At 54.8% G+C, this 104,628-nt stretch overlaps 2 protein-coding genes across 2 annotated transcripts; both read left to right on the top strand.

Moving 5' to 3' along the window:
* Positions 1–1,633: 1,633 nt before the first annotated feature.
* On the top strand, positions 1,634–86,472 carry LOC119942110 (ankyrin repeat and fibronectin type-III domain-containing protein 1-like). The gene is made up of 26 exons (XM_038762764.1): positions 1,634–1,847; positions 46,319–46,359; positions 65,725–65,880; positions 68,190–68,403; positions 69,254–69,461; positions 69,885–70,079; positions 70,523–70,636; positions 71,376–71,473; positions 72,241–72,331; positions 72,671–72,778; positions 73,071–73,170; positions 73,571–73,703; positions 75,166–75,285; positions 75,542–75,757; positions 75,848–76,014; positions 76,167–76,320; positions 77,639–77,807; positions 78,585–78,751; positions 79,023–79,251; positions 81,465–81,581; positions 82,128–82,733; positions 82,787–82,822; positions 84,685–85,092; positions 85,216–85,271; positions 85,868–86,004; positions 86,277–86,472. Exons 1-26 carry the CDS (start codon positions 1,668–1,670, stop codon positions 86,470–86,472), a joined length of 4,416 nt encoding a protein of 1,471 aa, XP_038618692.1. The 5' UTR covers positions 1,634–1,667.
* Positions 86,473–95,249: 8,777 nt separating this feature from the next.
* Positions 95,250–95,990, top strand: LOC119941782 (noggin-2-like). The gene is made up of 2 exons (XM_038762271.1): positions 95,250–95,518; positions 95,558–95,990. The coding sequence occupies exons 1-2, from the start codon at positions 95,283–95,285 to the stop codon at positions 95,967–95,969; spliced, it is 648 nt and encodes a 215-aa protein (XP_038618199.1). The 5' UTR covers positions 95,250–95,282; the 3' UTR covers positions 95,970–95,990.
* The last annotated feature ends 8,638 nt before the right edge of the window (positions 95,991–104,628 follow it).

Below are 104,628 nucleotides of genomic sequence, written 5' to 3' on the forward strand. Positions count from 1 at the left end.
AAATAGAGTAATAAATCCCCTCCCCACAGCACCTGTATATATGTATAGATATTTGTATGTATTTATTACTCTATTTTATTTGTACATATTTATTCTATTTATTTTATTGTGTTAATATGTTTTGGTTTTTTTGTCTGTCTCCCCCTTCTAGACTGTGAGCCCGCTGTTGGGTAGGGACCGTCTCTATATGTTGCCAACTTGTACTTCCCAAGCGCTTAGTACAGTGCTCTGACCACAGTAAGCGCTCAGTAAATGCGATTGAATGAATGAATATTATGTGCAAAGAACTGTTCTAAGCGCCGGAGGGGGATACAAGGTGATCAGGTTGTCCCCCGGGGGGGTCTCACAGTCTTAATCCCCATTTTACAGATGAGGTCACTGAGGCACAGAGAAGTTACCTGACTTGCCCAAAGTCACACAGCTGACAATTGGCAGAGCCTGGATTAGAACCCATGGCCTCTGACTCCCAAGCCCGTGCTCTTTCCACTGAGCCACGTTTCTTCTCGTAATAGTGTTAGTAGAGATGCTCTCTGCCCACAAGGAGCTTATAGTCTAAAGGAAGGCTTCAATCAATCAGTGATATTTATGGAATTTTTACTGTGTATACTAAGTGCTTGGGAGAGTACAACAGAATTGGCAGACTCATTCCCTGCCCACATTGAGCTTACAATGTAGAGACAAGCTTGCTTGTGGGCAGGGATCCTAACTACCAAGTTGATTGAATTGTACTTTCCCAAGTGCTTAGTACAGGGCTCTGCACACCTCCCTTCCCCACATCACCTGTATATATGTATGTATGTTTGTACATATTTATTACTCTTTATTTATTTTACTTGTACATATTTATTCTGCTTATTCAGAGAAGCAGCGTGGCTCAGTGGAAAAGAGCCCGGGCTTTGGAGTCAGAGGTCATGGGTTTGAATCCCGGCTCCACCACATGTCTGCTGTGTGATCTTTGGCAAGTCACTTAACTTCTCTGGGCCTCAGTTCCCTCATCTGTAAAATGGGGATGAAGACTGTGAGCCCCACGTGGGACAACTTGATCACCTATACAAGGATACACCACCCCCAGCGCTTAGAACAGTGCTCTGCACATAGTAAGCGCTTAACAAATGCCATTATTATTATTATTATTATTTTGTTAATATGTTTTGTTTTGTTGTCTGTCTCCCCCTTCTAGACTGTGAGCCCACTGTTGGGTAGGGACCGTCTCTATATGTTGCCAACTTGTACTTCCCAAGCACTTAGTCCAGTGCTCTGCACACAGTAAGCGCTCAATAAATACGATTGAATGAATGAAAGTAAGCATTCACTAAATTCCACTGATAGATTGCCAGGCCTTAGGGTGGCAACATGACCCTTCTCCCATATTCCCCTCCCCCTAGGGACCTGCAGGAACAGATAGAGTGGCCCCTCCATGCCTCCTGAGTCCCCTGAGACCTTGCCTCCATGAACACCCCCCCACACACACTCAGCCCACCCTCCCCCAGTTGCTTTTGGGTGTGAAACAACAGAGGGAGAGGAGGAGGGGAGGCCCAAGATCAGCACGGTCTCCGGGTCCGACTCAAGCTGATAGGGTTGTCGTCTCTATCTCTGTCTCCCCTTCTGCCCGCTCTCCCCCTCCAGAGGAGCCCTGGAGATTGGAGGATGACCTCCGGGGGCCTGTGATGGCGTCGGCCCAGGCGTCCCCCCGCAGGGAAGGATTCTCCCTCTGTTCCCTCCGCCCCGGCTCCCAGCGCATGTGCAAGAGCATCTCCGTGGACGACCACCTGGGCTCCCTGGGCTGCCCCGGCTATACGGCCCACGCCAAGGACCAGCGGGGGAAATCCAAGCTCTGCAGGCAGTTTGTGAGTCCAGGTTTCAGGGGGTGCTTGAGGGTAGGGGAGAGCTGGAGGGGGAGAGCCAGGGGTGGGGGGGCTGGGGCTCTGAGGTGGGGGCAGCGGGAGACAGCAGCGCTGAGGAGGGAAGGTGCAAAGCTGATGGAATGGATGGAGTTGTTGGGGAAGGTGGCCAGGTAAGGAGGAGGCAGTCTGAGAGGTGACTAGGTGGGTAGGGGGCAGTTTGAGGGGTGACCGTAGGCAATGGGAGAGTCTGGGGGAATGACCGTGCCAGGAGGGGATGGTATTGGGGGGGGGGTAACTGGGTGGGGAGGTGGCAATGTTTGTGGGGGGGCGTCAGGAGCAGCTCCGAAGGACGGCAAGTGGGGCCTCTCTCAGCAGAGCACTGGAGAGGTGGACGGGGGAGAGGGAGCCATGGGGTTAGGGCCTCAATCCCAGGTGAAAGTCCTTCAATCTATCAATCGATCAATCAATAGTATTGAGCAGAGCACTGTACTAAGGGCTTGGGAAAGTACAATATAAAATACACAATATGTAAGAATAGGTCTAGATGATCCCTGCATAGAGACCCTTACAGTCCAGAGGGGGAGACAGACATGAAAATTAATTACAGATGGCAAAATAGGGGAAGTGAGGGGGGACTTAGTGAGGGGAAGCAGCATGGCCTATTGGGAAAAGTATGGGTCTGGGTGTCAAAGGACCTGGATTCTAATTCCTCATCACCACTTACCTGCTGTGTGACCTTGGGCAAGTCACTTAGCTTCTCTGTGCCTCAGTTCCCTCATCTGCAAAATGGGGATTCAGTGCCTGTTCTCCCTCCTACTTAGGCTGTGAGTCCCATGTGGGATCTGGTTATCTCCTGTCTACCTCAGCACTTAGTACAGTGCTTGGCACAGAATAAGCACTTAACAAATACCACAATTGGACATAGACAGGGAAGGCCTCTTGAGGAGATGTGATCTTAATAGGGCTTTGAAGGTGGGGAGAGCCGTGGTCTGTCATATATGAACACAGTACACTCTGAGTAAATACTTTTGAAAATATGAAGGGGAAGGGGCTCCAGAGGGCAGAAATGGGCAAGGAGTCGGTGGTGAGCCAGACAAGATCCAGTTACATTGAGGAAGTTTGCAGGTTGGGTCGTAGTAGATCAGGAAGGTAAAGTAAGAGGGGGTGAGCTGATTGAGTCCCTTAAAGCCGACAGAAAGGAGTTTCTGTTTGATACACAGTCTCCTAGACTGTGAGCCCACTGTTGGGTAGGGACCGTCTCTATATGTTGCCAACTTGTACTTCCCAAGCGCTTAGTACAGTGCTCTGCATACAGTAAGCGCTCAATAAATATGATTGAATGAATACAGAGCTGGATGGGCTGTCATTGGAGGCTCATGAGAAGTGGAGAGATGTGAACTGACCAGTTTTTCAAAAAAAAACAAACCACAATGATCTATGCAGCAGAGTGAAGTAAGGACTGGAGTGGGGAAAGACAGGAGGCAGGGAGGTCAGCGAGGAGGCTGTTACAGTAATCCAGGTGGGTTAGGATAAGTGCTTGAATCAGTGTAGGAAAGGGGAGGATTGTAGTGATGAAGCCCCATGTGGGACTGCATGGCCTGATTATCTTCTATCCATCCCAGCGCTTAGTACAGTGCTCATCACGCAGTGAGTACTTAACAAATACCACAGTTATCATCATTATTATTGTTATATTTGAGTTGAATGAGAGATGATTCAATCAATCAATCAATCAATCAATCGTATTTATTGAGCGCTTACTATGTGCAGAGCACTGTACTAAGCACTTGGGAAGTACAAATTGGCAACACATAGAGACAGTCCCTACCCAACAGTGGGCTCACAGTCTAAAAGGGGGAGACAGAGAACAGAACCAAACATACCAACAAAATAAAATAAATAGGATAGAAATGTACAAGTAAAATAAATAAATAAATAAATAGAGTAATCAATATGTACAACCATATATACATATATACAGGTGCTGTGGGGAAGGGAAGGAGGTAAGATGGGGGGATGGAGAGGGGGACGAGGGGGAGAGGAGGGAAGGGGCTCAGTCTGGGAAGGCCTCCTGGAGGAGGTGAGCTCTCAGCAGGGCCTTGAAGGGAGGAAGAGAGCTAGCTTGGCGGAGGGGCAGAGGGAGGGCATTCCAGGCCCGGGGGATGACGTGGGCCGGGGGTCGACGGCGGGACAGGCGAGAACGAGGTACGGTGAGGAGATTAGCGGTGGAGGAGCGGAGGTTGCGGGCTGGGCAGTAGAAGGAGAGAAGGGAGGTGAGGTAGGAGGGGGCGAGGTGATGGACAGCCTTGAAGCCCAGGGTGAGGAGTTTCTGCCTGATGCGCAGATTGATTGGTAGCCACTGGAGATTTTTGAGGAGGGGAGTAATATGCCCAGAGCGTTTCTGGACAAAGATAATCCGGGCAGCAGCATGAAGTATGGATTGAAGTGGAGAGAGACACGAGGATGGGAGATCAGAGAGAAGGCTGGTGCAGTAGTCCAGACGGGATAGGATGAGAGCTTGAATGAGCAGGGTAGCAGTTTGGATGGAGAGGAAAGGGCGGATCTTGGCAATGTTGCGGAGCTGAGACCGGCAGGTTTTGGTGACGGCTTGGATGTGAGGGGTGAATGAGAGAGCGGAGTCGAGGATGACACCCAGGTTGCGGGCTTGTGAGACGGGAAGGATGGTAGTGCTGTCAACAGGATAATGCCTCGGTTACAGGCTCATCAGGCAGGGAGGATGGAGGTGCTGTCTAGAGTAATAGAAAAGTCACAAGGTGGACAGGGTTTAGGTGGGAGGTTGAGTAGTTCTGTTTCGGACATGTTAAGTTTGAGGTGATGGCAGGACATCCAAGCAGAGGGCTATCTTGGCGGCAGGAGATGTGAGACTGAAGAGGAGAGGGGTGCTGTCCTGAGAGTCGTGGGGTTCCATTTGGGAAGCTAAGTCTCTCTCACCTTCCCAGGAGCGAACCTTTGGTCCTGCCACCTCCCTGCCTCCCTGCTCTCCAGGCGATCCCCCCGGAGGCTCCCATCCTCCCAGAGACGGAGGCACCCTGGCGGCCGGCTGACCTGGTTCAGGGAAACTGGCTTGGCGAGGCTGCGGCGGAGCCAGGTTGGGGGAGTTTTGGGTGTGGTTGCCAGGGCCACGGAGCCCGGGCAGGGTGCAGCTGGGGCAGGGGGCAGGGACTCCAGGGCCCCCAAAGCCCCTGACCGCTGCCCACCTCCATGCCTCTGCGAAGGAAGTGGAAAGCCGGGGGGTGCTGCGGGGAGGAACAGGGCTTGTCGGTTGTCAGGATTTGGGGCAGCCAGGGCCTCAGCTCACTCCTGGGGCAGAGGTTAGGAAGAGGGGCTCTGCAGGGAGGAGAGGTGATGAAGGGGCTTCCAGGCCCACCAGACTGTGTCCAGCTGTCCAGCAGCAAAGCTGAGTCTAGGCTGTACCCCCTCAACCCAGCACCCCCCACTGCACCCTAAGGGGGTTGGGGGTGTCCTGGGTGTTCCAGGGGCTGGGAGGTGGGTTTGGTGGGACCAGGCAGAGGTGGGCGGAAGGCTGACTGGCTGCATACCTCTGAGAGCTGCCGTGTCTCCCGGCCCTTTTCCTTTTAAAGAGCCAACTCTGTGCCAGAGACACCTGATAGGGACATGGATAGCCCGGTCGGCTGCCCGCCCGCCGCCCGTTCATTACCTGCCCCGTGGCTAATGAGAGGCTCCAGTGTCTGAGTAGTGACACCCAACCCTGAGCTCACAGCCAGATAAGGCAGACGGGGCCCCCAGATGAGGGGGCGGAGTGGGAGGGGCAGGGGTCAGGGCCTGGCCCCTGGCCTGCTCCCCACCTGGCCCAGTGCTGGACATCTGTCCATCCTCCCCCAGGACAGCCGGACCGGGTGAGCCCCAGCTGTGGCCCTGCTCCCTGGGCTGGGGAGAGGCCGGGTGGCTTCGGGTCGGCAGAGAGGGGTGGGGTCCCCAGGGGATCTGCGAGGGTCTCTCCCGGCTGGTCGGCTGGCCCCGCTGCCCCGGGGGGCTTCAGGATGTGGGCAGGTGGGTGGCCAGGAGTCCTCTCTCCTCCCCAGCTTGTGCCGCCCCACTAGCATCTCTCCTGCTGGTGAGGGGGTGGGCGGGGTGGGGGGGGCGGTGGCTGGCAGGCTGGCAGGGAGGCCCGCGGGCGGCGTCCTGTTCAGCGCCTGCTCTGTTTATTGTTAGAGTGGGGCCGGGGCCAGGGCCCAGTTTATGGGGCCACGCAGATCCCAGCCCGGTGAATCACTCCCGGCACCTCCGCGCTGGGGCCGGCAGAGCCAGGACGGGCCGACAGAGCCAGTCGTCTGCTGGGGAGCTCCTGGCACTGGGACGGGACAACCGACCGGGGGTCCAGGCACATGGTACTGACCTCACCAGGGTAAGGCAAGGCACAGGACTGCTCAGCCCAGCCCCTTCTCTCTCCTTCCCACTCCTTCATTCTCCTTCCCTTCCCACTCCTTCCCTCTCCGTCCCTCTCCATGACCATGGGGCCAGGCTGGCAACACAGGCTTGGCACAGGGGCTTCGGCACCCCAACTAGGGGTGGAGGTGGAGAGGAAGGCTGATTGGGGTCTACGCCTTCTCTTGGGCCCCCAGATGTGCCTCTCGGCTGCAGGTACCCGCTGCCATGGCCTTTCAGGGGCACCTAAGGTGTGTGCTCGCAGACGCTCATGGGTGAAGGGGTCCGGGCTGGGTTTCTGAGGAGCAGAAGGGTGGGTGAGAGTGGGAAGTGATGAGAGCCTGGGGCTCTCCCTTTGCTGGGTGAGTGGAGCAGTGGTCTGCACCCCAGCGTGCCCCCCACCCTCCCCTAGCTGAGCCAGGCTGTGTGTTGGTGCTTGGGTTCTGGTTTCTGTCTTTTGTGTGTTGTTTGGACTGCCCGCGGCTGCTGCCGCCCACACAACACAGGTGCTGCCTCTTTGGGCGGGGGGCCAAGGCCTGGGGAAGGGTCCGTGGAGCGGGGGTGGGGCAGGTTTGAGCCAGGATCAGGGAGAGGGGCTGGAGGGTGCTCAGGGTTGGGTGTCGGGGGTCTTGGCGAGGTAGGGTGGGGTCAGGTGTCAGCTAGGTTCGGGGCTCTCAGGGCTAGGGTTGGATGGGCTGTGGGACGGAGGGTGGGGTAGGTCTGAGCCGGGCCATGGGGGAGACCAGAAGGGCTCAGGACAGGATTTTGGGGGTCCAGAAGAGAGTAGGAGGGACAGATGTGAGTTGGGTGGCAAAGGGGATCAGGATGGGATTTTAAGGGTCTGGAGGAGAGAAAGTGGGACAGGTCTGAGTGGAGTTGTTTGTGGGGGGGCAGAGGGGTTCAGGGTGGGGTTTCAGGGATATGGAGGAGAGGAGGTGGGACAGGTTTGAGTGGGGCCTTGGAGAGGGAAGGAGCTCAGGGTGGAGGTTTGGGGCTCCGAAGGAGAGGAGGTGGGACAGGTTTGAGCCTGAGTCATGGAGGGGGTCAGGGGGGACTCGGAGTGAGGTGACAGGAGCTTGGGGGAGATGGGGTGGGGCCAGTCTGAGCTTGGGACGTGGAGTGGGGCCATGTTGGGGTTGGGGAGGTCCGGTAAATTCCCCGAGGGCCAAGGACTGCCCAGGACAGCCTCTTCTCTGGGGCAGAAGCCGGAGGCTTAGGCAGCATGGAAGGGATGGGGAGGTTGAGAGGCCGAGGGTCCTGGGCTGTGACCTGATACTGGCTCAGGTGTCGGGGCTGGGGGGTGGGGGGTAGAGTGAATCAGCTGGCCACAGCGGACAGTGCCTGAGGGGCAGGGCCTGAGAGGGGTTTCTGAGGGTCGAGAAGGTGGGTCCTGCAGGGTAGGATGTCTGAGGGGCATAGGACTCCCACTCCCTTCCATCCCAGAGAAGCAGCATGGAAAGAGCCTGGGCTTTGGAGTCATGGGTTCAAATCCCGGCTCCGCCACTTGTCAGCTGTGTGACTTTGGGCAAGTCACTTCACTTCTCTGGGCCTCAGTGACCTCATCTGTAAAATGGGGATGAAGACTGTGAGCCCCACGTGGGACAACCTGATTACCTTGTATCTACCCCAGTGCTTAGAACAGTGCTTTGCACATAGTAAGCGCTTAACAAATACCAACATTATTATTATTATTATTATTATTCTGCATCACCCTCGCACTTGGATCCATGCCCTTTAAGCATTGAATAGTCACTCCACCCTCAGCCTCACAGAACCTGCGTACCTATCTGTAATGTGTTTATTTATATTAACGTCTGTCTCTTCTTCTAGATTGTAAGCCCTATGTGGGCAGGGAACGTGTCTAACGACTCTGTTGTATTGTACTCTCCCAAGCACTTAGTACTGTGCTCTACACACCAGCAAGTGCTCAATAAATGTTTTCTTGATTGATAGGGTCTGAGGGACTGTGACCCAGGGGTTTGAGGGATGGGGCCTGAGGGATGGTGACTGAGGAGGGACAGAAGCTGAGGTGGGGGGCCTGAGGGATAGTGATTGAGGATTTGTTGCCAACTTGTACTTCTCAAGCGCTTAGTACAGTGCTCTGCACACAGTAAGCGCTCAATAAATACGATTGATGTTGATGATGATGATGATGACCGTGATGGAGGGGTTTGGTTGAGGGGCCGCAACTGAGGAGTGGGGCCTGCCAGTGGCCGTTACAGAGGGGCTGTACCTGAGGGGTCGGGCCAGAGGAGCTGGGGCTGAGTGCTTGTGTTTGGGAGGAGGGCCCTGAAGGGGCATGTCTAAAGGGTGGGGCCTGAGGGAGGGAACTCAGTTTTGACAGCTGAGTGGCAGCCACTGGGTTCCCCATATTGATCTGCCTGCTTGCCTCCTCCCTCCCCTCTTTCCTCCCCTCTCCCCCCCCCCACCCCCTGCCCTGTCACAGGGTCATCTCCAACCACTTTCCAAGCACTAGTGAGAGACCGTCTCTCTGAGGAACTCTGGGACTACTCCAGAGGTCTCAGAGGCGTCACTGGGTGGGGAAGCTTAGAAAGAAACAGGGACGTGGATATTCTGAGGTGACCCAGGAGTCCTGGCACCCGGGCTTTCTTTCTTGGACTAAGGTGATCCACTGTTCCCACAGACACACTGAATTCTAGGAGTGACCTGGGGTGAGGAAGGGAAAGAGGCAGGCTGATACTGGGGGCAATGCTGAGCAAGGGGGCAAGAGGAAGGGCGAAGTAACCCTAGCACAAGACACTGAAGGGACAAACTCTACCCTGAGTTGGCTGTACCTTACCTGCCCCGCCTCCCTCCCGCCTGCATGCCATTCTATTTGTCTTTCCCTCTCTCCTCTCTGCTCTCTGTTGCTCTCTGCCTTTGTCTTTTCATCTCCGTCTCTCCATGTCTTTCTGTGTGTCTCTGTCCCTTGCTCTCAGTCTTTATTGTGTGTGCATACACACACACATACACACACAGATTTTAGTCTTTGGAGAGTACAGTATGACAGGATTAGAAGAAACGCTCCCTGCCCACGAGGAGCCTACAGTCTTATTTCCATAAAGAGTCCCTGACAGTGTATTTTGGGAATGGTTCTGGGAGTGGTCTCTGAACCCAGCCTCTTTGGGTCTGAGCCCCGCCAAGCCTGACCTCCCCTAGCTGACCCCCTACCCGGGCCAAGCCTGTTGCCTAGCCCAGCCTGATCCACTTTCTGAGTGGAACAGGGTCCTGTAGGAGTTGCTGGCCTGGGTGAGGCAGAAATGTGCCTGGGACTACCTGGTGGCAGCACCGGGGCAGTGGGAGAGTGGAACCCTTGGGAACCTTGGTTCCCTGCACTAGGCTGTAAGCTCCTTGTGGGTAGGGAACATATCTACCAACTCTGTTATACTGTACTCTGCACACAGTAAGCACTCAATAAATACCATTGATTCACTGATTGATCTCTTTCCCATTCCTGACTCCGCTCTTATCTCTAGGAGACTAAATTCCATCTGTGAGTTGGGAGGAGAAGGTGGGTTCCTGGTGGAAATGAGGCAGCTCGGTCCATGAGGCAATCCCAGTATTAGCCTCGGTTTCCCCTTTTGTGGAATGGGAATACGACCTGCATCTGCGTGCCGTCTGGGACTTGCCTTGGCCCAGGAGCAGGGGGCTGGATGGGCTGAGGTCCCCATCTTGGGCAGCTCAGTCCCCGCATTGTGGGAAGGGGCTCTGCTGTCTTGTTGCTTTTTTTTTTTAATGGCATTTATTAAGCGCTTACTATGTGCAAATCACTGTTCTAGCACTGGGGAGGTCACAAGGTGATCAGGTTGTCCCACAGGGGGCTCACAGTCTTAATCCCCGTTTTGTTGAGAGAGTGATCAGGTGGGCCCAGGATGAGGTCAAGGGAAGAGCTGAATGCCTTCTTTCTTTTGTCTTGAATTTGTGAAGTGCTCTGTTTTTTCCTTTTCCAAAGTATTTTCACACCAATTGTTTCATTTTTTCTGCACAGCATTCATATAGATGAGGAAACTGAGGCCCAGAGAGGACAAATGATTTGTCCAATCTGTTGGAATAGGCCAGTGACAGCAGAGCTGGGACTAGAAACCAAGTCTTCTGACTGTAGCATGAAGGATTCAGATTGGACTGTGAGGAGTCAAAGCTGAGGGAAGGGGTTGGTAAGGGAGGTTTGGGAATCTCTCTCTCCTTGGAGATCTCTAAGCATTGGCTGGAGGGAGAAGTGGAATTAAAGGTCCCCCTTGGGCCGCGGGGAGTTGTAGACCCAGTGCTCAGGGGACCAGAGGGCATAATAATGATAATGATAATAATAATAATAATAATACCCCCGCACACCCACCCACACCCAGGAGCATCAGCCGCCCAGCTTCTGGGTGGTGGCCCTGTAGCAGAAGAAGGTTTGGGCCTGGGGCTACAGGCCCCTGGGAGGGGTGGGGGTGCGGGGGCAGGGATCTGGGAGGGGGAGCCTGTTGCCTAGTGCCATCTGGGTGGAGATTTGGGAAGCAGCATAAGAAGCATACTTCATGCTGCTGCCCGGATTATCTTTGTCCAGAAACGCTCTGGGCATATTACTCCCCTCCTCAAAAATCTCCAGTGGCTACCAATCAATCTGCGCATCAGGCAGAAACTCCTCACCCTGGGCTTCAAGGCTGTCCATCCCCTCGCCCCCTCCTACCTCACCTCCCTTCTGTCCTTCTCCAGCCCAGCCCGCACCCTCCGCTCCTCTGCCGCTAATCTCCTCACGGTACCTCGTTCTCGCCTGTCCCGCCATCGACCCCCGGCCCACGTCATCCCCCGGGCCTGGAATGCCCTCCCTCTGCCCATCCACCAAGCTAGCTCTCTTCCTCCCTTCAAGGCCCTACTGAGAGCTCACCTCCTCCAGGAGGCCTTCCCAGACTGAGCCCCTTCCTTCCTCTCCCCCTCGTCCCCCTCTCCATCCCCCCATCTTACCTCCTTCCCTTCCCCACAGCACCTGTATATGTGTATATATGTTTGTACATATTTATTACTCTATTTATTTATTTATTTATTTTACTAGTGCCTATTCTATTTATTTTATTTTGTTAGTATGTTTGGTTTTGTTCTCTGTCTCCCCCTTTTAGACTGTGAGCCCACTGTTGGGTAGGGACTGCCTCTATATGTTGCCAATTTGTACTTCCCAAGCGCTTAGTACAGTGCTCTGCACACAGTAAGCGCTCAATAAATACGATTGATGATGATGACGATGATGATGAAGCAGCATAGCCTAGTGGAAAGTGCACGAGCTCGGGAGTCAGAGGACGTGGTTTCTAATCCCGGCTCCGCCACTGGTCTACTCCGTGACATTGGGGAAGCCACTTAACTTTTCTCTGCCTCAGCGACCTCGTCTGTAAAATGGGGATGAAGACTGCGAGACAGCCTGATTACCTTGTATCTACCCCAGCGCTCAGAACAGTGCGTGGCACATAGGAAGCGCTTAATAAGTGCTATAATGATAATAATGATGATGATGATGATTGGGGGAGGCGAGTGAGGCGGTGGGAGGTGGAGGGAGCTGCCTCTGGAGGGAGCTGTGAGCCCAGGGACGGGACGGCCCAGCGGGCACCGTGGGCACTCTGGGCACTGTGGGCACAGGCCACCGCAGCTGTGGGCCGAGGCAGGGTCAGCCCTCTCTACCCTCCACCCCTCTCCATCCCCTGTGTGGCCCCTGCTCACCACCCTCTGCCCCCCCTCCACCACCCTAACCCCTCATCAGTCCCATAGCGGACAGGGGGCTGGGGTAGGGACTGTCTCTATATGTTGCCAATTTGTACTTCCCAAGCGCTTAGTACAGTGCTCTGCACATAGTAAGCGCTCAATAAATACGATTGATGATGATGATGGGCCCCCTGGATTAATTTGGCCCTACCCCAGCGTTAAAGCCAGTGCTTTTTTTTGTTGTTGTTGGTATTTGTTAACCGCTTACTACTACTACTAATAATAATGGCATTTATTAAAGCACTTACTAGTGCAAAGCACTGTTCTAAGCGCCGGGGAGGTTACAAGGTGATCAGGTTGTCCCACGGTGGGCTCACAGTTTAAATCCCCATTTGACAGATGAGGTCGCTGAGGCACAAAGAATAATAATAATAATGATGATGATGGCATTTATTAAGCGCTTACTATGTGCAAAGCACTGTTCTAAGCGCCGGGGAGGTTACAAGGTGATCAGGTTGTCCCACGGTGGGCTCACAGTTTAAATCCCCATTTGACAGATGAGGTCGCTGAGGCACAAAGAATAATAATAATAATGATGATGATGGCATTTATTAAGCGCTTACTATGTGCAAAGCACTGTTCTAAGCGCCGGGGAGGTTACAAGGTGATCAGGTTGTCCCACGGTGGGCTCACAGTTTTAATCCCCATTTGACAGATGAGGTCGCTGAGGCACAGAGAATAATAATGATAATAATGATGATGGCATTTATTAAGCGCTTACTATGTGCAAAGCACTGTTCTAAGCGCCGGGGAGGTTACAAGGTGATCAGGTTGTCCCACGGTGGGCTCACAGTTTAAATCCCCATTTGACAGATGAGGTCGCTGAGGCACAAAGAATAATAATAATAATGATGATGATGGCATTTATTAAGCGCTTACTATGTGCAAAGCACTGTTCTAAGCGCCGGGGAGGTTACAAGGTGATCAGGTTGTCCCACGGTGGGCTCACAGTTTTAATCCCCATTTGACAGATGAGGTCGCTGAGGCACAGAGAATAATAATGATAATAATGATGATGGCATTTATTAAGCGCTTACTATGTGCAAAGCACTGTTCTAAGCGCCGGGGAGGTTACAAGGTGATCAGGTTGTCCCACGGTGGGCTCACAGTTTTAATCCCCATTTGACAGATGAGGTCGCTGAGGCACAGAGAATAATAATGATAATAATGATGATGGCATTTATTAAGCGCTTACTATGTGCAAAGCACTGTTCTAAGCGCCAGGGAGGTTACAAGGTGATCAGGTTGTCCCACGGTGGGCTCACAGTTTTAATCCCCATTTGACAGTTGAGGTCGCTGAGGCACAGAGAATAATAATAATAATGATGATGATGGCATTTATTAAGCGCTTACTATGTGCAAAGCACTGTTCTAAGCGCCGGGGAGGTTACAAGGTGATCAGGTTGTCCCACGGTGGGCTCACAGTTTTAATCCCCATTTGACAGATGAGGTCGCTGAGGCACAGAGAATAATAATAATAATAATAATGATGGCATTTATTAAGCGCTTACTATGTGCAAAGCACTGTTCTAAGCGCCGGGGAGGTTACATGGAGATCAGGTTGTCCCACGGTGGGCTCACAGTTTTAATCCCCATTTGACAGATGAGGTCACTGAGACACAGAGAATAATAATAATAATAATGGCATTTATTAAGCGCTTACTATGTGCAAAGCACTATTCTAAGCGCCCGGGAGGTTACAAGGTGATCAGGTTGTCCCACGGTGGGCTCACAGTTTTAATCCCCATTTGACAGATGAGGTCGCTGAGGCACAGAGAATAATAATAATAATAATAATAATAATAATAATAATAATAATAATAATGGCATTTATTAAGCTCTTACTATGTGCAAAGCACTGTTCTAAGCTCCGGGGAGGTTACAAGGTGATCAGGTTGTCCCACGGTGGGCTCACAGTTTTAATCCCCATTTGACAGATGAGGTCACTGAGGCACAGAGAAGCGAAGCGACTTGCCCAAAGTCACACAACTGACAATTGGCAGAGCCAGGATTTGAGCCCATGACCTCTGACTCCAAAGCCCGTGCTCTTGCCACTGAGCCACGCTTACTATGTGCCAAGCACTGTTCTAAGCGCTGGGGTAGATACAAGGTCATCAGGTTTTCCCATATGGGGCCCACAGCCTTCATCCCCATTTTCCAGATGAGGCCCAGAGAATAATAATGATAATAATGGTGGCATTTATTAAGTGCTTGCTATGTGCAAAGCACTGTTCTAAGCGCTGGTGAAGTGACTTGCCCAAAGCCACACAGTTGACCAGTGGCTGAGCCGGGATTTAGACTGTGAGCCCACTGTTGGGTAGGGACTGTCTCTATATGTTGCCAACTTGTACTTCCCAAGCGCCTAGTACAGTGCTCTGCACACAGTAAGCACTCAATAAATATGATTGATTGATTGATTGATTAGAACCTACGACCTCTGACTCCCAAGCCCGTGCTTGATACTTAGTGAGCACTGAACAAATATAACAATAGCAATAATAATGATGACAATAATAATAATGATTCCTCCCCGCTCCAAGGATGGGAGGGACGTTGGCGGAGCGGCAGAGCTGGGATCCCCGGCTCTGCAGTGTCCCCGGAATCCAGCTGGAGACCAGAGCAGCCTGCCCTGCCCTGCCTTAAATTCGAACTCGGGGCAGGACGGCCGGGCCAGAGGAGCTGCAGTTTCTGCCTCCTCCAGGCCCCAGCGAGGACACCTGCCTCTGTCCGCTGCCTGCCCCAGCTTCACTCACCTGACCGGTCTCATTGAATTAATGATAATAATAATTCTGATATTTGTTAAGCACTTACCATATGCCAGGCACTGTACTAAGCGCTGGGGTGGGGTTAGAGAAGTAGCGTGGCTCCGTGGCTCTCCCCCTCCTCCCCTTACAGCACCTGTGTATATATATATATATATTTGTATGTATTTATTACTCTATTTATTTATTTTATTTGTACATATTTACTCTATTTTATTTTGTTAATATGTTTTTTATATAATGGCATTTATTAAGCGCTTACTATGTGCAAAGCACTGTTCCAAGCGCTGTTTTGTTCTCTGTCTCCCCCTTCTAGACTGTGAGCCCACTGTTGGGTAGGGACTGTCTCTATGTTGCCAACTTGTACTTCCCAAGCGCTTAGTACAGTGCTCTGCACACAGTAAGCGCTCAATAAATACGATTGAATGAATGAATGAATTAAAGAGCACGGGCTTGGGAGTCACAGATCATGGGTTCTAATCCCGGCGCCGCCTCTTGTCAGCTGTATGATTTTGGGCAAGTCACTTCACTTCTCTGGGCCTCAGTTACCTCATCTATAAAATGGGGATTAAGACTGTGAGCCCCACGTGGGACAACCTGATCACCTTGTACCCCACCCAGTGCTTAGAGCAGTGCTTCGCACCTAGTAAGCGCTTAACAAATACTATCATTATTATTACAAGTAAATTGGGTTGGACAGAGTGCCTGTCCCACGTGGGGCACAGTCTCAACCCCCATTTTCCAGATGAGACTGAGGCACGGAGAAGTGAAGTGACATACCCAAGGTCACACAGCAGACAAGTGGCAGAGCAGGGATTCATTCATTCATTCAATCGTATTTGTTGAGCGCTTACTGTGTGCAGAGCACTGTACTAAGCGCTTGGGAAGTACAAGTCGGCAACATAGAGAGACGGTCCCTACCCAACAACGGGCTCACAGCCTAGAAGGGGGAGACAGACAACAAAACAAAACATGGAGACAGGTGTCAAGTGGATGACCTTCCGCCTCAGGCCCGGCTGTAGCCACTGCACCATTCTGCAACCCCTTGGGCGGGCAGGCACAGGCACATAGCAGAACTTCGCCTCTCTTCCTCCGCTAAATCCACGTTTCCTCGTAGGAATTACTACTTGTTTGTGGATTGTTCTGTCCTGTCTCTGCCATTAGAGTGTAAATGGGCTACCAATCAATCTGCGCATCTACCAATCAATCTGCGCATCAGGCAGAAACTCCTCACCCTGGGCTTCCAGGCTGTCCATCACCTCGCCCCCTCCTACCTCACCTCCCTTCTCTCCTTCTCCAGCCCAGCCCGCACCCTCCGCTCCTCTGCCACCGCTAATCTCCTCACCGTTAGGCCTCGTTCTCGCCTGTCCCGCCATCGACCCCCGGCCCACGTCATCCCCCGGGCCTGGAATGCCCTCCCTCTGCCCATCCGCCAAGCTAGCTCTCTTCCTCCCTTCAAGGCCCCACTGAGAGCTCACCTCCTCCAGGAGGCCTTCCCAGACTGAGCCCCTTCCTTCCTCTCCCCCTCGTCCCCCTCTCCATCCCCCCATCTTACCTCCTTCCCTTCCCCACAGCACCTGTATATATGTATATATGTTTGTACATATCTGTTACTCTATTTATTTATTTTACTTGTACATATCTATTCTATTTATTTTATTTTGTTAGTATGTTTGGTTTTGTTCTCTGTCTCCCCCTTTTAGACTGTGAGCCCACTGTTGGGTAGGGACTGTCTCTATATGTTGCCAACTTGTACTTCCCAAGCGCCTATTACAGTGCTCTGCACACAGTAAGCGCTCAATAAATACGATTGATAATGATGATGATGAGGGACAGGTGCCCTGCCGTTGTCGTCCTGTCGTCGTCCTGTCATCGTGGCCTTCTTCTTCTGGACCGCCCCTTCCCGCCCCCCTCCCACCAGCGCCTGGGCCGGGGCGCTTCCCCTAGGGGCTGCTCAATAAATGCTGTTCGCTGACCGACCCGCCTGGTGACTCTGCCCTGTGTGTCCGAGCCCCTCCGTTCCGTCCCTTGTCTCTGGGTCTCTAACTCGTGTCTCTGCATCCCCCCCTCCGGGCTCCGCACTGGGCCTGTCCCTCCTCTGGACTTTGGTCCCTGGCCCGAACGGTCCAAGCAGGAAAGGCAGACCGGCCAGCCCCCGGACCCCTGTCTCCGCCCCCACTCCTGGTCCTCCTCCCCCTGCCCCCATCCATTTTTGGCTTCGCTAGCCTCACCTTGTTTTGCCAATTTTGGGGTTTATACGCCGCTCTGCTAACCACGTAGAGGTGCCTAAAAGAAGCAGCGTGGCTCAGTGGAAAGAGCACAGGCTTGGGAGTCAGAGGTCACGGGTTCTAATCCCGGCTCTGCCGCATCAGCTGTGTGGCTTTGGGCAAGTCACTTCACTTCTCTGGGCCTCAGTTACCTCATCTGGAAAATGGGGATTAAGACTGTGAGCCCCATTTGGGACAATCAGATTACCTTGTATCTCCCCCAGCGCTTAGAACAGTGCTTGGCACATAGTAAGCGCTTAACAAATACCATAATAATAATTATTATCCTCTGTTTCCCCCCCCTCCGGCCCTGGTCCCCGGTCCCCAGGATACGTCCCCGGCCCCCCGCCCACCGGATCCATCCATCCCTGAACTCTAAACTGTGAGCCCGCTGTTGGGTAGGGACCGTCTCTCCATGTTGCCAACTTGTGCTTCCCAAGCGCTTAGTACAGTGCTCTGCACACAGTAAGCGCTCAATAAATACGATTGAATGATTGAATGAACTCCCCTTCAGGGATGGGGAGGGGCGGGCAGGTCCCGCGGCCGGGGCCCTTTCTCTCCCGGAGCCGGGATTGTCCGGGGTGGGTTGGGGGACGCGGGAGGGGCTTGGCGCCGCTGGAATGTTAATTGGGGAGGCCCCCCCAGCCTAATGAAAGAGGGAACCACCGGGGCAGGCGGGGTCCCCCGCCCCTTCTGCTCCCCTCCCCCACGAGGTCGGAGGGCCGGTGGGATTGGCCCGGGGATTGGGCCATTTGTCTTCAAAAAAAGGCACTTTAGGTGGGTGGTTGCTTTTCAAATGGGAAGGAGCAGGCCCCCGAAGGGAGCGATGATGATAATGATGTCATGTGTCAAGCATTTACTATGTGCTGAGCACTGTTCTAAGCGCTGGGGGGTGGATACAAGGTAATTAGGTTGTCCCACGTGGGGCTCACAGTCTTAATCCCCATTTACAGATGGCGTAACTGAGGCACAGAGAGGTGAAGTGACTTGCCCTAAATCACACAGCTGATCAGTGGTAGAGCCGGGATTGGAACCCACGACCTTTGACTCCAAGCCTGGGCTCTTTCCACTAAGCCACGCTGTGGCACTGGCCTGCTGCTGGCCTCTGGGAGACAGCACGGCCAAGGGGACCTGCCCTTGTCCGCAAACCAGGGGCCCCTGGTGAACTCTGTCCAGAGTTCCCAATCCTCCAACCTCCCCATCCCTTGACTTCCAACCTCCTGACTTCCAGAGTCCCTCTCCCATCTCCCAGAAACCCTCTGAGCCCCCAACCTCCTGACTCTCCAACCACTCCTCTGATCCCTTAATTCTCCAAGATTCCCTTAGACCCTCTGAACCCCTCCTACCACACCTGACACCCAAACCCCTGACTCCCTGATGCCCTGACTCTTAGCCTCCTGCATCACAGGTCTGGGATAGCCTTGAGCTGCCAGAGAGGGTCCAGCCAGAGAGATGTGGAAATGGGCACCTGCCCCACCTCCAAAACATGGGCAAATAATAATAATAATAATAATGGCATTTATTAAGCACTTACTATGTGCAAAACACTGTTCTAACATGCTCCCGGCTCTGAGATGGGGGTGACGAGGGTCCGGGCGTAGAGGATTCTGGGTGGGAGAAAGGCAGTTCCTTATGAAGTTGGAAGGCAGCAGGGGTAAGGGGGGGGTGGCAGGGGCGACGGCTTCTCTTTGAGCATTACAGGAAGAGGCTATGGTGGTAGAGAGGGTGACGGCTCAACTTGGCCCATCTGCAGGGGGCCTTCACTGCTCCCACACCATGTGAGGCCCGAGGGCAGCCATGGCTGGTCCTCCCAGGCACCCGACACACAAATACACATGGTATCACCTGGGCTACGTTGGCGATGCATGAGGACCTCACCCCTACCATTTTAGGGAAGCCCATATGAAGCTGCCAAACTAGACATGTCCCTGGGGGACCCCCCTCCCCTCCCCCTCAGATGCAGAACTATTGTATTTCCCCTCCGCCTCAAAAGGAGAGATATTTTATTCCCCCTCCCCAGTCCCATGAACATGGGCACCACATCTGAGTGAGCCATGAAAATCAGCAGGAGGAACCATGGTGGAGGAAGGCTGGTGCCAGAGATAAAGCACCGGACACAGAGGTGTCCTGTGTCATGTCCTCCTGGACAGGGGACCAGATGGTCACCATGGGGTCAGAGTGGACAACCAGTCATCCTATGTGTTCCTACCCCAAACTGCTTCCCATGAGTCCCAGACCCCTTCTGTTAACTCGGACTGAAAACATCACACTCCCACCACAGACCTCGTCCATCCTAGGACTCATCCTCCCTCCCTCCCACCCTGGACCACATCCATCCCAGGACTCATCTCTCCCTCCCACCTTGAACCTCAAGAATCCCAGGACTCATCCCTCCCTCCCAGCCTGGATTACTTCCATTCCAGGACTCATCCTTTCCTCACACCACTTCCATCCCAGAACTCTTCCCTCCCCCCCAGCCAGGCCTCTCCTGCCCAAACTCCCTTCATTTCTCTCTCCCTTCTCCCAGCTCTCCCATTCTTCTCCTAATTTTCCTCCACTTTTGCTCTTTCCTCTTGATTTGGCTTCCTCTCTCCCTGGCCAACTCCTTCACTCAATCCATGGTATTTATTGAGCACTTACTATGTGCAGAGCACTGCGCTAAGCACTTGGGAGAATCCAGTACAACAGAATTATCAGTCAGGTTCCCTGTCCCCAGAGAGTATCTCCCAGGAGACCCTGGCTCCTCCCCCTTGCTCCACTCCATGTGACTGAAAATCTATCCAGCATCCTCTACTTTTAAACGAAATTCCATGTTCTGTGTGGGGTCTCTCTGGTTTATGGGGGATTACTACCTCCCTCCCCCCCGCAGTCTCTGAGTCCCACAAGCCTGCGGCCCAGCGGTGAGGAGAGACCCTTCTAGAAGCAATGTAGCCTCCCGGAAAGAACATGGGTCTTGGGAGTCAAGGGATCTAGGTTTTACTTCTGCCTCTGGCACTTGCCTGCTGGGTGACCTTGGGCAAGTCACTTCATTTCTTTGAACCTCAGTTCCCTCACCTGTAAAATGGGGACCTAATACCTGCTCTTCCTCCACCTTAGAATGTGAGCCCCATTTGAGACAAGGACTGTGTAAGATCTAATGATCTTGTTTCTATCTCAGTGTTTAGCACAGTGTTTGGCACATTAACAAATGCCATCATTTTTCATTATTATCCCTTCCCAGTCCTGTTTCCTTCATACTCACCCCACATCCCCCTCCCCCGTGGTGGAGGGTAAATCCACCCTGACTGCCCCCACCCTGATTCTCTAAGGGGCTAACTAGGCTCAGGAAACATCAAGTTGTCAGAAAGACCTGGTGTGGAGGAGGCCAGCCGGGCTGGAGCCTCCTTCTCCATAGCTGAGTCTGGGATCGGTCACCTCCCCAGTCGGACGTGAAGGGCCAAGCAGATACCGCTCCAGGACTGCCCAGTGGGCACCCTGTCCTGGCTCTAGCTTCCTCCCCCAGCCCCACAGCACTTAGGTCTATAGCCTTACACTCTGCCATTTCCCTTTTCTGCCTGTCTCCCTCTGTTGAATGTAAGCTCCTCCTTGAGGTCAGGGATTGTGTCTACTAACTGTCGAGTTGTACTTTCCCAAGTGCTTGGTACAGTGCTTTGCACACAGTGAGGGCTTGATAAATACCATTAATGCACAGGAGTCCCTATCTGTCTCTGCCCTTCACTTTCCGGCATCCAGCTCCTGCCCCTCCCCACAACCAGTGTCCTTCCCCCCAGCCCCTGCTTCTCCTCCCAAGCCCAGTCTCTTTCCTCTCAAACAATCAATCAATCGCAGTTTTTGAGCACTTCTTATGTATAGAGTACTATATTAAGGGCTGGAGAGACAAAGCAGCGTGGCTCACTGGAAAGAGCACGGGCTTTGGAGTCAGAGGTCATGGGTTCGAATCCCAGCTCCACCACATGTCTGCTGTGTGAACTTGGGCAAGTCACTTAACTTCTCTGAGCCTCAGTTACCTCATCTGTAAAATGGGGATTAAGACTGTGAGCCCCACGTGGGACAACCTGATCACCTTGCATCCCCCCAGTGCTTAGAACAGTGCTTTGCACATAGTAAGCGCTTAACAAATGCCATCATTATTATTATTATTATTATTATTATTATTATTAATATAACAGAGTTGGTAGGCCCATTCCCTGCCCACAAGACAGTCCAGAGGGGAGATCCAACCTTCTCCATCTCTAGTCCCCTGCTTCCAGCCCCTCCCCCTGTCCCCCCAGCACCCCAGCCTCTGCCCCTCTCTGTTGTTCCTTGGGCAGAAGGAACATTGATGTGACCTCAGCCTTCCTCACTGTGCTGAGGGGGTCTCCTGGCGCCCCTTCCCTCCGTCTTTTCCCTCCCTGCCCCAGCTGCTCCCTCCTCCATCACTCCTGGCCATCCATCACCCCTTTGTTTGAGATAGTAGGGGTGGGGTTGGAGGTGGGGGCAAGTTCCGCCGGGCAGGCACCCAGGCCATGGGGAAATTATGTCATTGTTCATTCACGGAAGGCGAGAGGGGTATAGCCCCCCGATTCAGAGAGACTTAGTGTCTCACCATTCAGGGGAACCCACTACCCCCACTCAGAGATATTCAGTGCACCCCATTCAGAGACAAGCAACCCTTCCCTCCCATTCCTTCCCAGAGAAGCGGTGTGGCTCAGTGGAAAGAGCACAGGGCTTTGGAGTCAGAGGTCATGGGTTCAAATTCTGGCTCTGCCAATTGTCAGCTGTGTGACTTTGGGCAAGTCACTTCACTTCTCCGTGCCTCAGTTACCTCGTCTGTAAAATGAGGATTAAGACTGTGAGCCTCCTGTGGGACAATTGGATCACCTTGTAACCTCCCCAGCGCTTAAGAACAGTGCTTTGCACATAGTAAGCGCTTAATAAATGTCTTTATTATTATTATTATTTGGGGAGAGGTAACTGTCCATTCCCACCTGGGCCCCTGCAGGGCCGCCTAAGCTTCTGGCGAACGTGGGCAGGGAGGCCTGTGGCATGGAACACAGGCAGGGCAGTTCCTTTTGCTCACCCCCTCAGGATCCAGGCTCTGTCTGGGCCCTCTCCCCCCGGGGTGGACTGCAGGTCCTGGGTCTTCCATCCGGGAAGTGGCCCAAGCTTCTGGCCTAGCACCAAGGGGCTGTAGCCTCCGGAGCTGGCAAGCCTGGCTGGGATCAATCCATCAGTTGTATTTATTGAGCACTTTCTGTGTGCAGACTATTAACGCTTGGGAGAGTACAATAGAACAGAGTTGGTAATAGTAATAATTACAGTATTTGTTAAGAGCTTACTATGTGCTATGCACCGCACTAAGTGCTGTGGTGAATACAAGCAAATTGTGTTGGACACAGTCGATGTCCCGCTTGGGGCTCACAGTCTCGATCCCCATTTTACAGTTGAGGAAACTGAGGCACGGAGAAGTGAAGTGACTGGACCAAGATCACGCAGCAGACAAGTGGCAGAGCAGGGATGAGAACCCGCAACCTTCTGATTCCCAGGCCTGTGCTCTATTCACTACACCATGCTTGTTCACTGTCCAAGAAGCTTCCAATCTAGAGGGGGAAAGGTGAAGGGTCCTGCTTTGCCACCCCTGGAAGGGCAAGGTACTGGGGTCAAAGGGTCCAAGACGCTTGACCTGATTGGGGGGGGGGGGGTGGTGGGGGAGAGGAAGAGCCAGCTAGAATAGGGAACCAGAAAAGTGGGTTTCTGGTTTGAGGGGCACAGGGAGAAGGGACTGTGGGAGTGGGAGCCAGTGGTCATTGCCAGCCCAGGTTTTCTGTGGGAATGGGGGGGGGGGGGGGGGAGCATGACCCTTGACCCCACGGTCTTTGTGTGGCAGGCTGAGAGCCGGCAGCCTCCGCTGGAGCCCTGCTGTCAGGGACCCAGGGTCCAGCCAGCGGGGCTGCTGAGGGCAGGGGCTGGAGGCCTGCCTAGGATGGGGAAGCGCCCCCTCCCCTCCCCTCCCCGGTGGGTGATGGGGTCTATCACCCTGCCTTTCCCCTTCCCCTTTCCCGGACTGGACCGTCTGGTCTCCGGAAACGCCAGGTGGCATCCTTCCCTTCCCCACAGCACCTGTATATATGTATATATGTTTGTACATATTAATTACTGTATTTATTTATGTATTTATTTTACTTGTACATATCTACTCTATTTATTTTATTTTGTTAGTATGTTTGGTTTGTTCTCTGTCTCCCCCTTTTAGACTGTGAGCCCACTGTTGGGTAGGGACTGTCTCTATATGTTGCCAACTTGGACTTCCCAAGCGCTTAGTCCAGTGCTCTGCACACAGTAAGCGCTCAATAAATACGATTGATTGATTGATTGATCCCTAAACCCCCTTGGCCCGGTTTGGGGCAGCAGGGGGACGGGGCCGAGGGGCCGGGGGCCGGGAGCCAGCCAGCTGAGCCTCCTTATTCCGCGGCAGCTGCGGCGGCGGGGGGACCCCGCAGGGAGGGGAGGGGGCACCCTGGGGGACGGAGGGAGCCCACGGGGAGGGGGTCCTGCGGGGAAGGTGACCGGTATAAATAGTCTGGCTGACTGTAACCCCAGGCCCGGCGCTGGCCGGGGCTTGGGGACAGCCGTCCAGAAATACTGCTGCCGGCGTTTTACTGGAACATTATTTATAAAGCGAGGGCACGGTGACCGCCTCCTCCCACCCCGGCTCGGGCCGGGGCTGGGGGCTTGGGGCCGGGGGCTCGGGGCCGGGTGTCCGGTCTCCTCCCCCCCGCCCTGAGACTCTCAGTAGCGCCGACGGTGGGTTTCCTTCCTCTCGTGTCCCCTCGGCCGCCGCTGCACCTGCGCTTGTCCTTCTCCTCCTTCCCTCCACCCTCTTCCCCTCCTTCCCTCCACCCTCTTCCCCCTCCCCTCCTTCTCCCTCCCTTTCCCTCCCCTCCTTCTCCCCTTCTCTCCCTCCCTTTCCCTCCCTCCCTTCCTTCAGTTCTCCCTCCCCTTCTTTCTCCTTCCCTCCTCCTCCTCCTCCCCCTGCCGTTCCCCCCCCTCAATCAATCGTATTTATTGAGCAATTACTATGTGCAGAGCACTGTACTAAGCGCTTGGGAAGTACAAATTGGCAACATATAGAGACAGTCCCTACCCAACAGTGGGCTCACAGTCTAAAAGTCCCCTCCCTTTCTGCTCCCTCTCTCCCCTGCCCCCCGACCCCCAGACTTGCTCCAAGCTGCCTGACTGGAATCTGTGAGGTCGGGTTGTCAATCAATAGCATTTACTGAGCATCTTCTGTGTGCAAAGCACTGTAGTAACTAGGAGAGAACAGTAGTTACTAGACATAATCCCTGCCCTCCAGGATCTTACAGGCAGAGGAAGGGGAGATCAATCAATCAATCAATCAATCGTATTTATTGAGCGCTTCCTGTGTGCAGAGCACTGTACTAGGCGCTTGGGAAGTACAAGTTGGCAACACTAGATGGACACTAAAATAAATTACAGGTAGGAGGGAGTCGGGAGGGGAGTACCCAAGAGTAAGGGTGGAAGTCCTGGAATGGTAAAAGAGAACAGCACCTGCAGCACGAGGCCTCATAAAACCTCAGGGAGGGGGACACTGGGGCTCTGGGTTGGCTTGGACTCCTAGCCACAAGGAGCCTGACATTATTCTTAGCCCCAGCACCCTGCTGGTTTTTGTTTTTATTTTGTGTATCTCCTTGTCTTTTATGCTGTTTGTTTGATTACTCATGATGTATCTGTCTCCAGTCCCCTGTCCTCCATTTATCCTCTTAAATTTCATGCCCTGAGGCACTGGGACCATGTCTAATTCCCACCCGGGGTTCTTTACCAGTGTTTGGTGTGGACATGTAGTGAGCGCTTAGTAAATACTGTTACTACGCCTACCAGCTTAATCAGGGAAGCTCACCTGGAGGAGATGTGATTTCAGAAGGGTCTGGAAGATGGGGAGAGCAGTGGTCTGGCAGATGGGGGGTTGGGGGAGGGAGTTCCAGGCAGGGGAAAGGGAGGAAGCAAGATGTCGGCGAGAGAGAGAAAGAGACAGTAAGTAGATTGAGTTGAGGAGAGGAATGAAGCATGTATGTTAGGGTTTAGTTGGGAGAGAAGTGAGGATTGAGTGCCTTAAGGCCAATGGACAAGAGTTTCTGCTTGATGTGGAGATAGCTGGGCCACCAATACGGGATTTTGAAGTGTAGGGAGACATGTGCAGAATGATGTTGTGGGAAAACGATTTGGGCAGCAGAATGAAATATAGACTGGAAGGGGGAGAGACTGGAGGCAGGGAGGTCAGTGAGGAGGCCGATGCATAGACGAGAGGAGGCAGGCCAAGTGTCTGATCAATGTGGTGGCTGTGTGGAGGGAGACGAAAGAGTTGATTCAGAAAGTGTGGTGGAGGAAGAACTGACAGCATGGCAATTGAAAGAGAAAGGAGTCAAGAAGAATCCCAAGGTGGAAGGCCTGAGAGAAAGGGAGGGTGGTGATGTTGTCGGGGAAGACAGATGGAGAGGAGGGTTTAGAAGGGGAGATGAGGAGTTCAGCTTGGGACCTGTTGATTCTGAGGGGCCGGCAGGACCTCAGTTTGGGGCCCGGGGAGCACTGACTGCTGCCTGTGATGTCACTAGGGTGCAGGAGGCGCAGAGCTCAAGAAGTGGGGCAGAAGGTCATGGGGGGCCCCCCCCACCATTAGGCCACACCCCCTTTTCCTGGCCCTGGCATCACCACCAGACTCAGGTGCCCTCGTCCCTCTGAGGGACTTCGATATTATTAATAATAATATTATTGATTATTGTCCAACCGGATTGCCGGTATCCACCCCAGCGCTTAGTACAGTGCCTGGCATGTAGTAAGTGCTTAACAAATTCCACTATTATTATTAAATCTTAGGTAGGAGGAGGCAATTGAGTTCAAAGATACATGCAAATGTGCTACTGTAGAATTCGAGTTCAAAGATACATGCAAATGTGCTACTGTAGAATTATGCCCAAATTGCCATCACTAACCTCCGCAGCCTTGCAGTTTTTCATACCTACGGCTTATCCCATCATGGGAATCGTTCCCGCTCCTCTTGCGGCCCAGCCCCCATCCACTTCCCCTGTGCCCCCTTCCGCAGTTCATGTCTCCCACCTTCTCCAGTGCCCCTCCAGTGCTCCAACAGCCTGCCATGCCCGGGGTCCCGTGGGGTCCCCGCTGTGAGGGGCGGGGAGGCCTGAATCCTGCAATCTGGGCAGAGCAGCCCTGGGAGGTGCCAGCCGTACTTTCTGGGTCATGCCAGCCAGGCAGGGGTCATGAACCACCGGCTGACCTCAGCAGGCAGGAGCTGTAGGGGAAGTGGTGCTTAATACGGACACACACCAACACAGGGGCACCGAGACACACTCACACCTGCCCAATGTTTGCACCAGGTATATGTCAGTCACTGACATGCACGCGCGCGCACACACACACATTCAGTCGTATTTATTGAGCGCTTAATTGTGTGCAGAGCACTGTACTAAGCACGGGCTTTGGAGTCAGAGGTCGTGGGTTCAAACCTTGGCTCCTCCAGTTGTCAGCTATGTTACTTTGGGCAAGTAACTTAACTTCTCTGGGCCTAAGTTACCTCATCTGTAAAATGGGTTTTAAGACTGTGAGCCCCCCGTGGGACAACCTGATCACCTTGTAACCTCCCCAGCACTTAGAACAGTGCTTTGCACATAGTAAGCCCTTAACAAATACCATCATTATTATTACTGCCAAAGCAGCGTGGCTCAGTGGAAAGAGCCCAGGCTTTGGAGTCAGAGGTCGTGGGTTCGAATCCCAGCTCTGCCAATTGTCAGCTGTGTGACTTTGGGCAAGTCACTTAACTTCTCTGGGCCTCAGTTTCCTCATCTGTAAAATGGGGATTAAGACTGTGAGCCCCCTGTGGGACAACTTTATCACCTTGTAACCTCCCCAGCGCTTAGAACAGTGCTTTGCACATAGTAAGCGCTTAATAAATGCCGTTATTATTATTATTATTACTAAGCGCTTACACCCAGAGGCCCAAGTACTTATACAGTTGCACATGTACAGGACCAAATACAGACTTAAACAAAGGTGCACACATAGGCCCCTCTCTTCTAATATACCCGGACACCTACAAAGTGACAGGCCTGTTGCAGCACTCACACACCCACAGAACATATAGATACCTTCTTGCTCACACACACACTGACTGAATGTGCAGCCTTGGTCATTTCTCGATTGATCAAGGTCCCCAAGGTCGACTGCTCCAAGGACTCAGTCCAGTGCACCACATTTGATGGGCGCTCAGTAGAGCCTGCTGCCATACTGCTTTTGACACTCTGTGGCCCCGGAAAGCTGGGAAAGCTGTCCTGCAAGTGATGGGAGTGTTGGGACATGAGTGGCTGGTTGGGGGTGGGGGTGGTGTGAGGGGTGGGGAGGTCTGATGGGAGGAAGGAGCAGTCTTGGTTCCCTTCCGGAGGTGGTGGTGGAAACATTTACTGAACATCAGCTAGGGCGGTGTACTGTACTAGGCACTTGGGAAGAAGAAAATAATGAAGTGACATGGCTCCCCGGCTGCTGAGCTCCTTCCTGCTGGGAAGACCAACATAAAAAGATTTACAGCAAGAGTGGTTATTATTATTCTAGTTATTATTAGGGTATTTGTTAAGCGTTTACTGTGTGCCAAGCACTGTTCTAAGCTCTGGGTTAGATACAAGTTAATCAGGTCAGGCCTAGTCCCTGTCCCACATGGGACTCACAGTCCAGGGCTGTGGGAGAGCAGGTATTGAATCGTCACTTTACAGTTGAGGAAACTGAGGCACAGGGAAGTGAAGGGACTTGGCTGTGGTCACACAGCTAGCATTTGGCAGAGTCAGGATGAGAACCTAGGCCCTCTGACTCCCATGCCCATGCTCTTTCCATTAGGGCACACTGACTTGTACATATCTATTCTATTTATTTTATTTTGTTCATATGTTTGGTTTTGTTCTCTGTCTCCCCCTTCTAGACTGTGAGCCCACTGTTGGGTAGGGATCGTCTCTATATGTTGCCATATTGTACTTCCCAAGTGCTTAGTACAGTGCTCTGCACACAGTAAGCGCTCAATAAATATGATTGATTGATTGATTGCTCCATAACCTTGAGCACTTAACTTCTCTGTGCTTCAGTATAAGCAGCATGGTTGGTCTAGTGGCAAGAGGATGGGCTTGGGAGTCAGAGGTTGTGGGTTTGAATCCTGGCTCCGCCACTTGTCTGCTGTGTGACCTTGGGCAAGTCACATCACTTCTCTGGGCCTCATGTGGGACAGGGACTATGTTCAACCTGATTAGCTTGTATCTACCCAGAGCTTAGAACAGTGCTTGGCACACAGTAAGTGCTTAACAAATACCGTTATTGTTATTAGTACTTCATCTGTAAATCAATCAATCAATCAATCGTATTTATTGAGCGCTTACTGTGTGCAGAGCACTGTACTAAGCACTTGGGAAGTACAAGTTGGCAACTGTAAAGTGGGTATTAAAACCTTCTCCCTTCTACTTAGTCTGTGAGTCTTATGTGGGACAGGGACTGTGTCCAACCTGATTATCTCGTATCTACTCCAACACTCAGAACAGCGCTTGACACATAATAAGTGCTTAACAAATACCATAAAAAATAACAGTTGAGTACATGTTTATTCAAGAGTGCTTAGGAGGGTGTAGCCTGAGGTTGCAAGCATTAAGTTCAATAACCCAACAAGGGGCAGCCTTTATCCGTGTCCATTGTGGCCGGGACTGGGGGCCCCACAATGGCCTCTTCAGCCACAGACACACACAGAGGTGAACGTCACCATCAGTGGTGTTTTCTTCGAAACTGAAGGCCAGCTATATAGGAAGAAGTTCATCAGTAAGCGCTTAGTACAGTGCTCTGCACACAGTAAGCGCTCAATAAATACGATTGATGATCAGTGCAAGACACAAAGATTTGGTGGAGGGTGCTGGGAAATTAATCAGGGAAGATTTGTTGAAGGAGGTGGAATTTTAGGAGGGATTCAAAGAAGGGCAGAGCTGGGGTCAGTCTGGTGTGGGGAGGGAGGGAGAGAGCTCCAGGCCGGGAGAGCAGTGTGGGTGGGGGGATGGAGGTGAGAGAGTCAGGAGCGAGGGACGGCCAGCAAGAGAAGCAGCGGGGCCTAGCGGAAAGAGCCCAGGCCTGGGAGCCAGAGGATCTGGGTTCTAATCCTGGCTCTGCCACTTGTCTGCTGTGTTACCCTGGGAAAGACGCTTCACTTCTCAGCGCCTCAGTTACCCTATCTGTTAAATGGGAATTAAATCCTACTCTCTCCTACTCATTCTCAGCCTCTTTCACCAGCTCCTCCTTCCCCTCCCTTCCACTATCTGTGGGAGTCCCTCAGGGCTCAGTTCTGGGTCCCTTTCTGTTCTCCATCTACACCCACTCCCTCAGAGAATTCACTCACTCTCGTGACTTCAACTATCATCTCTATGTGGATGGTACCCAAATCTGAAACAGTGTGGCTCAGTGGGAAGCAGCATGGCTTAGTGGGAAGAGCCTGGGCTTGGGAGTCAGAGGTCAAGGGTTCTAATCCCGTCTCCGCCACTTGTCAGCTGTGTGACCTTGGGCAAGTCACTTAAGTTCTCTGGGCCTCAGTTACCTCATCTGTAAAATAGGGATGAAGACTGTGAGCCCAATGTGGGACATCCTGATCACTATGTATCTACCCCAGCACGTAGAACAGTGCTTGGCACATAGTAAGCACTTATCAAATACCAATACTATTATTATTATTATTATTATTATTATTATTATTATTACTTCTTCTGCTCAGATCTTTCTCCTTCTTTGCAGGCTTGTAGTTCCTCCTGCCTTCAGGACATCTCTACGTGGATGTCCCACTGACACATCAAACTTAACATGTCCAAATCAGAACTCCTCATCTTCCCACCCAAACCCTGTCCTCCTCATGACTTTCCCATCAATCAATCAATCAATCAATCGTATTTATTGAGCGCTTACTGTGTGCAGAGCACTGTACTAAGCACTTGGGAAGTACAAGTTGGCAACATATAGACACAGTCCCTACCCAACAGTGGGCTCACAGTCTAGAAGGGGGAGACAGAGAACAAAGCCAAACATATTAACAAAATAAAATAAATAGAATGGATATGTACAAGTAAAATAAATAAATAAATAGAGTAATAAATATGTACAAAAATATCTACATATATACAGGTGCTGTGGGGAAGGGAAGGAGGTAAGACAGGGGATGGAGAAGGGGGGCAAGGGGGAGGGGGGAGCAGAACCACCATCCTCTCTGTCTCACAAGCCAATATGGTTCTCGACTCATATTTCTCATTCAACCCAATGGCTCACCAAATCCTGATGGTTTACCCTTCGCAACACTGTTAAAATCCACCCTTTTCTTCTCCATCCAAATTGCTACCAAGTTAATCAAAGTGTTTATCCTATCCCATCCGTATTACTGCATCAGCCTTCTTACTGATCTCCCTGCCTCCTGTCTTTCCCCACTTCAGTCCATACTTAATTCCGCTGCCTGGATCATTTTTCTAAAAAAGGTTCAGTCCACGTTTCCCCACTCAAGAACAGTGGTTGCCCATTCACCTCCTCATCAAATAGAAACTCCTTACCATCGGTTTTAAAGCACTCAATCACCATGCCCCCTCCTACCTCATCTCTCTGATTTCCTAATACAACCCAGCCTGCATGACTTGGCTCCTCTAATGCCAACCTACTCACTGTGCCTCGATCTCATCCGTCTCGCCGCCGACCCCTCGCCCACATCCTGCAATTCCCTCCCTGTTCACATCCGACAGGCGATCACTTTCCCCTCCTTCCAAGCCTTATTAAAAGCACATCTTCTCCAAGAGGCCTTCCCCGACTAAGCTCTCATTTCCTCTTCTTCCACTCCCTTCTTCATCACTCTTGTGCTTGCATTTGCACCCTTTATTCACCCCTCCCTCAGCCCGACAGTACTTATATATGTATTTGCCATTTATTCATTTCTATTACTGTCTATCTTCCCCTCCAGACTGTAAGCTTTTTGTGGGCAGGGAACATACCTACCAATTATGTGATATTGTACTCTTCCAATCCCTTAATACAGTGCTCTGCACACAGTAAGTGCTCAGTAGAAAAGACTGGTTGATTGATTGGTTCTTGAGGAGAGGGAAAGCATGGACTGAAGATTTTTTTTAGATCAGTGATCCGGGCAGCAGAGTGAAATGTAGAGTGGAGAGGGGAGAGAAAGGAGGCAGGGAGGTCAGTGAGGGATCATCAGCTGCTGAGTCCCTCCCTGCAGGAAGGAGACTGGACTGGATCCTCCATGTGTTGCCTTCCCCCCCACCCCGTGCCCTTCAGGACCTCCACCTCTGCTTACCTCTCCTGCCACACCAGATCTTGAATGGGCAGGGGGTAGGGGAGGCCCTAGGCATGGAGAGGGCCCTAGGTGGTGGACACACAATATGTGTTGGGGAGGACGGGCCTGAGAGGCAGCCAACTAAAAAAGAAACTTTTTCTTCTGCGGGATTGCTGGGGAGGGGGCGGGGGTCTCCTTCACAGCCTCAGCCCCCTACCCCTTTTGTGGGTGAGAGAGGAGTCGTGACCCAGTGTTGGGGGCAGGCGGCTTCCTTTCATAGGGCTCCCACTATCAAGCAGCTGCTTGGCTAGGGTACACTGTCCCCCTCCCCTCTTCCCCACACCGACCCTCAGAGAACTGAGAAGGGGAGTATCAGGTTTAAAATTTAGCTATAAATATCAGCCTGGGGCTGATGCAACCCCAGGGAGCTGGGTGGGTGGGTGGGGGCTCTATGTTGTTGTTTAGAACCGGAACTGCACCCCCACACATACTCCCCGCCCCTGCCAGTCCTCAGGTCACCGCAAGAGGAAGATGCAACTAATCAGGTGGCCCAGGCTACCATAGTCAGGGCCCAGGCCAGCCCGGCCCTGACCTGCTGAGCCAAACCTGGACTAGAGTGTCTGGGACAGAGTTGTGAGGGAGCACAGGACAGGGAGGGGGAGTTGGCCACATGCCTCAGGCAGGGAAGACCAGGACCCGTACTGGTCTCTGGGCCCGGGTCCCTCCTCAGCCTCATGATCGGGGATTCTGTCTGCCAATCCTCCTCTCACACACCCCCACTTCTAGCATGGTGCCCCTGCCCCAGCATGGGACAGAGACTGGGGCCACTGAAGCTGTGAAGGAAGAGGGACCCCAGAGTCTCCCTGGGCTGGGGTCCACAGCGGATCCCCTCACCTGGGGTGGACTGGGGAGGGGAGGGGCCTCCATCTGAGAGAACACTTACCCTAGACTGAATCACCCTCTTCTCCAGAGGGAGCCTCTACAGTAATAATAATAATAATAATAATAATAATAATAATAATAGTAATTATGGTATGTCCCAGGCACTGTTCTAAGTGCTGGGGTAGATACAAGATAATCAGGTTGGACACAGTCCCTGTCCCACATGGGGCTTCCAGTCTTAATCCCCATTTTACATATGAAGGAACTGAGAGACTGAGAAGTTCATTCATTCATTCATTCATTCAATCGTATTTATTGAGCGCTTACTGTGTGAAGAGCACTGTACCAAGTGCTTGGGAAGTACAAGCTGGCAACATATAGAGATGGTCCCTACCCAACAGGGGGCTCACAGTCTAGAAGGGGGAGACAGAGAACAAAACCAAACATATTAACAAAATAAAATAAATAGAATAAATATGTACAAATAAAATAAATAAATAAATAGAGTAATAAATACATACAAACATATATGCATATATACAGGTGCTATGGGGAGGGGAAGGAGGTAAGGCGGGGGGGGGATGAAGATGGGGAGGAGGGGGAGAGGAAGGAGGGGGCTCAGTCTGGGAAGGTTTCCTGGAGGAGGTGAGCTCTCAGTAGGGCCTTGGAGGAGGAAGAGAGCTAGCTTGGTGGATGGGCAGAGGGAGGGCATTCCCGGCCAGGGGGAGGACGTGGGCCGGGGGTCGATGGCGGGACAGGCGAGAACAAGGCACGGTGAGGAGATTAGCGGCAGAGGAGCAGAGGGTGCAGGCTGGGCTGGAGAAGGAGAGAAGGGAGGTGAGGAAGGAGGGGGCGAGGGGATGGACAGCCTTGAAGCCCAGAGTGAGGAGTTTCTGCCTGATGTGTAGGTTGATTGGTAGCCACTGGAGATTTTTGAGGAAGTGACTTGCCCAAGGTCATGCAGCAGACAAGTGGCAGAGCTGGGATTAGAACCCATGTCCTTCTGACTCCCAGGCCCATGCTCTATTCACTAGGCCATGCTGCTTCCCCTACCACACTACCTACCCCGCAACCTCGCCAGAGGAAGTCCAACACCTGGGATTGTCATTCATTCAGTTGTATTTATTGAGCGCTTACTGCGTGCAGATCACCGTACTAAGCGCTTGGGAGAATACAATACCACAATAAATAGACACATTCTCTGCCCACAACAATTTTACAGCCTAGTCCAAAGCTTGTCCTTATCCGCTACCCCTGCTTGCCAGCCAAATTCATCTGTCTGTGCTCGGGATAGGGGTCAGGTGGCCAGAAGGGTCTTGATGGGAGGAATGGGATAGGGATGTGACCCAGCACAGAGGAATGCTCAAGGGGTCTGTGTGGAGGCTTGCTCCGTCCCCTCTGGCTGCAGGGGCTAGGGATGTGCCCCCTACCCAGACCTGGCTATCTCTGGCTTCTTGGCTTCTTGGACCCCTTATACCTCAGCTGTCTGGATAGCCGTGGTCAAGGCTGTTCTTCCTTCCTTCATTCATTCATTCAATCGTATTTATTGAGCACTTACTGTGTGCAGAACACTGTACTAAGCGCTTGGGAAGTCCAAGTCGGCGACTTATAGAGACAGTCCCTACCCAACAACGGGCTCACAGTCTAGAAGGGGGAGACAGGCAACAAAACAAAACATGTGGACGGGTGTCAAGTAGTCAGAATAAATAGAATGAAAGCTAAATGCACATCATTAACAAAATAAATAGAATAGTAAGTACGTACAAGTAAAATAAAGAGTAATAAATCCGTGCAATCTCTCATACACAGATAGATAGATAGATGATAGAGATAGATTCATTCATTCATTCAATCGTATCCCACGGCTCATGCGTGGTAACCGTGTTCGTGGGACCGTAGAGGGCGACGCAGTGCCTCAGGAAGTGGGTTTGCGTGCACCCCCCTGGGAGGCAGCCCTGTGTCCTTGCTCGGGGATGGGCCGTCCGGGCTGTGGGCAAGGTGCATGTATGCGCGACTCTGGTCGTGAGGGCTGTGGATATGCTGGAGGTGGGCCTGTTATGCAGTGTGCAGGGTGTCCTCCGTTTGCGCGGGTCTGGGAGTGAGGGCTGTGTATGTGCTGGAGGTGGCCGGCTGTGTGTGCAGGGTCTCCTGCACCATCCTCTGTGGGCACACCTGGTCCGGCCCGCTGGGATCTTGGAAGCCTGGGAAGGGAGGTGGCATCCATCAGCCGGTCCGTGGAACAACCTGATTACCTTGTATTTACCTCAGTGTTTAGAACAATGTTTGGCACATAGTAAGTGCTTAACAAATACCATTATTATTATTATTACCATCCCTGCATCACCCAGCACGGAGCCCAGCCCGAAGCAGACGGCAGAACTGAGCCTGGCCTTAGGGGCTTCCTCGGTGCCGCCCGCCCACCCTCCCTCCCCCATCCTCATTCCCATCCCCATGCCCATCCTTGTGCCTGTCCCTGCCCGGCGTGTTCCCACGGAGCTCAGAGCACAGAGCGGATGGGGGCCACTCAGGGGGCTGGGGATCAATGGACCAGTGTGTGGCAGTGCTTTTTAATAATAATAATAATGGTGTTTGTTAAGTGCTTTACTATGTGCCAAGCACTGTTCTAAGCACTGGGGTAGATACAAGGTAATCAGGTTGTCCCATGTGGGGCTCACAGTCTTAATCCTCAATTTTACAGATGAGGTAACTGAGGCACAGGGAAGTGAAGTGACTTGCTCAAGGTCACACAGCAGGCAAGTGGTGGAGGCGGGATTAGAACCCACATCCTCTGACTCCCAAGCCCGTGCTCTTGCCACTAAGCCACACCCCTGGGCTCGGCAGGGATGGGAAAGGGGCTGCCGGAACGAGGGGGAGGTGGCTGCGGGGCCCAGTCAGGGGTGGGATGGTGGGTCGGAGCCGGGGGTCTTTCCCGCGCTTGGGAGAGTGAGCTAGCATTCCTGGGAGCGTTGGAGCCTGGGAGGGGAGGGGACAGGAGAGGAGGGGTCCCCCCTTGTGTGCTGGAGACTGAGCTCAGGCGGGAGCTATCCCCGGCATGCGGGCGATCGGGGCGGCCCAGGGCCGGCTCTGGTCCCAGCTATGCGCAGTTGTCGTTGTTTCCACGCATTCCTGAGTTAACGTCCGGGGGGCCAAGGGGCCTGGGGGCCTGGGGCCGGGGGGCGCGCGTCTCCCCTCGCAACCGAGGGCCAGGGCAGGGGATGGCCTGTCCCACCTCCCTGGGGCCCTGGAGGGCAAGAACAGGTCCAGAGGAGGAGTGATGGCCCCCCAGCTTCTTTCCCGACCTGCACCCTGAGGCACCACCTGGATCCCAGACCCCTGGACACACTGGGACAGGACCATTGGGCCATTGGTTGATTGATTGATTGATTGATCGATTGGTTGACTGATGGATGGATCAGCTGTGGACACATGCCTCCTGGGCTCCAGTCGCCGCCAGAGGCCAGTGGCGGCTTCTCCTTCGAGTTCATGGAACAGCCCCGATGCCCTGAGCCTGCGAAGAGGCGGGAAAGCAGGCCCGGGAATTCCTGGAGCATCTGAGGAAGAGAGATCTGGGAATGATAATAATAAGAATAATAATGGTATTTGTTAAGCACTTACTATATGCCAGGCACTGTACTGAGCGCTGGGGTGGATACAAGCAAATTGGTCTGGACACAGACCCTGTCACGCATGGGGCTCAGAGTCTCGCTCCCCATTTGACAGATCAGGTAACTGAGGCGCAGAAGAATTAAGTGACTTGCCCAAGGTCACACAGCAGATAAGTGGTGGAGGGAGCTGAGGAGTTCGGAAATCAGGATTCAGCAGACCCCAGGGGGGCTCAGGGGAGTGGGCTGTAAGGTGGGGGTGTCAGCAGGAGCTGGGCTACAAGTTCTTTTGGGGAGTGCCAGATAAACTGGGAGCCTCAGAGGTCATCCCCATTCCCGAGTCAGGGACGAGGCTGTGGGACCACCCCATGGGGATTGGACAGGGAGAGGAGAACCCCGGGAAGTTCCACACATGTTTCACATGCCACATCTTCAACATAACCCGGGGTGCCCCTGTCATAGCAGGAGTAGTGGTGGGTACTGAATGCCCGCTGTGGCCAGAGCAATGGGCCGAGTGTCGGGCAAGTCCTGCAGAAGGCCAGGTCACGTTTCCTGCCTCCAGGGAGCTTCCAGTATAACAAGGGAGAGCAGTGTAAGTGTCTTAGCTGAGTAACCCAATTGGAGAGCTGAATCTATGCTTAGAACAGTGCTTGGCACATAGTAAATGCTTAACAAATACCAAAATTATCATTATAAGTGCTGAGGCAGCTGCTAAGGAAGCCCGGGGGCTATAGCAGGGTAGATGGTGTAAGCATTTTTCCTGAGTAAACCAATTGGAGAGCTGAATCTACGCAAGCGCTGAGGCTGATACTAAGAAAGCCGGCCTGGGTGCTCCTTACACCGAGGCCTGGGGGAGGAGCCCCAGACAGACAGACAGACAGGGGCACAGGGCTGGGGGAGGAGCAAGACAGACAGACTTGGGCACAAGGCCTGGGGAAGAGGAGACAGCCAGATGTGGCATAAGGTTGGGGGAAGAGGGGACAGACAGTTGGACATAGGGCTGGGGGAAGAGGAAGCCACAGACAGGGGCCTAAATCTGTAGGGGCAGGTGGACTGTCAGGGGCACAGAGCTGGGAAGGTGACAGACCGACAGACGGGGTCACAAGGCTGTAGAAGACAGACAGGCAGACAGAAAAGGTCCCAAGCCTGGAGGAGGAGACCGACATTCAGGCACAAGGCTGGAGAGGAGATGGACAGACAGATGGACAGGGTCACAAGGCCGGAGGAGGAGAGGACATTAGGGCACAGGGCTGGAGTGGAGATGGTCAGAAAGGGGCACAAGACTCGGGGAGGAGAAGGGCAGACAGACAGGGTCACAAGCCTGGAGGAGGAGACGGACAGGTAGGCAAAGGGCTGGGAGGAGATGGACAGACAGCGACAGAGGACTGGAGGAAGAGATGGACAGAGAGACAGAGTGACAAGGTCGGAGGAGGAGATGGACAGACAGGTTCACGAGGTTGGAGGAGGAAGACAGTCAGGGGTACACGGTTGGGACAAGTGGGTGGGGAGGACGGGGGGCACAGAGGGTGAGATGGGGCTGGGGACCCAGGCTTCAGATCCTTGGGAAGCATCGGACCCGGCTGGAGAGATTCCCCTTTCCCACAGCCCCTCCCCGAGGCCCCCCCGGTCCTTTCCCATCTCTCCCTGCTCCCCTGGCCCACCACCCGCCAGCCCCCAGCCCCCAGCCCCTGACGTCATGTTCCCAACTTCACGGAAAGGGAGGCCATGGCCTGGCCTGCCGTCCCGCGGACGGTGTGTGCCGGGCCGGAGGGCGGAGGGGGGAGGACCAGCAGCTGGGAGCCGTCCAAGCGCCTGTGTCAGCTGCAGCAGGTGGGCACGGCCGGCTGGGCGGGCAATGGGCGGGCCAAGCCCATGTGAAAGGGAGGAGCGCGGGGCAGATGGGTGGAAGGGCGGAAGGACAGTGGAGGGGAGGAAGGCCCCTGGGGCAGCTGGGCTCAGCCTTCAGCTCCGCACTGAGGGGTCGGTGAACCCCAGGAGCTGGGGATGTGGGAACCAAGAAAGCCCTGGCGCTTAGATAATTACGGCACTCGTTCCACACTTTCTCCCTGCTTGGCGCTGGGGCAGTACAGGAGAATCGGATAGGACACAGGCCCGGTTCCATCAATTCCACGTGGGGCTCACGTCTGAGAGATGGAGAGCAGGGAACTGATCCTTATTTGACAGGGGAAGAAACTGAGGCACTGATCCCTGTTTGACAGAGGAGGAAACTGAGGCCCAGAGAGGTTCAGAGAGTTGTCCAGGGTTACCCAGAAGGCCGGGGGCAGAGCTGACACCAGAACCCAGATCTCCCGACTCCCAGCCCTATGCTGTCCTCACAAGGCCACGTGACCGCCCCCCCAACCCCGCCGCGGTTCCTCCGGCCCCAGAGTTGGTTTGGAGGTGCCCTGGGCCTGCTGAAGTGGACTCACTTGGACTTGAGCTTGTCTGGGGGGTGTTGAAAGTTCCCAAGAAAGCTGAAACCATGGGTAGGAGATGCCAACTTGTACTTCCCAAGCGCTTAGTACAGTGCTCTGCACACAGTAAGCACTCAATAAATACGATTGAATGAATGAATGAATAGGAGTGCATTCCCCCGAGGCCTCAGTCTGCCCAGCCACAAAATGGGCTTAGTCAATCCATAAGTCAATGGTATTTGAGTGTTTACTGTATGCAGAGCACTGTACTAAGTGCTTAGGAGAGTACAATACAAGAGGGTGGGTAGACACGATCCCTGCCCATAAGGAGGTTATGGTCTATAGGGGGAGACAGACACTGGGGAAATAGGGTGAGCATCAAAGTGCTTAAGGGGTCCACAGCCAAGTGCACGGTTGACCCAGAGCAGCGGGTGGAGAGGGAAAATAATGGGCCTAGTCAGGGAGGGCCTCTCAGAGGAGATGTAATTTTAATAAGGCTTTGAAGGTGGAGAGAGTGGTAATCTGTCAGAGATGAAGCAGGAGAGAGTTCCAGGCCAGAGGGAGGATGTGGGTAAGGGGTCAGTGGTGAAATAGATGAGTTCAAAGTACAGAGTAGGTTAGTGTTAAAGACGCAGAGTGTGCACCTCTTCTCCCCATCCCCCCACCTCGCCATGTGGAGCTCTGTACTAAGCTGTCTGAGACTCATGACCTACTGTGCATTGCCAAGTGAAGAGGGGCTCAGGTCAATCACAGCAGCCCCCTGCAGCCCCCGACTCACAGGGCCTCGGTCCTTGGAGCCAAGGCATGGACCTGCAGTGTGGTGGGCAGGCTGGCTGCATGCTCACACTGTGCGCAAGTGTGTACATGTGGGCATGGCAGGGCTGGTACTTATGCAAGTGTGCACTTACCTGTTCTGTGTCCAGACACAGAGTGTGAATTTTGGAAAGAACATTCATCATCAGTGGTATTCACTGAGCACCTACGGTGTGCACAGCCCTGAACTAAGTTCTTCAGAGAGTATGGATGCTGCTTCCTTTACCTACAATGTATTTTAAGGTCTGTCTCCCCTACTAGACCATAAGCTCCCTGAGGGCAGGGATCATGTCTACCTGCTCTTCTGTATTGTATTCTCCCAAATACTTAGTACAATAAGCACTCAATAAATGCCAATGATTGATAGATTTGATGGAGTTGGTAAACACAATCCCTGCCCATTGGGAGCTTACAGTCTAATGGGAAATTGATGGCATTTTCCGAGTGCCTACTGGCTGCAGAGCGTGGTACTAAGCACTGGGTAGAGTATTATTATTATCAAGTGCTGGGTCGTTTCCAATTCATAGCAACTCTGTGGATATATTTTCTCCAGAACGTCCTGTCTTCTGCCATAATCCGTAACCGTGGTAGAGTTTGGTCTAGTGGAAAAGTCCCAGGACTGAAAGATAGGAGATCTGAATTCTAATCCTGGCTCCATCACTTCCAATCAATCAATCGTAGTTATTGAATGCTTACTGTGTGCAGAACACTGTACTGGCACTTGGGAGAGTATAACATAACTGAGTTGGTTATCAGGTTTGCTGCCTACAATGAGCTTGTCATCTAGAGTACTGCCTGCTTTCACTTCCCTGCTTTGTGACCTTGGACAAGTCACTTAGCTTCTCTTTGTCTCAGTTTCTTCATCTGTAAAATGGGGATAATAATAACAATGATGATATTTGTTAAGCGTTTACTATGTGCCAGGCATTATACTAAAGCGCTGGGGTGGATACAAGCAAATCAAACTGGGTGCTGTCCCTGCCCCATATGGGGCTCACATTCGCAATCCCATTTTACAGTTGAGGTAACTGAGACCCAGAGAAGTGAAGCGACTTCCCCAAGATCACACAGCAGACAAGTGATGGCAACCATTCACAGCAACCATGACCTTCTGACTCCCGGGCCCATGCTCTATCCACTATGCCAGGATAAAATACGTGATCTCCCTCCCTCGTAGACTTCAAACCCCATACATGAGAGGGACTGTGTCTGATCTGCCCCAGCACTTAGCACAGTGTGTGGCACCTAGTAAACATTACTATCGTGCTACTATCACGATGATGATGATGATTATATATCTTTCTAGACTCTGAGCTCCTTGTGGGCAGGGACCGTGGTTTGTCAACTCTATTGTATGGTTCTTTTCCAAACATCTAGTGCATTTATTCATTCATTCAATCGTATTTATTGAGCGCTTACTGTGTGCAGAGCACTGTACTAAGCGCTTGGGAAGTACAGTTTGGCAACATCTAGAGACGGTCCCTACCCAACAGTGGGCTCACAGCCTAAAAGGGGGAGACAGACAACAAAACAAAACATATTAACAAAATAGAATATGTACAAGTAAATAAATAGAGTAATAAATACATACAAACATTCATTCATTTATTCAATCGTATTTATTGAGCGCTTACTGTGTGCAGAGCACTGGACTAAGCGCTTGGGAAGTGCAGTGTTCGGCACACAGTAAGCCCTTGAGAAGTAGTGTGGCCTAGTGGATAGACCATGGGCCTGGGAGTCAGGAAGGATCTGGGTTCTAATCCTGGCTCTGCCACTTGTCTGCTGTGTGACCTTGGGCAAGTTCCTTAACCGCTCTGTGCCTCAGTTCATTCATTCATTCATTCATTCAATCATATTTATTGAGCCCTTACTGTGTGCAGAGCACTGTACTAAGCGCTTGGGAAGTACAAGTTGGCAACATATAGAGACGGTCCCTACCCAACAGTGGGCTCACAGTCTCTGTATGGACTACGTCCAATCCGACTATCTTATATCTACCCCAGCGCTTGGTACAGTGCCTGGCACATGGTAAGTGCTTAAAAAATACCATTTTAAAATATATCGTGGATTGATAGGTTATTATTGTGGAGAGCACAATACAGTTGTTAGACATGACCCCTGCCCCAGTCCAGCACTAGCATAGGAGTGTACCTGGGTGAGGGGGTGGGTTGGTGTTTGGGGGAGAGGGGCGGGGGAATTTCCAACCACGGACACCCAGCCGATGAGATGGGCAGCCTCCCAGAAGGGCCTAGAAGCATCCAGGCCTGGCTCTGGGCAGCCTGGCTCAGAGGCGGCCCAGCTCAGGGGCAGGAAGAAGACCTGGTCTGTCTCCTCTTCTTCATCGAGAGCCCGGTGGACCCCTGGCTGCCTCCTAGGGGGGCCTAGAACCACTCAGGGTCAACCTGGCTCAGGGTCGGCCCAGCTCCGGGACAGGGAGAAGACCCAGCCCATCTTCTCTCTTTTGTCAGGGGCGTGGTCAACATCTGGCTACGGGAGAGACTGCGGGGTCTCGTTCTGAACTCAGGCCCTTCAGCCTGCCACATCGGACCACTGCCATTGACCAGAGGAGGCAGAAGGGGCCTGGCCACTCCATTGCTTGGGCCAATGTGCAGAGGGTGGGGTGACTGGTGCCAACTTGGAGGGCTGAGACAGGTGGGGTCCCACGGGACAATGGCCACCCCCGAAAGGATGGGCCCTGTTTAGGCTCAGGCCTCATGGGGCAGGCCATATTTGCAGGCAGTCTGAGCCAGGTGGTGGCCAACCCTCAGGTAGGTGGAATGTGATCCCCGGTGACATAACCAAATGGTCCTCCTGATGGCATTCCTCGTCAGGGCCAAGGGGTGCATTTGGGGGGTGAAACCTAGCACAGGGACTGGTGGGAAAGGAGGAAAAAGATCTAGGAATCAGAGTGGAACAGAAACTGACCCTGGGTTGGCAGTATAATGAATGCCACTCTTAGCATTCATTCAATCGTATTTATTGAGCAGTTACTATGTGCAGAGCACTTTACTAAGCGCTTAGCACTGTACAACAGTGGTGGTATGCGCTGAGCACCCCTGGAGCAAATTGCAATGTACCGTGTTTGGGAATGGGCTGTAGAAGCACGAGACATGTTCCCTACTCTTACAGAGCCTGAGCCCCAGGTCGCTGCACTCTACAGTCATAGCCAGGAAGGGAAACGGGGGTCTACTGAGACTCTGAGCCCCATGAGGGACAGGGACTGTGTCTGCCTAATTGACTTGTACCTTCCCCAGTGTTTAGAACAGTGTTTGACACAAAGCAAGTGCTTAACAAATACCATAAAAAGGGCCTCTGGGAAAGCCTAAGGATGGAGGCCAGAAGAGGAGGGGGACCAGGATGAGTTGGGGAACTGCCTTTGAGGAAGACAGCGTTTTCCTGTTGTGAGGCTGTCCTGTCACTCCCCTGGTCCTCGGGAGACCAGACAGGGGAAAAGTTGGGACTGCAGTAGCAGGACATATTGTGGTCGGTCTGAAGGAGGAACTTTCTGGTGGCCTTTGGGTGTCTGTTTGTGTCTGTATGTGAGGCACAGAGAAAGAGTGAGAGTGAGAGAGTAGCATGTGTGTCTCCCCCTGCATTTATTACTGCTGTAACTGCTGTAGAATTTTGAGGGAATTAAAGTATCGTTTACCATTTTCAAAATTCCAGAGCCATATCAGATTCAAGTGAGGGAAAGATGGAGAGGCGTGCGTGCGTGCGCTCGCGCACCCACACACCCACACACCCACACACACACACAGAGTTTCTGCATATGCCCCTGGGGGACCCACGGTGACTCTGGGTGATGCAGCACATATCCAGAACTGAATTGAGCATCAAGTGGAGCTCTGGCACTTGGGCCTGTGCCCTTTGAGCACTTGGGTACTCACCCCTCCCCCAGCCCCACAGTACTTTCGTCCATCTCCATAAAACTCTGCTGCTTCCCCTAGCTGTAATTCATTTTAACGTTGGTTCTCCCTCAGGTAGAGACCATGTCTGCCAACTCTATTGTACTGTCCACTCCTACACATATTCGTGCGCCAATCTGAGTATTTACCGAGTACAGTGTTGTATACACAATAAGTACTCAGTAAATACTCAGATTGGCGCACGAATAGACGTAGGAGTGGCTGAGTTAGAATGTGGCCCCTCCCACCCATTGTGATAGTCTGTGATTACTCTATGTGTGGCTGTGAGGCGGGTGCTGCAGACACACACACACTCACACTCACACACCCCGCACCCTCTCCCGCACACGCGCCCCCGTTTGCTCCCCTGGCCTCTCCCTCGGTCCCCAGGGTCCTGGAATCAGAAGCATTGCTGCTGGGATTTGGAGAGGGGTTGGGGATGACATGGAGCCCCCCTCTGGGGTTCGGGGTTTGTTTGTTGGGGGGGGCCCTCAGACCTGGCATAGGTGGGATGTGGGGGAAGAGCTTCCATCCCATCCATCCTAACAGCTTCTGCTTCAGGGCCTCAGGAGCTCACCCCTTGCCACGTTTCAAGGTCAGTCCACTGCTACAGCCATCACTAGTGCTACCGTCCCACCCCGGGTCTCCAACCTTGGGCAGTCAAGAGCCAGAGGCCCAGGGGGCTGGGGCCACCTAGCCTTCCCCTTGACTACTTGCCCTCGTAGCCTCTACCGATGTGTATAATAATAATGGTATTTGTTAAGCTCTTACTGTGTGCAAGGCACTGTTCTGAGTGCTGGGGAGGTGACAAAGGCATCAGGTTGTCCCACGGGGGGCTGACAGTTTTAATCCCCATTTTACAGATGAGGTAACTGGGGCACAGAGAAGTTAAGTGACTTGCCCAAAGTCACACAGCTGACAGTTGGCGGAGGCAGGATTTGAACCCATGACCTCTGACTCCAAAGCCCCGGCTCTTTCCACTGAGCCACGCTGTGTGGGGCGGAGGTGGGAGGGTCATTCTGGCCGGCTCCTAGTTGTCCTGTACAGAAGCAGGGATGCCGTCTTCCAGAGAGCTGTGAGAATTCGCTGCTCAAATGCTGCTTGAGGTTTCCCCTGCCCACTGTCCGCTGCCCCTTGCCCACTGTCCACTACCCACTGTCCACTCTCCCTATTCCCATGAGCTCCTTGTGGACAGGGATTGTCTCTCTTTATTGCTGTAGTGTACTCTCCCAAGCGCTTAGTACAGTGCTCTGCACACAGTAAACGCTCAGTAAATACGATTGAATTGAATTGAATCTGCTGCCCCCCGTCAATTAATCAATCGGGTTTATTGAGTTCTTATTGTGTGCAGGGCACTGTACTAAGTGCTTGGTAGAGTACAATATAACAATATAACAGAGTTGGTATTCATTCATTCAGTCAGTCCTGTTTATTGAGCGCTTACTGTGTGCAGAGCCCTGTACTAAGCACTTCGGAGAATACAAAAATAAACAGACACGTTCTCTGGCCCACAACGAGCTCTCCGCTGCCCCTGCCCATTGTCCGCTGTCCCTCTATTTATTTTGTTAATGATGTGCATATTATTATTATTATTATTCTAACGATTTTGACACCTGTCTCCATGTTTTGTATTGTTGTCTGTCTCCCCCTTCTAATCAATCAATCGTATTTATTGAGCACTTACTGTGTGCAGAGCACTGTACTAAGCGCTTGGGAAGTACAAGTTGGCAACATATAGAGACAGTCCCTACCCAACAGTGGGCTCACAGTCTAAAAGGGGGAGACAGAGAACAAAACCAAACATACTAACAAAATAAAATAAATAGAATAGATATGTACAAGTCGAATAAATAAATAAATAGAGTAATAAATATGTACAAACATATATACATATATACAGGTGCTGTGGGGAAGGAAAGGAGGTAAGATGAGGGGGATGGAGAGGGGGACGAGGGGGAGAGGAAGGAAGGGGCTCAGTCTGGGAAGGCCACCTGGAGGCCTTCTAGACTGTGAGCCCGTTGTTGGGTAGGCACCGTCTCTATATGTTGCCGACTTGTACTTCCCAGGCGCTTAGTACAGTGCTCTGCACACAGTAAGCGCTCGATAAATACGATTGAATGAATGTCCCTCCGCTGCCCCCTGCCCCTCACCGAGCCGGCTCCGGTGGACGTCCGGTCATCGCCTGGCAACCAGCCTGGCAACTACAACATTCCCATTCCCGGCCCCGGCCGCGCTCCCGGCCTCTCCCCTCGTCTCTGCCCGTTCCTGCCGGGACCCCCGGACCCCCGGGCCCCCCGGGCACACGATCCCACGACCCCTTCCTCCGGCCTTGCTGGCCGCGGGCTCCCTCCCCCTGTGGCGGGGCGACCGTGGAGCACAAAGCATCTGACGGAGGAAGCTGAGGTTTGGTCCGTGCCCCCCTCTGTCCGTCCATCCTTCCGTCCTCTCTGCCCCGGGCCCTTGGGCACGTTTTGTGCCAGGGCAGGGAGGGCTCCCTCCGGTCCCCGTCCCCTGGGACTCCCGGGTAGGCCCCATCCCCTGGCTTGACCCGTGAAAGACTGAGGGAATTCTTGTCCCACCCTCTTCCTTGAGTGGGGGCTGAAGGGTCCTATCCCTATCCTATCCCTATCCTGGGGGGCAGGATTGGGGGTGGGGGCAGAGGTGGGAGCCCCGGGGCAGGGGTAGGGGGGTGGGGCACCCCAGAGTTGGGGCGCAGTCAGGCGTGGGATTGGTGCTGGGGTATTAATGGCACTCGCTTATACCGGTCTCCCCTCTGCCAGTCATCAAGTGATGGGCACACGCCAGACCCACGGGATGGCGTGGTGGCATCACACACAACCTGGAGCTTATCCCCCTCAGAGCTCCAGACCACCCCCCCCACTCCAGGACTGCGGCGTCCCCCTCCCAGTATCCCCCTCCCAGCATCTCCCTCGCAGCGACCCCACCCCAATCCTGCTATCACCGGCGCCGTGGGTTTGGCATCAGGAGCCCGGGCGGAGGGAAGCTGGAGAAAGGGGTGTGGGGAGGTGGGGAGGGGGAGAGGGAGGAGGGCAGAGTGGGTAACCAGAACTCCACTCAGCATCCCCCTGAGCACTGTTCCTCCCGGCTTCTTGGACGACCAATCAATCAATCAATCAGTCAATCAATGATGTTTACTGAGCTCTGCTGTGTGGAGAGTCCTGGATCAAACTGTTCCGCCCGCCCACTGCCTGGTCCAGAGCCCAGTTCTTCCTGCCTTCTCGTGCCTTTAGAGCTTCGGGCTACCTTCCCCTGCCAACCAGCCGGCCCCCGATTGGGGGCCTTCCGGGTCGGGTGACACTAAGTGGTCGTGTCTGTCTGTTTGTCTTTCAGAGTCTGGGCTCTGCTGAGAGGAAAGACTTTTATCAGTCCAGGTAAAGTGGTCCCCCACCTCCCAAGTCAATGGTCAGGCTCCTCCATCTTCCGTCCCTCACTGGAGGGGGCAGGGGCCGTGGTTGGGCACCAGCCAGTGGCCACATGTAGACACGGGTTTGCATGCTGGGCAGGCTGGGCATGGTGAGCAGGTTTGTGAGTACTTGCAGAGGTGTGGTGGAGAGATGCCCTGGTGTCAGCCTTGGATGTGAGTGAAGGCACAGGCACGGGCCCAGTCTGGCCATCTGGGTGACCAACCGTTGGGGGTAGCAACTCAGGGGGGTTCTGACTTCACAGTGTTACACACAACTGCCCCTGCAATTGTGGGGACTACAAAGCCCAGCAGACCCTGGGGCCAACTGGAGACAACCTGGTTATCCCTCTACCATGTGGGAATAGCTCAGGTTGTTGTGCAGGTGGCATGTCTTAAGGGATGTAGTTGGCGGGGGGAGGGAAGCAGGGGCTGTTGGCGGGGCGAGGGTTAGAAGAGGAAGCAAAAAGCCATGGGATAGGGTGGGGGCTGCTATGGTGTATGGGTCCTGGGTGTGTGTAGGGAGTCAACTGGAATAACAATAATAATAATAGTAATGGTTCCCCCACCTTGATTACTGTATCAACCTCGATGTTGACCTCCCTGCCTCCTGTCTCTCCCCACTTCAGTCCATACTTCACTCTGCTGCCTGGATCATTTTTCTACAAAAACATTCAGGCCGTGTTTCCCCGCTCCTCAAGAAACTCCAATCATTGCCCATCCACCTCCGCATCAAACAAAAACTCCTCACCATTGGCTTTAAAGCACTCAATCACCTTGCCCCCTTCTACCTCGCCTCACCACTCTCCTACTACAACTCAGGCCACACATTTCGCTCCTGTAATGCTAACCGTCTCGCTGTACCTCGATCTCATTAATCTCACCAGCAACCTCTCTCCAGGTCCTGCCTCTGGTCTGGAACGCCCTCCCTCCTCACATCCGACAGACAAATGACTCTCTCCCGGTTTAAAGCCCTGTTGAAGGCACATCTCCTTCAAGACGCCTTCCCTGACTTAGCCCTTCTTTCCTCTCTCCCTCTCCCTTCTGTGTCGCCGTGACTTGTTCCCTTCATTCATCCCCTCCTCCCAACCCCACAGCACTTTTGTCCATATCTGTCATTTGTTTAGTTATATTAATGTTTGTCTCTGCCTCTGGACTGTAAGCTTACTGTGGTCAGGGAATGTGTCTGCTTATTATGATATTGTACTCTCCCAAGCACTTAGTACAGTGCTCTGCATACAATAAGCACTCAATAAATATGATTGAATAAATGAATGAATGAATGAGTGAATGAATATGTGCCAAGCACTCTGCTAAGCACCAGGGTACATATAATATAAGTAAATTGGACATAGTCCCTGTCCCATGTGGGACTCACAACTCACAGGCTATGGGGGAGGGATAACAGTAGGAAGCATCACAGTCTAGTGAAAAAGAGCCTTGGTCTGGGATTCAGAGGGCCTGCGTTCTAATCCCCTTTCTACCACTTGTCTGCTGTGTGACCTTGGGCAAGTCACTTCACTTCTCTGGGCCTCAGTTTCCTCATCTGTGAAATGGGGATTAGGGTCTTTCACAGGTTTCTCCTCTGCCTCCCACCCCCAAACTATGGGGAGTCCCTCAAGGCTCAGTTCTGGGTCTCCTTCTATTCTCCATCTACATCCACCCTCTTGGAGAACTCATTCACTCCTATGGCTTTGACTCCCATCATTCTGCAGGTGATTCTCAAATCTACATCTCTAACCCCTACATCTACATCTACATCTACATCTCCTTCTATCCAGTCTCACATTTCCTCTTGCCTTCAGGATATCTCTGTTTGGATGTCCCACTGACATCTGAAATTTAACATGTCCAAAATAGTACTCATCTTCTCACCCGAACTCTGTCCTCCCCGTGACTTTCCCATCACTGTAGATAGCACCACTATCTTCCTTGTCTCACAAGCCCACAGTCTTGGCATTATACTTGACTTGTCTCTTTCATTCAATCTGTCAACAAATCTGCCGTTTCTTCTCCATCCAAACTGCTACTACACTGATCCAAGCACTTATCCTATCCCACCTTGACAACTGCATCTGCCTCCTCGTTGACCTCCCTGCTTCCTGCCTCTCTTCACTCCAGTCCACAGTTGGCTCTGCTGTCCAGATCATTTTTCTAAAAAAAACATTCAGTCCATGTCTCCCGACTCCACAAGAACTTCCAGTTCCAAGAACTTCCACCCACCTCCATGTCAAATGGAAACTCCTTACTACTGGCTTTAAAGCACTCAATCAGTTCACCCTTTCCTCTCTTACCTCACTGATCTACTACAACCCGGCCCACACACAGCTCCTCTAGTGCCAGCTTGCTCACTCTGCCCTGATCTTGTCTATCTCACCACCGACCCCTTTCCCACGCTCTCTCTCTGGCCTGGAACTCCTTGCCCCTCCATACTCACCAGGTCACCCCTCTCCGCTCATTCAAAGCTTTATTAAGGTCACATCTCCACCGAGAGGCCTTCTGCGACTAAGCCCCTTGTTCCCCGACTCCCTGTCCCTTCTGTGCTGACTCTGCACTTGGATCTGTACCTTTTGGGCACTTGATATTTACCCCACCCTCAATCTCACAGCGCTTATGTACACATCCATAACTTATTTATATTAATGTCTGCCTCCCCCTTCAGCCTGTAAGGTCACTGAAGGCAGGTAACATGCTTACCAACGCTGTTGCATCGTACTCTCTCAAATGCTTAATTTAATGCTCTGCACGCATTGTGCTCAAATACCATCGATTGATTGATCGTACTTAGACTGCGAGCCTCATTTGAGACAGGGACTCTGTTCAACCTGATTATCCCTGATTGTCTAGTATCTACCCCATTGCTTAGCCCAGTGCCTGGCACATAGTAAGCACATAACAAATACCATAACAGGTGAATCCCCATTTTCGGATGAGAACACTGAAGCACAGAGAAGTGAAGTGACTTGCCTAAGGTCATACAGCAGGCAAGTGCTGGAGTCGGGATTAGACCCTAGGTCTCTTGACTTGCAGTGCTGTGCTTTTTCTACAAGACCATGCTGGTTCTCTCATGAATGGATCTGAGCCTTTAACACTGCCCTGCAACGAATCCTCCATCAACCCCTCCCTCCAACACCTCCACTATCTCCCCTCACCCACCTCCAGTACAGGCCAACAGGCAGACAGAAAGGCAGGCAGGCAGGTGGACAGACAGGCAGGGAGGTAGACCCCCAGACAGTCAGATAGACAGGCAGGCAGGCAGGCAGGCGGGCAGGTAGACTGGTGGGAAGGGAGGCAGTCAGGCAGACCAACAGGTAGGCAAGGAGATAGGCTGGGGGGCAGATAGAGGCTTGTCTGCAGGGAGGCAGACTTTAAGGGAAAGAGCAGCCACCTCATGGAATGGGGTCTGGGAGCGAGTCTCTTCCTGGGCCCAAGAAGGCATCTGCAGCCCCTCTCCATTCTGACCCTGGGCCTGCTGCCTAAGAACCCAGGATAAATCCAGAGAAACTGGTGGAACCAAGCAAGTGGAGTGACCCCGGGGTGGCGGGAGGGTTGGACTGGACCCCACTCCCTGAGAAGGGTGGGGAAGGATGAGCAGGTGGAGTCCCCCTCCCCCAGGGCCTAGGGGGCCGGCCGTGGGACGTGCCGGGTCCGGCCTCTGGGGACAGGCCCCAGGCAGGTCCCTGAGGTTGGGTGGTGGAGGCTTGAGGGGTGTGTGGGGTCTCGGGCAGCTGGAGAGGACACCCTGGGAGCCAGGCCAAGCCACAGCTGGTCCAGGCTGGAGGCCTAGTTGGCAATGCGGACCCTGGTTGTTAAAGGGACAGGGCCTCCCTGCTTTGTCCCCACCAGCCACCGGAACCACTCTGAGGCAGTAGCTTCCCAAGAGGGCTGGAACTCTCTGCTTACCAGTTGAGGGGGTGCCGGAAGAAAGCGGGGGCAGTGCAGCGGGGAATAGCGCTGGCCACTGACCACAGCTTTACTCTGCTCTGGAAGGGAGGGACCCAGTGTTTAAAGCCGGGGTGTCCTGGGGAGCAGAGGGTCAGTGGGAGAGGCTGGGCCCCATTGGTGAGCTTGTTGCCCTTGCCACCTTTGTCCCCAATAATAATTCTGGGGTTTACTTAGCATTCTCTCAGTCTAAGAGGGAGGGAGAGTAGGATCTCATTTCCATTTTACAGAAGAGGAAGTTGAGCCCCAGAGAGGGTAAGTGATTTGCCCAAGGTCACGTAGCTGAGCTGGGGCAAGTACCTGGGTCTCCCACTCCATGCTGTTTTCAGTAGATCACACTGCACTGTAGAGCTGGGGGGCCAGGGCAAATAGTGGGTTGGGGGTAGCGGGGTGACAGAGGAGGAGGTAGGGGGCCTGGGATGAAGGGAATGAGTTGCGAGACTGAATGGAGCTGGTTAGAGAGGTTTCTAAGGAACTGGAGAAATAACTGCCCCCACCCAAGCCCTGCTCCCATCATGGCCCTCCCCCCGTTTATGATAAAAATAGCATTTTAAATTGTATTTATTAATTTCTTCATCAATAATTTATTTATTATTATTTATACTTATATAATACATAAATACATTACATATTATATCGTTTGTAGAACAATACATTACTTTTCTTATTGATTAATAAAATTAATTTTAATTTATTAATTTTATCAATTAATTTATTAATAAAATTATTATTAAACAGTCTAATTATTATAAAATTGTGTCAGGTGCTTAGTACAGTGCTCTGCACACAGTAAGTGCTCAATAAATACGATGGAATGAATGAATGAATAATAATGATGGTAGTGATTATTAAGCATTTACTATGTGCCAAGGATTGTGGTAGAAACAGGATAATTAGGTCAGACACAGTCCCTGTCCCACGCTGGGGCTCACACTGTTACATGGGCAAATAATCAATCAATCAATCAATTATATTTATTGAGCACTGATTGTTTGCAGAGCACTGTACTTGGGAGAGTACAAGACAATAGAGTTGGCAGACCTGTTCCCTGCCCATAAGGAACTTACAGTGTAGAGGGGAAGACAGACATTAATATAAATATTAAATATTATTATATTATATATTATAGTAAATATTAAAAACCCTCTCTTGACCCCACCTCCCTTTCTAGTTATCACCCTGTCTCCCTCCTACCATTCCTTTCCAAACTCCTTGAATGAGTCGTTTACACCCGCTGCCTCGAATTCCTCAACGCCAACTCTCTCCTCGACCCCTTCCAATCCGTCCCCTACATTCCACCGAAACTACCCTCTCAAAGGTCACCAGTGACCTCCTGCTTGCCAAATCCAACGGCTCCTACTCTATCCTCATCCTCCTCAACCTCTCAGCTGCCTTCGACACTGTAGACCACCCCCTTCTCCTCAACATGCTATCCGACCTTGGCTTCACAGACTCCAATCAATCAATCAATCAATCAATCGTATTTATTGAGCGCTTACTATGTGCAGAGCACTGTACTAAGCGCTTGGGAAGTACAAATTGGCATCACATAGAGACAGTCCCTACCCGATAGTGGGCTCACAGTCTAAAAGGGGGAGACAGAGAACAGAACCAAACATACCAACAAAATAAAATAAGTAGGATAGAAATGTACAAGTAAAATAAATAAATAAATAAATAAACAGAGTAATAAATATGTACAACCATATATACATATATACAGGTGCTGTGGGGAGGGGAAGGCGGTAAGGCGGGGGGATGGAGAGGGGGACGAGGGGGAGAGGAAAGAAGGGGCTCAGTCTGGGAAGGCCTCCTGGAGGAGGTGAGCTCTCAGCAGGGCCTTGAAGGAAGGAAGAGAGCTAGCTTGGCGGATGGGCAGAGGGAGGGCATTCCAGGCCCGGGGGATGACGTGGGCCTCCATCCTCTCCTGTTTCTCCTCTTATCTCTCCGGCCATTCATTCTCAGTCTCTTTTGCGGGCTCCTCCTCCCCCTCCCATCCCCTTACTGTAGGGGTTCCTCGAGGGTCAGTTCTTGGTCCCCTTCTGTTCTCTATCTACACTCACTCCCTTGGTGAACTCATTCACTCCCACGGCTTCAACTATCATCTCTACACTGACGACACCCAAATCTACATCTCTGCCCCTGCTCTCTCTCCCTCCCTTCAGGCTCGTGTCTCCTCCTGCCTTCAGGACATTTCCATCTGGATGTCTGCCCACCATCTAAAACTCAATATGTCCAAGACTGAACTCCTTATCTTTCCTCCCAAACCCTGCCCTCTCCCTGACTTTCCCATCACTGTTGACAGCACTACCATCCTTCCCGTCTCACAAGCCCACAACCTTGGTGTCTTCCTCGACTCTGCTCTCTCGTTCACCCCTCACATCCAATCCGTCACCAAAAACTGCCGGTCCCACCTCCGCAACAACGCCAAGATCCACCCTTTCCTCTCCATCCAAACCGCTACCCTGCTGGTTCAATCTCTCATCCTATCCCGACTGTATTACTGCATCAACCTCCTCTCTGATCTCCCATCCTCCTGTCTCTCCCCGCTTCAGTTTATACTTCACTCTGCTTTCTGGATTGTCTTTGTACAGAAACGTTCTGGGCATGTCACTCCCCTCCTAAAAAACCTCCAGTGGTTGCCTGTCAACTTACAAATCAAGCAAAAACTCCTCACTCTCGGCTTCAAGGCTGTCCATCACCTCGCCCCCTCCTACTTCACCTCCCTTGTCTCCTACAGCCCAGCCCACACCCTCCGCTCCTCTGCCGCTAACCTCCTCACTGGGCCTCTTCTCACCTGTCCCGCCATCGACCCCCGGCCCACGTCCTTCCCCTGGCCTGGAATGCCCTCCCTCCACACATCCACCAAACTAGCTCTCTTCCTCCCTTCAAAGCCCTACTGAGAGCTCACCTCCTCCAGGAGGCCTTCCCAGACTGAACCCCCCATTTCCTCTCCTCCTCCTCCCCTCCCCATCACCTCCCTCCCTCCCTCTGCCCTACCCCTTTCCGCTCCCCACAACACTTGTGTATATTTGTACATATTTATTACTCTATTAATTTTATTAATGATGTGTATATAGCTATAATTCTATTTATTCTGATGGTATTGATACCTATCTACTTGTTTTGTAGACTGTGAGCCAGTTGTTGGGTAAGGACCGTTTCTATATGTTGCCAATTTGTACTTCCCAAGTGCTTAGTACAGTGCACTGCACACAGTAAATGCTCAATAAATATGATTGAATGAATGAATAAATAATGGATCAATCAATCAATGGTATTTGAGCATTAACTATGTGCAGAGCACTGTACTATGTGCTTAGGAGAGTACAATACAGCAGAATTAGCAGATATGTTCCCTGACCACAATGAGCTTACAATCCAGAGGGGAAGACAGACATTAACCTCCCCAGTGCTTAGAACAGTGCTGTGCACATAGTAAGTGCTTAATAAATGTCATCATTATTATCATTAATAATATTAATAAATAATTTATAATATAGGATTTAAAGATACGTATGTATATATCTGTATATTTATTTATGTATATTAATGTCTGTCTCCCCCTCTTGACAGGGAATGTGTCTGTTGTTATATTGTACTCTCCCAAGCACTTAGTACAGTGCTTTGCACACAGTAAGCGCTCAATAATATGATTGAACAAATGAATAAGTGCTATGGGGCTGAGGGAGGGGTGAAAAAAGCGTTCAAATCCAAATGCAAATTGAGACACAGAGAGTTTGCTTGGTCTGGGAGTCAGAAGAACCTGGCTTCTAATCCTGGATCCCCCACTTGTGTGTGTGTGACCTAGGGTAGGTCACTTCACTTCTCTGTGCCTCAGTTCCCTCATCTGTCATATGGGGATTAGGACTGTGAGGACTTTGTGGGACATGGATTGTGTCCAACTCGATTTCCTTGTACCCATCCCAGTGCCTGACACATAGTAAGTGCTTAACAAATACCACAATTATTATTATCATGATTATCCTTATTATTAAGTAACTTGCCCAAGGTCACACTGCAGGCAGTGGCAGAGCCAGGACTAGAACCCCACGCTCCTGACTCTGAGCCCGAGCCATTTCCACCAGGCCTCACTCTCTTTTCTCCCCTGAAGCCCGCACCCATCCCCACTTCCGCCCCCCACCGAAGGCCAGTGGGGCCAGGCCCTAAGGGGAAAGAAAAGAAACTTTGAAGACATCATTATTTGAACACCAAGTTCGAGCTGGAGGCTCAGATGGCCACTCTGTTGCTTTCCGTTGTTCATAGCCAGGAGCCCCTTGTCAGTGCCCAGAATTATAATAATAATTATTATTATGGTATTTGTTAAGTGCTTGCTATGTGCCAGGTACTGTACTAAGTGCTGCGGTGGATATAAGCAAATTGGGTTGGACACAGTCCCTGCCCCTCATGAGGCTCGCAGTCTGAGGTAACTGAGGCCCAGAGAAGTGAAGTGACCTACTGAAGGTCACACAGCAAACAAGTGGCGGAGTTGGGATTAGAACCAGTGACCTAAAATTGGAGACAGCAACCTGCCTGCTGGCTCTTCTCTGCCTGCCCGCTGCTGCCATTGGCTCAGGACGGCTGGGAAAGGGGCAGTGTCCTAAATGAACATTTTTAGTGTAAAAAGTTTATCCCAGCTAATTAGGGCTTCGGGGAGGTGGTGACGAGTTATCCAGCAGTTGGAGGCCAACTCAAACAGGCCGGCCCGTAGGAGCCCCAGCCCAGGAGAGCCTTCCCTGACTCCAGGAGGCCTTCGCAGACTAAGCCCCCCTTTTCCTCTGCTCCCCCTCCACTCCCCATCACCCTGACTCACTCCCTTTAATAATAATTATAATAATTATGGTATCTGTTAAGCGCTTACTATGTTCCAAGCACTGGTCTAAGCGCTGAGGTAGATACAAGGTAATCAGGTTGTCCCACGTGAGGCTCACAGTTTAATCCCCATTTTACAGATGAGGTAATTGAGACACAGAAAAGTTAAGTTGCTTGCCCAAGGTCACACAGCAGACAAGTGGTGGAGCCGGTATTAGAATCCACGTCTTCCGACTTGCAAGCTCGTGCTCTTTCCACCGAGCCACGCTGCTTCTCTTCCCTTTGCTCCATCTCCCTCCCCCTCAACAGCATTTGTGTATATATGTACATATTTATAATTCTATTTATTTATATTAATGATGTGTATATACCTATAATTCTGTTTATTTATATTGATGCTATTTATGCCTACTTACTTTTTTTGATGCCTGTCTCCCCACTTCTAGACTGTGATCCTGTTGTGGGCAGAGATTGTTTTTATTTGTTGCTGAATTGTACTTTCCAAGCGCTTAGTACAGTGCTCTGCCCACAGTCAGCGCTCAATAAATATGATTGAATGAATTATTATAGTCTAGAAGACGAGTTTACAGTTCATTCCCATTGTCGGCTGGGTGACTTTGGGCAAGTCACTTCACATCTCTGTGCCTCAGTCCCCTCATCTGTAAAAGGGGGATGAAGACTGTGAGCGCCCCGTGGGACAACCTGATCGCCTTGTGACCTCCTCAGCACTTAGAACAGTGCTTTGCACATAGTAAGCATGTAATAAATGCCATCATTATTATTATTCTCTGGGCCCCAGTTCCCTTATCTGTAAAAAAGGGACGAAGACTGTGAGCCCCCCCGAGGGACAACCTGATCACCTTGTAACTTCCCCAGCACTTAGAACAGTGCTTTGCACAAAGTAAGCACTTAATAAATAGCATCATTATTATTATTATTCCCAGCTACACCTTGTAGCGCTCTCACTCTCTGCAACTGTGGCCCTGCTAGTACCATGCTAGCCCACTGTGACCCCCTCAGTTGATGATGATGATGATGGCATTTATTAAGCGCTTAGTATGTGCAAAGCACTGTTCTAAGCGCTGGGGAGGGTACAGAGTGATCAGGTTGTCCCACGGGGGGCTCACAGTCTTCCCCATTTTACAGATGAGGTAACTGAGGCACAGAGAAGTGAAGTGACTTGCCCAGAGTCACACAGCTGACAATTGGCGAAGCTAGGGTTTGAACCCATGACCTCTGACTCCTAAGCCCGTGCTCTTTCCACTGACCCACGCTGCAGTCCTCTGTGTGCACACGTTCCCCTCCCCCGACCCCCAAGGGAAGCAGCGTGGCTCAGTGGAAAGAACACGGGTTTGGGAGCCAGAGGTCATGGGTTCTAATCCCGGCTCCGCCACTTTTCATTCATTCATTCATTCAATCGTATTTATTGAGCGCTTACTGTGTGCAGAGCACTGTACTAAGCGCTTGGGAAGTACAAGTTGGCAACATATAGAGACGGTCCCTACCCAACAGTGGGCTCACACTTGTCAGCTGTGTGACTTTGGGCAAGTCACTTCACTTCTCTGGGCCTCAGTTACCTCATCTGTAAAATGGGGATTAAGACTGTGAGCCCCACCTGGGACAACCTGATCACCTTGTAACCTCCCCGGCGCTTAGAACAGTGCTTTGCACATAGTAAGCGCTTCACAAATGCCATCATCATCATCATCATCACCTAGTCCACCTAAGTGGTAATTGTCAGCCAGCTATTTACATTCTTTAAAGAAAGGGGCGGGGGTGAGTGTGGGGAGGGGAGAGACCACTCACAGCGTAAGTTTTTGGCTGCCCAGACCGCTAGACATCATTTCGCGAGTCGTGATGCCCAAGCCTTGTACCTTGTATCTCCCTCAGCGCTTAGACCAGTGCTTGACACATAGTAAGCGCTTAACAAATACCATCATTATTATTATTATAGTAAGCGCTTAACAAATACCATCCAAAAAGAAAAAAAACCCAAAAACTTTGGCCAATTTACTCTCCCACAATCAGCACGGCCCCGCCCCCCCAAAGCACTCTCTCTCTCTCTCTCTCTCTCTCTCTCTCTCTCTCTCTCTCTCTCTCTCTCTCTCTCTCTCTCTCACACACACACACACACACACACACACACACACACACACACACACACACTTCGGTCACACCCCCCGCCCCCCGCCCCAAGTCAGGCCCGCCCTGACCGGCCCCCGTATCGATTCCGGGAATTTCTCCTGGGCCCTGGCGGCCAGGACTGCCCACGCGGCTCCCCGCGGGCGAGGCAGCCCGGGTCCCGTCCAAGCAAAGCAGGGCGCCTGGGCCACTCGGCCCCTCGGAGCAAGGTGGGGTGGGGGCCGGGCGGGGAGGGGGCAGCTCCTCGCCCCCTCCCCTTGACCCCGGGCCGGGCAGCCCGGCAGCCCCTCACTCAGCTCCCGGAACTTGGTTGCACACCACGAGCTGGGCAGGGCACCCCTTAAGCGCTTCCTTACTCACCCCAGCCCCTCAATAATGATGGCATTTTTATTAAGCACTTACTATGTGCAAAGCACTGCTCTAAGCGCTGGGGACGTGACAAGGTGATCAGGTTGTCCCTCGTGGGGCTCACAGTCTTAATCCCCATTTTACAGATGAGGGAACTGAGGCCCGGAGAAGTGAAGTGACTTGCCCGAAGTCACAGCTGACAATTGGCGGAGTAGGGATTTGAAGCCATGACCTCTGACTCCAAAGCCCATGTTCTTTCCATTTTGCCACACTGCTTCTCTTATACTCATGTCCATAGTTGTACATGCTGCTATTTCCCCGATCTCTAATCTATTTTGGTGCCTCTCTCTCCTTGTCTGTCTCTCCCACTAGATTGTAAACTGGATGTGGGAAAGGATGGTGTCTGTTATATTGTTATATAGTTCTCTCCCAAGTGCTTTGTACAGTGCTCTGCACACAGTAAGCCCTCAATACATGTGACTGACTGACACTGACTTGTAGATTGTAAACTCCTTTTGGACAGTGATTGTGTCTACCAACAAGGCTGTATGGTACACTCCCAAGGGCTTAGTACAGTGCTATGCACATAGGAAATGTTCAATAAAGACCATTGATTGATTGGCTCTGCTTCCTCTTTCTCTCTCCTCCCTCCACCATCATCCTTCTTCCCTTCTCCCCCCTCCTCTCTTCTCTTCCCACCCTGCTCACCTTCCTTGTCTGTCGATCAGTCAGTCAATCGATGGCATTTATGGAGCTTTTACCGTGTGCAGAGTCCTTGTCCTCTTCTTCCTCCCTTCCTTCTTCCCCCGTCCCCTTCCCTCCTCCATCAACCCCTCTTCCTTGCTCTGTGAAGGTGCCTCTGGCCCAATTCACCAGGAGGAGGGGTGGGGACTGGTGGCAATGTTGGGGCAAGGGCTGGGGCACTAGGGATGGGGGACAGTAGCTGAGGGTAATTAATAAAAGAATAATAATACCAATAATGACATTTGTTCAGTGCTTACTATGTGCAAGGCACTGTTCTAAGCGCTGGGGAGGATACAACTGATCAGGTTGTCCCACGTGGGGTTCACAGTCTTAATCCCCATTTTACAGATAATGTAACAGAGGTACAGAGAAGTTAAGTGACTTGTCCAAAGTCACACAGCTGACAAGTGGCAGAGCCGACATTAGAACCCATGACCTCTGACTCCCAAGCCCGTGCTCTTTCCACTGAGCCACGCTGCTTCCCCTGCTCGGGAGGCCAGAGTGACCTAGCGAGACTGGCTTTTAGAGAGGTGCAGAGGCTGGGGCACTAGGGATAGGGGGACAGAAGCTGAGAACAATTGGAAAGTGGGCAGGGCTGAGGCAGTGTGGGAGAGGAGCAAGAGCTGGGGGATTTCTCTGCATTTTGAAGGTAATGAAGAAGTTGTCCAGTTTCTTAGCTCCTCTTTCTCCACTTAGGGTCCGAGGGCCTTCCCAGAGCTGAGACCACAAGGCCCTACCCCTCCAGCCCTGTGTCCCACCCCCATCTGCTCCCTGCCGCCTGTTAGCCCAGCCCCTGCCAGCCCAGCCACCCCCCGACCAGCCGCCGCCTGCCAGCCCTCAAGCTGGGAGAATGTGCCACCTCAGGAAACAAGCAAAACCACGTCTTTGTATCCCGGCGGCTCTCCCGGAGGGGGCGGAGGGCACGGCAGAGGGCCTGGCAGGACTTGGCGGGGCTGGGAGCTGTTGGGAGGGGGAGACTCAGAGGTGGGCAGACATCAGGATGTGGGGAGTTAGCATGCCTGATGGGAAAGCAGCTTGGGGGGGCCCCAGTGACCTAGCGAGACTGGCTTTTAGGGGGTTGGGGCAGCCTAGGTGGTGGCAAATTCGTGAGCACTGAAAGGTCTTGGGGATCAGACCAGAACTCCCCTTCTGGCTGGCTCAGCTCTCCGGGTCTTGTGGCTAGACTGGTTTGTGGCACATTGTAAGACTGGACTGTGGCTGGACTTTGGTGATCCTTTCACCGGCCTTTGGTCTGTCCTGCTCCCTGCTCCCTGTCCTGCTCCCCTCCTACTCTCTGAAGTTCTCCCTTGGCCTGTCCTCTCTCCTTTCAGCTCCTGAGGGTCTCCCGTGGCTTTTCCGCTCACCCTGCTGCTCCCTGAAGCTCTCCCCTGGCTCTTCCCTCTTACCCTCATACTCCCCGAGGGTCTCCCCTGGCCTGTCCTTACCTTCCTGAAGTTCTCCCCTGGCTTTTCCTCTTGCCTTCATACTCCCATACTCCTTGAGGCTCTCCCATGGCCTGTTCTCTCCCCCTCCTGCTCCTGAGACTCTTCTCTGGCCTGTCCTCTCTCCCTCCTACTCCTTGAAGCTCTCCCTTGTCCTTTTAGTCAATTTTACCCCCCCATCCCACCCCCCACCACTGCTCCCAAGAGCTCCCCTCCACATCTTTCATGGCTTTTCCTTGCTTCAGGGCAGAATGAATTCTGGGCACAGCCCTCCTCAACCACACCTTCACAGGTAGTGAGTGGGTCCTGCCCCTGGGCAGATGGTTTCCCCATGAGCTCATCCACTCTTGCCCTTGCCAATTGGCCTCACCCCTTCCCGTTCCCATGCTGAACCCCTCTGCCTCCCCCCAACCCTGCCCATCCCCTTCTTTATCCTCTTCTTCCAGCGCTCAGTACAGCCCTCTGCTCACAAGGTCTTAAATACTGTTGCTATTTCCTCCTCTCCAGTTAATCGATCGATTATATTTACTGAGCACTTACTGTGTGCAGAGCACTGTACTAAGCACTTGGGAAAGCTAAATGAATAGTCAACGGAGAGGGAAGGGCGAGTAGGGGAAATAAGAGCTTAGCTCTTGCTTTGCACACAGTAAGTGCTCAATAAATACGATTTAATTCGAGATGTGATTTTAGGAAGGTTCTGGAGGTTGGGGGAGTCAGATATGAAGAGGGAGGGAATTACAGGCCGGAGGAAGTTGATGGACGAGAAACAGTGGTGGGACAGATGAGGCTGATGTAAGAGGGATGGAGTGTGTGGGTTGAGTTGTAGTAGATCAGTGAGGTAAGGTAGGAAGAGGGAAAGCTGATTGAGTGCCTTAAAGCCGATGGTAGGGAGTTTCTGTTTGTTGCAGAGGTGGATGGGCAACACTGGAGGTTTTTGAGAAATTGGGAGATGTGGACTGTACGGTTTTTCAGAAAAATGACATGGACCGCAGAGCGAAGTATGAACTGGAGTGGAGAGAGACAGGAAACAGAAGTCAGCAAGGAGGCCGATGCAGTAGTCAAGGCAGGAGATGTTAAGTGCCTGAATCAGCAAGCTAGCAGTTTGGATGAAGAGGGAAGCATGGATTCTAGAGATGTTATGAAAGGAGAACTGAAAGGATTTCGTGACAGACTGAGAGATGAGTCAAGAGTACTGCCAAGGTTATAAGCTTTTGAGACAGAGAAGATGACGGTGTTGTCAACAGTTATGGGTAAGTTAGGAGAAGGACGGAGTTTACATGGGAAGATGAGGAGTTCTGTTTTGTATGGCCAGTTTGAGCGGTCAGTGGGATATCCAAGTAAAGATATTCTGAAGGCAGAGGGAAATTTGAGATCATCATCATCATCATCATCAATCGTATTTATTGAGCGCTTACTATGTGCAAAGTTCAGGGCTGGAGAATTAAGCGCGTAGTGCAGTGCTCTGCACACAGAAAGTGCTCAATAAATACGATTGATTGAATGAATGAATGGAGAGAGGGATGTGGGAATCATGCATATAGAAGAATGAGTTTGTCCTGTGGCTTGTTTGTGTGAGCCCGTTGTTGGGTAGGGACCGTTTCTATATGTTGCCGACGTGTACTTCCCAAGCGCTTAGTACAGTGCTCTGCACACAGAAAGCGCTCAATAAATATGATTGAATGAATAGCTCTGGGGTGGGGCCTGCTGGGGCCTGGGGTTGGGCTAGTTAGGGAGCTGGAGCCTGGGGTTAGGGTTTAGTGGAGGGCTGGGGTGGGTCCTGTTAGGAGCTGGGTGGGAACCTGGGGCGGGGTCTCCTGGGGGTGGGCTTGGGGCTGGGGCGGGGCCTGCTGTGGGCGGGGTTGGGGCCATCATCAATCGTATTTATTGAGCGCTTACTATGTGCAGAGCACTGTACTAAGCGCTTGGGAAGTACAAATTGGCAACATATAGAGACAGTCCCTACCCAACAGTGGGCTCACAGTCTAAAAGACTGTGCCAGTGCAGTGCAGGCCAGTGCAGGTTGACAAGTTGAAGTGCCAGGGGGAGCTGCTTGGGGTAGGAAAAAGCCACAGAGGAAAGCATCAGTTCCAAACTAAATGCTCTCCAGTCTCCAGCTCTTCCTTCTAGCCCCTGGGACGCCCCCCGGCCCCGTCCTTCCCAGCTCCGTCCCCTTTCCAGCTCCCCCGGTCTTCCCATCCTTCCTACCTCCTGCACTTCCACCGCTTTTCAGCCTTCCAGGAGTCCAACCAGCCAGGGAGCTTTGAACTGGGGTCTCCAGGACTACTTTGTAAGCCGCAGTGGAGCTCCTCTCCCCATCTTGCCAGCAGCCCCTGCAGCCCCCCAGGGTGTCCGAGTCTCCTCCCACGTGGGGCTGGAAAGACTGTGTCGTGCCTCTCCCTTTTCTTCCCCCGACCCCAACTCCGCCATTCTGGATGACTGCTGGGTGGTCTCAGGGCCCTTCCAGAAGCCACGAGAACCCTATGGAGCCCCTCACTGCTTGGGAGTGATGGAGGGTTTGGCCAAGGAGCTGAGTTCATTCATTTATTCTTTCAGTCATATTTACTAAGCCCTTACTGTACGCTGAGCACCGTACTAAGCGGTTGGGAAAATACACCCAGAGCCCAGGTTGGACTCGGGCCCACTGGGGCTCTCCCTGTGCCTCCCCCTGCAGTGCCCCCTCCCTCGCCCCCCACCCCGGCCCCACCGCTCTCCCTGCGTCTGCCCCTGTAGCTTCCCCTGCAGCCCCCTGCCCCTTGCCACAGCAACGGGTATATTGCAATACGGGGGTTGGGGGGGACACCCCTCTGTCCTAGAAGAGCACTGCCCCGTCCAGGAGAGAGGGACAGTGGGAGAGAATGGGAGAGCCCGCTCAGGAGGAGAGGCAGGGAGGAGGAGGGGGATGATGGAGGAGCGCTGGGGTGGTGGAGGGGGTCCGGGGGACGAGGGCTCGGGAGAACCGAGGACGGGGTCAGCGAGAGCCGGAGAGGCCTCGGGGACGGGCAGGCGGCACGGGGGCGAAGTGAGGCGGGGACGGGGAGCCCTGCCAAGCGCTGGAATTCAAGTTGTGTGTGTGTGTGTGTGTACGTGTGTGTGAGAGAGTCCCCCGCTGCTAATCTGGTTTCTATAGAAACCAGATTGGAAGTGCGGGGAGGGAGGACCGGCCGGGAGGATGGAGGGAGGGAAGGAGTGGGTGCTGAGGGGTCCGGAGGTGGAGACTGAGGAAGGGGCTGGGTGGACGGGCCTCCAGACAGATGGACAGGCCGCAGCCCGCCACTCTCGGGCCGAGGGGGCCTGGGCCCAGCCTTCTGCCCGTCTGCCCCCAAGAGAGAGGGGTCGGGGCACCACAGGTGAGTGCAGGAGGGGAGAGGGAAAGGGGCTGCCCGAGACCCCTCCTCCCCTCCCTGCCCCTCTTGCTCCCCCCGCTTTCTTCCTCCTCCTCCTCCTCCCTGCAGCTCCCCTCCAGGGGGCTTTCCAGGCTTTGCTGGCCACAGCTGAGTGGGCTGGGCCGTGGGAGGGGAGGGCCGGGTCACTCAGGAGTGGGCTGGCTAGCTTTGGGGCGGGAGCACCGCACAGTGAGGAGGGGCGGGGAGTGAGCCTACAGGACAATCCCCTTTCCCCGACCCCCCCCCCCCCCACACACCTCTCTCCGGCCTGGGGCGGGAGGAGACGGGAGGGTGCTTAGGGAGTTGGGGCCGGGTGCACCCTGGTGTCAGAGGCAGCCCCCAGCCACCCTGCCACTCTGGGGACTACTCACTCTTCCAAACCCCCAGGGCTCTGGGGTCTGTCTATATGTCCATACCCCCATGCACTTCCCCTGACTTGGGTCAGGGGAATAATTGAGAGAGAGAGAGGGAGAAAGTGAGAGAAGTAGAGGGGTGTGTGTGTGTATGTATGTGTGTCCATTCCCCCCACCCCCCACGACTAGTCCCTCTGGGCATTTCAGTGAATGGGAGGGGAACGAGGGGGGGCAACCTGCTCCTTCCCTGCACCCCCTCCTCCAGGTGGGGGCAAGGCAGGGGGCAGGCTGCTCCTTCCCTGCACCCCCTTCTCCAAGTGGGGCCCGGGTGGGGGCGGGGCAAACCCATCTCTGTGGCAGCGGTGATTCCCCAGGGACAGACTCATTGGATCTCAATCTCCCTCCCACACAGCCAATCCCTCAGTCTGCCCTGGCTTCCCCTCAGCCTTGCCCCCTGCCCTCCCACCACTTCCCCTCTTCTTGATCTGCCCTGGAATGGGGACCTGCTGCCTCAAACTTCTTACCAGGTCTCCGCCCCTGACCTCAGTCCTCACTCCAAGCCCCACTACCTCCCCTCCTCTCCCTTCCCGTTACCTCCCTCTCCCACACCTTCCTTCCTTTCCCCTCTCCTTCCTTCCCTTTCCCACCCCTTCCTTCTCCCCCTCCCACCGTTCCCCCCACCTCCCCGCCTTTCCCTCCTCACCCTTCCCCTCTTCTCTGTTCCCCTCCCTCAGCCCAGCTTGGAGCTATGAAGCTGGAGGGGTCAGAGCAACAACTCATGGGGAATATTATCACAGACATGGAGACAGGGGATGGACCACATAACTTGGCTAGGACCTTTCTGGTCTTGAATCTGGTGATTTGGGGGACTAGTCCAGGATGAAGCCCAAAGAATAGGAATTATCCATCCTTTTACTATTACTATTGTTACTAATACTTCTAATAATAATTATTACCATATTTGTTAAGCACTTACTCTTCATCAAGCCCTGGTCTACGCTCCGGAGTCGATACAAGTTAATCAAGGGAGACACAAGTTAGTGATGTGAGGCGCAGTCCCTGTCCCACACGGGTCTCCCAGTCTAACTTGATCTCACTGCCCCATAACCTGTTTTCTCTCTGGCAGATGTGTGTGTGTGTGTGTGTGTGTGTGTGTGTGTGTGTGTGTGTTTGTGTGTATACACCCTCACCCTCCATCTTCCCCTTGCTCTCCCTCACCCCACTCCTCCATGGCTCTCGAGAGGGTAGCCTATTTCCCTACCTACCTCTGTCTCTGCTCCCTGCCTCTACCACACCTCTGTTTCTGTCTCTATCTGTTTTCCTCTTCAACCAAACTGCTATCAGGTTAATCCATGCACTTATCCTACCCCACCTTGTTTACTGCATCAGCCTCCTTGCTGACCTTCCTGCCTCCTGTCACTTTCCACTCCAGTCATGCTTTACTGTGCAGCCTGGATCATTTTTCTATGAAAACGTTCAGTCCATGTTTCCCCATTCCTCAAGAACCTCCAGTGGTTGCCCATCCATCTCCACATTAAACAGAAACTTCTTACCGTTGGTTTTGAAGCACTCAATCAGCTCTTCCCATCCTACCTTATCTCTCTGCTTTCTTACTACAACTTAGTCTTCACGCTTCCCTCCTTTAGCGCCAACCTACTCACTGTATCTTGATCTCATCTGTCTTGTGGCCTACCCTTCGCGTACGTCCTGCTTCGGACCTGGAACTCCCTCCCCCTTCATACCCAACTGACAATCACCCTCCCCAATTTAAAAGCTTTATTAAAAGCACATCTCCTCCAAGAGGTCTTCCCCAACTAAACCTTCATTTCCTCTACTCCTACTCCCTTCTGTGTTGCCCTTGCACTAGGATTTGCACCCTTTATTCACTCAAACCTCGGTCCCACAGCAGTTATGTCCATCTCTGTAATTTATTTATTTTTTATTAATGTCTGTCTCTCCCTCTAGACTGTAAGCTCCTTGTGGGCAGGGAACGTGTCCACCAACTCTGCTATATTGTACTCTCGAAAGTGCTTAGTACAGTGCTTTGCATACAGTAAGTTTTCAATAAGTACAATTGATTGATTGACTGTGTCTGCCCCCTCTTTCCCACTCCCTGTTTGTGCCCTTGTCTCAGCCCCCATTTCTGTCTGTCTCTGTCCCACCTCCCTAGGCTTGCTGACGGTGGTCTCTCTAGGTTTGCCTATCGGCTTTTGGTAAAGCAGAAACAGGAGAAGAGGAAGAGAGCTGAGGGGGTGGGGCCCACTGCATCCCACGGCCCCCCCTCGCCTTCATCTGCCTTCCGCCCCCGCTCTCTGAGCATTGAGTGGTGAGTGGGCTAGGGGAGAGAGAGAACGTGGTCACTCCTGCTGACCCCTGGCTTCTGGGGGGCAATTGCTCTGGGCCACCCTCCTTCCTACTACCCAGGCCTGGTCCAGAGCACACAGTACAGGGGTACCGATGTTGGGGAAGGGGGATGGGACAAGGGGGTGGCGGGAATAGATTGGACCGGCCTGGAACAGGGCCTAGGCCAAAAGAAAACTAATTCCCACCCCTTCGCCCTTCTAGGTCTCCCCCATTTCCCAATCCCACTCACTGGTCTCCCAACCTACTATGCTCCCTCCTTATTCCCACCAAGTTCTCCTCCTCCCCTCCCCTCTGCCCCTTGCGGTCTGCCACCCCCACCCAGGGTCTCCCCATCTCCTCTGCCTCATTGGTCTGATACCCCTACCCAATCAATCAATCAGTCAATCAACTGAGCACTTACTATGTGCACAGCACTATATTAAACACTTCAGAGAGTATAAGATAGCAGATTTGGTAGACCTGTTCCCTGCCCAGAAGGAACTTACAGTCTAAAGGGGGAGACAGACATTGAAAGAAACTATGAATATGGACATAAGTGCTATGGGGCTGAGGGTAGAGTCATTATCAAGTCCTTTAAGGGTGCAGTTCCAAGTGCAGGGGTGACAGAGAAAGGAAAGGTGATTGAGTGCTTTAAAGTGGATGGTAAGGAGTTTCTCTTGGATGCAGAGGTAAATGGGCAACCACTGAAGGTTCTTGAGGAGTGGGAAAACTTGGACTGAACTTTTTTTTACAAAAATTATCTGACAGCATAGTGAAGTATGGACTAGTGGGGAGAGAGACAGGAGGCAGGGAGGTCATCGAGGAGGCTGATGTAATAGTCAAGGTGGAATAGGATAAGTGCTTTGAATCAGCAGTTTGGATGGAAAGGAAAGGGCAGATTTTAATGATGTTTTGAAGGTAGAACTGACAGGATTTAGTGAGAGATTGAATGTGTGGGTTGAATGAGAGATCTGAGTTGAGAAAAGGAGCTTGTGAGACAAGGAGGATGGTGGTGCTGTCTGCAGTGATGGGAAAGTCACGGAGAGGACAGGGTTTGGGTGAGGAGGTGAGTTCTGTTTTGAACATGTTAAGTTTGAGGTGTTGGTGAGACATCCAAGTAGAGATGTCTTGAAGGCAGAAGGAAATACGAGACTTCGAAGAAGGAAAAAGATCAGGACTGGAGATGTAGTTTTGGGAATCGTCTGCATAGAGCCATGTTGGAAGCCATGGGAACAAATGGGTTCTCTGAGGGAGTGGGTGTAGATGGAGAATAGGAGGGAGCCCAGACTGAGCCTGAGGGGCTCCTACAGTTAGGAGGTGGGAGGCAGAGGACAAGCCCAAGAAAAAGACTGAGAATGAATGGCCAGAGAAACAGGAGGAGAACCAGGAGAGGACAGTGTCAGTGAAGCCAAGATTGGATAATGTTTCCAGAAGAAGGGAGCAGTTGACAGTGTCGAAGACAACTGAAAAGTCAAGGAGGATTAGGATGGAGTAGAGGCTGTTGGATTTGGCAAGAAGGACATCATTAGTGACGATTGAGAAGGCAGATTTGCTGGAGTTAAGAGGGCAGAGGACAGATTGGAGGGGGTCAAGGAGAGAATTGGAGGAGAGGAACTTGAGAAAGAGAGTATAGACGATTCGCTCAAGGAGTTTGGAGAGGAATGGTAGAAGGGAGATGGGCAATACCTGGAAGGAGTCATGGGGTTAAGGGAAGGTTTTCTGTGTTAGGGGAGAAACCAGTGGAGAGTGAGCAGTTGCAAATGTCAGTCAGGGAGGGAAGAAGGGCGAGGCCGAGTGTTTTATTGAGAGGTGATGGGATGGGGTCAGAGGTGCAGGTGGAGGGAGTGGTTTTTGAGAAGAGGAGTGAGATCTATTCTTGAGGTACTGCTAGGAAAGAAGGGAAAGTTGAAGAAGGGTCAGGAGGAGGGTGGGACTGGAGAGAAACAGGAGAGATTTTAGGGAGAGCACGCCTGATGGTTTCAATTTTATCAACGAAGTATGTGACCAGGTCACTGGAGACAAGAGATGGGGGTGCAGGGGACAGGGGGTTTGAAGAGGGAGTTAAAACTGATAAGGGCAATGGGTATGGGAGTCAAAAAGGATGGAGTCCCCACGGTCTCCTCCTCCCCTATTAAGAGTGAATCTTGTGGGCTGGGATAATAGTGGGAGAAGAGAATGGGTAAGTAAGGTAGTGAGAGAGCTGATTGAATGTCTTAAAGCTGATGATAAGGAGTCTCAGCTCCCCCTCAGCTCCCCCCTCGGCTCCCGATTCACTGTCCTCCCTGGTCCTAGGTCATCACCCCCCAGAATGACCCAGCAGATGCGGGACTTGCCACTGGCACCAGCCAGAAAGCCTTCGGGCCCCTCCTCTCCCAACGCGGCCAAACGTCTGTACCGCAACCTCTCGGGCAAGTTCCGGGTCAGCTATGTGTCCTTGGATGAGGGCAGCGCAGCCGGCCGCAGCGACAGAGACAGGGACCGGGACCGACCACACAAGCTCCCTGCAGTGAGTGGGCATGGGGGAAGGGACACAGGACTGGCAGGAGTGGCCACCCCAGCCTGCTTCTGGCCAGTGGTTTACATACCTGAGCGAGGGTGGAGGGGCCGGGGCTCATTGCCGACCCTTTCCTCCTTGTGTGTCAGGGGCCCCACCCTCTTCTGCCAGAGTCCTCTAGGTATCATCCCCAGCACCTTCCCTGCCCTCTAGCCCCTCCTCATCTCCAGCTCAGAGCCAGCCCCCCCTGACCCCAGGCTCCCTGACATTCATTCATTTGTATTTATTGATGATGATGGCATTTGTTAAGCACTTACTATATGCAAAGCACTGTCCTAAGCACTAGGGAGGTTATAAGGTGATCAAGTTGTCCCACGGGGGGCTCACAGTCTTCATCCCCATTTTGCAGATGAGGGAACTGAGGCACAGAGAAGTTAAGTGATTTGCCCAAAGTCACATAGCTGACAGTTGGCAGAGCGGGGATTCGAACCCATGACCTCTGACTCCAAAGCCCGTGCTCTTTCCACTGAGCCACGCAGCTTCTCTGATTGATTTATTAATTGCTTACTATGTGCAGAGCACTGTACTAAGTGCTTGGGAGAGTACAATAGAACAATTCCCTGCCCACAGTGAGCTTACAGTCTAGAGGGGGAGAGAAACATTAATAGAAATAAATAGATTACCCCCAGCTCTCCTCTTCTGACCCACCTTGTGAACCTCCACCCCCTAACTCGGTCTTAGCCCACTCCGCTCCCTGTCCCGCTGTGACAGGACCCTCTGATCCTGCCGACCCCCGGTCTGCCCTGGCCCCCTCAGCTCTTCAGCCTGTGCTGCGCTGACCCTCCGGCCCCACCTCCCCCAGGTGGCGGGCAGTGGGAGGCTGTTGGAGGCCGTGGAGCAGCAGGATCTGGAGGAGGTGAGGGAACTCCTGGCCTCGCACAGCGCTGACGACCTGGATCTGAACACACCCAACAGCGAGGGGCTCCAGCCACTGGACATCGCACTAATGACCAACAATGCGCCCATTGCCCGTGCCCTGCTACAGGCTGGGGCTACAGAGAGCCCCCACTGTGAGTCACCCCTGAGGGACCCCGCTGGAACTGACCCCCGAGAGCCCCCGCTGGGACCGACCCCCAAGGGCCCCCGCTGGGACTGACCCCCGGCGCCCCCTTTGTGAGTGACCTCCGAGAGCCCCCACTGTGACTAAACCCCAAGAGCCCCCATTGAGACTGACCCACAAGACCCCTACTATGTGTGGGCCCTGAAAGCCGCTGCTGTGAGTGACCCCCAAGAGTCCCCCCTGGGCCTGACCCCCGAGACCCCTCCTTTGTGAATGACCCCCGAGAGCCCCCCCTGGAACCGACCCTCGCCCAAGGACCCTCAGAATCCCTTGCCATTCTGAGTTCATTTGGGACAGGCCTCACCACCTCTCGCTTTTCTGACTCCTCCTCCCCCCCTCCCCGCCGTCCCCCCACTCCACCCCCACCCACCAGTTGTGAGCCTGGAGAGCAGAGCCCTGCATCTGGCCACTTTGGTGCGAGAAGCTGGGCAACGCGTCCAGGACTTAGCCGCCCAGGGGACGGGTGCCGCGGCTGGGCCGGATGGGGCCGAGCGGGAGAAGCAGCTGAGCGGCTGGACATGGAGGCAGCGGCTCTATCAGCGCATGCAGGCCGGCTTCGAGCACGCGCGTGAGGGCGAGGCTGGGAGAGGGGTCAGGGGAAACGATCTACTGGTCCTTGGGCTGGGTGGATGATTGACCCAGGACTGGGGAGGGTGCCGGAGCAGAGGCTAGTTTGAGCTCAGGCTTGAGGTTGGCAGCCAGGCGAAGATCAGGGGGACCTAAGGGCACAGGGGATTGGGAGAAAGGCTTGGGCTGGGGGGAGTCGGGAGTGAGGGACACAGATGGGGATACAGGAGGGGGATGCAGGAGGGGAACACGTGCAGAGACAAAGAGACACAGGATGAGGACATTGAAAAAGGACACAGATGGGGACGAGAAGGGAGGAGGACACGGAGAGGGACGTGAGTGGAGGAGAGGCAGAGCTGCAGGCTGTGGGCCAGGTGCCCAGTCAGGGAGAGGTCTGGGTGAGTCAGGGGTCTGGGGCAGACCCTCCCAATCGCTGTCTCCCAGGAGTCCCCGACGCCCCCTCCAGTGTCCGGCTGTCTGTGGTCAGCAGTTCTACACTTAAGGTCACCTTCCAAGAACCTCTCAGCATCAACTCTGCTGTGGTTACCAAGTACCGAGGTCAGCAATGCTTACGGGATCCCTAGCTTCCCCAGGGATTTGGACGCAGCGCCTGCAGGGCAGTGGGCAACTGGCCACTTTCTGCCGGAGAAGTTGGGGCTTCACAGGATAGGCTTCGGGGGGTGGGACTCTGGGGGAGGGGGCTCCACTGCCTTGGGGGCAGGGCTCTGATGCCCTGGGGTTGAGGTTCCGGGGACGGGACCCCTTGCTGGGGTCACTCCTGGGATTGGGATTCTTGGAAGTGGAGCCCCATAGGTGGGACAATGGGTAAGGGCCTCCACCTTTCCACCACCGCACCTCAATTCCCCCAAGGTCTGAGCAGGTAGAGCTGAGGGACTCACCAACCCACATACACGCAGCACTCCCCTGAGGACAATGACTACCCCCACCTTCAGCCCTGAACCCAGAGGCAGATGGGTTCCCTGGGCTCCTCAGTCCCAGGGCCAACCACAGCCAGTGTGGAGGGGAGGTGGCGTGGGCCAAGGAATGACCGTCCATCCATCCGGTCCCCACTCGGCCCCGGACCTTTAGCCCTCATACCCCAGACAGCTCTGCTACCTTCTCAGCCACCCTGTTCCATTCAACTCCCGTGACCCTTGTCTCTCCTTCCTCAGCTCCCCACCTCCCCGATTCTGACCGACGCCCCCGACCTATGTCGCCCCCTCCTCAGCAGCCCCCACGGCCCCCCATCTCGCCCCTCATCCTGGCTGATCCCAGCAACCCCCTCATTTCCCCACAGTGCAGTGGAGTCTCTCTCCAACCTTCCACCCTGTCCTGGGTGAGGCAGTTATCGACCAACTCCACACTCTGGACTTCACCATCGAGGGGCTGAGCCCGGTGAGTCACCGCCCCCACCCTCCTCCTAAGACCCTCTCCCACTGCCTCCAATTCGAGAGGGGCCATGGAGTAGAGGGGTGTGCCGGAGGGGCCATGGGGGGAATGGGCCCCTCCAGGCAACATCCAGGGACTGAGGGGATGGAGGAGGTCACTCCCTCATTCTGGCCTGGGGACAGCAAGGGAGTGTCCCTGGCCGTGGCCCTGAGTGTTCGGGTCCCTCGGGGACCAAGACCTGCCGGAAGCTTGGCTGACAGCGTTTTGGGGACCTCTGGGCTGTGGGTGCTCACGGGCCCCCAAAGGCTTCGGCAATGAGTAAGCCTGGGAATGAGCCTGTGTTCAAGAGTTGTCCAGGGCCACAGGTGACCCATGGATGTGGATGCCAGTGGCCATCAGTCGCTGTCGGTGGCTGGGGGCTGAGGGTGACTGGTAGCCATGAGCATCTGTGCCCGAAGGTGGTTCAGTGTCGAGAATGTCCCTTGGCTTTGGATGCTGGTGGCCTTCAGTGGGCTGGAGCTGAAGGTGGTCCAGGGTTGAGAGTGACCTGTAGCTGTGGGTGCCGGTGGCCATCAGTGGTCCCCACTGGTGGCCGGTGGTTGTCCATGGCTGAGGGTGACCTACAGCCATGTGCGCCTGGGCCCGAAGGTGGTCCAGGGTCAAGGGTGACCTGTGTCTGTGGATGCTCGTGGCCAACGGTGTTCTGGGGCTGAGGGTGGTACGGGATTGAGGGTGGCCTGGGGCTGAGGGTGATCACTAGGTGTCCCCCACAGGGCACCGGCTACTACATCCAGGTCTCTGCCTACAATATGAAGGGCTGGGGCCCTCCCCGGGGGTCTGTCCCTCCCTCTGCCGTCCCCTCCAGTGAGTGTGGGTGCTAGGTTGGGGGTCCCCCAGTGGTCTGTCTCTCACCCCTATGTCCCTCCTCCCCTTCCCTGTGAATGTGAGTGCTGGGTTGGGTATCCCTCGGGGGTCTGTTTCACTCTCTGCATCCCCTTCGTGGGTGTGGGTGGGGTTGGGAATCCCTCGGGGGTCTGTCTCTCCCGCTGCATCCCCTCCATCTGTGTGGGTGCCGGGTTGGGGGCGCCCTGGGAGAGAGTGATGGAGAGGGAGAGGACTGAGAGTTGGGGAGAGGAGTGCATGGATAGTTTGGCCAGTCTGGGATGGACAGCGGGACTGCTTGCCATGTCCTGGTCCCCTCAGATTGGCGGGAGTGGGATGGACGGCCCCCAAGGCGGAGGGGTCAGCTGGAGGATCTGGATCAGCTGTTCTCCCAGGTCAAGGCTGGACACCAGCACTGCACATGCCACGGTCAGCAGCCCCGAGGGGATCCTGGGACAGAGGGGAATCAGTCGGGGAGCAGTCAAAGTGTGTGCAGGAGTGGGGGGCAGTGCCCTGGATGGGGGCAGGGAGAAGTGCCCAAGGGGAAGGGGTAGTGCCTGGGATGGGAGGGGGTGATATGCTTTGCCCCCTGTCTCAGAGGGAGGAAGGGGCACTGGGGGCTGCCACCTCCCAGCTCTCCCACTTCTCCTCTGCCCACCCCTCCCCGCCATCATTGCTGAAAGCCCGGCTGATGCCCCCTGCCCCTTGCCCTCTGCCCCAGAGCCCAGCCAGCCACAGCCTCAGAGCCGCAAACACTCCGTTTCCAAGAGCCTGAAGCACCTTTTCTACCCCGGGACCAAGTTCCTGAAAACCCTCAAGAGGTTGGGGAGGGGAAGGGTAGGGAAAGGGTGGGGGGGGCAGGGGGCAGGGCAGGTCAGGGGAGAGGACGGGGCAGGGGCCAGCTGGGGGGAGGGCCAGGGAGGAGTGGGGGTGATTTTCTCCTCCCTACCCCAGGGAACTCCATGGGATTTACCCCACCGTGACCCTTCTGCCCTGCCCTGCTCCTTGCTCCCTTCTGCTGGATTTTCAGTGGCCTTCATGGGGCCTCCAAAGAGCCCCTCCCAAACCTCCTAATTTGGAGCTCTGGCCTCTCCCCTTCCTTGTCCTCTTCTGTCCCCAATCTCCTTCAGGCCATCTTGGGTTCGTTTCCCCCCACCCCCGCCAACTCCTCCCCCTGCCAGGGATGACCCCCACTCCCACCCGCTGCCCGGTTCCCCACAGGGGTCTGCACTTGGCCTCCGTCTTCTACAAAGACAGCCATATCCTGGTAACAGCTGATGACCAGATCCCTGTGCTTGAAGTAGACGACAGCGACTCCACCCTCCCCCTGCAGGATTTCCTGTGGCTCGCGAAGGTGGGGACTGGCCCACACCCTCCCGCCCTGGCCCCTCTGACCATTAGACTCCTTTTGGACTTCTGCTGGCCATGTCCAGTTCCCACCCTTAATCTCAGACCCTCCTGACACCCCAACGGCTTTGTCCTCACCCCTCTGTGACCCCCAAAATCCCATCCTTACCCCTCCATGACCCCCAATGACTTCACCTGACCTCCCAAGATCCCAGCCTGACCTGTCCATGCCCTGTGATGTTCCCAGGCCTGACCTCTTCGTGACCCCAACGGCTCCATTCTGACCTCTCCACGACCCTCCCCCACCATCTCATCCTGAAACCTCCATAACCCTCAATGTTCCCATCCTGACCTCTCTGTGCCCCCCATAAACCCCATCCTGATCTCTCCAGGACCCCTAATGTCCCCATCCTGACCTCCCTGTGACCCCTGACAGGCCTATCCTAACCCCTCCATGACCCTCAATGACCCATTGAGGTCCTGATCTCTCTGTGACCCCCAGCAGCCCCATCCTGAAGCCTGGGTGACCTCTCTGAACTCACCCTGACCCCTGAAAAGTCCTCACCCCCATCTGATCTCATTCTGACACCATCCTAAACCTTGGAATCCTCCCCTGTGGACCACCCAGTCCCTCAGACCCAACTGTCCTGATCCATCCATCATCAGTATTTACTGAGCACCTGTTGTATGCAGAGCACTGTACTGAGCATTAGGGAAAGTACAGTTGAATTAGCAGACATGATCCCTGCCCTTCAATCAATGTTATTTATTGAGCATTTACTAAGTGTTTGAGAAAGTACTATACAACAGAATTGGTAGAAGTGATTCCTGCCCCCAAGGAGCTTCCAGTCTTGAGGGGGAAACAGGCATTAAAATAGATTAGAGATAGACAGGGAAAATAATAAAGTATATGAATATTTACATAAGCATTGTGAGGGCTGGGTGAGTATCGAAGTGCATAAGGAGGCCTCTTGAAGGAGATACGATTTTCGCAGGGTTTTGAAGGTGGGGAAAGTGATCATCTGATTTTAATGGGGAGGGAGTTTCATGCCAGAGGAAGGGCAGGGGTGAGGGTCAGGAGTGAGATAGATCATATCGAGGTACAGTGAGTAGGTTGGCATTAGAGGAGCGAAGTGAGTAGGCTAGGTTGAAGTGGGAACTCTGCGAGGTGAGGTGGGAGAGCCGATTTGACGGTGATGGTGAGGAGTTTCTGTTTAAATTGCCCTTGAGGCGCTCACTGCTTTCTGTTTGTTTAGCACTGTACCAAGTACTGGGGGAGTGCAGAAGAGTTAGCAGACGCGGTCCCTGCCCTCAAAGAGCTGATGGTCTAGCTGGGGAGGCAGCGCTGAAACTGTTTGCAGGTGGGGAGGGAGGAAGACTCGATGCTCCGCCTCGGTTGGGGGGTGGGGGCAGGGAGAGGGCACTGAGCCATGCCCCCTTGGGCTTCGGCCCCGGGCTCTCTGTGGCAGGTGTCCTGCGTGTGGGGTGAAGTGCCGTGGCTCCGGCAGTGCCTCCCTGACTCCCCAAACTCCTGCTCCTGCGTCCTGCAGACGCGCTCCAAGATGCTGCTGGCCATTTCCCAGATGCAGGTCAGAACCTGGGGGGCCAGGGGATGGAGGGCTGGGGGCCGGGGGTCTGGGTGTGGAGGGCGAAGAGTGAGGGTCTGGTGGTGGTTGCAGTGTGGTTGGAGGTGGGGCTTTTGTTGTGAGGTTGGGGGGAAAGTGGTGGGCTGGAGGTGGGGTGGGGGTGAACCAGGAAGGGGAGGGTGGTGGGCTGGGGGTGGGCAGGCTGGGATCCTGAGACCCAAAGTGGCACTGATTCCTGATCTCGCTCCTCCCCGGCCAGGGCTTGCTGGGGACCCAGGACCTGGGACGCCTGTTTGTTGAGCCCATCAGAGACCGCCAAGGTAACGTGCTGGTTGTGACCCTGCGGGAGGTGGAGGGCCCGCTGCCTGGAGACCCCTCCCGCTGGCTGCCCCTGGCCAAGTTGCAGGGTGGCCGCAGGTCGGTGTCCACCCCCGATGACCCCAGCGCGCTGGATCAGCTGCTACTCACCATGCAGGTGCGGGGGCAGGGCAGGGGGGTGGGACCCGAGGCCGTGGGGCCCCTGGCTTGGGGGCAGACGGATCTAAGCCCAGCCCCCGGCCCCCAGGAGAAGTTGGCGTTCGACCGGTGCAGCGGCCAGGCCCTGGCCCCCGGGCTCTACCTGGGCTACCTGAAGCTGTGCAGCGCTGTGGACCAGCTCCGCGTCCTGGTACCCGAGGGACATCCCAGCATGCTCTGCCACGTCCCTGTGCGGGATAACCCGCATGTCTCCAGGTGGGCGATCCCAACCTGGACCTCCTGGGACGTCCCACACACCGGCCCCCTGTTCCCCCCCAGCCTTCCCGCAGCCCTGGCCAAGGCCAAGCCCAGCAGTCTCCCACCAGGGTTCTGACATCTCCCCCAGCACCGACCCCTCTCTCCTCCAGGGAAGAGTGGGCATGGCTGCAGGCCCTGGCTGCCCCCGACCAGCCGGGCCCCCCAGACCCTCCGGAGCCTGACAGCTGCCAGGGCCTTCTCCTCCAGGAGCTGCGTAGAGCCATCAGGGAACTTGTCGACATGGTGAACATCCCTTTGCAGGAGGTGGGCACCAGAGAAGAGAGGCTGCAGCGGGTTGGGGTTTGGGGGTGAGAATCGGGTGGTGCGGTAGGGAATGTGGGAGTGGTGAAATGGCCTGGACTTGGGGACAGGGGATAATGTTGAGGTGGGGGTCTTCCTGCACACCATCTCCCGGATTCACCCCATCCTCTCCACCCCAAGTGTTCCTGCCTGGGTGTGAGCTCTGATCTTGCCATGTCTAGACTGTTGCATCAATCAATCAATCAGTCATATTTATTGAGCACTTACTGTGCACAGAACACCGCACTAAGTACTTGGGAGAACGCAATATATCAGTGTAACAGACATGTTCCCTGCCCATAACGAGCTTACAGTTTAGAGGGAGAGACAGATATTAATGTAAATAAATGAATTACAGATTTGGACATAAGTGCTGCAGGGCTGAGGGAGGGGTGAAGAAAGAGAGCAAATCAAACCCCCTTGCCAGCCTCCCTGCCTCCAGCCTCCCTTCCCTCCAGTCTACACTCCCCACTGCTGACCCACGGATCATTTTCCTGAGGTGTCACTTGGCCTACAACTCTCTTCTCCTCAAAACCCTCCGCCAGCTCCCTATGCCTGTCCGCATCAAACAGAAATTCCTCACATAGGATTGGAGGCCCAAAGCCACCTGGCCCTTCCTGACCCCTCTTCTCTCTTCTCCCGCAGTTCCCCCACCCGCTGTCCTAGTTTTTCCAAGGCAACCTCCTAGTGTACCTCTTTCCCGACTCTCCTGCTTCCAGCCCTTTGCTTGCGCTTCTTCCAAGGCCTGAAGTTCCCTCCCTCCCCACATCAGTCAGACCCCAGCTCTGCCCACCTCCAAATCCTTCCTTAATCTCACCTCCTCCAACAAGCCTTCCCGGATTCTTCTCCCAGTAATAATAATGATGGTATTTGTTAAGCGCTTACTATGTGCAAAGCACTGTTCTAAGTACCCTGAACCATATAGCCCCTTCAGTTGACACCAGGACTCGAACTGATTGAACCCCTTTCAGCCCTCATGCATAGATATACATATGTACACATACATATATATATAGTATATATGTATGTATATCCATTTATATATATATATATATATATATATATATATATATATAGTGGGACAGAGACCGTGTCCTATCTGATTATTCTGAATCTGCCCCACCGCTCAGCATAGTGCTTGGCACCGAGTCCATCCTGCTTCACTTCTGCAGTGATAGTGGTGTGGTTGCAGATGAGGAAGATGGCAGTGATGATGGTAGAAGGGAGGGCTGCAGGGCCAGCAGCCCCGGTTTCCCTGATCCAAGGCCATCGCTGATTCCAGGCCCAAGACTTCCGACTGTACAGCCAGGAGGTGCTGGACTTCGGGGGCCAGGTCTCTTTCCTGCTCCTGCTTCCACCCTCGGAGGGTGTGTGCACTGCCCCGGGACAGATCCCACCCCATGCCCCCAGCTCCGGCTTCCTGACTCTCCCGCTCCAGATGTTCGAGCTGGGTGAGTTGAGGGCTGAAGGGGCTCCAAGAGCACTGTAGGGGACTGAAGGATGATTGGGGGTGCTGGGGGCCTGGAAGGAGTCCTGGGGGGCTGGAGGAGGGCTGGAGGGAGGACTGGTGGAGGGCTGGGGGTGCTGGAGTCAGGCTAGAAGGAGGAATGGGGACACTGGAGGAGGCCGAGGGCTGGCTTGGGGGGGGCGATGGGGGAGTAGAAAGGGCCGATTGGCCCAGCTGGTAGGGCCAGGATTGGCAGAGGGAACCAGTGAGGAAGTTGGTAGGAGGGAGTTGACCCTTGAGGGGTTGGGTCAAGGGGAGGTCAGGCCTGTGTCTGGGGTGAAGCCCATGGACTCCCTGTTGCACCCTGCTCCCCCAGCCTCCTGTCCCACAGCTGGATCTCCTCAGGCTCCTCTGGCCCACTCCTCTTCCCCAGGAGCCCCCACCCTCCATCCTTAGAACAGTGCTCAGTGCTTAGAACAGTGTTTGGCACATAGTAAGCGCTTAACAAATACCATCATTACTATCCCACAGCCCCAGTAACCCTTCATTTCCCTCCTTGCCCTCCAACCTCTCTCCAGCCTCCACCCCACTGCCCCCTCAACCCCTGTGCCTGGCCCCCAATCAATCAATCCATCAGTCAGTCATTCAGCCAGCCAGTCTGTGATAGGTGCTCAGCACCTGTTGTGTGCAGCGCACTGTCCTGAGCACTTAGGGGAGCAGAGGGTGGTAGAGTTCGGGGAGGCGGTCCTCAGCCCAGCCTCAGGCCCTGCCTGTCCCCCAGTGCACTTCCTGGCCTACGACTGGCCGTTCCTGGTCCCGTACTGCCGCGTGTCAGCCCTGCTCGAGCTGGAGGTGCTGCTGTCCCAGCAGAAGCTGCGCGAGGCTTTCTCTGAGGCCGAGCTGGCCAGCGCCAAGCTGCGGCACCAGCGGCTGCAGGATCATGTGCAGGTCTGGCCTGCTGGGCCAAACTGGGGCGGCCTGGGGTTGGGAGGGGCCTCCAGGGGCTGGGGACGGGGGGTGGAGACCCCGGCTGGGCCTGGTTGGGAAGAGGGAGATGTGGGGAGGAAGAAAGGGCATTATTCATTCAGTTGTATTTATTGAGCGCTTACTGTGTGCAGGGCACTGTCATTAAGGGAGGGGAAGATGTGGAGATGGTTGGGGGTGGGCGGGGGGGCAGGGTGAGGACCTCCTGCCTCTCCTCGGCTCCGGCCGGTTGCAGCGCCTGGAAGAGATCTGGCGGGAGAAGCGCTGGTTGGTGGATGCCCTGCAGCATGCCCGCTACAAGCAGCCACCCGGCGGCATCCCCCTCCCCGCCCTCCTGCCTCCGCCACCAATGCCACCAGACCCTGCTGCCAGGGAAGAGTGTCCCACCCTCAGGGCCTCCTCCCCACCAGATTTCCTGCCCTCACCCGCCCCTTCCCCCAGGACTCCCCGCCGGACCCTCCTTGGTGAGTGCTGGACCCAGCAAGGCAGGGGAAGGGTCGGGGTGGGGGGGCAGGGGCGAGGGTGGTGTCTCATGGCTAGAGGGGGGATGGGGGAAGGGTCACTCCTCCCTCCTTCAGGTGGTGCCCAGTCCCCCTGGAGGGAGCCGAGGTGGACCCAGGGTGGTGGGGGGGGGGGGGCAGGATTTTTGGTAGCCTTCAAGAATCCACACAGGTACAGGGGATTGGAACCCTTGAGATCAACCAATAACAATAATAATAATAATGGCATTTGTTAAGTGCTTACTATGTGCCAAGCACTGTTCTAAGTGCTGAGGGGGCGGGGGGGGGATACAAGGTAATCAGGTTGTCCCACGTTGGGGTCACTGTCTTCATCCCCATTTGACAGATGAGGGAACTGAGGCCCAGAGAAGTAAAGTGACTTGCCCAAAATCACACAGCTGACAAGTGGCAGAGCTGGGATTAGAACTCATGACCTCTGACTCCCAAGCCTGTGCTTTTTCTACGGAGCCACGAGTAGTAGTAGTAATAGTAGTAAGTGCTTAATAAATGCCATTTTTATTTGTAGTAGTAGTAATAGAATTTATTAAGTGCCTACTGTGTGCACGAGCACTGTACTAAGCCCTGGGAAGGAATGCACATTTGGAAATTAGACCCAGGACCTATCCCGCTGGGGACTCTGGTATTTGTTGAGCACTGTGTGCACTTCTGTACATATCCACAATTTATTTTATTTATATTTCTGTCTATCTCCCCCTCAAAGACTGTACACTCATTTTGGGCAGGTAACTTGCCCAACAATTCTCTGTTATACTGTACTCTCCCAAGTGCATAGTACAATGCTCTGCACACAGAAAGTGCTCAATAAATATGATTGATTGATCTACAGACATTAAAATACATGACGGGGAAATGATAGAGTATAAGGATAAGGACATAAGTGCTGTGGGGCTGGAGTGTGGTGAGTATCAAAATACTTAAGGACAAGGGCAAGGGAAGTACAAGTGTTGCAAACTTGTACTTCCCAAGCACTTAGTACAGTGCTCTGCACAAAATAAGGGCTCAATAAATACCATTGAATGAACGAATGAAGTGATGCAGAAGGGAAGGCAAGAAGGGGAAGTGAGGGCTTAGTTGGGGATGGCTCCCTGGAGGAGATAGGATTTAGTAAGGATTTGAGGAGAGTGATAGTTTGTAAATTACGAAGGGGGAGGGAGTTCCAGGCTAGAGGGTGGATGAGGGCAAGGGTTTGGCAGCAAGTTAGATGAGATTGAGGTATAGTGAGTAGGTTGGCATTAGAGGAGCCAAGTGTATGGATTGAGTTACAGTAGATCAGGATGAGGTAAAACGGGGAGATCTGATTGAGTGCTTTAAAGGCAATGGGAAGGAGCATAAGACAAGACAAGGAGTTTTTATTTGTCATGGAGATGGGTGGGGAATCAATGGAGGTTCTTGAGGAACAGGGAGTTGGGGACTGAATTTTTGTTAAAATTCAGGCAGCAGAGTGAAGTATGGACTGGACTGGACTGGAAAGAGACAGGAGGCTGGGGAGGGAGTTGCAGTCATCCAGATGGGATAGGATAAGTGCTTGAACCAGTGTGGTAGTGGTTTGGATGGAGAGAAAGGGGTGGATTCTAGAGATGTTGTGAAGGTTGAACCAACAGGATTTGGTGATAAATGAATATGTGGGTTGAATGAGAGAGATGAATTGAGGATAATGCCAAGATTACAGTCTTGTGAGACAAGGAGGATAGTGATGCTGTCTAGAGTGATGGGAAAGGCAGTGGGGTACCAGAGGGACAAGGTTTGGGTGGCAACTGTTAAGTTTGAGGTGTTGATGGGACATCCATGAAGAGGTGTCCTGAAGACAGGAGGAAATGCGAGACTGCAAAGGAGAGAGAAGGAGATCTGGGAATCATCCACCCAGGGTTGGTAGTTGAAGCCGTGGGAGTGAATGAGATGGAGCCCAATTAAGACGATGCTCAAACTGAGTCAGCGAATGCTGACTTTTCTGGGCTGGGGGCACTGTGGGAAGGGACAGAGACTGGGTAGGGAGGGGCAGGGGCTGTGCCATAGTGGGGGGGGGGGAGAAACCAGGACTTAAAATAGGGATGAGGGGCTCCCTGGTGGGGCAGAAAGCCAAGGAGCCGTTTAGGGGTCTCTGTTCCCATGGAACCCCCCTCATCCAGATAACCCTGGCTCTTTTTCTCCCATTTCAGAAAGGGACCCTGAGGTGTCTAGTTGGGGGTCCCTGACTAATCCAGTGAACCAGAATTGGAACTGGGACTGGAACCCTGGCGTCCTGCCCCCCAGCCCCCTGTGCTCCCCCTCTGAAGGTGAGTTTGGTCTTGGGCACTGGGCAGAGACAGAAAAGGGTACTGAGCTGGAGAATGGGGGATGTCTTGTTGGGTGGAAGGGGCTCCCCTCAGAGCCCACCCTGCTCTGTGGGTCAATGCCTCGCCACCCCAATCACTCAATCAACTCTGTTGATCGATTGCCTACTAAGTGCTTGGAAGAGTATGAGGGAGTTAGTAGACGTGATCCCTGCCCCCAAAGAGCTTACGGTCCACTGCGTGCAGACCACTGGGCCGAGCACTTGGGAGGGTACAGTAGAGTTTGTAGATACAATCCCTGCCCTCGAGGAGCATACAGTCTAGTGTGTGCAGAGCACTGCACTGAGCACTTGGGAGAGGAAAATAGAGTAGTCAATGACACGATCCTTGTCCTCAAGTTTGTCCTCCGACGAACGCGAGTGGGCCGGGAGACAGATCCTAAGATAAAGTAGAGACCCGGGCAGGTGTCCACGGGCGAGGGCTGGTCACGGGCTGTGGACGTGAGAGCAGGGGGCTGCGGTGGTCGTGAGGGCTCGACTCCCCCTGCAGATTCCCCCAAAGGAGGAGGAGGAGGAGGAGAGAGCGGCGGCGGCGGTGGTGGCAGAGGGGCTGTGGAGGCGGTGACAGGCGAGGGCGAGGACGGGGAGCAGGAGGAGGAAGACGAAGAGGAGGAGGAGGAGGGAGAGAAGGAGGGCTCCCCGGCCGCGCCCCCTGAGGAGACTTCGAGCGGCTCCCGGCCCCTTCCCCGCGGGGAGCCCGACCTTGTGAGCCCCGAGGGCGCGGGGCGGCGCGGGCAGGGGGCCGCCCCCGACGTGCTGCGGGACCACGAGCCACCGGGGCCCGCCCCGGGGGAGCCAGCCCCGGCCCCGGCCCCCGCCCCGGCCCCCGCCCCTGAGCTCTCGGACCCGGACTTCGTCCTGCCGAGCCGCCAGATCGAGCTGCTGCGCATCACGGAGAAGCGCCGGGCCTATACGGTGCGCACAAGCAGCCTGGACCTGCCCCGCGGCCCCGCCGCCCCCGCCGCCCCCGCCCCGCCCCGGGCGGCCTCGGCCGGCCCCCGCGCCCGCCCCCGCCCCCGCGCCCGCCCCCGCGGGCCCGCCCCCAGGCCCGCAGCCGGGACCCCCGGCGGCCCGGAGCCGCCCGAGCCCGCGGGCCGCAAGGCGGGACGGAGACCGGGCGCCGGCACCACGCTGACCGTCTGTCCCCAGTACGAGAGCGGCCTGCCGCGGGGGGCCAGCGTCCAGGTAGGGGGCCGGCGGACCGACGGGTCCCTCCGGCCGGGCGCCCTCTGAGCCCTCAGCACCGAGACCTCCGCCCAGACCCCGCGCCCCCTCCAACTTCGGGCAACTCACTGCGCTTCTCTGGGCCGCAATTACCCACCTGTAAAAAGGGGATGATGAGGACATTTGTTAAGCGCTTACTATGTGCAAAGCACTGTTCTAAGCGCTGGGGGGGGGGAATACAAGGTGATTAAATTGTCCCACATGGGGCTCACAGTCTTAATCCTCGGTGAGGTAACTGAGGCTCAGAGAAGTTAAGTGACTTGCCCAAGGTCACACAACAGACATGTGTTGGAGCCGGGATTCGAACCCGTGACCTCTGACTCCAAAGCCCGTGCTCTTTCCACTGAGCCACGAGGCCACACGATTAAGACTGTGAGCCCCACCTGGGACAACCTGATAACCCTGTATCTCCCCCAGCGCTTAGGGCAGTGCTTGGCATATAGTAAGCGCTCAACGAATACCAGAATGAGGATTATTATTGACTTCCCCCTGGCACGGGGAGACTCCAGGGCCCCGGTTCCCTCCCCCGGCACTCAGGGAGCAGGGAGGGATGAGCTGGCATTGCCCCTTAGGCCTTAGCCCTAGTCTCCACCCTGGCCCTGTGTCCTCTCCCCACCCCCACCTCTGCGCCCCCATTTCTCTCCACTCCTGCCTCAGCCCTACATTCCCACCCTTACCCTAGCCCTCCACTCCTGCCCCAACCCTGAGGACCCGCTCCGACCTCTTTCTCCCCCATCCCCCAAGCCCTGTAGCACTTCCCACTTCCCCAGTGCCCTTAGCCATAGCGTGGCTTAAGGGGAAGAGTACGGGCTTGGGAATCAGAGGACATGGGTTCTAATCCCGCCCCCACTACTTGCCTGTGTGTGACCTTGGGCAAGTCACCTCACTCCTCTGTGCCTCAGTTCCCTCATCTGTAAAATGGGGATTAATCAATCAATCAATCGTATTTATTGAGCGCTTACTGTGTGCAGAGCACTGGACTAAGCGCTTGGGAAGTACAAGTTGGCAACATATAGAGACAGTCCCTACCCTACAGTGGGCTCACAGTCTAAAAGGGGGAGACAAAGAACAAAACCAAACATACTAACAAAATAAAATAAATAGAATAGATATGTACAAGTAAAATAAATAAATAAATAGAGTAATAAATATGTACAAACATACATACATATATACAGGTGCTGTGGGGAAGGGAAGGAGGTAAGATGGTAAGATTGCTGAGAGCTCACCTCCTCCAGGAGGCCTTCCCAGACTGAGCCCCTTCCTTCCTCTCCCCCTCTCCATCCCCCCCATCTTACCTCCTTCCCTTCCCCACAGCACCTGTATATATGTATATATGTTTGTACATATTTATTACTCTATTTATTTATTTATTTTACTTGTACATATCTATTCTATTTATTTTATTTTGTTAGTATGTTTGGGTTTTTTTTCTCTGTCTCCCCCTTTTAGACTGTGAGCCCAATGTTGGGTAGGGACTGTCTCTATATGTTGCCAATTCGTACTTCCCAAGCGCTTAGTACAGTGCTCTGCACATAGTAAGCGCTCAATAAATATGATTGATTGATTGATTGATTAAGATTAAGACTGTGAGCCCCACGAGGGACAACCTGATTAGCTTCTATCTACCCCAGCGCTTAGAGCGGTGCCGGGCACATAGTTAGCGCTTCACAGATACCATCATCATTAGTAGTAGTCTAATCCCTGAGGCTCGGGAGTCCTGCCCAAACCTCCCGGGAAGCCCCGTCCCGTTCTCCCGCCCCGCAGGCTGCCGGTGGGGAGGGGCGGCAGGGGATGCTAACGGCCGCTTTTGTGTCCGGCAGCTGCAGGTGAGCAGGCGGACGACGGCAGCCGAAGTGGTGCGCCTGGCCGTGCTGGAGACCAACGCGGCGGCACAGCGCCTAGCGGAGGGCGGCCCGGCCGCCACGCCCCACTACGGGGAGGAGCTCCTGGCCCACTTCGCGCTGGTCCTGGAGGCCGGAGGGGAGGAGCACTGGCTGCCCGGGGACGCCCAGCCCCTCGCCCGCCCCGAGGCCGCCAGCAGAGCCCACTTCTTCGTTCGCATCCGGGAGACTTCCCCCCTGCTGTTGCAGTTTGGGCCGGCCACCACTGTCTGAGCCCACCGTGGGTGGGGTCTCAGCCGGGGCCTCCCTTTCTCGGTGCCAGTGGGGGTGCCCTCGGGGCAGAGAGGGAGGGACGTGGCAGCCCTGAGAGGAAGGCCTTGGGCGGGGGTGGGGAGCGGGGAGGGGTGGATGGGGTATGGAAATAAAACCCAGGCCCTATAGTCTGCCCCGGCCGCCCACCCCTCACATCCAACTCCGGGCACCAGCCCCGCCCTTCCCGCCGGTGCCTAGACCCCCAGGTCCCCCATGCCTTGGGAGACGAGGAGGACTGGAGGCTCCTTACATTGGTGAGGGAAATAGAGTGGCCTGGGCCTTTGCCCCCTTCAGGGCCCAACCTGGAATCTGGAGAAGGGCCTGAAGCAGGCGGGGGGTACTTTGGGGTGCCACTTTGGGGTGCCTTTGAGTTCAGAGTTCCTGGAGCTTTATAGACCCCACCTTCCTCAACCACTCTCCCTCGACGGAACTGAGAGCCAGGGGGCCTAGGAGGGAAAGAAGGGATGGAGCAGGTGAGCCCAAGAAGAAGAGAGGGGATGGAGTCAGTCAGTCTAGGAAGGGGAGAGGAGATGGAGCAGGTGAGCCCAAGAAGAAGAGAGGGGATGGAGTCAGTCAGTCTAGGAAGGGGAGAGGGGATGGAGCCAGCAAGCCCAGGATGGGGAGAGGAGATGGAACCACCAGTCCAGGGTCGGGAGAGGAGATGGAGCCAGCGAGCCCAGGAGGGAAAAAGGAGATGGAGCCAGCAAGTCCGGGAAGGGGAGAGGAAGTGAAGCCAGGGAGTTCAGGACGGGGAGAGGAGATGAAGCCTCAAGTTCAGGAAGAAAGAGGGGATGGAGCCAGACAGAAGGAGGGGTGGGGGCGCCTCCCCACTCCACCCATCGCCTCCCAGCTAGAAGGAAACATCCAGCCCCATCTGCCACTGTCCCAGGGAGAGAGCGGGGGCTGCCTAAACCCCAGCCTGCCCCCGGCCCTCATCCCGAAGCACCCAGCTCTCAAAGCAATAGCAACTGTCCCAGGGCAAAGCAGGTAGAGGTGGGGGCATGAGGTTGCCCTCAAACTTCCTGTCCTTTTCTGTCCCAGAGGCCCCCTGAGCCTCCCATTCATCCTCTCCTCTTGGGACCCCCAACCCCTGCCTCTCCCCCACAAGGGTCTTGCAGCTTGGACAGGGGGCAAGGTGCCTCCGCCATCTGTTGAATCCAGAAAGACCCCCTGGCATTCCTGTCTCCTGATCAGAGTAGGCCAAAGTCATCTGGAATTGGGGAGTCCCTGACTGCCCCACCCTCGCCCCCTGTCCCCAGCCGTGTCTCAGGTGCACCCTGGGAGCAGCAGGACAAGAAAGGCGTCACCTGCCCGGCCCTGGACACCCCTAGGCCCACTCTGCTCCCACTGCTGGCCACCTCCAGGCCCACCCCGCTCCCATTCCTGGACAGCCCTAGGGCTCAAGCTCCAGACAGTCATTTTTCAAACTACTTAAATGGAATTAAAACCCGATGAAATAGAAAAGTGAGTTCAGGGGCTGCAGCAAGCGGATAGGGGTCTTGCCTGACTAAGTCTCGGGGGTCCACGTCTTGGGAGAACAGGGAACTGAAGTGAGGGGACCTAGTGGTGGTGGGCAAAGGGCTGAAGTATCCCTAAAATGACAATCTCCACATCCGGGGGGTCAGATGTCCCAGGCCCAACACTGCTCCTCACGGTGGGTGGCAGGAGAGGCTTCGGGTTGCAGGGGTCGGGGCTGAGGTCCCAATCCCAATCCTGCCCCTACCCCTGCCCCAGGGCAGTGGTGTAAAGTGAGCCCCCCATGGCCCAGCTTGGTGCCCCTCGGTCTCCTTCCCATGGGGCCTGGGCTGGGGTTGGCTGTGGTGAGCAGAGACCACCACCACCACCCCCGCCCCCCGGCCCTGCTCCCCACACCCGCTAAGGGCAAACCGTTGTCTCATGTGGATCTAATCGCTAAGGAACCATAAAACCTGGCAAAATGCCGAAAGGGCCCTGGAAACCCTCCCCTGACAAGCCTAACTCTGGCCCCTGGCCCCCCACCCTCCCTGCTGTCTTACCACCCCCTCCCACCCCAACACCCTCCCCCAGATCCCCACCCCTGGTTCTCCGGAAGGGGAAGCGCCCGTCCTGCCCCCTGCTCCGTCCCTGCTGGCCTTCCTGGGGGCCATGACCCCTAGAGTTAGAGCCCAGTCAGCCCCTACATCCCTCCCCCAGTCCAGTGGGTGCCCCTTGGGCCCCACTCTCCTCTTGCCCTCTGGAGTTGGGCTGCAGCTCTGCCCTTCCGCTCCTTGGTCCAACTCATTCTGGGTCCTAGGCAGACAGTGGCTGGTTCTGCTCTGCCCTGGCAGGCCCGAACCCAGGACCAGCGCCTTGGTTATGGGTGGCTTATCCAGGTTCCCATCGGCCTCTTCCAGCTTGTCTTCCTGTAAGCACTGACCTTGCCCGGGCCGGCCTAGTAAGGGAAGCAGACTCGGCCTCGGCCCCCTGGATTCAACCACAGAAATGGAAATGGGCAGTTCTGGTCCGGACTGGGGGGGGGGAGGGGATCTCTGACACGAAATGCGAGACAAGCAGCACTGATCCTGTCGGGCGTGTGGGGGACAATACGGGCAACTGGATAAACACCGGACAAAATAAAAAAGTGCAGAGTGCATCCTCGTCAGTTATCTGCTGCCTCCTCACCCCGCCCCGGGAGGAATGAATGAATGAATGAATGAATCAATCAATCGTATTTATTGAGCGCTTACTGTGTGCAGAGCGCTGTACTAAGCGCTTGGGAAGTACAAGTTGGCAACATAAAAAGACAGTCCCTACCCAACAGTGGGCTCACAGTCTAAAAGGGGAAGACAGAGAACAAAACCAAACATACTAACAAAATAAAATAAATAGAATAGATATGTACAAGTAAAATAAATGAATAAATAAATAGAGTAATAAATATGTACAAACATATATACATATATACAGGTGCCGTGGGGAAGGGAAGGAGGTAAAATGGGGGATTAGAGAGGGGGACGAGGGGGAGAGGAAGGAAGGGGCTCAGTCTGGGAAGGCCTCCTGGAGGAGGTGAGCTCTCAGTAGGGCCTTGAAGGGAGGAAGAGAGCTAGCTTGGCGGATGGGCAGAGGGAGGGCATTCCAGGCCCGGGGGATGACGCGGGCCGGGGGTCGATGGCGGGACAGGCGAGAACGAGCTACGGTGAGGAGATTAGCGGCAGAGGAGCGGAGGGTGCGGGGTGGGCTGTAGAAGGAGAGAAAGGAGGTGAGGTAGGAGGGGGCGAGGTGATAGAGAGCCTTGAAGCCCAGGGTGAGGAGTTTCTGCCTGATGCGCAGATTGATTGATAGCCACTGGAGATTTTTGAGGAGGGGACTAACATGAATGAAGGAAGAATGAAGGGGCTTCCCTCCCCCTTTTTCAGCCCGCCTAGAAAACCGTGGCCCAGAGAGATGCAGAGTCCGCTGGTCACCTGGCAGGTCAGGGGCGGGCGAGTGGGGCGAGTCGCTGGATTCCTGGGCGGTGGCCGCAGGCTCCACCCAATAGCAATGACACCGGGCCACAGAGTGACCTCGTCAGCTGGGGTCGGGTCAGGTCAGGCGGCCTCCTCCCCCAGGGCGGCTCCCGGGAGCAGCTCTGGGAGCGAAGAGGCGGGAGGGGGCTTGGAGGGAGGGGGACTGAAGAAAAAAACAGGAAGGAGAAGTCCCGGAGTCGGGGAAAGTGGCCCGGGGAGTGAGAGGCCCGTGGGCGTGGTTGGTCCCTAGGCTAGAAGTCTTTTAAACTGTGAGCCCACTGTTGGGTAGGGACTGTCTCTATATGTTACCAGCTTGGACTTCCCAAGCGCTTAGTACAGTGCTCTGCACACAGTAAGCGCTCAATAAATACGATTGATTGATAGAAGGGCGGTGCGGAGCGGAAGGGCAGCGCGGATAGAGGAGGACGGGCAGCGCGGGCAGAGGACGGCCAGGGGGAGAGGGGCAAGCTCGGCAGGTCTTCGTATGGGGGAATGGGCCTGAAGGCGTGCGAGGGTGGGGATGATCGGAGCGGCCACGATAGCCGCTTCGGTCATTCATTCGTATTTATTGAGCGCCCGCTACTACTACTACTAATAATTATGGTATTTGTTGAGCGCTTACCATGTGCCTGTGAGCCCGCTGTTGGGTAGGGACCGTCTCTACATGTTGCCAACTTGTACTTCCCAAGCGCTTAGTACAGTGCTCTGCACACAGTAAGCGCTCAATAAATACGATGGAATGAATGAATGTGCCAGGCACTGTACTAAGCGCTGGGTTGGACACAGTCCCTGTCCCACACGGGGCTCACAGTCTTAATCCCCAATTTACAGATGAGGTAACTGAGGCACAGGGAAGTGAAGTGACTTGCCCAAGGCCACACAGCAGACAAATGGCGGAGTCGGGATTAGAACCCATGACCTTCTGACTCCCAGGCATGTGCTCTGTCCACTACGCCATGCTGCTTCCCCGCTTACTGTGGTGCTGCTTCTGCTGCTGCTTACTGTGTGCAGAACACTGTACTAAACGTCTGGGAAAGTACCGTACAACGGTAAACAGACCCATTCCCGGCTCACAACGGGTTTGTATCTTTTCAGGGTGCGGTGGAGGGGCCCAGACCCTGGATGACAGCTCGGGATTTGGGGGGGGGGGGGGTGACTGGGAGTCCTGAGTGACAGCTGGAAGGGAGGGGCGGGATCTGGGAGCCCTGAGTGACAGCTGGAGGCTCGCAGAGGAGGGCTAGCGGCCACAGGGGCGGGAAATAATAATAATAATAATAATAATAATAATAATAATAATGGCATTTATTAAGCGCTTACTATGTGCAAAGCACTGTTCTAAGCGCTGGAGAGGTTACAAGATGATCAGGTTGTCCCACGGGGGGGGCTCACAGTCTTCATCCCCATTTTACAGATGAGGTAACTGAAGCCCAGAGAAGTTAAGTGACTTGCCCAAAGTCACACGGCTAATTGGCGGAGCAGGGATTTGAACCCATGACCTCTGACTCCAAAGCCGAGGCGGGCCGCGGGGGTTGGAAAATGACCGTTTCCCCTCGATCGCGATTAAAGAGAAAAGGTTGCCCGTGGAGGCCCGGGTGAGGCCGGGTCCCAGGCCACCAGGACCCCGGAGTGAAGCCCGGCCATGCTGGGCACCAGGAGGTGCTGGGAAGGCCGGAGGGGCCTCTCTCTTCCTGCGCCCCCCCTGACAGGCCTCGGGGGCGGTCAGGAAAGGGTTAAGCGTTCTCGACTGGGGTTCCGCAGAGCTGTGATGTCATGGTCTCCGGCCGCCCCCCACCCCTTCAATTCCCCTGCTCCCCTCCCCCGGTCGCGCCCCCTCCCCCTGGCTGAATGAAGCTCGGCCTCGCGGAGACCTCTTAATTAGCCATTCTTCTGGCCGCGCTGGGGAGGGGGCGGGGGCGGGGCGGGAGCCCCCCAGCTGGGCCCCGGCCCCTCTCCTGCCGCCGCAACAAAGGCGCCCAGCGGGCAGCGGGCGCGGAGGGCGCCGGCGACGCCGGGGCCGGTCACCGAGCCTTTCCCACCTTCTCGCCGCTGCGGCCCGGGCCCCGGCTCCGGGCCCCAGGAGGAGGGGGGGGCGTCTGAATCGGGTCGAAAAGCTCATCCTTCGGGACTCCGGGCCCCGCGGGGGGCGACGGAAGCAGAGCGGGAGGCGAGGCCGCAGGAAACGAGGGCGCGGGGCAGGGACGGAGACCGGGAGAGACGGCGAGGGACCGAGGCGGGAGAGGAGGGGCAGAGGCAGAGACAGAACAAGTGCCCGATACAGAGCCAGGGACGGGAGAGAGGGAGAGAGAGAGAGAAACTGTGTGTGTGTGTGTGCGTGTGAGAGAGAGAGAGGGAGAGGAGACAAGGATAGAAAAGGAGAGTATGAGAGAGACAGCAACGGTAGAAAAGGAGAGGAGAGAGGAGAGGCAAGGATAGAAAAGGTCTGAGTGTAAGGGAGATCAGAGCAAGGATAGAAAAAAGAGGAGAGGAGAGACAAGGACGGAAGAAGAGAGAAGAGAGACAAGAACAGAAAAAGAAAAACAGGGACAGGGAGAGAACCGGAGAGAGACAGAGGAGACAGAACCCGAGAAGGAGAGACTGCAGAATCAGGGAGAATGATGAGAGAGCCAGGCATTTGGTACCCATGCGCACGTGCCGACAATAGGATTCCTCGGGATCTGGCCCTAACTCAAGGGGGCTGGAAGGGAGTTGGGGAAGTGGGGGCGTCAGAGGGGTCAGCCCACACGGTCCGGAGACATCATGAGGGGTCAGTTCTTGTGAGGCAGCCGGGGCTGGACCTGCCCCTCTCCCGCCCTTCCGGGGCCTTCTTGCCCCGCTGTCCCCCACGCCCAGCCCTCCGGGGCTGCGTGCAGGGCTCCGGGTGCAGCAGCTTGAAGGCGTCGGACCGTTTATTCTCCGGACTGCTCAGTTTTCTCCTCCGACGTGGAAATCGCGCTAATCGGGTCCACCGAGATTCTGGTCCCGGCCCGGGCCCGACCCGGCCCAGACCACAACGGCCGCGGTTCCCCCCCGCTCCCCGCCACCAGGCGGCGCTGTTTGGGTCTTGATCCCCGAGCCTAGGCCTGGAGGGTCGGTTACTCCGCCAGAGCGCCCCCCAGCGGTTGTCTTGGTCCTCCGGTGCCCGGACCAGACCTAGGCGCGTCCGAAGTGGCTGCCCGCATGGGGGGGAGCACTCTCGGGTCAAGATTGGGAGCTCAGACAGTAGAAAGGGCCGGGTCCACTCCGCTCCGGATAGTCTTGTTGGGAGGGCAGTGACGGAGTTAGCGTCCCCCCCACCCGACATTCATTCATTCGATCGTTTTTATTGGGCACTTACTGTGTGCAGAACACGTACTAAGCCCTTGGAAAGCACAATTCAGCAATAGAGACAATCCCTGCCCACAACGGACTTACAGTCTAGACATTCCCGTCTTCTTCGAGGAACCGGGCCTAGGAGTTCGGGCCTTCTCAATGGCTGTACCACTCCCCTCGCTGGCCCAACCCAGAGCCGACTGAGTCCCAGGGTCAGGGCGAGCCCCAGATCCGACGCCCAGATCCGTCTTTGTTCGGGTGCGGGAGTTTCTGGTGGGGAACGATGTCACTCAAACTCCCCCACTTCGTCTTTTCGCGCCGTCTCACACTCCAGCGGAGGGGGAAAAGTTTCGGGCAGCCCCTTATGGGACCTCTCCGGACCCTGTCCCTGCCCTCTAGACTGTAAGCTCGTTGTGGGCAAGGAATGTATCTGTTCACTGTTCTACTGTACTCTCCCAAGCGTAGATATGATGTATGCTATACATGTCCTATGTAAGCGCTTACAATCAATCAATCAATCGTATTTATTGAGTGCTTACTGTGTGCAGAGCACTGTACTAAGCGCTTGGGAAGACCAAGTTGGCAACATATACAGTCCCTACCCAACAGTGGGCTCACAGTCTAAAAGGGGGAGACAGAGAACAAAACCAAACATACGAACAAAATAAAATAAACAGAATAGATATGTACAAGTAAAATAAATAAATAATATGTACAAACATATCTACATATATACAGGTGCTGTGGGGAAGGGAAGGAGGTTCCCAATCGCTTAGTACAGTGCTCTGCACACAGTAAGCGCTCAATAAATACGATTGATAGAATGAATGAATGGCAGGCCGCCGACCTTGGGCCTCTGTCGGGTGTGTCCATGGGAGCTGGGGAGAAAGCTCCGCGAAGGGCTGGGGTTGGCTGAGGGCAGGGAGTGGAGTCCGCGGAAGCCTGGGGGAGCAGAGGGGAGGCAGAAAGCCCCCCTGGAGGGCTCCACAGAGATGCCTGGGCACCGGATTGGGTCTGGGGGCAGACATGGGAGCGGGCGGCAGGCCCCGGAGTAGGCGGTCGAAGGAGACCCAGATGGTGGGGGTGTGGGGGGGACAGCTCGTACTACCCGCAGCCCGGAGTTAGCCGTGTGTCCAATCGCTGGAACCCAGTCAAGGCTGATGTCAGCGTGGAGGGATGCCCGGAGGTGGTGAGGGTGAGGGTGACGGTAAGGGTGAGGGGGCGACGGCCGACTGAGGGACAGAGCCCAGCACGGAGAACTGGAGCCCGGAGGACGTGGGGGACGGATTATATCTGTCCCCAGCGGACCTTCGGCCGGGAAGGGTCCGCGGAGAGCTGGAAAGGGGCCTGGAGCTACTGAGGACCACCACCCCCATTAGAGATCCGGGCCAGGACTCGTCCTTGCGCCCGGAGCTGAACGCCAGAACCTCTCTGGTCCGAGCTTCTCCTCCCGCCACGCTGCGGATTAGCGTGCGGCTCCAAACTCTCTGCCGACCCCCTCGAGGAGCGGGGGGGACCCCGGGCTGAAGCTGGAGGGGTGGGATGGGGGGTCACTGGGGGCTCCTCGTTCTCCCACACCCTCCCTGCCCCCCTGGATGGGGTCCGGAGAGCGGCAGGTCCTGGGAACTGGGGGAAGGGGGCGGGGGGGAGGAGACCTTTCAAAACTTCTGGTAAAAAGCCAGATCCGCTGCTCTTCTTCCCCTTTGATGTTTGATCTATCCTGCCGGCGACTCAGGCTCCTCAGCGGAAGGATCCGCTCGGGCTCTCTTCCCTTTCGCCTGGGGTCGGGTCTCACTTTTCCTTCCGTTCCCCCCCCCCCCCACCAACCACGCCGTCCCCGGACCCAGCTGTCCGGGCCCCCCGACCCTCCTCCCAGAGGGGGGTCGCTAGGGGCGGGGCGCCCCCCGTTGGGCTTCCCGGCCCGCCGCGGGCCGTCGGACGGTAGAGCGATGCGGGGCTCCGGGGCGGGGCGGAGGCGGGGCCGGGGGCGGAATGTCAGTCAGGGACCCCCCCCCCCCGCCCCGCCCGCGGACACGGCGCCGCCGCCGCCACCGCCACCGCCACCGCCGCCGCCGCCGGCGGCTGCCGAGATATTTAACTTGTGCGGCGCGGGCGGAGGGGCAGAGCGCAGCCAGAGAGCCGGGGCAGGGGCAGCGAGGTTGGCACCGGCCAGGATCCACCGAGCCCGCCTTCCGCCCCCGTCCCGGGGTGAATCCATCCCGCGCCGGGCCGGGCCGGGCCGGGCCGCCGCTGCGGGAGCCGAGTCCGGCCTGCCCCGTAGGGCCCCGCCGGGGGGTCCGGTCCTGGGCCCGCAGGACCCGCAGGACCGGCAGGACCCGCAGGACCCGCAGGACCCGCAGACCGGCCGGGTCACCCGCCTCTGCACGCCTGGGGCCGCTCAACCCCTCCGCCCGCGGGCCGCTCTGACTCGCACCCCGCGCCTTCGGACCTTTGGCCCTTGGGACCCTCGGACCCCGGGCTCGGGACCCCCGGACCCCCGGAGCCTCGGACTCCGCACCCTGGATCTCCGCATTCTCGGACTCCTCCCGGCTCCCGCACCGGGCCGCGCACCGTCGGACTCCGCAGGGCGGCGCCGCTCTCTCCCGTTCCCGCGCCTTCCCGCGTGGCCCCCGGCCGGCCCGGACCCCCGGCCCCGGCCCCCTCCCCGCCCGGAGCCGCCGCCGCCGCCGCCGCCGCCGCCGCCCGCGCTCCCCCTCTCTTCGGCGCGTCCATAAAAGAGGTTTTATTCCCGGGCTCCGGTCTCACGCCAAACCCTGTCAGAGTCTAGACAACTTGTCGTGGGCCTGAGCGCAGCTGTCACCATGGGGATGGAGCCGAGGCCGCGCTGAATTTTTTTGGAGAGAGAGAGAGAGAGAGAGAGAGAGAGAGTGAAGGGGAGGGGGCGGCGCGGGAAGGGGTGAGGGGTCGGGGGCTTCGCCGCCTTTCGGAGCGGTCAGCCCGCCCGCCCGGGATTCCCGGCCGGGGGGTGGAGAGGCGGCCGCCGGCCTCTCCTCCCGGGCATCCCCACCCCCACCCCACCGACTCGCCAGGGCCCGAGAGAGACAGAGGAGGAGGAGGAGGAGGAGGAGGAGGAGGAGGAGGAGGAGGGGGCCGGCCGGTGGACTCCCGTCTCCCCCCGGGGGCAGCTATTTAAAGCCCCGGCTCCCCCGGCTCTCCCGGCTCCCTCCCGCCGCGGCGTCGCCGCCTATTTATGCCCCTCGGGGCCGGGCCAGGGGCGTCCGGGAGGCTTGGCCGGGCGGGGCGGGGCGAGCGGGATGCGGGAGCGGCGCCTGGGGACGGCCGGATGCGCCTGAGCCTGGGCCGCCGCCTCCGCCAGGCCGCCCTCCGCGGCTGAGCCGTCGGCCCGGCCTCCTCCGCCTCCGTCCGTCCGTCCGTCCGCCCGTCCGTCCGTCCGCCCGCCCGCCCGCCCGCCCGTCCTTCTTCCGTCCTTCCGCCCGCGCGGCCGTCCGTCCGTCTCCCCGGGCGCGGAGGATGGCCCTGGCCGGGGCGCTGCTGCTCTGCTCCTACATGGCGCTGGCCCCGGCCGGCTCCGGCCAGCCCTTCCTCCGCCTGCGGCCGTCCCCCAGCGACAGCCTGCCCGTCAAGGACATCATCGAGCACCCGGACCCCGACTACGACCCCAAGGAGCAGGACCTGGACGAGCGCGCGCTGCGCCAGCGGCTGGGCAGCCACCTGGACCCCGGCTTCATGTCGGTGGCCGCGCCGCCGTCGCAGGGCAACGCGTCCGGCCCGGAGCCGCCGCCCAGGCCGGGCGGGGCCGGAGGAGGAGGAGGAGGAGGAGGAGGAAGAGACGGAGATGGAGGAGGTGGCGGGGAGCTGCGGCGGCTCGACCTGGGCGAGGGCCCGGCCGGGGCGCGCGTCAAGCTGGGCCGCAAGGCGCGGCGCCGGCTGGCGCAGTGGCTGTGGGCGTACACCTCGTGCCCCGTCGTCTACACCTGGAAGGACCTCGGCCTGCGCTTCTGGCCGCGCTACTTGCGCGAGGGCAGCTGCCCGCCCGAGCGCTCCTGCTCGCTGCCCCAGGGCATGTTCTGCCGCCCGGCGCGCTCCGTCCCCAAGACCCTCCTGCGCTGGCACTGCCAGGGCTGGGCGCGCCACAAGTACTGCACCTGGATCCCCGTCCAGTACCCGGTCATCTCGGAATGCAAGTGCTCCTGCTGACGGCCCGGGACCCCCCTCCCTCCCGGGACACCCCCCACCCACCCCTCGGCCTCGGCTGGGGTCGGGGGTGGGGGGAGATGAGGGGAGGGGCACGGCGGAGCGGGACCCTTCGAGCCGCTCCGAATGCGTTCAGTGTTCCCCCGCCCGCGTCCTGTTTGACTATTTTATTATTTTATTCGAAACGAGAGGAAAATATGAGAAATTAAAGGGACCGCAGCGCGCCCGCCCGCGCCGCCCAGATGTTTATTTTTATACCGAGAGAGGGAGGGAGCCCCCCCCCGCAACACCGCCCCCTCCACCGAGCCCAGCCGCCCTCTGCGCAATAGAGAGATTTTTAAATGGAAATAAGGTGCGGATTTCTCTTTTCCGGGCGTCCCGACCCCAAGGGGGCGGGGGGCGAGGCGGAGAGACTGAGCGCGGGGAAAGGAAATGGCAAGGGGCACCCGGACAGATCCGGGAGCGCGGGACCATGCCCCCACCCCCACCTCCTGGAAGAGCCTTGGCGACAGGGCGGGGGGCGGGGGAGGGGACCCCCTCCAGGTTGGGGGGCATCCAGGAGCAAGGGCATCGTTCGCGGAGGGCCCGGGGAGGGCGCGTGTAGGCCCCGCTCCCGGTCCCAGGTCCGGCCCCCCCCTGACCTGGTCTCGCCTCCCCTCCCGCTCCCGACCCGGCTCTTTCCCTGGAGTGAGGCGGCGTATGGGGGGGCGGGGGGGGCGGAGACCCTGCCGGCCCCGCCTCCCCCCCGCCTCTTCCCCTTCCCCACGGCGCGGGACCCGAAAACCGTGGGCGACGGGGCTCGGTTGAAACAGCGAACCTGACGCCTGTGAAGGTTCGCCCCGGCTGGGTGGGAGGGGCCCGGGGCCCGCACCGGCTCGTGTTGCCCCCTCGGCTCATCCCCGGGCCTCCCCCTCCCCCCCCTCCGCGACCCCCTGGAGAGCCGGGAGTCCCACCCTCGCGGCCCGCCTTGTCCCGAACACGCAGCCTCCCGGAGCCGGTCCCCCGGCCCAGCCCCTGCCCGCAGCCCGCCGCAGCCTGGCACTGTCGCTGTCACACCCTCACAGGCGGTGACACCGCCGAGCCACACACGACCCCCCCCCCCCACCTCGGTTTACACCATCGTCCTCGGACACAGTCACCACCACCCGCCCCCCACCATCACCATCGTCACCACCAGCACAGAGCGAGGGGCTGGCAGAAGCCTGGGTCCCTCGGACACCCGGCCGGAGACCCTCACCTCCCACCTCTATCCCAGACGTTCCGGGTGTCGTCTCCGCCCCGTTCTCCTAACGACACCCAGACCGTCGCAGCAGCGAGGGCAGACGGGGCCCGCGGGCATCTACGTCCTTTTGCCTTGGCCATTTAATCCCGGGCCTCTGCGTACCCGCTCCCACAGTCTGTGAGCCCACGTTTTAGTCTGTGAGCCCACTGTTGGGTAGGGGCTGTCTCTATATGTTGCCAATTTGTACTTCCCAAGCGCTTAGTACAGTGCTCTGCACATAGTAAGCGCCCAATAAATACGATTGATGATGAGAAAAGCCCCAGGCTCGCGCGCGCACACACACACGCATACACACACTACACTACACTACACTCTTGTCCCGTCCCGTCCCCCACACCGTCTACAACTACCCCAGAGTCTCAGCCCCGAACGCACTCACACTAGAGAAGCAGCGTGACTCAGTGGAAAGAGCCCGGGCTTTGGAGTCAGAGGTCATGGGTTCAAATCCCGGCTCTGCCACTTGTCAGCTGTGTGGCTTTGGGAAAGTCACTTCACTTCTCTGTGCCTTAGTTCCCTCATCTGTAAAATGGAGGGGAAGACTGTGAGCACCTCGTGGGACAACCTGATCACCTTGTATCTCCCCCAGCGCTTAGAACGGTGCTTTGCACATAGTAAGCACTTAATGCATGCCATTATTATTATTATTACCAGTCCAGCCGCCACCGCCGGCGTTGTTAAGTCCTGATCAGGCCAAGGGTAAGGAAGTGTATATATGTGTGTATGTCGGGGGAATGGCGGGGCACTCCCGCCCCCATCCACAAACCCCCGTGCCCTTTCCCCACTGTGCCACCGTCCCCGCCCCAGAGTGACACTGCCCGTCCCCACGTGTCCCAAGTGGGGCCAGAGTCGGTTGAGGGAGGCGGCGTGGAGGGAAACAGCCGCTCCCGTTGGAACCCTAGCGGGTAGGAGGCGGCCGCCATCCCGGAGCCATCGCCGCTCCTTCGATCGCTCACACGCCAGGACGAGGGCACACACACACACACACACACACACACACACACACACACACACACACACACACACACACACACACACACACACACGTCGTCGTACCCCCTCCTCCGCCCCCGTAGTATTCGGGACCAACACACACTTTCAAACTGACACTCTCATCCCTCACTCCACCAGTAAAGGCTGGAACCAATCAATTAATCAACAGTATTCATTCATTCAATCGTATTTATTGAGCGCTTACTGTGTGCAGAGCACTGTACTACGCGCTTGGAAAGTACAAGTCGGCATCCTATAGAGACGGTCCCTACCCAACAACGGGCTCACAGTCTAGAAGGGGGAAACGGACAACAAAACAATACATGTAGACAGGTGTCAGAACCGTCAGAATGAATAGAATTATAGCTATATGCACATCGTAAATAAAATAGAGTAGTAAATATTTACAAGTGAAATAGAGTAACAAATCTGTACAAATATATACAGGTGCTGTGGGGAGGGGAAGGAGATAGGGCGGGGGTGGGGAGGAGGAGAGGAAAAAGGGGGCTCAGTCTGGGAAGGCCTCCTGGAGGAGGTAGGCTCTCAGTAGGGCTTTGAAGGGAGGAAGAGAGCTAGTTTGGCAGATGTGTAGAGGGAGGGCATTCCAGGCCAGGGGAAGGACGTGGGCCGGGGGTCGACGGTGGGACAGGTGAGAACGAGGCCCAGTGAGGAGGTTAGCGGCAGAGGAGAGGAGGGTGTGGGCTGGGCTGGAGAAGGAGAGAAGGGAGGTAAAGTAGGAGGGGGCGAGGTGATGGACAGCCTTGAAGCCAAGAGTGAGGAGATTTTGCTTGATTCGTAAATTGACAGGCAACCACTGGAGATTTTTGAGGAGGGGAGTGACATGCCCAGAGCGTTTCTGTACAAAGATAATCCGGAAAGCAGAGTGAAGTATAGACTGAAGTGGGGAGAGACAGGAGGATGGGAGATCAGAGAGGAGGCTGATGCAGTCATCCAGTCGGGATAGGATGAGAGATTGAACCAGCAAGGTAGCGGTTTGGATGGAGAGGAAAGGGTGGATCTTGGCGATGTTGCGGAGGTGAGACCGGCAGGTTTTGGTGACAAAGTGGTTGTGTGGGGTGAACGAGAGAACGGAGTCGAGGATGACACCAAGTTTGCGGGCTTGTGAGACGGGAAGGATGGTAGTGCCGTCTACAGTGATGGGAAACTCAGGGAGAGGACAGGGTTTGGGTGGGAAGATAAGGAGTTCAGTCTTGGACATATTAAGTTTTAGATGGCGGGCAGACATCCAGATGGAGACGTCCTGAAGGCAGGAGGAGATACAAGGGCTAACTGCGTGCACAGCACTGCTCTAAGCGCTTGGGAGAGTTCAAAATAACAGAGTTGGTAGACACGTTCCCTGCCCACGACGAGCTTACAGTCTTGAGGGGGACAGACCTGAATATAAATAATTAAATGACGGATATGGACCTGAGTGCTGTGGGGCCCAGGAGAGGGTGAAGAGTTGCAAGAGCGACGCAGTAGGGAGTGGGAGAAGGGGAAATGAGGGCCTAGTTGGGGTCGGCCTAGGTAGGGAACCCCCACCTACCTCCTCGTCACAGGCCCCCACTCTGGATCAGAACCCCCCTCGGAAGCTGGGGATGCTGGGGGCGACCGTGGCGGGCGGTCGGGGCGGGGGGGCGCCGGGAAGGGAAGGAGGACCGAGGAGCGGGTGGGAGGATGGACGAGGTGCGAAGGGGGAGAATGAACTTGAATTCAGGCTGTGACCAGGGGCTCAACTCGGGTCTGAAGCCAAATTCTCACATTTCCACCAGGTTCACTCACCCTCCGGGGGACGCCGCTGCCCGGGACGTACAGAACCCAGGTGACCGAGTCTACGGGGAAAGGTGTGGGGAGGCGGTGCCACGAGGGACCAAAGAGGATAGCCCGGTTGGGGGAGAGGGGAGACGGAGGAGGGGAAGGGGGTCAGGCTCTTCCTCCTCCCCAGGGAGGCCAGAGGGGAGCGTCATCGTCATCAAGCGTCTGATGGCTCGATTGCAGCCTCTGAGGGGCCGGGGGCGTTCCAGGCTCATGAGGCTTGGGGGGTAGGGGGGTGGGATGGGAATAACGGGGTGGGTAGCCATGCCGCAGGAGAAGTTGGTATCTGGGAAGGGGTCTCCAGCCTGAGAGAAAGGATAATTTGCCAGACTGAGCAGCTGCAGGGAGAAATTAGAGAAAGTTGGTGGGGTTTGGGGGAGGGACTGGGGCCAATTCTGGGCACCAGGGGGGACGGAGGAGGGTCACACCAGGGCGGTACTCGGGCCAGCAGGATCGCAGGTCCAAAACTGGAAGCTGAGGCTGCGAGGAGGGGTCCCCCTGGGAACTCTCTCTATGACGTTCAACCTCCACAGCCCTGCAGTCAGGGGAATTGGTAAGTAGTCAGCAAATCCATCGATAGTGTTTACTGAGCATTGCTGTGTGCAGAACACTGGGCTAAGTGCTTGGGAGATAACAATAGAGTTGGCAGTGATGATCCCTGCCCTCAAGGAGTTTACAATCTAACAAGGAAGAGAGGCACTACAATAAATTACAGGTAGGGGAAGCAACAGAGACCTACCTAACTGCTGTCGAGGGGAGGGGAGGGGAGGGCTGATTACCTAAGTGTTTAGGGGTGAAGACTCAAGGTCATAGGTGTTGAAATGGGGGGGTGGGGGTGGGGAGAGGAGATAAGAGACAGTCAGGCAAGATCTCCTGAAGAAAATGTGAATTCAGAAGGGCCTTGAATCTGGGGAGAGCAGTGGTCTGTCAGAAGGGAAAGGGGACAGAGCATCAGGCAGGAGGAAGGGATGAGCAGGGGGTCGATGACGGTAGAGAGGACAGTAAGGCACAGTGAGTGCCCTTCTAGACTGTAAGCTCGTTGTGGGCAGGAAATGTGTCTGTTTATTGTTATGTTGTAATAATAATAATAATAATGGCATTTATTAAGCACTTACTATGTGCAAAGCACTGTTCTAAACGCTGGGGAGATTACAAGGTGATCAGGTTGTCCCACGGGGGGCTCACAGTCTTCATCCCCCTTTTTACAGATGAGGAAACTGTACTACCAAGTGCTTAGTACAGTACTCTGCACACAGTAAGCGCTCAATAAATACGACTGACTGAGTGGGTTGGTATTAGAGGAGCAACGTGTGCTGGGTTGTAGTAAGAGAGGAACAAGGATAAGTAAGGGGAAGAGAGCCGAACGAATGCCTTAAAGATGAAGGGGAGGAGTTCGGGTTCGGTTGCCCATTTCTCGGTGCATCACAGGAGGTGTTTGAGGAGTGGAGAGGTTTTTTTTTAATGACAATTGTTTTGCATATACTACTTATTAAGCACTGTACAAAGACTGGAATAGATACAAGCTAATCAGGTTGAACACATCCATGTGTCACATGGGGCTTACCGTCTTAATCCTATTTTACAGATGAGGTAACCAAAGGACAGAGAAATTAAGTTACTTGACCAAGGTCACACAGCAGACAATGGTGGAGCCAGGATTAGAACCCAGGTCCTTCTGATTCCCAGAAGCGTGCTCTATCTACCAGGCCATGCTGCTTCTCATTCATTCAGTCGTATTTATTGAGCCTTTACTGTATACAGAGCTCTGTACTAAGCGCTTGGGAGAGTACAATACTGCAATAAACAATCACATTCCCTGTTCATAATGAGCTCACAGACTAGAGAACAGTCTTAGAACAGTGCGTGGCATATGAAAACGCTTAACAAGTACCATAATTATTATTTATTATTAACAATATATTAGACACATTCCCTGTCCACAACGGGCTTACAGTCTAGAGTAGGGGAGATAGACATCAATACAAATAAATAAAATTACAGATATGTACATAAGTGCTGCAGGGTTGGGGGAGGGGAAGAGCAAAGGGAGCAAGTCAGGGCGATGCAGAAGGGAGTGGGAAGTGTGAAAAAGTGGTGCTTAGTCTGGGAAGTCTTCATGGAAGAGATGTGCCTTCAATAAAGTTTTGAAACAGGGAGAGTAATCGCCTGTCGGATTTGAGGAGGGATGGCGTTCCAGGCCAGAGTTAGGACATTTATGTACATGTTTATAATTCTATTTATATTAATGATGTGTATATATCTATAATTCTATTTATTTATATTGATGCTATTGTTGCCTGTTTACTTGTTTTGATGCCTGTCTCCCCCCTTCTAGACTGTGAGCCTGCTGTGGGAAGGGATTGTTTCTATTTGTTGCTGAATTAAACTTTCCAAGCACTTAATACAGTGATCTGCACACAGTAAGCGCTCAATAAATACGACTGAATGAATGAATGAATGAATTACATGGGCTAAGGGTCAGTGGCGAGACAGGCAAGATTAAGGCCCAGTGAGAAGGTTAGCACTAGAGGAGTGAAGTTTGTGGGCTGGGTTGTAAAAGGAGAGAAGCAAGGTGAGGTAGGAGGGGGCAAAGTGGTGGACTGCTTTAAAGCCAATGGTGAGGAGATTTAGTTTGAAGAGGAAGTGGTTGGGCAACCACTGGAGTTTTTTGAGGAGTGGGGTGACGTGTCCTGAACGTTTCTGTAGAAAAATGATCCAGGCAGCAGAGTGAAGTACGGACTGGATTGGGAAGAGACTGGAGACTGGGACGTCAGCAAGGAGGCTGATGCAGTAATCCAGGCAGGATAGGATCAGTGATTGTCTTAACGTGGTAGCAGTTTGGATGGAAATGCTCATTGCAGAGATGTGCATAGAACAGTGTCATCTTGGGCAAGTCACTTCACTTCCCTGTGCCTCAGTTACCTCAACTGTAAAATGGGGATTTGGACTGTGAGCCCTATGTGGGACGTAGACTATATCCAACGTGATTATCCAACGTATATGTCGCCAACTTGTACTTCCCAAGCGCTTAGTACGGTGCTCTGCACACAGTAAGTGCTCAATAAATATGATTGAATGGATGAATGAACGTGATTAATTTGTACCTACAGCAGCCCGAAGTACAAACTTAAGTGCCTAACAAATACTATAAAGAATGTTTTAAAAAATGATATGGCAGCAGATATGAGTAGAGGCTCAAGGCTGGAATGTCAGTAAGGAGGCTAATGCAGTAGTCGAAATAGGTTATGACAAGTGTTTGGACCAGCATGAGAGCAATTTGGTTAGAGAGGAAGAGACAGATTTTAAAGAAATTGTGAAGATAAAATTGATTGGATTTAATGATGTTGGTTGAAGAAAAGATAGAAGTCCAGGATAATGATGAGATTGCAGGCTCATGAAATGGGGAGAATGGGGGTGTTGCCTATGGTGATGGGAAAGGCCCCGGGAGGAGAGAGTTTGGGAAGAAAGATGAGATCAGTTTTGGACATGTTAAGTTTGCGGTGGTGATAGGACATCCAGGTAGAGATGTCTTGAAGACAGAAGGAAGCTGTGCAATTGTAGAGAAGGAGAGAGATAGGGGCTGGAGGGGTAGATTTGGGAATCACCTGGGTAGAGATGATAACTAAAGCCAAGGAAGTGAATGAGCTCCCCAAGGGAGTGGGTGAAAATAAAGACTACAAGGAAACTCAGAACTGTGCTCTGAGGGGCACCCAGAGTTAGGAGATGGGAGGCAGAAGAAGAGCCAGCAGAGGTGACCAAAGAGAAGCCAAGGTAGAAGGAGAACCAGAAGAAGACAGTGTCAGAGAAACCAAGGTTTTGTGGGATTCCCAGGAAAAGGGGGGTGGTTCAAAGTTTCAGAGGCTGCTGAGAGGATTAGGATGAAGTAGAGCCTATTAGATTTAGTGAGGAAGAGGAGGAGGTCATTGGTGACCTTGGAGAGGGCAGTTTCAGGGAAGTGGAAGGGGAGGAAGCCCCAACCGCAGGGGGCCGAGGAAGGGATTAGAGGAGAGGAAGTGGAAGCAGCAGGTGGAGGCAACTTATTCAAGATGTTTGGGTAGGAACAGTAGGAGCAAGCTGGGGCAATGGCTGGATGGTGCAGTGAGGCAGAGAGGATATTTTCAGGGTTGGGGGTATGTGAGAATGTTTGAAGGCGGGGGAGAAGAAGCCCTTGGAGAGTGAGTGGTGGAAAATGGTGGTCGGGGAGGGGAGATAAGAGGGGGCAGGGATTGGAATATGGTGCAGAGGGATGGGGCTGGAGACGTGTGGGGATGAGCACATTTTAAAAGAAGGTGAGAGATCTCCTCTTGGGGGATATCTGTAAAGGATGAGAGAGTGGATAGGGGATTTGGAGGAGGGAGCTGCGGAAGTGAGGGGGCGATTTGGGAAGTTCATGCCTGGTTGCTTTTAATTTTGTCCATGATGCAAATGGCCAGGTCAGCAGGACCAAGAGATGGGGGACGTGGGATGGCTGGAGGTTTGAAAAGAAAATTAAAAATCAGGAATGGGCATTGCAAATAGGAGTTCGTTGTAGAGGAGTGTTGGTTGGCAGAGTTACAGCAGGTAAGGATGCGTTAG

This window comes from Tachyglossus aculeatus, chromosome 21, assembly GCF_015852505.1.
Source record: "Tachyglossus aculeatus isolate mTacAcu1 chromosome 21, mTacAcu1.pri, whole genome shotgun sequence".
Lineage (NCBI taxonomy): Eukaryota > Metazoa > Chordata > Mammalia > Monotremata > Tachyglossidae > Tachyglossus > Tachyglossus aculeatus.

Coding starts and splice junctions, on each gene's coding strand:
- LOC119942110 (XM_038762764.1), top strand. CDS start 1,668: ATGGCGTCGGCCCAGGCGTCCCCCCGCAGGGAAGGATTCTCCCTCTGT. Junction 1,848..46,318: donor CCAAGCTCTGCAGGCAGTTT/GTGAGTCCAGGT, acceptor TTTGTCTTTCAG/AGTCTGGGCTCTGCTGAGAG. Junction 73,704..75,165: donor ATTTCCTGTGGCTCGCGAAG/GTGGGGACTGGC, acceptor TCTCTGTGGCAG/GTGTCCTGCGTGTGGGGTGA.
- LOC119941782 (XM_038762271.1), top strand. CDS start 95,283: ATGGCCCTGGCCGGGGCGCTGCTGCTCTGCTCCTACATGGCGCTGGCC. Junction 95,519..95,557: donor ATGTCGGTGGCCGCGCCGCC/GTCGCAGGGCAA, acceptor GCCGCCGCCCAG/GCCGGGCGGGGCCGGAGGAG.